Source organism: Vipera berus (assembly GCF_964194415.1).
Source record: "Vipera berus genome assembly, chromosome: 4".
Classification (NCBI taxonomy): Eukaryota; Metazoa; Chordata; class Lepidosauria; order Squamata; family Viperidae; genus Vipera; species Vipera berus.
Genome location: NC_138206.1, coordinates 26881969 through 27026147, shown reverse-complemented (window position 1 = coordinate 27026147; position 144179 = coordinate 26881969). Strand labels below are relative to the sequence as shown.

The 144179-nt window shown below is 39.0% G+C and overlaps 3 protein-coding genes across 6 annotated transcripts; 2 read left to right on the top strand and 1 right to left on the bottom strand.

Annotated features, from left to right (window-relative positions):
* Nucleotides 1–38609: 38609 nt before the first annotated feature.
* CCNA1 (cyclin A1) lies at nt 38610–48280 on the bottom strand (the record flags this gene model as incomplete). The annotated part of the gene is made up of 8 exons (XM_081327275.1): nt 38610–38661; nt 39919–40052; nt 40902–41015; nt 41487–41691; nt 42806–43029; nt 45392–45507; nt 45625–45859; nt 48125–48280. 8 exons carry the CDS (start codon nt 48278–48280, stop codon nt 38610–38612), a joined length of 1236 nt encoding a protein of 411 aa, XP_081183401.1.
* A 28885-nt stretch (nt 48281–77165) lies between these two features.
* SPART (spartin) lies at nt 77166–97743 on the top strand. Of its 4 annotated transcripts, none has more exons than XM_081327269.1 (9): nt 77166–77305; nt 81327–82145; nt 83126–83323; nt 84327–84431; nt 87443–87566; nt 89054–89248; nt 92447–92605; nt 92694–92784; nt 96492–97743. In XM_081327269.1, the coding sequence occupies exons 2-9, from the start codon at nt 81336–81338 to the stop codon at nt 96703–96705; spliced, it is 1896 nt and encodes a 631-aa protein (XP_081183395.1). In that variant the 5' UTR covers nt 77166–77305; nt 81327–81335; the 3' UTR covers nt 96706–97743. The 4 variants fall into 4 exon arrangements, with proteins under 4 accessions (XP_081183395.1, XP_081183398.1, XP_081183396.1 ...); XM_081327270.1 differs by having other exon boundaries at nt 77204–77373; XM_081327271.1 differs by having other exon boundaries at nt 77254–77273.
* A 1935-nt stretch (nt 97744–99678) lies between these two features.
* Nucleotides 99679–133213, top strand: LOC308667789 (coiled-coil domain-containing protein 169-like; the record flags this gene model as incomplete). Its single annotated transcript, XM_081327277.1, has 8 exons — nt 99679–99758; nt 101805–101887; nt 109940–110050; nt 110151–110191; nt 125251–125349; nt 125519–125572; nt 129700–129776; nt 132116–133213. 8 exons carry the CDS (start codon nt 99679–99681, stop codon nt 132216–132218), a joined length of 648 nt encoding a protein of 215 aa, XP_081183403.1. The 3' UTR covers nt 132219–133213.
* Between the last annotated feature and the right edge of the window lie 10966 nt (nt 133214–144179).

Sequence of the window (144179 nt, the reverse complement as noted above, 5' to 3'; positions counted from 1 at the left end):
CCATGTGTAGAGCCGTCTCTTGGGTTGTTGGAAAAGAGTGTTTGCTATGACCATCGTATTCTCTTGACAAAATTCTATCAGCCTGTGCCCTGCTTCATTTTGTACTCCAAGGCCAAACTTGCCTGTTATTCCAGTTATCTTTTGGCTTCCTACTTTAGCATTCCAATCCCCCATGATGATAAGGACATCATTTTTTGGTGTTACTTCTATAAGGTGCTGTAGGGCTTCATAGAACCGGTCAATTTCATCCTCTTCAGCACTGGTGGTTGGGGCATAGACTTGGACTACTGTGATATTGAATGGTTTGCCTTGGATTCGAACTGAGATCATTCTGTCATTTTGAGGATTGTATCCCAGTATTGATTTTCCTACTCTTTTATTGACTATGAAGGCTACTCCATTTCTTCTGAGGGATTCTTGCCCGCAGTAGTATACCTGATGGTCATCTGAATTAAATTCACCCATTCCTGTCCATTTTAGTTCGCTGATACCTAAGATGTCGATGTTCAGTCTTGTCATCTCTTGTTTGACCACGTCCAGCTTTCCTTCATTCATGGATCTTACATTCCAGGTTCCTATGGAGAAAAAATCTTTACAGCATCGGACTTTCCTTTCACCACCAGACATATCCACAGCTGAGCGTCCTTTCGGCTTTGGCCCAGTCGCTTCATTCTTTCTGGCGCTACTAGTACTAGCCCTCTGCTCTTCCCCAGTAGCATATTGGACACCTTCCGACCTGAGGGGCTCATCTTCCAGCGTCATATCGTTTTGCCTTTTGGTACTGTCCATAGGGTTTTCATGGCAAAGATACTGGAGTGGGTTGCCATTTCCTTCTCCAGTGGATCACGTTTTGTCAGAACTCTCAGCTATGACCTGTCCGTCTTGGGTGGCCCTGCACGGCATAGCTCATAGCTTCATTGAATTACGCAAGCCCCTTCGCCACGACAAGGCAGTAATCCATGAAGGGGTGGGCATGTATAGCTCCACTTAAATCTAATTGAAATTGTTGATCTCTTTCAGCCCATGGCTGTTGACAATTTGCATAGCTCAGTAAATTAGAAATCTGTTTTATTTATTTTTTTACTATGTATTATATTAAGTTCTTTTATCACAAAGTTACCTGAAAGGAATGACATTCTTCTTTACCCAAAAACAGAAGTGTAATCTGGGAAACCAAGCTCTCTTTCAAAATTTGGACAAAAGTTGTGATTTACAACGGCCTGATTTTTCATGACTCCTTGTCTTACTTACTTTATCTTATTGAATACTCAGTAAGCAAAGGTGGCAAACTTTTGGTGTAGTAGCCAAGTTAATGAGCATAGAAGATGGTTTTGTTTTTGTTGATTCTTTTAGTGCAATAATGTTAAGATTATTTTAGAATTTAGACTATCATTTTTTATGTATATCCCACTACTGATTTTTGGCAAGTTGGCCAATTATTTATTTGTTATATGACCACCCCTCCTGCAAAACACAAATCAAAACCTTTATTAATGTCATAGACCAGCATAAGTAAAATAAATATGAACAGTCAGTCATTTTAAAAACTAAAAAATATAGACAAGGTTCAAAGCATTTTAAAAGCATATGCATACAGACACACAAAATCTAAACAAGGGAAACATAAAAGTTAATAAATGGCTGGCTAATCTATAAAATACAAATGGTGTTAACTAGCAAGCTAAATACTCATTAAGGCTGGTTTTGAGGCACAGTTTATCATTTAATGGTTTTTAATCATTACTTCACATAACCAGGCAACATTGCATGTTGTAGCAGGATTACTGCCTGCAAGCAGCAGGGAAGTATAAAATTGTCCTGAGTGCCCTTGGTATTTATAGAGTATTGGTGAGATGATGCTAGTACTGTACAAATGTCTATTTAATACAGGTACTAGAGGAGCACATGCTCCGTTGTTTCTGTATGCACAGAATCGCAGGGACACTGGCTCTCCAAGTGTTTCTTGTACGGGTCTTCAAAGACAGGTGAGGGGAGGGCATGACATTGTGCCAGAGTGAAGGTCCTAGGTGGCTAGGTACTTTGAGATAATTAAGTATGTCATGGGAAAAGCAGAGTACATGATGGATTCACTGGCAATGAAGGTTGGGGACCCGCCTAGGTCCTATTGGCACTCTTTTTCTGCTACAAGCTTTATATGGTAAGCTAATTTTTATAAACTTAGCTGGCTTTATATTCCCCCTTCATACTTATCTTTCCACACAATTTCCAGTTTTCCAGCTTGCTGAACACACATAATGGTTTTGAACACCATTATGTGTGAGCTGAAGTCTTCCTCTTTGTACAATTGATATGTATTTTAAAATAGAGTTACTGGTGATTATTTTTTTCCACCCTTTGCTGGTTTTCATATAGCTATTGTTACATTTCTTCATCATATTGAAAGGCCCCACTCTGATGATGGAATTGTTACATTAATTTCCTGTTTCAGTATGATCAACACCATGACTTTCTGTGCTGAACTACACTGACACCCGATCATTCAAGAGAGACTTCTATCAAGCTGACTGATTGTGCCATGCAATGTTCTGTTTGAGTACATTGCCTACAAGCATCAGCATCTTCCTGGAAGATAATGTAGTTCCACAGTCACCATCTATTTTACCTCTTTTAGAACACAAGGATAAGCATTAAATCTAAACATGTCTAGTTTAATGAAGAGAAGGGTGACATGATAGCAGTGTTCCAATATCTCAGGGGTTGCCATAAAAAAGGAGTCAAGCTATTCTCCAAAGCACCTGAAGGGAGGACAAGAAGCAATGGATGGAAACTAGTCAAGGAGAGAAGCAACCTAGAACCAAGAAATTTCCTGACAGTTAGAACAATTAATCAGTGGAACAACCTGCCTCCAGAAGCAGTGAATGTTCCAACATTGGGAGTTTTTAAGAAGAGACTGGACAGCCATTTGTCTGAAATGGTATAGGGTTTCCTGCCTGAGCAGGGGATTTGACTAAATGACCTCCAAGGTCCCTTCCATCATGATGATGATGATGATGATGATGATCATCATCATCATCATCATCATCACACCACCATAAAGGAAGGTTATAGGAAACCTTGCCAAAAATTAAGTCGTCTTTAAGAATAGCTCTTGCAGAAATATTAGACTGCAACACCCATTACTTACAGTCCGGCAATAGAAGTTATATTTCAACTAGTGCCACAGAGAAGCATTCTTTTCCATCACTCCTCATTCAACTTGACAGAATAACAGAGTTGGAAGGGACCTTGGAGGTCTTCTAGTCCAACGCCCTGCTCAGGTAGGAAACCCTAAACCATTTCAGACAAATGTCTAATCTCTTCTTAAAAATTTCCAGTGTTGGAGCACCCACGATTTTTGGAGGCAAGTCATTCCACTGATTTAGCTTAATTTAACTTAATGGAAATAATTTATTTTCAAAATTTCTATCATAAAAAAATAGAACTAGAGGTTTCTATTCCCTTTGATTCTCCCTCCCTCCCTCATTCCTTTTCTTTCTGTCTTTCTCTCTTGCTTTTGAGATAGCCAAAAGGTTAATGCAATGTCCCATCTTTCCTCTAACATGATTTTTCTAGGGGTCTGAAACCTTCTGGTTTCTCTTGTTTCGAATTTATTTTTGCTTTATATTATTGATATGTCATAAGAATAATCAATCAATAAACTATCTGCTCATTCTTGCTTCAATTGAATCCCAGAGGAAGACATAATGAACAAACTCTGTCTGTGCTCCTTTCTCTGGACAAGAAGGTCAGTGAAGAAATGTTTCATTCAGAGCAATGAAAAGACATATAACAAAAAACAGCAGCAGCAGCAAAAGCAGCACTTTTGCTGCCAAGAAAAATCCAAAATGTTCAAGCTTAGAGAGCATAGATTAGAAAAAGAAAAGCCTCTTTCCCAGGGAAAAATGGCTCTGAGAAACTACAAGGAAGGTTTCAGCACAGTGTTAAGGGCAACACACCTAGACAGCACCTGAGAAAGCTCATCTATGTGATAAATGACTTGTCAAAAAAGTACGTTGACTCTCAGTGTTCTTGAGTCCAACTATAGTGGACTTAAGGGATGCAGTGGCTCAGTGGGTTAGGACGCTGAGCTTGTTGATCAGTAGGTCGGCAGTTTGGCGGGTCGAATCCCGAGTGCCGCGTAGCAGATTGAGCGCCTGTTACTCGTCCCAGCTTCTGCCAACCTAGCAGTTCGAAAGCACGTAAAAATGCAAGTAGAAAAATAGGGACCACTACAGTGGGAAGGTAACAGCGCTCCGTGCGCCTTTGGCGTCTAGTCATGCCAGCCACATGACCACGGAGACGTCCTCGGACAAGCGCTTTGAAACGGAGATGAGCACCGGCCCCTAGAGTCGGAAATGACTAGCACGCAGGTGCGGGGGAACCTTTACCTTTACCTTTATAGTGGACTTAGGCAGTTGCCTCAAGTGGAGTGGTAGCTGCCTTGTGAAGTTCATCATTTACTTTCCTAGCATTTAAGAATAAAGTGCTCCTGTTGATCGTGGCTGGTAACTATTATTGGCAGAACTATATTCCCTAAAGTTATCTATGCCTTTTAAAACAAAACCATCCCCAGGATGTTTGAAATAACAATTCTCATAAACCTGAGACAGGTCGGATAATGAGGGATCAGTCATCCCAAATTTCTGAATGGAAAAGACTGCTGTAGGTTAAGAATGGGCTGTTTCCCAAGTTTCTGATCAAAATGTTCTTAACTCATAAACAAATGGAGAAACGTTTTGTAGAAAAATGATCCATAAAGCAAGAAATCTCCTCACAAACTATCCAAAAAGGCTGAAGGGGTAGAATAATTATCTGATGCAGTAGTGGAAGAATGGAAGGGAGTGTTTGGATGGATGGTCAAAATCTGAATAGGAATAGATGGGCCACTTTTGTTCAAATCCTGCCTTAACCGTGAAGGTCACTAGATGATTTTTGGACACTTGACTGCCCTCCACCTACTTCAACGGGTTCTTGTGAGAAAATCTCTATGTAAGTTGTCTTAAACTCCTGGAAGAAAGATAGGATATAATCTACAAAGAATCTATAATCTAGCAAAGAAAGAAAAATCCTTCATCCATTTCAAAAGGCGTTGTTTATAAATCTTTCAAAAGATCATCCTGTATTGTTTCAAACTTTCTTCATTTCTAGGCCCAGATACAATTCATTGTACACTGCAACACAAACTTGGAACGTACAAGTTCATTAAATACTTTTGAACAAATTAATCCTCTCCGCTCTCTATATTCAGGGCTTTTTTTTTGTCATAGAATGCTCAGAACGGAGTTCCGGCACCTTTTTTGGATGGAACCTTGTAGGGTAGGCAAGGCGGGTTGTATGACATGCGTGAGTTCTGGCACCTTTTTCTTTTACAAAAAAAGCACTGTCTATATTTCTTCTTCATGAAGCACATGACAGGTTTTCAATTTGCCAGCTGGATTAATTGCATACGTTTCTCTTGACTGGCCACAAATACTTTGCAAAATGCATGGTTTGTGTAGCATATTTGCTGGAAACATTTGCTTTTGTGCAGGCAGCTTGCTTTTTTTTTGATAAAAAAAATCATGATTGAATACCCTATTAAAATATTGAGTAAATAATCAAAAGAAGATGAGCTACAAAGCCAAATAATCAGCTAGAGGCTTCTGAAAACTATAGCCTCCCCTGTTTCTATTATAGCAGAAATCTTTGTATACTGCCTCTAGTTTTGTTTTACTTTGTGGAATACTACTTCAGCAAAATTCAGTTTGGAATGATGAACAAAACTCATTTTTCCTTCCTGCATTGTTGACCCAATGAAAACTGCCCATCAGGACTTGTTTTTTTCCAACAGGAAGATTGCCACTTACATCAGTACCAACTTGTATTCCGACTACCATACTGTAATGTAAATGGAGTAGCAACCTTTGGCACTGCAACAGTAGTTGATCTTTAATTCTCGGCATCACCTACTACTGTCAGTATTTCCTAGGAAAAATGGGAAAGAATATCTCAATTCCTGTGCACCATGGCTGGTGGCTGCTATATAACAAAACAAATATTTAAAGTGATTATTTTTTGGCTTATGTGTTTCCAACAGCCTGAAGTATTTATCTATACAAATACCCAGACATTAGCTATACATATAATGCAGTCTGATCATGCCTGGCTAATTTAACCGCAATTTATCTCAGGCCAATTTTCTAGATTTACCTGGCATGTTGAAGTTGAACCATAAATTAACAATATGAGCAGGGTACACATAACAGATAGGGTAAAATGTGAGTTGACTAGTTTGTGGTTATCTATGAGAAAATGTACTTTATCCCTTTGGAGTTGGGCGACTAATAAATATAAATAAATAAATTTTAGTGTCTACTTAGTTAATCTCTATAGCAGGGGTGTCAAACTGCCGGCCCGCAGGCTGGAGCGTCACGGAGAAACCGCGCCCATCCCATTTTTGGCAATGGGAAAAAGTTCCGATACGTCACACAACGTCACGTGACGTCGCGAGTTTGACATGCCTGCTCTATAGGCTATGATACTCTATCAAGAGTCTTCTGTTTCTGTTTAAGGGAGATGCTTCCAACTTCTCTTTCAATTTGCATCCTGGGATAATAGATTTCTTTCAGTTGCTTTGCTTGTTTTTTTATTTAGGTTGTTTATAATGTCTTGACTATCCATTTTATCTTGATGATATTAATCAGCAACCTAAGATAATCATCCATCTCTCCTACTTGCATTTCACACATTAAACAGAACTCATCTTTAACTTGGGGAAACCCCTAACTAAAAAGCATTTCATTTAGTTTTTAGCAGCTTGCTTTAGGCTATTAATTTTTTTGTAACTTGCACTTAAGGTGTTATCTTTATATGTCATTCTTCAGGATATCTTCCTATCCAGATGTTATCCAACATGCTTGTTAAGAACAATTCAGATGGAAGTGTGCTTCAATACTGGCAGAAAGGTTTCAACATAATCCCCCATGCTTGGGGCAAATCCTTGGTAACCAACCTGGCTTGATAGCATTAAATATCTCCTCTTGCATCTTATTTAAAGTGAGAGAATGGTTACATCCCTGAAAAGAAAAGCTCTTAGTACTTAATTTTCTGGTAAAAGTGTGAAAGGTAAAGAAGCCAAGGAATACATTAATCATGGGTTGTAGTAAGAACAGCCTATGTAAAATACCAGGTTATCATTATGATTAAAGCAAAGGAAGTTATTGAAATTCTGAAAGGAATGTCTTAACTGGCTTCAGTTCCTGCTGATTTATGTATGGGAGTCAAGCAACTTAGACTGCAATGCAAAAAAAGCCTGCCTTCCTTCCTTCCTTCCTTCCTTCCTTCCTTCCTTCCTTCCTTCCTTCCTTCCTTCCTTCCTTCGTGTGATATTTCAACTTTCTCTTTATGAAGGCAAATTAAAAAATATTTTGGAAACTCATCTGCAAATGTGAGGAAAATAATATTTCTTTCAGAAATTTCTAGAGTAAAAAGCCCTCAAAGGTTGCTTTGTGTCATGGCCCAGAACTCAGACTCTGACTTTGAGAAAGCTGCTCCAACATAACCTCTGGAATGTCAGCCTCAACAGACACCAGCCACAAATCACCTGGACCTGATCAAACACAGGTGCCATTAGAACAGCTGGAACAGTCAGATGTTCAAGTACAGCCTCCAGGTTGGCAGACTTGGTCAAAGCAGATCAGAAAGCAAATCAAAGGTGCTCAATGAGGTTCCTTGCCAACTAAAGAAATAATTATCTTAATTAAAGACAGCTGACTGTGGCCTGATTTAATAAGATTTAAATGTGGCATGACAAGCCACCAAGGATTTTATTGGTTAAGTTGAGATTATCTCTTGAAGAAGGACGTTTTAATTTACAAGACTTTTAAAAATATCATTGGACAAGCCAAAGTCACCTATATGTGAGTTGGGCAGCCACATTAATTTGTTTAATAAATTAATAATTTACTTTATCATTTATGTTTATATGATATATGAATTTAGTTGAATATCAACCTTTAGATTTGTATTGGCAAATTATTACTTATATCCTGGCAATGACAGTGGGTTAGGATGCTGAGCTTGTCGATCAGAAGGTCTGCAGTTTGGCAGGTCGAATCCCGAGTGCCATGTAGCAGAGTGAGCGCCTGTTACTCGTCCCAGCTTCTGCCAACCTAGCAGTTTGAAAGCACGTAAAAATGCAAGTAGAAAAATAGGGACCACTACGGTGGGAAGGTAACAGCGTTCCATGTGCCTTTGGCGTCTAGTCATGCCGGCCACACGACCATGGAGACGTCCTCGGACAAGCACTGGCTCTTCGGCTTTTAAATGGAGATGAGCACCGACCCCTAGAGTTGGAAACGACTAGCACGCAGGTGCGGGGGAACCTTTACCTTTACCTATAGCAAGAAAAGCCAATTGGAATTTTGAATTTGTATCAAAAATAAGAAAATATATTTAAACTTATTAATGATTTATGAAATAAATAGAACATCAGTAGAGTCAAGTCCTTAAAAATAATAAGTTTGCTTCTTTGGATCTAAAGTTGAAATTAATCCATCAAAGCTTTTAATTTATTAGACTCAAAGGCTGTATTAGGATGGACCACGATGGTCACCATGATGTAAAATGATGTTGAGACTCTAGAAAGAGTACAGAGAAGAGCAAGAAAGATGATTAGGGGACTGGAGCCTAAAACATATAAGGAACGGTTGCCTGGAATTGGGTATGTCTAGTTTAATCAAGAGAAGGATGAGGGGGGACATGATAGCAGTGTTCCAATATCTCATGGGCTGCCACAAAGAAGAGGGAGTCAATCTATTTCCCAAAGTGCCTGAAGGCAGGACAACAAGCAATGGATGGAAACTAATCAAGGAGAGAAGCAACCTAGAATTAAGGAGAAACTTCCTCACAGAACAATTATCCAGTGAAACAACCTGCCTCCAGAAGCAGTGAATGCTCCAACACTGGAAGTTTTTAAGAAGAGACTGGACAGCCATTTGTCTGAAATGGTGTATGGTTTCCTGCCTGAGCAGGGGGTTGGACTAGATGACCTCTAAGGTCCCTTTCAACTATTATTATTATTATTATTATTATTATTATTATTATTATTATTATTATTATTATTATTAAATAGGTTCAGACCCAAAGAAATGGAACTTCCAACATTAAATATATATTGTTTTATGTTCCACTATTCAGTGAGGTTGCTAAAGGAGTAACAAAAGGCTCTAAAAATAGAATGGATAGACACCTCCAAATAAGCTTGCCTAGCTCTCATTATTTCTAAAAGGTTTTAAAATAGTGAATGGAACTACTTAATGCAGGCCTCTTTCTCACTCACTTTTTCAGAAATGCAATAATACTATGTCATTAAATGACCCAAGTAAATTACTGTAGATGTTTATAAAAGATAATTGCATATGCTGAATTATAATATTCCCAAAAAGCCACATGTCATTTAAATATATTTTGTTTTTGATGATAACTTCAAGAGGTAAGATTTCCCTTTTTTTTGCTATGTCTTTGTTGTTCATTTTAACTGAAGTCATTTGTTTCTTGGCTTCTCTTCTCCTTCTTACATTTATTGGGTATCTATCATTGGATTTCTGTTATTCTTTTTTGTTTTCCCAATTATCACAGGGGGGAAAAATTAGCAGCCATAATGTATGATATTGATCAACTTATTACTGTACTAATAATGTCAGAGTGCCAGAAGAAAATTCGGGAATGTCAGTAAAAAGAACCATTTTAGTTTAGGGGAGTTCCAGTGTTGTTTTATGGGTAATGAGCTAGCAATAATTTGGCAATGATTACTTGATAATGTATGTATTATAACTGTTAAGAAGCTAACTGCTGAGAGAAGCAGGTGAAGGGAATCAATTGGATTTTTTTCTTATGTCAGAGTGACATTTATGTCTCCTATTACATCTCATCATCGTAGAAAACAAATGTTGGCTTTTCTATTTGTTCTATGGAGGCAGTTTCTTATTGCAGCATGGTAACTGGCTTTAAGTAGGCAGGAGAGCCTGCAGAAGACCAATAGCATCACAGGTGGAGAATAAGTAACTTTTCTAATGAGGCCATGATACAGAACATCATTAACATTAATTAATGGAGTGGTTCAGCATTGCCCGTTGCTGGAAAAGGACTCAATGTTTGTTACCTTTAGGGAACAGATTAAAGCCAGCAAGTATTATTTCTAATTTCAAAATGTCCAAGAAAAGAATAAGGCCTCAAACTCAAACTCCTAAGCAGTTGTGCCAAAATAATGTAGTATGTATCTTCTTGGATCAGTGTGATGAATGAAATAAATCTCTGGGTCCCTAAATAACTTCCTATTTTCCTGCACTCTTCAATTTGCTGATGTTTTGTGATTTACAAACCTATTACAATGAATCTGAAGTAGGAGCTCAGTCGACCTAAGGAATTGACATTGCATGGATATTGACCACTACTCCTACAATCCTAAACTTAGATTGACACACACACACACACACACACACACACAAAATGACATCACTATAACCCAGAATTTCAGTAGAATTTTTGCCTGTTCTTACGGTAAAGTTTTCCTGTTTCAATTCCAGAAGCCTTTGAAAATTATCTCACATCTACATCACATTTTAAAAGTTGTTTACTCAGATGTCTACATTCTAACAGGATACATTTCAGAATGACAATCATGTTTAATCAGCTAAAGGTTTGACCTGATTTGATCAGGCTGCCTATTCAAAGATCATTCTGAGCTTCCTTGTAACTTTATATTTACAGAGCAAGAAGCCTATTACCAAATAGCTGTTTTTGCTCAGGACCTTAAAAAAAGTTTCTGCAAACGTTTTTCACAGCCTTGAGATTTTTGTCCAGATGTGACAGTAGAAGCCAACACCTCCCATTCTGTGACTATGAGAGGTTTCATTCAACCTAATATTGGTACTTTGGGGAATCGTATGCCACTGCTTTTGTACCATCTGTCATATTTATTTACAATAGCTCTGTCTTTTCTCTTGCCTGCAAAACTGGTTGGCTGAATGCAGTGCTTAATTATGTTAATCTGAACTAAAACCTTGAACGGAATAATAAACACTGCTCCCCTTCATGTATCTTTGTGAGCAATAACTACTCTCTATCAGAAGCTCTTTATAAAGTCTACAAGATACCATCACATTTCATTGACTTATTTCCATCAGGGCATTCATTGGGGTAGTAAGACAGTGGGAAAAGAGATAACTAAGAGCATATATTTGACAGGATTCATACAGGATAAGTTCCAAGATAAATTCCAAGGTATAGTGAAAAAAAATATGATTTTTTTCACTTCTGTCTTCAAGAGTGCTAATGCATCCGGATGGCTTTAGAGGAATCATGTCCCCAGCTTAGCAACATATTTCTACCTAATTTTCAAATGGTGCTATGATGTGGATGAGATGTATAAAACATTTTGAGGGTCTTTTAAATATTTATTTCTGGACCATTCATTAGTGAAGTTTTACAGTCAGAACTGGGCTTAGTCTATATCAATAAATTTCATATGCAATTCATTTCTCAAGCTGCCTCAGACAATCAGAAAGATTGTCCCTTTACAATGAATAAACTAAAGCTCCTTTAGGCAAATTACCTAGAGGGAATATTTTTCATACGGTTTTATTTGGTTTGCAGGTTGAAATCAATCTTTTCTTTAGATCTAAAATCTAAATATGAATAAGTATTGAATTGTAAATAAGTGAAGGGTCACTTGTTTGATGTATATTTTAAGAAAGAATTTTGACTATTAAAGAAAATAATGCTAGAAATAGTCTAAAGATTCTAAGCTCTTTAAGCTCCATAGAAATAATTGCTTTATTCCACATTTTAATACATTTCTAATGCAATTTGGTGTTAAACAGATTTGCTGCATTTATACCTTTGCATAAATAAGTTAAGTGAAATATAAAGGTTCTATCTGGAAATAAATCTAAACCTTCTGCAGCATTGTGATTTGTATTCATATATGTGTTGGAAGTACGAGGTGCTTCCAGATTGAAAGAATTAACCAGTGACATCACCCTCGCCCAGGGGACGCCCAGTTGGGGGAGTCCTTTCATGTCCCCATCAATGGGCCCACCGCAGCTGTACCTATTTATCTGCTTGTATTTGCACACATTTGAATTGCCAGGAAGGCAGGAGCTGGAGCGAATGACGGGAGCTCACCCAACCACAAAGCAGCACTTAGGTCTCAAACACAGGCTTGCAGATTGTCAACCCAGCATTCTAACCACCACGCTCCCCTAGTATAGTGGTTGATCAAATGCAAAATAGCAGTTCAATATAGTATTTCCAGATCATGGACATATGTAACTTTAAATTCTAAACATCAAAATACAAGGGTTAAATTAAATATTTCATTTTTTCACTTTTACCTTTCAAAATATCACTAGGATTAACATGATGTACCTTGGGTCAGAATGCAACACACCTGCATCAACATAAAAAGCCACTGGATTATTTAGTATAAGTTACTAAATGGTGATATTGTTAAATGTTCAGAAGAAGCACCTATTAGTTGTACTTGTGTAATGTATTTAATCTAGTTACTCAATTTCCCCATTTTGGTGAGTTTGCACGTCCATGGGGCTGCAAAGAGTTGGACATGGCTTAGCAACTGAGCAACAACTTTAGACGTATAACTGGCATGATTAAACACACTTGTGAACACAGCCATTTTTTAAATTATTGGTTTACTTGATTTGTGTGATTGCCCGCTCTTAAGAGAAATTGGGGATATTGGAACAGGTGGTCCTACAGATAACCTAATCCTGTGCCATGAATGGCTTTATAGGTGAAAACCATCACCTTGAATTACACCCAGAAACTGGCTGTTGTTCATTTTTGGCCAGCTTCTACTCATAAAATCTCTTATCCAAAATGTTTTTGTCATATGTCAGATAAATTCACACAAACAGGTTCATTAATCAACAACTCCCTTACATAAATATTGCATAGTTGTTGCTTTGTTGTGGTTTAAAGCTTAATGGTGATTAAAAATACATTAATTTTTAAACCTTTAAAAAGTGAAACATGTTATATAACTCATTAAGCAACTAAAGCTGTATTGAAAAAGTGTGTAACCTCAATAACATTGCAGGTGCCATGTTTAAATCTTGGTGTGCTACAGTTGTATTTAATCCTTTATTTTTGTTAAATGTATTCCATGCTTCATGCTATATCCTTTTTTAAAGTGATTGAAAGGACCCAGATAATCTACTTCAGGGGTGTCAAACTGCAGGCCCGCGGGCCCGAGCATCACAAAGAAACCGCGCCCATCCCATTGCCAGCAATGGGAAAAAGTTCCGATACGCCGCGCGACGTCACATGACATCGCGAGTTTGACATGTCTGATCTACTTCTCCCAGGGCCTTCTGAAGTTGAAAGTGTAGCTCAATCACCTTTTCAGCACATGGTTTCAGAATTTTCCAGTACAATCCTCCCTTAAGGATGACTTTATCACTGCCTGGATCCAACCACTTGTTGTATCCTAAGTAATCTTGAAGTAGGGCAATGGATCTAATACATACATTTAGCAAATCACCATGCAGCATGGCGGATGCAAAGCAGCAACAATCCCATCTGACCGCTAGAGATTAACTTTACAGACACTTATATTTATTACTTGCAGGCTTTGCCTGTAAAAAAAGAATTCCCTGTAAGAAGGACTTCAAGAAGAACATTGGTTGAATTTGGTATGTGGCAAACCTGAAGATAATTTAACTAGATTAACAGCTTTAAAATGGATTTTTACACTGTAGACATACTAACCTATCACTTGATAAAATCTGCAAAATGCCAGAGTTGAAACAGTGTGAAAGATATGTATGAATATGTAGGCTTCTCATTAGCTCCATTTTATTTGATTTGGCATGGGATTTAATTGCATTTTATGCTATCCTTCACACAGAATTTTCAAGATGGTTTATACAAAAATTATACAACTTGAAATTATTTCTTGAAAACTGCTGTGCTGTGATGGATTAATTCTATAGTTATATATCCCTATATCTCTGTTGGCAGAAGCATTCCAAAGATTGCTGAAAAAAATTAATGTTTGAGGAAGCAAAAAAAAGTTATTAGTATTTGAAGAATAACCACATTAAATGTGTTTGATTAAATTTTAATTTTCAGCTAATTACATTTAGTTGCTGATGATATTTTGAACTGATTCCACTAATTTTTCTGTAACATGATACCTCTGGCCTGCACTGAGAAACTATGTATGTCCCTTGGTACCAATGCTCTATTTTCATAAGCAGAATCTATTTCTCCAATTTTCAGTTATCTGAAGAAACTGGCTACTGTATGGGCATATGATACTTATGTTGAGTCCAGGAATAAAAGTCGTAGATGTAGCATTTTGCTTGTATCAATTTATACTAAGTCATCACACACTGATTCAAAATGTCTTAAAGTTATCTTTAGTTTGCTTGCCATCTGTTTTGCTTCTTGAGTGTCAGGGTTGAGCTAGACACAGCAAATGGATGCCAAGTGAGAAAGTCCAGTCCTTTCAGTACAGTGTGAAATGGCCTGGAGGTAGGTTAATTCCAGTAGAAATGGGTATCTTCTGATCCCCTTTTAGCATCTTTTTATCATTTCCTATATTCCCATCAGATAAGTATCTGCCACAAAAACCTATCAAACAATTAGGGCTGCAGTGTCAGCATCAGCACTGCAAGAGATGCAGAGCATTTCTCTGGAGTCCTTTGGTGGGTTCTTTATGATTTTGCCTTTTAAGCTCTTTCTTTGGTGAGAAGTTGTGTTACCAACTGCCTTTGCTATTTTGGTCCTGATTGTGTCACTTTGGCTGGTCACAGGTAGCTCTCAGCGGAAGCACAGAAAGATAGCAGACTCACATTTAAGATAAATTGGAATAAAAACACTGAGAAGACAAGAATCAGCTGCAGATTAAAAAGTATGTTCAACTTCCAAAGCCTTGGGACTCTTGTCCAGGAGAAATCGGAAAGGAACAGACTCTCTACACTTGCAGTTCACAACTTCCATGCAACTGTTCAGCATGTTTGATTCACTTCCTACCTCTCCCCTTAACAGGAGATGGGATGTGTAGAATGATTCTACAATGTAACTGCCTGTCTCTGAAAAGTCATAGAATATTTATGACTGGGTGTAGGATTACAGTATTATCCTGTTCCTGCTTAACCTAATATTGTAAACAAATTAAAATTGTACCCTGACTATTACACACTTCCCTTCTATATTTGATACTAATTCTCATATAACAAACAAGGTTTTAAAATTTATTTGTTCATTTATCATATTTAGGAACCATCCATAGAGTGACTATAAATGTTTTTTTTAAATAACAGATACATTTATAAAGAAAAATGCATATTGTTGTTTTGTGATTCAAAAGGAATTGATCATATACTAATAGTAATATAGACATTACACTGACCAAATGAACAGTCTGTAAAATAAGGACATTTTCAGAGCTTCTATCCACTTACAGTTTTTCAACAGATTTTTCAGACAGATGGTACGAAAGCAATGGTCCTCTAACATCACTTGAAACAGCTCTTTTGTGTAAATCTAAAACATTTTGCACCCTCTGTCCAATTTGCCTACAACCCACAATTTGAGAACACATTCTTCATAATAACCATACTCTGAGCACTTTAGTGCTGAGTTTTCCCTTATAAACAGCCTTTTAAGAAAAGGTTTTTAGTTGAAATTTGAAGGGGAAAATTTCTCCTAGTATAACATATTATCGTGTAGGTCTTGAATCTAGTTCAGGTACAACTACCTGATATCACTGACTTCGCAAAAATGTCAATGGCTAGATATTCACCATCCTTTTTCCACACTTCCAAGACTCTAAACTGGTATTTTGGTATTTATTGTCCTGTTCACTGCCCTGAGTCCTTCGGGAGAAGGGCGGTATACAAATTAAATTAAATAAATAAATAAATAAAGCAGGTGATAACTTTGTGTTCTGCCAGTATAGCATATTTCATCTTTTATATGTTAGTTGTAGTTGACCTATGAAGCAATGGGAAGGTCAACTTTGGAAAAAGTGATGCATTAAAACCTGGCAAATGAGACAAGACAAGATGGTGATTCTTGTGACATGAATGCAGAAATTATTTTCAGAAAGGCAAACATAATATTTCTTACATGTTTTTGCAGACATATTTTAAAGTTGAATGGGCTTGTGATTTTTAAAATCCAATTATTAGATGCCCACTGGTTTACACTAATATAGCTGGCATTTACGTGAATTCAGAAATGTGCCAAAGTCTTGAATAGCCAGCTCATTTTAATGATCCACAGTAATAGTTATCCAGTACAGTAACAGAAAATAGAGTGAAGGGTGGGGAGAGGTAGTTAAGGGTCTCTCAAATCTTTTCTTTCTCAGGCTCTATTTGTAAATTCATTTTAACATTGTTCATATTTATTCCTCTATGACTATGAAAAGTTAATGTCCACTCAGCACATTCATTGTTGCTTTTTAACTACTGTATGTAGTAAAATAGAAGCTTGGAAGAATGGCAGAAGTTTTGCTTGATTCTTTTTTAAAGGAAATCTAAGTTTAAGAGCATTTTGTTGATGTTTAATGGTTGGCATAATTCATCATTAAACAATCTTAATAAACCATTAAAAAGGAGAGATGGGTAAATAATTTGTTTTTCAGAGGTATTGGAATCACAGCTTACCACAATACTTCTCAACCTTGCCAACTCTTAAGATGTGTGGATTTCAGCTGCCAAAATTCCCCAGATAGTATGCTGTTGAATGTACAGTTGCCAAGGTTGGGAAATACTGGCTTACATCAAAGCCAATGTTTGTTTTCACCACTACATGGCCTAATTTCAACAGCAGCAGCAGCAGCAGCAACAACAAAATTATGCCATATATTTGTATAGATGAAAGGTGATATATGATAGGCATTTTTTCCCCTTTTTGGCTAGCCAGTCAAAATTCTCCATCTACTGGCATTTTTCATGATGCCATATTTAATCTGATGTGTAATCCTTCTTCACTTTGCATTTTCACCCAAGGAAATAAACCCATTTGCCTCCTTTGAAATCCACATGACTACACTGCTGTAGGTCCGAAAAAATGAACTGCTCTGTTATGGAGCTGTTCTGCTTTCCATGGAAGAAATTTCTTCTCATTATTGCTTACATCTTAGCACTTATGCTCACTTTCAGCTCTCTTCAAATACATGGAACGTCCAGTATCCTGGTGTTTATTTCCACCCACAACCCTGTGGTCCAGATGCACTTGTGTGATAGAAGTTAAGAGCAACACTAATAAATTTACATCTACTTCAGTATGCAGGTCTGTTCCCAATCTGCCATAATTAGTATTAGTATTCAGGTTTATTGCTACATATCTCTGACCATGAAGTGATACTTCCAGGACAATACGTCTACATTTTTATAACGATTCTTCCCTCACTATCACTCCTAAATAGAAGATGCAAACCCACTGGACCCATTTAGACAAAGTCTGGAAAAATTTTAATTGTGTGAAAAGTCCACTTCAAATCACTTTCTTTCAGCAAAAGACCTATGATTATATAGTGCTAGAAACTCCCTATCTAGAAGAACCCATTTATTTAGCTCAATATATGCAGTAGAGGGTTCCCAGTGATTCTGCTCAGAAGGTACATAGCAAAGTTACTCTATAATTCGTTTTTCATATTTTCTCTGATGAGTAGCTGAGAAACATTTTGAGATCGTTCCAAAGGGAATAAGACTATGTCCAATCCCTCATCCTCAGATACGAAATATTCAAAGAACAAGCCTGGATGATTCACAACCAAATCCTTGCCTGGAGACTTACTAATCACAAAGCAGAATATATCTCTTCTTATGATGTAGTTGTCAATCCTGTTGTCATAACTCATTTCTCTCTTCTTTGAGGAGAATTCTGAATATAGCTCTTTGATTATGACTGTATGCATGCTACTCAGTCATACTATGCAATTAGCAATTAAAACTCATTAAAATTCTTATTCTGTTGGGACTAATGCAAGTTGGGACACTCATCCATCTTAACAATCAATCAGTGTAATGACTCATGATACCTTGTGCCTGTTGCAATCTTTACTCAGTCCACTGACTCCACTGTGAAGTCATACTGCAGCTGTTGTAGAGGCCACTTAATATGAATGTCGCAGTTTATTTGGAAACTGCAGGATATGGCCTGTCATTAATTAAGCAGTGTTAATTAGGTAACACACAATAGCAGGGCTCTTTTCTGGACAGAAATGGTTATGCATGGATATCTGTAGCAGCAGAAATTCACAACTATCATTTGTTTATTCATTTATAAATACAATTCTACTGCAACATCTAGTCTTCATTTAAGCACCATGGAAAGGGCTTTGCCGACTCCGGTTTCCTGACTCAAGGAAACCTGAATTCTGTGAACTATCATGTTTCCCCAAAAGTAAACCCACCCCCAAAAGTAAGCCCCAGCTGATTTTCAGGAGGTGGGCCTAACATAAGTCCTCTCCTCGAAAGTAAGCCCTACTTAAGGGCCTACATGGATGGCCTGCCTGTGATGAGGCAAAGCCAATGGGGGAGGGGGAGTCTGACCCACAGTACCAGTATACCACCTGGCTTGTTCTGTGGCCTCATGGCAGTGGCATTGGGGAGGAGGCAGTAAATGGCTGGGTTCAGCGTGATGCAGCCATTTGCCGCCTCGCACATCACGTTCAATGCCACTGCCAGGGCTACCGTATATTAACCCTAACCTCCACTGCCCCCCAACCCTAATGGGAGATGGAAAGCCCTGGGGGGGAAAAAACAGAAAAACCTGGGTTGGAAAACATGGTCTTTCCCATTTGTTTCCAAACTGCTTTCCCGTCCGCCCTCCCTGAGCGTCTGGCACTCCAACTGCCGTTTGGTTGGGCTGCCAGCCCCCACGTTGGTTTCCTGCCTGCCGCCACCCAGCATGGCTACCCTGGGGCTGCAGGGGCTGGCCAGGCACAGGAAGGGCATGCACCCCACCCTCCTGCCACCATGCAGGGTAAGGTTGCTATGCCCGCCCCTGCCCAGATGCCCTTGCTTTCCCCAAGCGTTTTTCTACTAAGCTGTCTTTCAGCTGCATTGCATTTCTCTGTTCGCTTCTCAGACTTCACCACGTGTTTGTGGGACTACCGGTAAAAAAAACCTTCAATCAGACTTTCTAAATTCTTGAGATCTCATGAGAAGTTAGAAAGTCTGATTGAACTTTGTTTTTTTTTACCGGTAGTCCCACAAACACATGGCGAAGGCTGAGAAGTGAACGGACAAACGCAATGCAGCTGAAAGGCAAGTTAAAAAAAATGCTTGGGGGAGGTGATGGCATTTGGGTGGGGGCAGGCGCAGCAACCTTACCCTGCACGGCTTCGGCAGATGTCTGGCAGGTGGCAACTGGTCTGCCACCATGCTCTTGCTGCCGCATTGCTTCTCCACCCCATGTACAGGCCCCACCCCATACACACACGCTCGCTGCCTACTGCTGCCGGTAGTGGCAAAAAGTAAACCCTCCCCGAAAGTAAAACCTACAGCTTACTTCAGAGCCCAAAAGAAAGTAAGACAGGGTCTTACTTTCAGGGAAATATGGTACATTTTGGTTTTTCATAATTCTCTGCAGCACATCTGCTAGTGAACATTTCATTCACCTCACTGCTTGATATTCATCTCACATGAACCACCCTCTTTAAATATCAATATAGCTCTTAAGACTAAAAATTTGCAATTATAATATAGGTTTCTGTTCATTAAAAAAACTTATAAAAACCTTGAAAGTATGAGAATATTTGGCAATGATCCTTACATTTGCTTATCACCATTGATGACATCCATTGTTTAAGCCAAAATTAACAAGAGGAATATCTTGAGGTGGTTCATCAAATCTATTGGAAAAGGTAAAGATGTTCTCAAAATCTTCTTGAGAAGGACATGTTCATATAGTGGGTTTTTTTGGCAGCAATATAGAAATAACTCACCGCTGTCTTCTTCTATGATAATATTTTGATTTTCCCATTAGGCTACATTCCTATAAATTACTGACATCTCCCTTCCAAATATAAGCCTACTTATTTGCTGTGGGGAGGAAAATCAATCAAGGTCTGCTACTTTCTGTTAGTTCAGATATTGCACCTCAAATTTAAGTGTTACTAGCCTTAGCATCCTGACAGCCCCAATTGATCTAAGGATGTTCACAGTGTTGAAGGTCCATAGGTAATTATGGATTTAGAGTTGCTAGGTTTTAATATTAGGTTCAGACACATTCCTTTGGCAAAGTTTTAATTTAAAGTTTAACTTTTAATAGAAAGTTAAATAAAATATAACATTTAAATAGAACATAAAGCAAATCAGATATAAAACAGACCTAAACTCTGATAATACTTCTACTTTATTTCTAAAGATATGACTTACACTGACCTTTCAAGGGGATTCATCCTGAGTATCAGGAATGTTTATTACAAATGCAATAGATAATGATCCAGGAAGTTGTGACTGGTCAGATTCTGATAGGATAAGAGTTTCCCCATTTGAGCCTTTTAGAAAGGTTTCTATAAACCATCTTTTAATATAACATCCACTTTGTTTTGCTGAAGTGCACAATAGCCTTTATCCTCTTTTGCAGAATATACACCAGTATATTATTATTTTTATGAAGCTAGACGCCTATCAGGACATAGTTATTATGCCCTTACAGAAAGAATAAATAAAGGTGTTTCTGAATAGCCTTCCTATCATCAGTGTTTCTCAATCTTGACAGCTTAAATATGCCAAGATTGAGAAACACTTCTTTACACCTTTCCTGGTTAGCTTATGCAAAAGGCTTTCTCTTTTTTTCCTTGTACAGTATAGCACATAGCCAGCATTCTGTAGAGCAGCAATTCCCCCCTCTTCCTGTTGTTTCTCTATTAAAATATCTTGCTGTAAGCTTTCCCTGTTGCAAATCCTGGGAACTAGATAATACTGAGCCATTCACACATGTTCACTTTACATGATATACATCTGTATGTCTGTCACATCTGGTACATAGAAGGCAAAATAAAAATGACCTGGAAGTGCCAGCTGAATAACAGCTACAGAGATAAAGAGAGCCTCTCCTTTGAACATTGTGTTCCTATCTATTCCCAGATCTAACTCTCTGAAGATAATTAGTTACTGAAAATGTTATTGAAACCAACTGCTGTTTCTGTAGATTGTTCTCGTTCATAGACTTGACTACATCAATACACTCCCTTTAAAAGAAATATATTCCTCAGAGGGCTATGAGGTGTTGAAAATGACTCAGCTCTCTTATGTTATCAAAGCTTCCAAATTTTCTCACTGTTTCTTATGAGTAGAAATGAATTCATCATTTCCAGCAAGTGCTAGGTACAACAAATTGGTCCCCTTGTTCAAATATGAGTTCTGACAGTAACAGATTTGGTTCCCCCCCTTCAAATAATAAGAATAATTTAAAACAAATACTTTAAAAAGATTTAAAATGAAAAGCAGGAGTAGAAGTAAAAGTAGAAAAGATGTCATCTCATCAGAATAATTTTATCTGATTTATTTAAAACACTTATATAGCCACCCATCTTATATCAACCTCTGGGCAGCTCCTAATAAGCAAATGAACATCATCATCATCATCATCATCATCATTATTATTATTATTATTATTATTATTATTATTATTATTATTATTATTATTATTATTATTTAATTATTGCAGAATAGAAGAGAAAAAATTGAAGAAGATAACAAAGGACAAATACAGTAAAAATAGGACAACTGTGGCAAAAGAAAGTAAAGGTAATATCAGTATTAACAGGTGCCTCCCAAAACAACTGGAGCACCACTTGAACATCATCAACACTGACAAAATTACCCTGTCAATCGCAAAAGGCAGCTTTATTTGGAACAGCTTATCTCCTGCAACAATATCTTTGACACCATCAGCATCAACATCTGTCTATCCCAGGTCATTGGGATGTGTGGGGGAAAATGCCAAATCCAATCTGAACATCTGGCTGACTTTGGAACAAACCAAAGCATATATTACAGTCATTCATATTAAAAACATGGCACCCAGTTAAAGTTTTGATATACAGTCCCTCATAAAATTTTCTATCCCAGCCCTTGGGTGGGTGGGAGCCAGATCTTCAGTGCTTTTCAGAAAGATAGAAGGATAGTAATCTGGCAACTTCAGGAAGAAGAGTGTTGCCTAGGGCACAGACTCCTACAGGAAAGGCATATTTCTTAGTTTCCATAAAGGGGCAATGTTTAAGGAAAGGGACTAGGAACATGCTCATCCTATCTGATTTGGTAAATGAATAGATATCCTTATGGAGAGGTGATCTTGCACATAACCAGGCCCTGTGCCATTTAGGGTTTTAAAGGTATAACCAGCAACTAGGCGGGTCGAATCCCGAGTGCCGCGTAACAGAGTGAGCGCCTGTTACTCGTCCCAGCTTCTGCCAACCTAGCAGTTCGAAAGCACGTAAAAATGGAAGTAGAAAAATAGGGACCACTACGGTGGGAAGGTAACAGCGTTCCGTGCGCCTTTGGCGTCTAGTCATGCTGGCCACATGACCACGGAGACGTCCTCGGACAAGTGCTGGCTCTTCAGCTTTGAAACGGAGATGAGCACCAGCCCCTAGAGTCGGAAACGACTAGCACGCATGTGCGGGGGAACCTTTACCTTTACCTTAGAACTGTATACAGAAGGAAACTAGGGCCCAATGCAGCTCATGCAACAATGGGATTACTGTACTCATCATTCTGGATTAGTTGTAGCTTCTGGATGGTCTTCAAGAGCAGCCCCATGTAGAGTGCATTGCAGTAATCCAAACAGGACTGTGAACAAAGCCTTTCAGCACATGAAAGGGAACAATTGATGCACCAGACAAATCTATGCAAAGCCCCCCCTAGCCATGACTGCTACTTGCTTCTTGAGCAGGAGTTGTGAATCTAGGTGGACCACCAAATTGCACACTAACTCAATCTGTGAGAGTGCTATCCCATCCAGAGTCAAAGATAAAATATCATCTGGACCTGGGGAACCAGAAACACAGAGCCACTCTGTATTGCCAGGGTTGAGTAGAAGCTGGTTCTTCCCCATTTAGACTCTTAGCCTCCAGGTATTTAGTCACCACTGCCAAATATCACTTGTCCAGATAGGGTTGGAAATATATAATTTCATGTCATCCGTATTGATGATACCACACCATGTACTGATAGATGATTGCCAACAGTTTCATTTGGATATTTTTAAAAAAGAGGTGAAATACTTAAGGAATGAAGCATTCCACATTGCAGAGACCTAGGACTTGATCTCTCTCTCCCACCAACACTAACTGGAACTAGCTAAGATGAAGTAGGGGAACCACTGTAGCACAGTGACTCCCATTTCCAGTCACTGAAGCTGGTCCAGAAGGATATCATGATCAATGGTATTGAAAGCTGCTGAGAGGTCCTGGAGAGACAAAATGGTTACATCACCCCAACCTGAGTCCTCCAAAGGTCACTGAATTCAGAAGTTCATCTGCATTTTAAAAAAAGGCCACTCTTTCAAAGACTGCAAAGTCCACATTTTGGACAGAGAGGACCACTGGTTTGAAAGAGGGGTCAAACAGGCCATCTATGTCAAAACTGAACAGCCTCTCTCAATAGAGGGAGAGGGATACAACATCATTTATCTTCATCTACAACACAGTCCTTTCAACAGTTCCAAGAAGGTTCCCTACCTATTTGCACTACTGAGGTGACCCTGATGACAGAGATAAACCTCCAGGTGGCCTCTCTAAAAGAATGCAAATGACCAGCTGTTTTCAAGGAGTATAAATCCTTCCATTCCCCACCATTCAGTCAGAGCTGAAGAAGCTTCTTGGATGAGAAGTGAAATATCTTCAAAGAAAAAGAATAAAGTTCAGTTACCTTGTGAAAAAACACCTTTGGGGTTTCCTAAAAATGGAACATTGGAGACTAGGTGAAAGTTGTTTAATACTGTTGAGTCCAAGAATGCAGTGGCGTAGCGTGGGGGGTGCAGGGGGGGCCGGCCGCACCGGGCGCAACATCTGGGGGGGCGCGCTCACACTCGGGAGGGATGGAAGATGCGCCGAAGCGCCCTTCGCGCGGCTGGAGTCCCACGGGGGGGATCCGGGGCTGAGGCGCACTCGGGGAAGCAGCAACTCACAACCAGCTACTCTTGGGGGACGGAGGCACAAAGCCGGCCAGACAGGGCTCGGAGCCATCCCAGACCACAGCTGCACTTCCACCTTTCCCAGGGCGGCCCCCGCAGACGGAGCGCAGTGCAGGGCACCAGCATGCCCCACTGCCAGAGAAGCGCCCGCCGGTGCGGCCCCGACTCCCTCACCCCGCGGCAGGTGGCGGCGGCGTAGCGGGGCTTGCGAAAAGCGGGGCGGTCGGCGGCGGCTGCTCCTGGCGCCGGGCAAGGGCAAGCAGGGCAAGGTCGCTCCTGCTCAAAAGCCAGAGTTCAGCGGCTGGCGAGGCGCTCGCGCGGGGCTCTCCCGGGGCTGGCGGGCCGAACGGGGACCGGCCTCCCCCTCTCCGCGCTAGAGCGGCCCCCGTGGTGGCGGCCCGGCGCACGTGGCTGAGGGGGCGGCGGTGGCGGGAGGGGGGTCAGAGGAGCGAGCCGAGCTCTCCCGGGGCAGCAGGTGCGGGCTGGTGCGGCTCCAGGCTCAGCCGCAGCTCCGGCCAAGGGCTGCCAAGCTCACGGGGCGTCGTGCCGGCCCCCTCCCTCACTCCCCGCGCCCGGATGCGCCCCCGGCGGAAGCCCCGGCCAGCCGCAGTGCATGCCTGAGCGAGACGGGCAGCTGCGCTGGCGGGTCCCGCTCTCTTCCAGGCATCAGAGGTAAGAAAGGGACGGCGGCGCCCCCAGCCGCCCCCCCGCCGGCTCCGAAGTGGAGGCTCCGCTGCGCCGCCCGCCTCCTGGCACGGCCTCGGGTCCCGGCGCTTCTGCCGCACGTGAGGGAGGGGATGCCGGACCTTCCCCCTTTTCCCGGGGGAGGCGTGGGTGGGGGGTGCGGCGGACGCCCAGGATGCGGGGCTCCCTGCGGCAGACTAGAGTGCTAAAATCCACGGGTTAGGGGGCGCAAATTACTTGCCTTGCCCCGGGTGCTGACAACCCACGCTACGCCACTGCAAGAATGGTCTCTTGAGAAGGAGTTATACTACTGCCTCCTTCACCACATGGACCCAACCACATGTCACCTCCCTGGAAGCCTCAACCAACAGAAAGGGCATGGATCAAGAATGCAGGTGGTCAAGCTCCAAGTCCCAAGGACTCTGTTCACTTTCTTCAGTGTAACAGACTCAAACTCCTCCCAGATAACAGCTCAGATGTGTCTCCATCACCTCCAAAGTATCTTCCCAACCAGAATCCTTCCCAACCAGAATCCAAATTCTAATGAAGACATTGGTGTAGCTGGATTAATCAAGGAACTATCAAGAAGAAAACAACACTCCCATGAAAACTGGCAGGGCAATTGCATATAAATAGGCAGCCAGCCTGCATTCATTCTCACTGATGATATTATCTAGTTGGGTAATGAAACATCTGCAAGCAAACAACTAAACTCATATTGCACTGAGTACATCATAGGTTTAGTGTTCAAATAAAACTTAAGGTTACAAAATAACATTTTGTTCCAAATTCATTTTTTCCAAGAATACTGATAAAGATGTCTCTTTGCCTTTTGATAGGATTAACATATATTTTTCCAAGCTCAAAACAGGGAAGAGATTCAGTACTTATTGGACTAAATATTTAAATTCTGTGCAAAGATTAAAGCAAAAACAATCGAGCCCAGCATTTTTCAAGCGGAGATCATGTAGCTTGCTCTTAGAACAAGCAGTTTAAAAGTATTTGAAACTCCTATTTTACAGAAGCTTTATTGTTCTAATATTGATTCCCCTATTTTGCTCTAGACAATTCTATTATATCTGGGGACATGTGTAGTTCTTGGACAGTCAGGGAAATAGGAGGTTCAGTAGAGAACTGGAATAAAAAGAGACAGTGAAACACAGACATACTAAAGAAAAAAAATCAAGCATTGATTAGAGATGCTGCATCTTGGATAGAATCTAGAACTGTAACATGATCTGAAAGAATTTAATGAGGCTTTGCCTTCTTTTAAATCAGTGCCCCCAAACTTTCTGGCACCAGGGACCAATATCGGAAGAAAAATTGCGTTCCACAGACTGGTGGGTGGAGTGGGATGGTTTTGCACACAATCTAGATTCTGTGCATGTGCAAATGAAGCTTTGCCGTTCGCCCACCATTTGTGCAGCCTAGTTCCTAACAGGTAATGGACAAGTACCAAACTCTGCTCTAGATGAAGCCATGCATTCTACGAGCACAGACTCACAGCTGAAGTATTTGTTTGGAAGCGTAAGAGGCATGGCATAGTCTGTAATGCAAGTTGAACTCAAAAGGTTTCAGAACCTTCTTACTAATCCTCAGTTTGGGGAAACTGATGTTCCTTTTCCCTTCTGAGTCCAAGTTCTGTTTGATATTTGAATCGGTGGTCATAATTCTCTCCATTTTCCATTAACCTGCCAATAATCTTTTTGGCCCCTTCATGGATTACTGCCTTGTCGTGGCGAAGGGGCTTGCGTAATTCAATGAAGCTATGAGCTATGCCGTGCAGGTCCACCCAAGACGGACAGGTCATAGCAGAGAGTTCTGACAAAATGTGATCCACTGGAGAAGGAAATGGCAACCCACTCCAGTATCTTTGCCATGAAAACCCTATGGACAGTACCAAAAGGCAAAACGATATGACGCTGGAAGATGAGCCCCTCAGGTCGGAAGGCGTCCAATATGCTACTGGGGAAGAGCAGAGGGCTAGTACTAGTAGCACCAGAAAGAATGAAGCGACTGGGCCAAAGCCGAAAGGACGCTCAGCTGTGGATATGTCTGGTGGTGAAAGGAAAGTCCGATGCTGTAAAGATTTTTTCTCCATAGGATCCATGAATCAAGGCAAGCTGGACATGGTCAAACAAGAGATGACAAGACTGAACATCGACATCTTAGGTATCAGAGAACTAAAATGGACAGGAATGGGTGAATTTAATTCAGATGACCATCAGGTATACTACTGCGGGCAAGAATCCCTCAGAAGAAATGGAGTAGCCTTCATAGTCAATAAAAGAGTAGGAAAAGCAATACTGGGATACAATCCTCAAAATGACAGAATGATCTCAGTTCGAATCCAAGATCACAGTAGTCCAAGTCTATGCCCCAACCACCGGTGCTGAAGAGGATGAAATTGACCGGTTCTATGAAGCCCTACAGCACCTTATAGAACTAACACCAAAAAATGATGTCCTTATCATCATGGGGGATTGGAATGCTAAAGTAGGAAGCCAAAAGATAACCGGAATAACAGGCAAGTTTGGCCTTGGAGTACAAAATGAAGCAGGGCACAGGCTGATAGAATTTTGTCAAGAGAATACGATGGTCATAGCAAACACTCTTTTCCAACAACCCAAGAGACGGCTCTACACATGGACATCACCAGACGGTCAACACAGAAATCAGATTGACTATATGCTCTGCAGCCAAAGATGGAGAAGCTCTATACAGTCAGTAAAAACAAGACCAGGAGCTGACTGTGGCTCAGACCATGAGCTTCTTGTTGCAAAGTTTAGGCTTAAACTGAAGAAAGTAGGGAAAAGCACCAGGCCAGTCAGGTATGAATTAAATCATATCCCCGTTGAATATACAGTAGAGGTGACAAATAGATTTAAGGAATTAGATCTGATAGACAGGGTGCCTGAAGAACTATGGACAGAGGTTCGCAACATTGTACAAGAGGTAGCAACCAAAACCATCCCAAAGAAAAAGAAATGCAAGAAAGCAAAATGGCTGTCTGAGGAAGCTTTGCAAATAGCCGAGGAAAGGAGGGAAGCAAAAGGCAAGGGAGAAAAAGAAAGATACGCCCAATTGAATGCAGAATTCCAGAGAATAGCTAGAAGAGATAAGAATGCCTTCTTAAATGAACAGTGCAAAGAAATAGAAGAAAACAATAGAATAGGGAGGACCAGAGATCTTTTCAAGAAAATTGGAGAGATGAAGGGAACGTTCAATGCAAAAATGGGCATGATAAAGGACCAAAATGGCAGGGACCTAACAGAGGCAGAAGAGATTAAGAAGAGATGGCAAAATTACACAGAAGAACTATACAAGAATGAGCTTAACGTCCCTGATAATCACAATGAGGTGGTCACTGACCTCGAGCCAGACATCCTAGAATGTGAAGTGAAGTGGGCCTTAGAAAACCTGAGCAACAACAAAGCTAGTGGAGGTGACAGTATTCCAGCTGAGCTATTCAAAATCTTAAAAGACGATGCAGTAAAAGTGCTACACTCAATTTGCCAGCAAATTTGGAAAACTCAACAGTGGCCACAGGATTGGAAAAGATCAGTTTACATTCCAATTCCAAAGAAAGGCAGTGCCAAAGAATGTTCAAACTATCGCACCATTGCTCGCACCATTGCACTCATTTCTCATGCTAGTAAAGTTATGCTTAAAATCCTACAAGCTAGACTCCAGCAGTATGTGGATCGAGAACTACCAGAAGTACAGGCAGGATTTCGAAGAGGCAGAGGAACTAGAGATCAAATAGCCAACATACGCTGGATCATGGAGAAAGCTAGGGAGTCCCAGAAAAACATCTACTTCTGCTTCATTGACTATGCTAAAGCCTTTGATTGTGTGGATCATAACAAACTGTGGCAAGTTCTTAAAGAGATGGGAGTACCAGAACATCTTATTTGTCTCTTGAGAAACCTATATGCGGGCCAAGAAGCAACAGTGAGAACTGGACACGGAACCACTGATTGGTTCCAAATTGGGAAAGGTGTCCGGCAAGGCTGTATACTGTCGCCTTGCCTATTTAACTTATATGCAGAGCACATCATGAGAAAGGCAGGGCTAGAGGAGTCAAAAGTTGGAATTAAGATTGCTGGAAGAAATATCAACAACCTAAGATATGCAGATGATACCACTCTAATGGCAGAAAGTGAAGAGGAACTGAAGAGTCTCTTGTTGCGAGTGAAGAAGGAGAGTGCAAAAGTTGGGTTGAAACTAAACATTAAGAAAACCAAGATCATGGCATCCGGCCCTCTCAATTCCTGGCAAATAGATGGGGAAGAAATGGAGGTAGTGACAGATTTTATTTTCCTGGGCTCCAAGATCACTGCAGATGGGGACTGTAGTCAAGAAATTAAAAGACGCTTGCTCCTCGGGAGGAAAGCCATGGCAAAATTAGACAGCATACTAAAAAGCAGAGACATCACCCTGTCAACAAAAGTGCGTATAGTCAAGGCTATGGTCTTCCCAGTTGCAATGTATGGCAGTGAAAGTTGGACCATAAGAAAGGCTGAGCGCAAAAGAATTGAGGCCTTTGAACTCTGGTGCTGGAGAAGACTCCTGCGAGTCCCTTGGACTGCAAGGCGATCAAACCGGTCAGTCCTAGAGGAGATCAACCCTGACTGCTCTTTAGAAGGCCAGATCCTGAAGCTAAAACTCAAATACTTTGGCCACCTAATGAGGAGGAAGGACTCACTGGAGAAGAGCCTAATGCTGGGAAAGATTGAGGGCAATAGAAGAAGGGGACGACAGAGAATGAGGTGGCTGGATGGAGTCACTGAAGCAGTAGGCGTGAGCTTAAATGGACTCCAGAAGATGGTAGAGGACAGGAAAGCCTGGAGGAACATTGTCCATAGGGTCGCGATGGGTCGGACACGACTTCGCAACTAACAACAACAACAATCTTTTTGGCCAAAAATAAATGAAAATAAAACTCCCAGAAATTCCAATTATCCCATCAGCCTCTAAAGCATCGTTAATGAGCACTGAGATCAGATAGCAACAAGAAAGACAAATACAATTATTTCTCTAATCTAGCCAGATTAGGAAAAAAGTGTCTTTCATGAAAGAAATTTGTAGGGGGGCAAAGGCATAAGAAATGTGAACCTTTGCCATAAATTATTACAGTGAAATTAAGACTGAGACCAAGTATAATTCTAGATGACAAGGCTGAACTTTGATGGGTAAAAGCTATGCTTTGCCATATGACAAAAAGTTGATGTCTCTTCAGGAGAAGCATGTAAATTTATTAGCCATGGCATTGTGGTCATCAATGGTTATGTATTAAAATAATTCTCGTTATGAAAAGCATGTGGTAATCAAAATGACAATATTCCTCCATTTTGTCAGCTTTATAATGCTAGATTCTTTCCACCTATACTCAAGCTGATGTCACTGCTTAACAATTTATTTTATCTATTAATTGATTAAAAGAGCCTTGGTGGAGCAGTGGGCTAATGCCTCCTTAAGTAACACCAGCTGCCTGCAATTAGTGCAGGTTCGCATCCCACCAGGCTCAAGGTTGACTCAGCCTTCCATCCTTCCGAGGTAGGTAAAATGAGGACCCAGATTGTTGGGGGCAATTAAGCTGACTTTGTGATAATGCCGCTTGGATGTGTGTGTGAAAGCCCTAATAAGCAGTCATATACATAGAATGAAGGCTACTGCTAAGCTTGTAAGCCGCACTGAGTCTTCGGAGAAGGGCGAGATATAAATGGAATTAAAATTAAAAAAATGTCCCTTAACTAATGTAAATATTTCAAGGACAGATTAGAATCATGAATAACATCCAAATGCAAATAGCCAACCAAAGATATGAGAGCTGTATTGGCAAAAGAAAAACCATCTAGAGAAATCTAAAGATAAATGGAAGAGTTGCATGTTATTCCTTTATAGACAAATGAGCTAGGAGAGAAAATGACACATCTCTGGAAAAACTCAACTCACAAAGTAAGAATAATGGATTAAAAGACTTTGTTGCCTAACACCATGAATGATCTTCATAACTGCTTTTTATTATCTCATTTTCTTAAAAATTTGCAGGGCCAAATTATAAGAGATTAAGGTCACTATCCTAAAAATGCTCAGCACAGTATAAAATGAGCTAATGATCTGATCTGGCATCAGTGAGTATCCAGGACTGTTTTATGTTAAACTACAATTTGGCTTTTAATGTTGTATACATTGATCCAATTATGGTTTTGCGAATGCAAATGATGGCTTAGTACTCCAAGTGATAGGAATATACTCTGCATGTGCACTTATGCAGGCATAAAATATAAATGTTAACTGTTGATTAAGCTTGACCTAGATTTTATTAATGCCAAAAGAAGCACCTTTTTTAATGTAGTTGTTTTATCTTCACTGCCAACATCAGCCTGTTATTTTCAGCCAGATTCATTATGTAAACTCAGCTTCTTATTGTGTAGTTGACTACTAAGGAATCTGTGTCCTGAATTTACATGAATGCATTAAAACTCTTGTATACAGAAAAAAAAGTTTCAAAACTGAATAATGCCCTGGGTAGTCATGAAACAAACACAAACTAGAAAAATAAGGAGTTTCAGTTTAGAATGCAGCCACTATGGAAGCACACATAATGCAGTCAATGCTCTTATTTAGCTGGAAAAATGTGCTAAAGAAGCCAAGTATGACACAAAAGATATAAGACATGATTTATTTTCTTAGATGTAATCTAAGCTTTCATGAGACTATGATGAAAATGGGGCCCCGAAAGCCTCTAAGTGCTCACTTTTAAGTGAAGAGTATGGATCCCCAATGTTAACAGCTGTCCATTCTTGACTATTCAGCCATAAAGCTAATGGACAGTAATCTAGAGAGAAAAACACATTTTAATTGTGTAATCTCCTCCCCCTTTCATATACAACAGGCCCCAAATCTTACCTTTAAGGTTACCCTTAAGACCTGGCTCTTCCCGCAGCCATTAGGGAATGGTTGAGTTTGTTTTTAGATGGTTTTATTATTTTATTTATTGTGCATTTTATGTATTGTGTGTTTATCTTGTGTGCTGTCTACAGTCACATTATCTAAGTTGCTAGCCTTATAAATCTTGAAACAACCAAATCCTGTATTTTTCGGACCATAAGATGCACTTTTCCCCTCCCAAAAGTGGGTGGAAAAACGAGGTGCGTCTTATGGTCCGAAGGTAAGAGAAAACACTTGTCTCCCGTTCAGTCAACGCAGTCCATCAGCTCCATTGGAGAGACGTGATTGAATGAAGACGTGGAATTCTCCGCCCCGCCCCTGTGATTGGTCGGCAGGGGAGGAAATACGGACGTGCCTGCCATGCCTTCTGACTGCCTCCCCCTCCCTGCGCACGGACATTTTCTTTCTTTTACCTCGCTGCTAAAGAAATAGTTTTTGCTAAACTAAACCTCATAGGCAACTTGCCCCAGCAAAGCTGTGAGGAGTTGTCCCTGCAGGTTTCTCTGTGAAGTTTATTGGAAGTGATTTCCCATTTGCAAGATAATACTGCTAATTGTTTGAAATTGCTTCGGCATCTTAGAAAACCTATCCAGGGAAAAGAAACTACTGGTTCCTTCCTTCCTTCCTTCCTTCCTTCCTTCCTTCCTTCCTTCCTTCCTTCCTTCCTTCCTTCCTTTCTTTCTTTCTTTCTTTCTTTCTCTCTTTCTTCCTCCCTCCCTCCCTCCTTTCTTTCTTCCTTCCTTCTCTTCCTTCCTTCCTTCTCTCTTTCTTCCTTCCTTCTCCCTTTCTTCCTTCCTTCCTTCTCTTTCTTTCTCTCTTCCTTGCTCCCTCCATCCTCCCTCCTTTCTTTCTTCCTTCCTTCTTTCTTTCTTCCTTCCTTCTTTCTCTCCTTTCTTTCTTTCTTTCTTTCTTTCTTTCTTTCTTTCTTTCTTTCTTTCTTTCTTTCTTTCTTTCTTTCTTTCTTTCTTCTCTCTTTCTTCCTTCCTCCCTCCCTCCCTCCCTCCTTCCTTCCTTCCTTCCTTCCTTCTCTCTCTCTCTCCCCTCCTTCCTTCCTAGTATACCGGTACTATTTGGTTCAGAATATTTTTTTCTTGTTTTCCTGCTCTAAAAACTGGGTGCGTCTTATGGTCAGGTGCGTCTTATGGTCCGAAAAATATGGTAATCTAAACATGCAAAAGTACATTCTCCCCTGGGCTGCGGAGCCGACCAGGTGGTTCCACCCCAGGCGCCTAATGGATCCAGAACGGTTCCAGACGGCGCTTGGGTCTATACCTATCTCCCTCACTCACAGCCTGGGAGACGCCTTGGTGGATGCCTGGGAAAGGGCGGCCACCGAGGCGCTCGACCGTGTTGTACCCTTGCGACCCCTCACCCGGCACTGATCCCGTTGGGCTCCATGGTTTTCTGTGGAGCTCCAGCAGATGAAGCGCCAGAGACGGGGTCTGGAGAGCTGTTGGAGATCCAGCCGGTCCGAATCTGATCGATTGCAGTTAAGAACCTCAACAAGGTCTTATCTGATCGCGATGGAGGCGGTGATGTCTAACTACTTCGCTGCCCTCATCACTTTCGCAGATAATCACCTGGCCGCCCTGTTTAGGGTCACTTGCTCCCTCCTTAATCAGGAGGTGAGGGAGGAGCCCTTGCAGGGGCGGGCCGAGGAGTTTAGTCAGCATCTGACGGATAAAATCGCTCAGATCCAGGCCAGTCTGGACTCCAATTGGACAGAGTCGGACGGGGGGGGGGAGATGAGCGGTCTTGGAAATATTATCTGGGATGAATTCGATCCTGTGACTCTGGAAGAGGTGGACAGGATCATGGGGAGGCTGTGTTGTGATTCAGGGTCAGCCTGTGGGTTCGGCAGTTGGGTCGGACGACTCAGAGGAGGAGGAGGGGGGTGTTGAAGACCTTGCTGAGGGGGTTGAAGATCTTGCTGATGAGAGCCCTCAGCCAGGCCCCTCCCACTTGTTCACCACGGAGACCCAGCTGTGTGAGCCTGACAGTGTGGATGAAGATGACCCACAGCTGGCCCTGTTCAAGGACGCCCGACGCAGGAGGCAGTCAATTACGAGTAAACAGAGGAAGGCAATGGGGCTTCTCGGAAGGAGGCAGAGAGAAGCCATGCCCTGAACTCTATATAAGGGGAATGTCTGGGAGGGCTGGTTTGCTGAAGGCAACCGCTCGGATAGTTCCTGTTTCTTAAAGCTCCTGTTTCTGGGTTTGTCTTGTTCCGTTTGTTTTTGTAGTAATAAATTTGGCAGGCGTAATTCCAGCTTCTTGCCTTCTTGTAAAAGGGGTTGTCCCTGCCTTTTCTGCAGGGCCGGTAGCAGGCTGGTACATAACAGGCTGAGTTCCACATGTGTTTGTTGGACCCGTGCCCCTCCTGGCTGGTGTATGCAGCTCAGGAGGGGACACGAGGCTGGATCCATCCCTGCCACCTTGAAGGAGGCGGTGGTGAGGCCCCTCCTCAAGAAGCCTGTCTTGGATCCAGCTGTTTTGAACAACTATCGTCCTGTCTCCAACCTTTGCTTTGTAGCGAAGGTTGTTGAGAGCGTGGTGGCATGTCAGCTCCCTCTGTTCCTGGAGGAAACTGACTATCTGGACCCATACCAATCGGGCTTCAGGCCCAGGTATAGCACAGAGACGGCATTGGTCGTACTGGTGAATGATTTCTGGCGGGCTCGGGACAGGGGTGGTTCCTCTGTCCTAGTCCTATTAGACCTCTCAGCGGCTTTCGATACCATCGACCATGGTATCTTGCTGCAGCATCTCGGGGTTGGGAGTGGGGGGCACTGTTCTACAGTGGTTCTCCTCCTTCCTCCTGGGCTGCTCGCAGTCAGTGTTGGCAGGAGGGCAGAGGTTGGCCCCGAGGCATCTCGTTTGTGTTGTTCCTCAGGGGTCGGTCCTCTCTCCCCTCTTGTTCAACATCTATATGAAGCCACTGGGTGAGATCATTCGTGGTTTTGGGGTGGGGTATCATCAGTACGCTGATGATACCCAGCTTTTTCTCTCCACCCTGAACCAACCCAGTGATGCCCTCGACGTGATGTCCCGTTGCCTGGAGGCGGTCCGGGTCTGGATGGGGAGAAACAGGCTTCGACTTAATCCTGCCAAGACTGAGTGGCTGTGCATACCGGCATCTCGGATTAACCAGTCTATTTCATCGTTAACTATGGGGGGTGAGGTGTTACCCCCCGTAGATAGGGCCCGCAACTTGGGCATCCTCCTGGACTCACGGCTCAGTTTGGAAGATCATATAGGAGCCGTGGCCAGGGGGGCTTTTGCCCAGGTTTGCCTGGTGCGCCAGTTGCGGCCCTATCTGGGCCGAGACGCCCTACGTAGTCACTCATGCGCTTGTGACCTCCCGGATAGACTACTGCAATGCTCTCTATATGGGGCTGCCCTTGAGGACCACTCGGAGGCTTCAGCTGGTGCAGAATGCGGCCATGCAAGTTGTGATGGGGGTTTCCCGATACTCCCATGAAATGCCTCTTCTCCGCAAGCTGCATTGGCTTCCAGTTGCCCTCCAGGTGAGATTCAAGGTGCTGGTGATGACCTATAGAGCCCTAAATGGCATGGGTCCGGACTATCTTTGGGAGCACCTGCTGCCAGCATCAACTTCCCATCATCCTGTGTGCTCCCACAGGGAGGGCCTCCTCAGGGTGCCGCTGGTCAGGGAGTGCCGGCTGGCGGCCCCCAGGGGGAGAGCGTTCTCAGTGGGAGCACCTGCCCTTTGGAATCAGCTGCCTGTGGAATTCCGGATGGCCCCTGACCTTCGCTCGTTTTGCCGGGACCTAAAAACTTGGCTATTTAAGGTTGCCAGCCTGGACTGAGGGTTTTGGGGTTAAGGTTTTAATTTTTAATTATTTTGGGGCTATTTAATTTAATTTAATTTTAACCTGTATATATTGTACTGTTTTAATTTGCCCTGTAAACCGCCCTGAGTCCCTCGGGAAAAGGGCAGTATATAAATAAAAATAATAAATAAATAAATAATAAATAAATAAATAAATAAATAAATAAATAAATAAATGATGTTCCAGTTGTAATATTGTAATTGTATATACAATAATTGAAGAATGTTTGGGCTAAGACACTTCAGAAATTTTTCTTACTTCATAATTGGCTCAGGGAATTGAATTTTGACATCCTTACTTACCCCTGACAGGTGGTTCAAGTTGTAACTGATAGGATCGAATTGCTCATCCAGACTATAATAGATAGGACAAATGAACATTGTACAAAAATGGAAGAGGTTTAATCAATGCATTAATGATCCTGAAGGCTTTATGAAAGTCAGAATTGTCTTATGGTGGAGTCCTCCAAGGCTTCAGATTTATGAACAGTAAACAAAGAGAATCTTGGCAGTAGCTTTGATCTTAAAATCCAAGGTTGGAAGACAGCAACAGGTTTCACAGCTACTCATGTCAATTACAATAAAAGTCGAGACTCTAACTTAGTTAACATTAGAATGTTTTGTTCTTTTCAAAGTGATTTATCTTGAGATTATCTCAGGAGATGAGGAATGGGTATGTTCTGTACATTTGTTGCCAGACTGCACCTTGGAATGCTGTCAAGACCACTGTTAGATGTCATTAGCACCATCTAAGTAGTGTTCTGGGTATTGGAGATCATGAAATTATCCCATCAAAGTCTGTGCTGGGTTTTCATCTGAACTCTGAATCTGACTGTGAGAAGGAAAGAGCTTGCAAATTTTTAAAAACTGTGTCCTCTCAAAGCAAAGTCTGAAAAAATCCTTTATCAGTTTCATGCACACATTTGAGCAGGATTTATTATTCATTTGTGAAATATTGCCTATGTAGTAAACAGTATCAACCTTTTAAAGACAGTAGTAGAAAGTTTACTTCTTGCTCCCCAGCCCTTATGATGTGACATTAGTAATACTGCTTCTTAGTCTACAGGATTAATTTACATCCATATGAAAGAAAATAATTGCAAACATTCAGTTCTAAGGATGGTTGTTGTACCTGTTGTAATTTAGTTTGGCCTTTATATTTAATTTTAATCTAATTTTTTTCACTGTGTTCTTTGCCTTTTATTGCTGGAGCTTGCAGATCGGTTGTATTTTTAAATGTCAAAGTAGTGTCATCAATTTTAAAATCACATTCATCTTCTTCCCACCCAGCTCCCCTTAATATATACTGCTCAAAAAAATAAAGGGAACACTTAAACAACACAATGTACTGTATTTAATAGTAGGATGTCTTATTTTCTGTTCCCTTTATTTTTTTGAGCAGTATACATTCAACATACAGATTGAATTAATAAGAGTATATAGTCTTGTCTCGCTTTTGCCTGTCTGTCCACACTGTGGCTTCCGGACCTATATATACATTTTGCATAAAGACAATAAAATATTCTGGAACAATTACTGGAATTGCCCAGGTGTTAACCTCCTTGATAACATTCCCCCAGTTTTGTATTCCTTTCTAACTTTTAACTTCAGTTTGCTTGAAGGCTATCAGGCACTTGTAGTGATCATTTTCATTCAGACTCTTGGCATTATATCTATTGGGCATTTTGATTCCTTTAATTTTCATTAGTATTATCAATATTATTATTGCAATGTCAAACCACTTCCCATATCTTATCAAGTGAACTAAATGAACATGTCCATGTAATCACAAGGGTTGAGCTTGATTCAATGGAATTTTTACCTTTTGAAATGAACACAATTAACAGCTTCAAATTAATTTTTTTCATGAATATAATAGCAACTTTAAAAAAAAAGTGTCACTACTTTAGCCAAAAGAAAATAACATAATCCCTAATGTATGCCTATAAAACAGACATGTCAAACACAAGGCCCGGGGGCCGAATCCAGCCCGCGAAGTGGTTTCATGTGGCCCGCGAAGCCATCCTGGAAACAGTGAGGGAACGGCCCCCACTGCCTTGGCCCTGGCCCAGAGACCCTCCTTCTGCCAGAGACCCTCAGATCTGTCCCATTCCTGCCCAGGCCCCCATAGGCACCCTTGATGCGAATGATGTACAGCTGGCCATGCCCACCCAGTAGGCCATAAGCACTCTAGCCACGCCCACCCAGTAGGCCACACCCACCCTGGCCAAACCCACCCGGCCCCCTAATGGCAACCGCAATGCTGATGCGGCCCTCAATGAAATTGAGTTTGACACCCCTGCTATAAAACATCTATTTAGAGCATTCTCTACATAAGGAATTTCTAGCTCTCTTCCAGCATGAAATAAGTACTAATAATTCTCCCCCGTTACCAGCATCTCACTTCTCTAATGTTTCTCATATTATTTCCAGCTTTGATTTCTAGAAGGTGACCATCCTGGATAACAGTCCAGTTCTTTCCTTTTGTTGGAGTACTGCCACATACGCAAATTAATTATAGTAGAGAGTAAATTGCTTTATCTTGAGATAAGAAAAGAAGAATTTGAACTCTTAAATAAAGTCTTTCTCCACCATTTCTCCCTAAGATATATAGTACCAGTTTTCATTTTATTGGCAAATTTCATTACCACACCTGTTTAAAACTGTTCAAAACCAAAGGAGATATACAAAGTCAATAATCAAGTGGTTTTTTTTCTTTTGAAGACGAAGATGTTTATTAAAAGTGTCTTTAGTTTACGATAAAAACTACAATACTGAGTCCTTGTAATACAATACAGCTATACATCAGAAGGTTATCTAAAAATAGTTTTAGCAGCAGATTAGACACGTGACCTGCAGTGCCCTATAAAAATAATAAATTGGCCAGATCAACTCTATTGATCAGGAGGCAAGTGGTTCAGCTTCTGTGTTTCTCTGGGCATGCTGCAATTCAATGTAGAGGTAGAACAGTTGGTGGCTCCAGAAGGGATACTTGCATATATCTGTAAAGAAGGAAGCCACTTATTACTGATCCCAGATTGACCTTGACAGTTTCTAAGTTCCAGTGCTCTAGATCAGTGGTTTGATGGCTTTCCTTCTCTGAAATGTGCATCAGACCATCCACAAACAGAATCATAGCACCTATATGAACCACTTTAAAGCAGCTGCATCTTTTCCAGGCACAAACACAATCCCAGGAAAACACATGGTTTTATTACAGAATTCCACATAGGGATAAATGTTGGAAGATCTATGTTTCTGAACCGTAGGTATTCTGCCATACCCAAATTATATTCTGTTAGCAGGAGTTAGGTATCTTTGGAACTGATGCTTATTAAATTGCTTTATGATATTTATCTGTTCTTTAAAATGATGCTGTATTTTGAACAGGTATCTCTTGGAGAATACTCAAGGAAGAAACAAGAGTATTTTTTCAGATTCCTATAATTAATTTTAAAGTATATGAACATCAGTAAGTGATGTACCCCAAAGAAGTATTCAATAAATATATAATGGGGGGAGTTTTACTACCTGAAATAACTAGAGATTCCCTATCAACAGAAAGACAATGATTTAGCAAAATAACAATTCATACATGTGAATAAATCATCCATATACTGTGTGGGAACGATAGATGCAGTCTGCTCAGTGTTATCAGTCTGAATGAATGGGACAAGCAACCTAAGAACTCCAATTTGTATTATGTTGGCTAAGTATAAAGGTAAAGGTAAAGGTTCCCCCGCACATGCGTGCTAGTCGTTTCCAACTCTAGGGGCCGGTGCTCATCTCCGTTTGAAAGCCGAAGAGCCAGTGCTTGTCCGAGGACATCTCCGTGGTCATGTGGCCGGCATGACTAGATGCCACAGGCGCACGGAATGCTGTTACCTTCCCACCGTAGTGGTCCCTATTTTTCTACTTGCATTTTTACGTGCTTTCGAACTGCTAGGTTGGCAGAAGCTGGGACGAACAGCTCACTCTGTTACGCGGCACTCAGGATTCGACCCGCCAAACTGCCAACCTTCTGATCGACAAGCTCAGCGTCCTAACCCACTGAGCCACCGTGTAAGTATAGCCAATAGTAAAAGATGAAGGGAACCTTGGTCCAACAACATTGTACACTGTTGCAAAGGCCATCCCTTGTGTCTCCCCCCCTCCAGTTTTTGAATTCTACTAGATTGCTTCCATCTTTCCAAATTTGGCATTACGAACTGACATGGAGATTAGAAGGACAAGATGCAGCTGCTGACCCAAGAACTTACTTAGTCTGCTTGTATTTTTCCCTTATTGCTTGCTGCTGTCGATGAGGTGCATCGAGGCATGCTTTGTGTAGGTCACTTAGGCAAGGCACAATCTCACTCAGTGAGTATCCAGTGAAAGCAGCAAGAGTTTCTGGCTGCTCATGAGAAGACAAGAGTTACAGCTTCAGTACTACAAATAAATTCAGATAGAGACAAGAAAGGACCTGGAAAGAAACTTACGCTGAATCAGCTATTAAGTTAGGACAGACTTTGTACAACTCAGCAGCCTTACCTTAAACATTATATAGGGATTGTGAAAGAAATCAGTTCAAACTGCTCAGATAGGCACAAAGATTTGCTCAATTTTTAAAAAGCTCACATTATGAATCTTTGGTCATATTATCCTATCATATTGTCAGGTTTGGCAGGGCTTTTGTAGTAAGCAAAAACTAAATTGAACTTCTAATCTTGATTAAACATTATATTTTGATTTTTAAAGTACCGTATATATCTGGAAGGAAATTTCTGGACAAGTCCCCTGAAGATTTTTAGGGTCTTTGCTCTACATAACGGGAACATTTCCCTGATCTAAAACTGAAGAAACCCAACACAGACTTGTATTGCTAAGACTGCTTTTGGAACAAACTGCTACTCTCAGTAGTTACTCACCTCATTCCTGCCTAGACATATTCACATCTGCTCAGTTTGAGATAAAATACTGAACAAGGTGCCAGGACAAAGCCTGTGGTGCTGAAATAAACAGCTGTTGAGCCAAAGCTAAAATCTGTAAACATTCTTTATAGAGGCACAGCCTAAATAACAAACATTGGAAATTGTTTTGTCATAGTACTGATCTTTTCATTGAAATAGCCATTTCTGAAGCTAGTTGCTAAAAATAAACTGCTGCTAAAGGAAACATAAGAAACCTTCTTATCCTTCATAGTTCATTCTTGAAACAATGCCCAGACATATTCTACCCCCTTTAAATTAAAATAAATGTTTACCCAGAAATGCCGGTTTACGGTGTAGTTCGCTAGACAATAAGCAGCTGCTGCCATTTGTGAGGGCAGATACTTCAGGAATGGGTCTGCTTCAAGGAGACTCAATTCTGCTATGTACTAAAAGAACAGAACATTTTTTTAAGGAAGGAACATTAGGAAAGATGGTAGATATCAATATTACTAATGGTTTGGGATATTTACACTGATTTTTCTGCTTAGCTGAAAAAGTTAACAGGCCTTTTCCATCCTTTTGTTGCACTCGCTTATGATCATTAGCAAAGTAACACTGATCTATTTGAGACTGGATAGAAATGTGTAGCTCTGTATCCTCAGTTTGCAAATCCTTTCAGTAATACAGATTTCATCTGTGTTAGAAGTGCCAAGGTGAACTTTGCTAATCAGATACAACAGACCTAGATAGAAATTCTACTGAAGTATCCATTTGTATTTAAAAAATGTAATTTCAACATATCAAATATATCTTGAAAACAGATACCACAGTGCAGATAGGTGGCTATTTGTTTTGTGGTCTAGATGTCCTTTAAATGCTTACAAAACAAAGAATAACTTGTAAAGCAAAGAACGTACCCTTGCAAAGTTCTCCGTCTTAAGACTTACACCGTGTCTTTGTAAATATTGAAGGAGGAACTGATTGACGGTCGGCACGGTTAAATCAAAAGCAAGTACTTTAAGAAGCAGGTGTTCCATTCGCAACAGTTGCTTTTTGGAATAAGCGTCATCTGTTATGTACACAAATTCTTCTACTTCGGGTGGATAGATTTCTTCATATTTCCTGGGAAAAAGAACAGTATAGAAGCCGCATTTTCATGACTACGACTTGGTGTAAGCATTATAATCTTTACAGGTGAGTTACATTTTCATTACAGAGCAGTTCTTACTTTTATTCATTTACTAATTTAATTCCTCCCCTTCAGTTAGGAGCTCAGGGTGACATACATAAAGATCCCCCAACATATTTCTCCTACCAACAACCTCACAAGATAGGTTGGGCCGAGTGTGTGACCAGCCCAAAGTCAACCAACAAGGCTGAGGATAGACTAAATTTTCTTAGTTCAGTACTTTACCTACTTATAGTTACTGTCATCCAATCATTTATACCAGCTAAAATCTCTCACTCAACTCATCCCAGTCACCTCATTATTTCCTGCCCCTCAAAAGTTTTTTTTTTAAATTCATGACTCACTTTTACATTTTCTTATAAACATTCATGCATGGGTCTGTAATATTTTAATATCTAAGCAGTCTATATAACAATACATTAATGTGTCAGTTAACATTATTGAATATTAAGGGCTTATATAAATATAGACAAGCTAGGGAATTTGATATTAAATTCTTACAGACTTGTCTGCCATGTCTTCTAGGCATTTGCAGAAATGCAAGATACAGTGAAGTAGGAACTATCCCTGTTAAGAAATCAGTATTCAAAACAGCTTTTCTTTTAATCCTGCCCTGGGGACTTGTCAAAATCATCAAGATGTGCTTATGTAAGGTAAAGTTCAAGTTAGGGTGCAGATCCAAAATGATGATCCAATATCAGATTTTTATCTCTAGCATAGGATAGGATAAGTAGGATGTGTTGTGAATGTAGCTTTCCTGCTTGCCAGACAGGCCGAGATGTTCAAAATGCTTTCATAAGAGGGATATGCTATGCTGTGATGCAGGAACACAAAGACAACTATCCCTTGCAAATCCCTCTAAAACTCTTGATTGTTTTAAGCCTTGGTGCAGAATAGTAAAAGCTGGAAATGGAGGTTGGGGAAAATATGGAATCAACTGGAGGTGTATTAATGCTTTGTTGCATTTTTCAGCCTTTTTTATCACCTTGATAAGCCGTCCAAGAACAGTCATCTGCCACAGGTTGCCTTTTATATAAACATACTTACGCAGCTAGGAGAATTGCTGCTGTTCCTACAAGTTGCAATTTTCCTCTGAGAACTGACATGCAAGAAAGAAATCTATCCAGGTAGTTCACAGCAAGGTACAACGTCTCTGTCTGAAGCTTGTATTCTTCACCCACTTCTGCTAGCCAATCCACTAAGATTGCACGCATCCCTGTGGTTATATCAGGCTGCTTCCTCATGTAGCATGGTCTGGGCCTATATTTTACCTACACAGAAAGGGATTAGCTTTAGAATAAGCAAAGGGAATATATTTTCCATACATATTGCACTAAGCCCTAATATGTTTGGCTTTACTTTGGTTTAATGTGCTGCTACATGATGTCAGCCAACTCTGACACTCAGTAGACAGTCTGTGCCCTAAAATAATGTGTGAATGCTGAGTATATTCTATCAGGAAAGTTATCTATGAATGTTCCAAGTTGTTCCAAGAATGCTGGCTGATGGAGCCATTGGACAAGAAATAAAAGTTTACTCCTCCATCCTCCCTTACCAGTTTGGGGCAGATGCTAAGACTTTTGGACTGGATGAAAACATAAAAAGTACTACTTTAGGGAGAGGTATAATTGTGGCTCTCTGAACAATTATATCTAAAATAATTTATCATAACTACCAATAGTTACATAAAGTTTGGAGAGAACCTTAGAGTCTATGTAGTTCAGTCCTCTGTCCAATGCAGAAATCTATCACTATAGCACCAACAAATGACCATCCAGCCTCTATCTAAATACCTCTACTAACAGTGTCTGTCACTTCCTTGGGCAATCTGTTCCCTTGCTGAACACTCCTTAGCATTAAGGCATTTTTTCCTGATGTCTACTTCTTTGTAATTTAAAGCCCCTATTTATTGCTGTGTCTTCTGGAACCACTCTGAATAATTCTATCTCATCTTGTCCATGATAAACTTAACATTCTTGGAAGTAGTCATTATGTCCCCTTGCAGCTTTCTCTTCTACAGGTTAAACATATTCAGCTATTCCAACCAATTTTATTTTTTTTCCTTCCAAGGCCTTTCATCATTTTGGATGCTCTCATGTAGATACCTTCAGTTTGTCAATGTCCTTCCTAGAATGGCCTAGTATTTTAGTTGGGATCTACCCAACATAGAAAAGAGGAATGATGACTTATCTTGATCCTGACAGGATGCTTCTGTATGTATATTTGGAAATCCAGGACTGCATTTGCTTTTTTGAAGTTCCATCACATAATTGGTTCATATTTACCTTGTGACCATGGCAGCCAATTACTTTTTATATGCACTAGAATAAAGTAGGTATATCCAGTACTCACCATCCTACAGTGTTGCTTTTGATTTTTTCCACCCAAGTGCAGGACTTTGCATTTGTCCATGTGGAAATTGTTCTTGGTTTCCTCCATTGTTACAACTTGTCAAATTCCACCTGATCCTCTAACATGTTTGCTATCCTCTATATCTTTGTATTGTTAGTGCAAAGCCACAAAGATAGTTGCCACATATTGCATGAGGTATAAATTGTCTTAGCAACAATGCATAGATTCAGTGAGCTAAGATTTAAAAAGCATTTGAGAGTGCTTCTCTGGAAATCTCCAAATGGACAATAGATTTGCTGTTTATATGGATGGTTCAAAGAATTGCCACTAACTGTAAGTCTTGAAATTGAAGATTCCTCCAAATATTGAAAAGTTGTAAGTTTTATAAGTCAAATGATAAAATGAGGCAGAAACTACACTAAGTGAAAATTTTGGAAGTAGTAGACCAATATTCTTGGAGAGCTGCAGAAGACAGTGTTGCCTTTAAGGTAACAGAGCCAATCATGATTAGAGAACAAGAGGATACACAATGGTTTGACAAAAATGGCTTCTGGGAAGCATTTATGATTAAGCCTGTCTTCTCTGCTTTGTTTTAAGAAAGGCAGGTTTTCTCACGCATTTGTGCCCAATATAGGTCCAGAAAATATTATTATAATCATTCTGGTGTAGGAGTAAGAACCTTGAGTTCTTTTAAAATTAAACCACAACTATCCAAATCAACATGAAACCATCTGTGGCACAGACACAGAAGGATTTTTGTGTCTTGAAAATAAAAGAATTACTGCATTCTGTTAATTAGAATCTGTTTTGTCAGGTATATGTAATCTAAACTGTAAGGTATATGTTATCTTAGTATAAAGAAAGGAAAAGAGAGTAAGGAATGTATAGTGGTACAAATAAAGAACTGTCTCTCAAAACTACTACCAACCCAGTGTCATTCACAAGTAGGTGGCCATAGAAATTAAAATATGCAGAGACAGCAATGCACAAATGCATATAGAGCTATGCAAACAAGAGAGCTGAAATATCCTCCTTTAGTAGCCATTCCTAGTAAGTTATGGAATGCAAAATCAACAGCATCAATCTTAAAGCTGTTCATATAGAATGGGAAGCAGTTTCTAGGAATATTACACAAGAAGGAAACATTCTCCAAGATGAGGTTTAAGAGACAAGAGTCATCAAAGAAAGATTCGAACTCTTGCAGTATACATGTTACATAGCCATTATCTACAGGACAACATTACATAGGACAATAGCAAGTCTGTTTATTTTTGTACTTACTTCTGCATCTCTTAAATAATTATGAATATCTTCTGCATATTCATCAATACTCATGTCCAGTTTGTTACCCTCACAATCTTCATTTCGTAGGGACTTATCCACCAACATTGGAGACACTAGACCAGCAAAATATTCAAAAAGTGCTCCTTAACATTCAAATGTTGCTTTTATAAGAGGCAACATAAAACACAAGAAGTTAAAAACTTTTCCCTATTAGATTAATATTTAGTTACCTGTACATAAGTTCAATAGTAGATGAAGGTTAGGTTTTATTGTACTGGTCTCGATTTCACACATACTATGTTCCACTTCTTCTGCAACTATAAAATTATTTTTGCTTCTCTCTTCCACTTCATCTATGTAAATAGCAAAGCTTTTCTTGGATGACACAGAGGTTGGCATTAGATATTTGCCAGTCATAGGAACAATATTTTCAGATGCAGACATCGGTCTCATTATGGAAGGTCCCTGAAAAAGAATACACTGAAGAGGCTACTTGGATAAGCAGCAAAACATTTTAAACCAAAAAGAAAGAAGTCCACTTGCCATGACTCAACTTCCAGACAATGGAAGTTCTGTATAAAAAATTTAAAAAATAATATTATTCGGTTCAGCCTTGGGCTTTAAATGTTGTTGGACAAAAATTCTTATCATCAGCTAAAGATCATACTGCATGGCTATGATGGAAATCATAACTCAAATTCCATCAGCCCAAGATTAGAAGTAACCAATTTAGATCATAGAACTGGGTTACTGTGATATAGGAAATGAACACATTCTTTCATTTCTGAAGATAACTCACAGGAAAATGCTAAAGACTTTTTCTAGATAAAACAGAGATGGATATTAAAGATTCCTCAAATTATGACTTCATAAGAACAGAAGGAAATCACTAGGCCAAAGTTTGGTTAGGTTTTATTTATTATTACAATTTAGTAAAAGAGAGTGTATGCTGAGAATCTGAGTCACTTAACAATAAACAATTTCAAAGAAGAATCACAGAATCATAGAGCTGGAAGGGACTTGGAAGTCTTCTACTCCAACGCTCTGCCCAAGGCAGGAATCCTTATACTATCCCAGACAAATGAATGGCCAATTCTTTCTTGAAAATCTCCAGCAATGGGACACCTACAACTCTAGAGTGGAGGGACAAGCTTAACTGCTCTGTCAGGAAATTTCTCCTTAATTCCAGGTAGGATTTTTTTTAAACAAGCTTCCATCCATTGCTTCTTGTCCTGCTTCAGATGCTTTAGAGAACATGTCAACCTCTTCATTTCTATGACTGATCTTCAAGTATTGGAAGACAGCTGTCATGTCACCCCTGATCCTTCTCTTCATTAGGCTACATATACCTAGTTCCCTAAACTGTTCATTATATTTATTTTTTACTTATATGGTAAGTAAAATACCACAAACAAAATAATATCCAACAAAATGTACCCACATCCCAGAAATATAATTTTCCATCTTGTCCTTGAATGTTGTCTGAAAGAATTTTATTTATTTATTTTATTTTAATTCCATTTATATCCCGCCCTTCTCTGAAGACTCAGGGCGGCTTACTAGCTTAGCAGTAGCCTTATGTTCTTGTGCTTTTCTTTGAAAGTTTAATAAAAATGAGACAGTTTTGAATATTTGGAATCAGTCTGAAGTAGGCAGTCTTAGAAATACCCAGGCTCTTAGCTACGAAGTGAAACTTCAAAGAAACAACAGACTCCCTGAATTTTATCCAAAATCTAATCATCAACCAAGATAGGCCTCTATTGTAACAGTGTCACATAAAGGAACCTTGGTATATGCACCACATGTGGCACCTCTAAAGCTTCTGAATGGGATAGCAACAGGTACAGTGAATTGCATGGAGATGAGCGACTATGAGCAAAGCACCCGATTCCAAGAATGGCAACAGTTGGTACATAAACTGTAAGTACACAAAAGGTTTCTGGACAGTGATCTCCCTTGCTGATCTAGCAAGAGTTAAAAGTCTAAGAAAACCCTCATGTTATGTGCCAGTTGAGAATGAGGGACTATAATCCTATCCAGGCTATTGCTGAAATCGGTCAACTTTAAAATCTGCAACCATTTTGTCTTGCAGGATTTAAGTCTAACTTTTGGGGGTTTTCCCATTTAACAGCCCCCACACACTAGGACAAGATTTCTACCACATCTCTTTCCCAGCCTAGAGCTGCAGCCCCATCACATTCTCAATTATTTTCCCTAAAAAGGAAGATTGGAAACAGACCAATAATTATCTACAATAGCCAAGTTAAGCAATAGTTTCTTAAGGAGGAATGCACAACTACCTATTTCTATCTAATCAGAGTGTAATTTGAAAATCTTCCTGGACTCACAGCTCCTGCTCAAAAGCAAGTGGAAGCCATGGTCAAGATAATTTTTGGACACATATATCTTGGGTGCTAGTTGTACTCTTTCACAGATTTGGAAGCACTGCTCATGGTCACTCATGCCTTGGTAGTCTGCCAATTACTTACTGTAATGTCCACCATGTCCTTGAAAAGATTTTGAAAATTCAGCTGCTCCAACATGCAGCAACATGGGCAGCAGGGCTAAAGGAAGCTTCCCCACCTTGACATCATCTGCACGTGTTAGATTTCCAATTCTGAGAAGTTGAATACATTTGGGAAAGTTCTAAGGACTAAAACAGAAACGCTAAGCCACTACTCTCTTCCCTTTAGCTCAGTCACCTAGACACTAGAATGCCCTCCAACTTACGTGGGAAGAGGATCTTACACACTGTCCATTTTCATACAGCTCCCCAAGAACAACTCTGTGCTGGGAATTCTGACTGTCATGGGGTACAACTGGAAGTGGCAGGGCACACTGAAGTCCAGCTTGTACCATCTCATCATCCTTGCTGCTATAATTCATTTCCTGCAGATCAACAGTTGATACTGGGGGGAAAAACAACCAAAACCAATCTCATTAATTATATTTTCAAATCAACTTGCTACTCTTTGGCTTAGCACATTCAACTGAAAATCTTCAAACATATGACATTTTCACAAGGTTTCAATAAGCACTCCCATTATTTTCACAATGAGAAACTGCACATCAACAAACATCCAGCTAATTGCCCACTCCACCAATAGATTAATTTTCAAACATTAGAGTTGGATTATCATACCTCCCTATGTTCATCCTCAAATCTAGAAAGCTTTTGGAAGAACAGTATTAATACTGTTTCCCCAGGCCAATTTCATCATTTGAAAGGTATCAATTTAAGATTGGCGGAAGCAACATGTAGCTGAAGATCTTATAGAACACAGTTGTAGTTCTGTAACGTACTTGCAGTATCTCTAATGTATTCAATTAACTCAACAGTCTGATGCTAATCCATTACCTAACCAAATGGGCTGAGTTCACACACTGAATATATGGTAGACTATCTTACAGTTCAGTGTGCTATGCAAATACAACCTACATCCATAAACCAAATGTGTCAATCTCTTCCAAGAAAACAAGTCAAAATCCATGATACCTAGGCTATACAGTATTCATGCATCACAAGGCTACAGTGTTTTGATGGAGTATAAATAAGACCATTGAGTCAATAGGGCTTATTTACCAAATCATGGTTACAAAACTGCATAAATCCAGCCGCTAGTTACCTGGTCCTAGAAGACATATTCAGCTCCCTCAGTCTCTGTTACTACTAATTAAGGTATTGGAAGGCATGCAAGCTTTCTATGGGGGTAAATAACAATGATTTAAGTATCCCCAAACAAGATTTTGGAAAAACAAACAAACCAAACCACGATCTTTTGCTATGGCGAAATGATTTCAAAAGCAGAACAACTTCTCCCAAGCCCCGCATCACATTCAGGGCCGGCGGGGGGCGTGGGGGGGGGAGAGGAGAGAGAGAAGGGGAAAGAGTTCAGGATGTAGTTGGAACTACAATTCCAGACAAACTAAAAAGGAGGGCAGGGTGGGGGAAGGAGTGGTTCGCCCCGAGTAGCTGAACCTTCTTTCTCATCGCCGCTCGGTTATTCCCCAAAAGAAGTGCTGCCGGGAGCCAACCCCCCAAGGACCTTGCGACAGTTACCCATTTTTCTTGCAATAACCCCGCCGCTCCCCGCCCCTCCCCACCTGTGGCGAAAGGCGTGCCTTTGGGATCCCTTTAGTCGAGGGGAACAAACGGAGCCAAACAAGGACTTAACGCAGCCCCTCCGTCCTCCCGTCCCAGCCTATATAGCCGGTAGCCAATCAGCGCTCGACGCCGACGTACCGCCTTGTCCGCCGGCACTTCGGCGTGCGCTCTAATTATTTTCAAGCCGCCCGCGTCTGTTGGGAACGGCCAGTTAGAGCCGGCGGTCGCCCGCCCGCCCGCTCGCTCGCTCGCTCTCTCGACCGCTTGCGTGCGGAGGGCAGCTCCCGTGGCAACCTGGGATCTCCATAGAGATCTGTCGCCGATTGCCGGGAGGAGAAATTTGCCTAGCCTGATAATCGAGTTCCCACCGTTCTCTCGACCCGGAGCGTCGTACCGCCTGGATGGAAGTGGGAATTCCTTGCGGTTGGAAAATCAAAATAATAAAACTTCAAATGGACTGGTTTGCAGAGAGTTGGGTTCCCCGCCACCCCGTGACTTCTCATTCCTTTGTTGTTGTTTTTGTTTCTTGTTGTGAGTCTCAGAGACGCGCTGGGCTGGGCAGATCAGTTGTGGCTGGGATGATACCGAGTCAAGTCCTGCACACACGCGTATCGGTCCCTCCACAAAGACTTGGAGACTGTCGCTGTTCGAACTCATACTGTAATTTGCCAGATTAACAACACAATGAGTTACAAACCACGAATTTCAAACTAGGTTTTCTGAATCTACTAAACTACAAATAAGAAAACTCAATATGGTTTGTTGTGAGACTATGATAATTGTTCTAGCACAGACATGTCAAACACAAGGCGGGGGGGGGGGGCGGGGGGCGGCGGATCCGGGCCGCGAAGTGGTTTCATGTGGCCCACGAAGCCATCCTGGAAACAGTGAAGGAACGGCCCCCACTGCCTTGGCCCTGGCCCAGAGACCCTCCTTCTGCCAGAGACCCTCAGATCTGTCCCACTTCTGCCCAGGCCCCCATAGGCACCCTTGATGCGATGTAGAGCTGGCCATGCCCACCCAGTAGGCCATATGCACTCTAGCCACGCCCACCCAGTAGGCCACGCCCACCCTGGCCATACCCACCCGGCCCCCTGAGGGCAACCGCAATGCTGATGCGGCCCTCAATGAAATTGAGTTTGACACCCCTGTTCTAGCAGATGAACAAGGACATTTGAAATTGAGCAAGTGATAGGAATTTTTCCCTAATGTTCTTTGCAATTTTATCTTTTGGCTGTATTTGCACAGTAGTTTAACTATGTTATTAATGAATTCACTGTAATGCGCTAACCCAGAAATCAATGTAGTTCAGAGACAGCTAGCCCTGCACTAACCAGTCCTCTTGCTTAAAACTTGCTACCAAGTCTGAAAGTCACAGAACATATCTTCCAAACACTGATTGGGCCAGAAGTCAAAAGTTAGGTCTTGCAAAAGTGAGATTGTAATTTCTTCATCAGAAAAACAACTAAACTTTCTGCCAATCAGATTTATGAGTGCAAGACACAATGGGTGATATATAATGGGTAATGTAGGTATAATGAGTGACATGAAGTTTGGCTTTCAGAAACGGCCTGAGTAGCTTTTAAAGTAGGGACATCCTTATAAACACAAAGTTGTGCACTATATAGCAATAGACCCAACATCTTTACTTTGTACAATTTTTTTTGCTACAGAAATGTAATTATTACTTTGATGACTGACATGTTTTAAGATTGTGTTAGAAGCTTTTTGAGCTCTTAATAGAAACTTCATTCAACCGATTATACCAATGGGTGAAAAGTTGAAGTGGATTCTAGATACTTGAAGTTCTTAACCTGATCAATTGGCCTTTAGATCAGGTTAACATCTAGATCTAAAGATCTTAGATCAACTGATTTAATTTCCCGTTTAACAGGGGACTTAAAGGGCATTCTACAAAAGGGCATCACTAGAACTTTGGCTTATGGCAGCCCTTCAAAATAGACCAGACTTGAACATCAAAATCATGAATATTTATTGTAGGGTTACAGTAACAGTCTCTTGCAACTCTGAATGTACCTCTGTCCTCCCCACTTTTATCCTAAAGATAACTATAAAGACTCAGAGATGCTTTCTCAAATTCCATTCTTGCTTTGGGCTTAGGTTTCTCTTATCTGAGCATTGTCTTGGCTGCAACATTTCCTCCTTTTCTTTAAGGTTATACTCACAGCTTTTGAGTACCTGATTTCAAGAAATTCCTTAGAACAGCACTACATGAAACCAACTAGGAATATATGTGTTCTGTACCAGCCTGCTACCGGCCCTGCAGAAAAGGCAGGGACAACCCCTTTAGAAACGGCAAGAGGCTGGAATTACACCTGCCAAATTTATTCACATAAAACAGAGTAAGACAAGACACCAACCATAAAACACGAGCTAAGAAGCAGGAACAATCCGAGCGGTTGCCTTCAACAAACCAGCCCTCCCACACATTCCCCTTAAATACAGTTCAGGGCGTGGCCTCTCTGTGCCTCCTTCCGAGGTGCCCCATTGCCTTCCTCTGTTTACTCCTGACTGCCTCCTGCGTCGGGCGTCCTTGAACAGGGCCAGCTGTGTGTCATCTTCATCCACGCTGTCAGGCTCACACAGCTGGGTCTGCATCGTGACCAGATGAGAGGGGCCTTGCTGGGGGCTCTCATCAAGCTGTCCAATCCCCTCAGCAAGCTCTTCAACACCCCCTCCTCCTCCTCTGAGTCGTCCGACCCAACTGCCGAACCCACAGGCTGACCCTGAATCACAACAATATGAAAGGTACTTGTATTATGCATAAAATAGCCATAATCATCCATATACAAAATAATTGAAATAGGAAAGTATGAAGGTGTTGGAGGGTGAACTTCTGGTTAGAAAGCATGCAATCTCTCATTTATATGGAAACTGAATAAGGAGCAGGAATATAGCCTTGTTTGATTCCTCAGAAGCTAGGGATAGAGTTGTTAAGTCACCATTGCAATAGTTTCTAATCTGTATTGTAGTATTTTGATAGAACAGAATTATCAACCTGAGAAAGTGATTAATGGATTTTCTGAGTAATTTCCTCTATAGGTTTTCATGAGGAATTGAATGGAAGGCTGCCCTGTAATCAATAAAGACAAAGGATGTGGTTGATAGAACTAGAGTATTTCTCCACTAAATGAAACTTGGGACATTCATCCATGGACATTCATCCATATCTTGATCTATAAAATGCTTGTTTGGAAGTTAAGATAAAAATGTTCTCAATTTATTCTCAACATTTAAATGGGTAAGAAGTCTGGATTGCTGTCATGGAGCCAGTTTTATCTATATGAATGATTAGAAGTCTTGGAGCCAAAATGATAACTGTCAGATAATATCAAATAGATCCAAGAAAGAAAGAAAACCACCAGTTATCTAAACTGGCCCTATGTTCCTGTAGTGGACAGATGATGCCAACTATATAGGGTGACCAGGTGATGACCCATCAATGTAAGGAGTACCTCTGTGTTTTCCAATCACAGTTTACAATCTTGGTACAAAAACAAATAAGTCCCAAGTGTGCAAGTTATGGGTGGTCATGAATTCCTGGTTTACTCCAAATAACTGTCCATGGCATAAATATTATAATCCCCAGGAATTAAAAGCTTTAGGAATCTGAGCAACATCTATGAGTCTAGAGTCAGAGGCAAAGATACTGTTGGACACCAGGGTACATAGTAGACATGTGGAATACAATTCTCAACCTGTAGCATCTTTGAGGAAAGACAGGATTAGAACATAATTGTTGTTAAAGTAGGTCATTAATATATATAGTTGAAGTGGAACTAACCTGCTGAAATTTAAGCAGTAATAATGTATGTATTATTTACATATGCTTATGTATATATTTACCTAAAGGTCTGTTTAACTGAACTCCTAGGATTGCTCTGATAGTCTTTTAATCCATAGAATGAATAAACATATTGAATTGTTCCGGAAGCTTTCATAACATTAAATTCTTAAATAAACACAGAATCCATCAGGAAAACATGTTGCTGTTTAATTTCCTTGCATTGTAAGCAATTCCCAGGTAACATTGTTAGTTTAAAAAATATTTTAAAGTGTGATTGAATTCCAGATTTAAAGCTGAAAGAAGTAAACATTTTCTATCTAATCAGTTATAGCATAAAATTAATACAGCTGAGCCTTAAGCATCTCATTATTCCCTTTCCCTGATTTCGCTCTTTGTTTTGGAGGGGGGCTCCATCTCAGGACTCCTTGCTTGATATCTTCAAGGCTCTTCTTTATAATTAAAATTTTGTTCAAGCCTGTGGTGGTTCGAAGAATGGGAAATAGCAGTTGCAGTGAAACCCTGTCGAATATTCATACAAACAATATGAATTGGAGGGAGGTTAATCATTAAATTAAGTAATTGCCCGAAAATACAGTGTTGATGATTGCAGATTGAAGAGAAATAGAAAACAAAATGGCTCACAATAGGGAAGTGAGTAAGACAAGGATCCATATTGTTTATATCAGAAAATACCATATAAGAATAAACACTTGGAAAAGATGAGAGCTGAAATCAATATTGGAATTCAAAACACTAGCAATTTGACATTCACACCATTTTGTGAGCTGGAAGCAAAGGAGACTTATAAAAGCTCATAATGAAAATGAAACATTTGAATTAATGTTAAATATTAAGAAAGCAAATGTTATGTCAACCATCAGGATTAGCAAATTGACATTTGTTGATCAGGATTAGCAAATTGACATTTGTTGACCAGGTTCGCCTGGTGCGCCAGTTGCGGCCCTATCTAGATTGGGATGCCTTGCGTACAGTCACTCATGCGCTCGTGACCTCTCGGTTAGACTACTGCAACACTCTCTACATGGGGCTGCCCTTGAGGACCACTCAGAGGCTCCAACTGGTGCAGAATGCAGCCACGCGAGTTGTGTTGGGGGTCTCCCGATACTCCCATATTACACCTCTGCTCCGTGAACTGCATTGGCTTCCGGTTACCTTCTGGGTGAGATTCAAGATACTGGTAATGACCTACAAAGCCCTACATGGCATGGATCCGGAATACCTTAGGGAGCACCTGCGGCCGGCATCAACTTCCCTCCGCCCAGTGCGCTCCCACAGGGAGGACCTCCTTAGGGTGCCACCGGTCGGAGAATGCCGTCTGGTGGCTCCCAGGGGGAGGGCGTTCTCTGTGAGTGCGCCTGACCTTTGAAACCGTTTACCAGTTGAGCTCCGGATGGCTCCCAACCTTCGCTCCTTCCGACGTGATCTAAAAACCTATTTGTTTGAACAAGCCGGCCTGGTCTGATGGGTTTGGGTTTTAATTATTGTTTTAATATAATTTATTTTTACATTTGGGCACTAAGGTTTAATTTGTTTTTAATTTTGTATTTTGGTTATTTTGGTATTTATGGCCTTGTTCACCACCCTGAGTCCTTCGGGAGAAGGGCGGTATACAAATTAAATTAAATAAATAAATAAATAAATTTGACATTAAAGAAAGATGGTAGATAGTTTTGTTTACTTTGCTAAAGAAAAAGACAAAGGTGAACTGTATTCTAGACAAATAAAAACGAGATTATTTGTTGGAAAGTTAGCAGTAAGGGTAAGAGTATTGAATTATAAGATTTACTTTTCAATGACAGCAAAGATCACAATAGTTAAAACAGCAGTCTTTCCAAAGGATTTTTTTTTCAATTCTCTAAGTTATCCAAATAGTGTGATGTCAAGAATTTGTAATTATATAATATAAATATGATTGCATGGAAATAATATGTGTCAAGACTTTTATAATTACACAATAAAAAGGAGAAAAAAGACTGTCACTTGAGCTGGGTGGTCCAGGAACTTACAACTTTTCTGTTTTGCTAGAGTTGAGTTTTAGCTTGTTCTTTGTTTTCACACCACAAAATTCTCCAAGACCAAAATATACCTGCAGGTAGTTTCTTGATTTTTATTTCCTGATGTAGTATTTGTTCAACTTTTTCCACTTCTGGCATTAATCCCCATTTAATGGGACAAAAATCTAAGGATTTTAGGTTAAATTTTCAAGATTGTAACTGTAGGAAGAGGTTTTTCTTTGCTATCTATTGCTCAACATTTCAAAGTCATGAATAAAAAAAACCCTGCCCCTATCAATAAGCCTCAGAAATTGCTTTAACATCACACTCAATAGGGATGGAATTAAGATGACAGTGCACAAAGTCTCATTAGAAGTTTAGTATGTCATGTAACACAGCCCTAAGGAGTGTCAGAAGCTAGAAATTGCAAGCTTGGGTCATGAATTATATCCACCTGAGAAATAGAACACTTTATGAGTAATTGAATATTTATAAATACCATCTTTCACACTGAGCACAAACATTACAAGACAAGTTCTAATAACTTGCAGCCTGACTTGGTGGGGGGGCTGCTTTAACTTCTCACTTTGTTTAATCTTAGAAATGTAGTTCCTAAAACATCTTTTTGCTGGTCTTCTGTTTACCTTGCCAAACTGACTGCATGATTTCATATAACTGTTATGGTTAATAGAGACTGATATTCCATTTCTGCCTAATCCCTTAATTAAAATATTTTGTATCATAGAAAAATTATTTCTGGTGCTCCAATCTGTGATCTCTCTTTTTTTCTCTCACTCTCACACTTTGGATTTAGATAAATAATAAAAGTATATTAAATAAAAATCTGGTATAAAATGTTTAGGCTTTTACTAATGCAAAACATACACTGTTCATGAGGATTTGTCCTTGATCAAATGTCAAGCCAAACAGATGGATTCTGCTTTATATCTCGATACATCATAGTTTTGCCAGGTGCCACTTGGACTAGTTATGCTAGTTCTTCTGCTAGAGCTTGTATGAACATGAATGAAAGGCCTACTTCAATTGTTACACTGAATACAACCAGTATATATATAATTGATTTTACAAAAAGTAAAAGTTGAAGTTCAGTCTAGTCTAAGAGAAAAATCCTTTCTGAATATACGTTTAGAGGTGGGTAGCATAAATGTAGCTGTCTATATCAAGTCTTCCCATAAGAAATAATCATTTGTAACCCTTTTAGTACCACTCCTTTTGACTGATTGGCTATGTCTAGTCCAGAAGGATTAACAGTCATCATAACTCAGAATTAATGGATTCTAAGTCATCCAAGACCTCATCATTTATTGGCCTATAGTTCCTCAAATTGATACACTTTATAATTAATCTAACTTTTAGAACTGTAATAGCCACAATATCCTTCAGGTACGAGTATTTGCATGAAAATAAAACCATGCAGTAAAACCATGCTATTGAAATTTTAAGTATGAATAACTATAATTACATGAAATATAAAATTGCATTCAGTAAAAATGCAGGATGCTCTCTCATTTTCTTTTTTTTTTTGTGTATGTGTGAAATCTAGTCTTAGAACTTGATTTTGGCTTTGGTTCTACCATATTTTTTTTGCCTGCATATTTTTAAAGAAAGGTCCCTAATATTCTACACAAAAATACTCACACTGAAAAAGCATTTGGTCCTCTGTGCTACGTTATTAACATGAGCAAGTAAACAGGATCACATCCCACTGGTTCCCATATCAGTTAGTGGTTCATACCTGGGCATGAACAAAAAGCTGATTACTTATATGGTGATAGCCCTTCAAGGCAGACCAGACAATGAAACGAAGATTATCAATGCTAATTGTATTTTTATTATAAGGGATACGGTAATATACAAAAAGTAAACACCTGGTACAAAAATATTATCAGAAATTAAACAGTTTTTACCATGCTTAATGTGATAGATTAATCAAAATTAAAATTATGCATTTTGGTACTGAATTCTCTGTAGAAGTATCTAATAGTTTGTTTATAATTCAACCAACTAATTGCTGATAGAATTTAAACAAAATTGCATTTGTAGTTAACTCTAAGCATGGCTTAATGTTAAAAATGGATAAAGCACCATGGCAAATGAGGGGGATAGATTACATACCCCTGACTCCTTTGATTCCCAATTCATCCCCTGTATATCAGCAGAGAGTGAAAACAAATACAGAACGGAATAGACAATAAAGCAGATACAAGTTGTCTTTGCATCTATTCCAGCCATCTGGTTCTTGTTCACAATCCAATGTAATAGTAATGACATATTTTTCATTCCTACTGTGGTGAATGTTTCACCAACCACCTGCCTTAATTAGATTACCTGTACCTGAAGGTAAGTCAACATAAGCACCATCGTTCATTGCTGCTTATGCTTTTGAAATCAAGCCTTAAACATTGCTTTTGTCTCTTCATCAGCTTATTACTAATATCAATGGAAATACAGTATAATCATTTTCTACAGCCCCAACAATTACTTTGACTTTCCAGGAGCAATGGCAGGATCCAAAATAGTTTCAAAGATGTCCCTACTCATTTAAATGGAGTACAGTCTCATTGGTACATTACTTCTGTTTTACCTGTTAAGTAAATCCAGTTTATCAAGCAAAGAAACAAAGGCCTCAATGTATCTATAGTTCTGTATATAGCATATGATCTGTCATGCTACAGACCTCTTAGATTCAGCAATGTATTACACCACCTTTAGTTATATCAATGTACTGAAATGCTCCCTATAATTGGTGATCAGCCTCACATGTTATTGTGTGGAAATGTGGGGACAGTCCTCCATGGTGAACTGACAGTAACATTTGACCAATCTAATGCAAGCAACCAGAAGGAAGAAGCAACAAATGTGATGGAGCTGATTCCTGGCAATTTTTTAATGAGATTCAATTATTCTGTATAAACTGAAATGCAGATTTTTTTTTAGTGGTTCATTTGGATTTCAGTGTTCTAATATTAAGTTTTAATTACACTCCTTTGAGGAGAGGTAATCTCTAAGCCTTCATCAACATGTAAACATGCATCCATCCATTATCCTTGGGATTTCTATGGAATCTCTTTGCTGGGTGTGATTATGATTGATTCCTTTACTTAAAAATCACTTGCAAAGCCATAAGAGTCTGCATAAGGCAAACACATACATGCTTTTAATAAAAAAATCCCATACAATTTACTTTGGCTAGCAATTTTTGTTATTCCTCTGATAAAGGGTTATGTATAATGCAAATAAATAATTGCATAATTCTGCCCAGACCAGGATTTGAACAAAATAAAACAAGGTGACTCCTTCTATATCCTAAATAAAAGATTCAGGGCTGGATACAGATTGTGATAATAACAAATGAATTTGTAATGGTACACACACATTTCTGCCTAAAGGAAATAGATTGTCACTGACTCACAATGTTTACAGTTATAAAAGTTATTCAGGAGACACTGTTTACCCAAAGGATCTTAAAATGTTCATTCTGAGTTGACTCAAATAATTGCATGCAGTTATTTGCTGGAAAAATGTCACAATCCAAAATACTGATATCATTCTTTCTGGCCCAAAGGCCATAATAAAGATTTGATTTGATATCATTAATGCCTTCCAGGCAAAAACATTGTTAATTGCCCAAATGTTATTTTAGAAAATAGATCATGGATTCAATATAAATTTTCAAAACTAAGTTCAAAAGGAAACTCTTTTTAAAGGAGAATTGTCCTCCATCCTAAAGAACACACAGTTGAAAATTACTGGTGTTCACTGATCCACAAAGATTTTTGGTCAAAGTATTTTGATTTAATCTGATCAAGACTAATTCACTTCAGTTTCAGGTACTGGATTCATCAAATTGTACACTGAGCTACCAATTTCTCTTTGAATCAGATTTTTCTGAGCACAGTGGGAAGGAAAAGTATTATTTCTATCCTTGTTCAGGAAAAATTAATCCAAGATGAACAACAGGGACTAGCCTTAAAGGACCGGAGGAAGAGCTGCTACCAAGGCAATCATCAGATAAAATGGGTTTTGGGGTGATGGTTCATAGACTGGCAATGCATGAACTAAGTAACTTAACAAATATTTAATACATCATTGTTAAAACAAACCTTGGGTTTCCCCTGGGTCTGAAATTGCATAGTGATTATCCCATAATCTCCAGTGCCATGGAACTGTTAGATTATGGAGGACCCTCTGGGCTACAACACCCATAGTCTATTGCTGTGATCTATATTGACTTGGGATTATAGGTTCCCCTCCCTATTTTAGAAGAGTCTCCAATCTGGAAACTGGATTCTTCAATATAAACAGAAATAGCTGACTATGAGCTTCACTACTGAAGTACAATGTAGATATATGGGCCTTTTTGCCAAACCTCCACAAGATGGCATCTAATGGACACAGAAACCCTAAAACTAATATTTCCTTCCATCGAGCAGTCAAAAACGGTTACCGCCCAGATATCTACCTGTATTACTGAGCTATCCATCCATTAACAGAAACACTATCAGCATAGTACCTCAGCAGATTACATAGTCTGCATGGAATTTGTACTTACTCTCAATTCCTCTCCTGCCTCTAGTGTCTCTCTTTTATGTCACTGAAATCAGCTGCCCTCCCTCCAAAGTAGTGGAGGACAAAACTAGTACAGGATTATATAACTAGAGCTAGAGGCCATGCTCCAATATGTTGGACTAATGGAAGAAATGCTTCTTTACTACTGGGAAAGTTAAAGACAGCTTAAAGTGGAGTTTCTCATGAGTTGGAAACCAGATAAAGGCAAAGTCATGGAGAATGTGGCATAAAAATTCTGGCATAACAATGGTTAGATGCAGACGAGAACACAATGCCTTTTACCACTGCCATTTAGTGATTAGGATGTAATGCATAATGCACACGATCCATAGCGTGTATTAGCCTGGTGTCAAGAGACAACTATGACTATAGGAATCAGCAGCAATAGCACTGGATGATTAGGGTGCACCAGCATTAGACCAAAAGCAGTGAAAGCAACAGTGGAAATTGCATCTACTGCTGCAGAAGATTCTAGGTCTGGTCTTCAACTGTGGCTGTCAAAAGAGATCTGCAGAAAGAAGAAGGTACCGACTGCCATAGCAGTAGCTGCAATGTATTGTAAGTGGCAATCTGGGCAGGGCCAAGACCTACCACTCTCTACATGGGAATAATGATCAAACAAAAGTTCTTGGACAGTTGAGGGCTGTCAATGTAACAAACCAGGGCACTCTTTTCTTGAGCAGGGCAGAGTTCTACAGAAAGGAAAGGGAAGGGGAAAACAAAAGAAAGGAAAAGATAAAGGAGAAGATGGGAAAGGAAAAGGAAAGAAACAACAACAACAACAACAACAACAGATTGTTCCAAATTAGACTGAGCTTTTTGGATAACAAACCTGGCATCTTGTATAAGGCAAAAAGGTAAAGGTTTCCTGGTCACTGTGCAAACAGCAACTCCACTCTTTTTTCTGATATCCTTTCTGAGCTGTGCTCTACATGGGAAACTATGATACAAGTGATCTCAAAAGGTTTCTCGTTCCCCACTGGCCCTACTAATATAATTAATATATGATTTTACAATGATATCATCTGATTACTCATCATGTGTCCAGACTGCCTTTCAAACCAGTAGAAAATAACAGGAAAGATTTATGTGTATAAATTGCCCATGAGATAAGGATGGCTTTCTGGCTCCGCTCACTGCAGTGATAACCATCAGTGCACAGTAAGCCATTAGAGATAAAATCTCCTTTATATGAAGTCTAGCTCCTTGTGAGTTCCTAGGCACATCTGTATACTTTTTTTGGCAATAATGAAGAAATGCCTTTAAGTTTCCTCATCTGACTTTGTGCCCTGGATTTCCTAATATTTTTTCCATCAGAGGCATCTGTGGTAGGGTTGGGGTAGAGGACAAATGGCAAAGGCAAAATTGTGCTGTAAGCTTTGCCCCCTTTGCTTCTTCCTGATGATAGACTTTTGCAAATAGCTGAGGGAAGGAGGGAAGCGAAAGGCAAGGGAGAAAAAGAAAGATACGCCCAATTGAATGCAGAATTCCAGAGAATAGCTAGAAGAGATAAGAATGCCTTCTTAAATGAACAGTGCAAAGAAATAGAAGAAAACAATAGAACAGGGAGGACCAGAGATCTTTTCAAGAAAATTGGAGACATGAAGGGAACGTTCAATATGGGCATGATAAAGGACCAAAATGGCAGGGACCTAACAGAGGCAGAAGAGATTAAGAAGAGATGGCAAAATTACACAGAAGAACTATACAAGAATGAGGTCAATGTCCCTGATAATCACAATGAGGTGGTGGTCACTGACCTCGAGCCAGACATCCTAGAATGTGAAGTGAAGTGGGCCTTAGAAAAGCTGAGCAACAACAAAGCTAGTGGAGGTGACAGTATTCCAGCTGAGCTATTCAAAATCTTAAAAGACGATGCAGTAAAAGTGCTACACTCAATTTGCCAGCAAATTTGGAAAACTCAACAGTGGCCACAGGATTGGAAAAGATCAGTTTACATTCCAATTCCAAAGAAAGGCAGTGGCAAAGAATGTTCAAACTATTGCACCATTGCACTCACTTCTCATGCTAGTAAAGTCATGCTTAAAATCCTACAAGCTAGACTTCAGCAGTATTTGGATCGAGAACTACCAGAAGTACAGGCAGGATTTCAAAGAGGCAGAGGAACTAGAGATCAAATTGCCAACATACGCTGGATCATGGAGAAAGCTAGAGAGTTCCAGAAAAACATCTACTTCTGCTTCATTGACTATGCTAAAGCCTTTGATTGTGTGGATCATAACAAACTGTGGCAAGTTCTTAAAGAGATGGGCATACCAGACCATCCTATTTGTCTCTTGAGAAACCTATATGTGGGCCAAGAAGCAACAGTGAGAACTGGACATGGAACCACTGATTGGTTCAAAATTGGGAAAGGAGTCCGGCAAGGCTGTATACTGTCGCCCTGCCTATTTAACTTATATGCAGAGCACATCATGAGAAAGGCAGTGCTAGATGAATCAAAAGTTGGAATTAAGATTGCTGGAAGAAATATCAACAACCTAAGATATGCAGATGATACCACTCTAATGGCAGAAAGTGAAGAAGAACTAAAGAGCCTCGTGTTCCGGGTGAAGAAGGAGAGTGCAAAACTTGGCTTGAAACTTAACATTAAGAAAACCAAGATCATGGCATCCGGCCCTCTCAATTCCTGGCAAATAGATGGGGAAGAAATGGAGGTATTTATTTATTTATTTATTTATTTATTTATTTTATGTTATTACATTTATATACCGCCCTTTCCTGAAAGACTCAGGGCGGTTTACAGGGTGATTAAAAGCAAAAATACAAAAGTTAAAAACAGATTAAAAAAAATTATATTCGTCCCCGCATAAGTAAAACCCCAGTTAAAATTAAAATTAAAACTAAAATTTAAATTTTCAGCCTGGGCCAGAGAGCTCGAAGAGCCAGGTCTTCAGGTCCCGGCGGAATGAACGGAGGTCGGGGGCAGTCCTAAGCTCCACTGGCAGCTGGTTCCAAAGGGCAGGCGCACCCACTGAGAAGGCCCTATCCCTGGGTGTCGTCCGCCGGCAATCTCTTACCGGTGGCACCCTGAGAAGACCCTCCCTGTGGGAGCGCACTGGACGAAGGGAGCTTGATGCCGGCAGCAGGTGTTCCCTCAGATATCCCGGACCCAAGCCATTTAGGGCTTTATAGGTCATCACCAGCACCAGGTAGTGACAGATTTTATTTTCCTGGGCTCCAAGATCACTGCAGATGGGGACTGTAGCCAAGAAATTAAAAGACGCTTGCTCCTCGGGAGGAAAGCCATGGCAAATCTAGACAGCACACTAAAAAGCAGAGACATCACCCTGTCAACAAAAGTGCATATAGTCAAAGCTATGGTCTTCCCAGTTGCAATGTATGGCAGTGAAAGTTGGACCATAAGAAAAGCTGAGCGCCAAAGAATTGAGGCTTTTGAACTCTGGTGCTGGAGAAGACTCCTGTGAGTCCCTTGAACTGCAAGGCGATCAAACTGGTCAGTCTTAGAGGAGATCAACCCTGACTGCTCTTTAGAAGGCCAGATCCTGAAGCTAAAACTCAAATACTTTGGCCACCTAATGAGAAGGAAGGACTCACTGGAGAAGAGCCTAATGCTGGGAAAGATTGAGGGCAAGTGTTGTGATTCAGGGTCAGGTTCGGCAGTTGGGTCGGACAATTCAGAAGAGTAGGAGGGGTGTGTTGGAGAGCCTGCAGAGGACAGCCCTGAGGCTTCGCAGAGCCCTCAGCCAGGCCCCTCTCATCTGGTCACTACGCAGACCCAGCTGTGTGAGCCTGACAGCGTGGATGAAGATGACCCATAGCTGGCCCTGTTCAAGGACGCCCGACGCAGGAGGCAGTCAATCAGGAGTAAACAGAGGAAGGCAATGGGGCACCTCGGAAGGAGGCAGAGAGAAGCCACACCTTGAACTGTTTAAAAGGGGAATGTGTGGGTGGGCTGGTTTGCTGAAGGCAACCATTTGAATAGCTCCTGTTTCATGGTTCGTGTTTTGGTTTTGCTCTGTTTGCTTTGTTTTGTGTCAATAAATTTGGCAGGCTTAATTCCAGCCTCTTGCCTTTTTGTAAAGGGGTTGTCCTTGCCTTTTCTGCAGGGCTGGTAGTAGGCTGGTACAGAACAGCAAGAGAAGAAGAGGACAACAGAGAATGAGGTGGCTGGATGGAGTCACTGAAGCAGTAGGCGTGAGCTTAAATGGACTCCAGAAGATGGTAGAGGACAGGAAGGCCTGGAGGAACATTATCCATGGGGTCAAGATGGGTCGGACACAACTTCGCAGCTAACAACAATGATGATAGACTGTTCCCTATTTCTGACAAGCCAAGGGACTGGTCCTCAGAGGTATTTAGCAGCACTGGTTGTCTCGAATGACCTCCCACTAGAGATCAAAGGAGCTTCTCTTTTAGAAGAAACAGAGTTCTTCTGGAGAGCAGGATGACATAGATTGGGCCTATATGTTTTATATTTTGGGGTAATGTTTTGTTGCTCTTGATCTGCATGTATTGTTTTCTCTTATTTGTAAGCTTCTAAGAGTTAGGATGGAAATATCATAACAGGTTTTACAAACAAACAAACAAGTAGTAGCCGCAGATCGATGGTGAACGATGAAATCTGCTCCTGCTCAGGCCAGCAGCATGGTGCAAAGGGGTTTGCTTTTACCAACTTCACACAAAGAGGCTTGCTTTTGCTGGCTTTGTGCAGAGGGGCTTTTGGCATAAAGGAGCAGGATGGACATGCCTTGTCAGCAGTGGAGAAGGAAGATGGCAAAGGTCAGCTATGGCAGCTAAGCACAGGACATAGATGGGGGGGGGAGAGATAAGGAGTGAAGGAATTAAAGCACCCTTGTTGTTGTAATTGTAGTTAGGCTGCCAAGAACCCAAATTTTGATCACATTACCATGGGAGCACTGCAATGCCTGTAGTTTGGGCTTTGGTCATAAGTCCCTTTATTCAACACTGTAGGACCTTCAAATGGTCACTGAATGAATGGTTGTAAGTTTAAGGAGTACATGTAATCTGTTCTTACAGCATAGCCAAGTCATTAGAGACCCTCCCTCTGCAATTCAGTTCAAACTCTTTATGATTTTTCTGGGTATGTAGTCAGCACCAATACTGTATTCCATCACAAATAGCTGAACTTGATATCTTAACTGCTCTGGCATTTGTGGAAATATAGAGTAATTTATATTTTATATAACATACAAATTTTTGATAAAATAGTTGTCTATACTTAGACATTCGAGGTTAAATGGATTTTATATTTTATAGGTTACATATCTAAAGTTCTTTTTTTTTAAAAAAAACTTGAAATAAATTATTTTGATGCTCTATGTATTGTGTTTTGCATGCATCACAGTTTACTAAACATCTAGAATAATTTATACCACCGGTGGAGCTATTGATTCTCCACTAAAGTTGCATAAATTCTAGGAATTTGAATTGCTTCTTGAGCCTAACCCAGGGAATCATAAACTATCATTTAAGCATATAGCAAATCACTCAAGCTGTAGTCTAAATTGGAAGATTAATCTTCCTTCTTTTATATGCGTCTCCAAAAGAAAACACCTCTTAGGACATTCTTGATGTCTGACATAATATAGGAAAAATATGTCCTTCACTTCGGAAAATATAGAATTGCACCACATTAGCTCCTTCAAAGCAGCACTGAAAAAGTTGTAAGACAGATTTATTCCATAAGTCTTGGTTAAATCTTAGTGTAATGTGTAAATCTAGTGTCTGGCTGTTCTATACCAGAGGTCCCCAACCTTTTGGGCACCAGGGACCGGTTCCGTGGAGAGAGGTTTTTCCACCGACTGGAGTGTGTATGGTTTTGTGTGCTGCTTGCATCTTACGGATGGGGCTTTGTTTGTTTGTGTGGACCAGTTGCTTGCATGCCGTGGCCCGGTACTGGTCCATGGACTGGGGGTTGGGGACTCATGTTCTATATTTCTTGTCCTTGCTAGGATATTCTTTGACAACAAGAACTATACAAAATAAGTTATCTGGATGCAATATTCAAAGTGTTGTCTTACAAAGCATTATAAAGTGGTACTAACACTTTGAGTGATCTTGATTCTATCCGTCTGTCAACGTTGTCTAGGACTGCATTGGCTTTTTTGGCAGCTGCAGCACACTGCTGGCTCATATTCAAGCGACTAGGAGTCTAAAATCCTTCTTGCAATTACTACTATTGAGCCAGATACCAGCTATTCTATACTTGTGCATTTGGTTTTTCTTGCTTAGGTGTAAAAACTTAGCATTCTCAGGGTCCACTGTAACTTTGAAAGGTCGCTAAGCCACCAGTCATAAGTTGAGAACCACCTATATCTGGACTCAGTTGCCTCTTATCCTCTGGAATGCATCCCACTCTCTCCTGGGAATCTACCTCATCACAGGTGTGTTTGGAATGATTTGGAAATATTAAGCAAAATATCCCAAGTTTAGAATGTTTTACCTACAAACCCTTTTGCATATTTGCACATCTACTGAAAACGTTGCCATAGTTGCAACAGGACAAGAAGTAGCTGCTTTTAATTCATTTCCTTTCACTGTGGTTTTATCAATATTTTGCACTATGTATTTATTTATTTATTTTAGACTTTTTGCAAGCTGCTTTGAACATATTTTGAAGATGAATGTGAAATATAAAATAATAATATTGATCACTTCCACAGGTTACATAACCATTACAGTTCAAACATTTAAGGAGAGGCAAAGCTTTTCAAAGGAAGGAGATTATACTGTCAGCCAAAAGCCATTAATGGACAAGCTATTAAATGATGACACATAAAACAAGAAATGAGTATGTGCAAGTTAGTTCTGCTTGCATAGTTTGGAAATGGAATGCTGATCTCGACTGTGGGTCAGAAAGGTATCATTTGCACTTATTTGGTGTATTTTAACAGTAACATTTATTTCCAATAGTTTGAGTGGAACTCATGTTACACTAACTAACCTATACTTAGTTGCTTGTTCTTCCCTTGAGCTCTTTTTAAAAACTGATGTTGCAATGGGAATTTTCTAATCATCTGGTAATGGCTGATCTTGGACTCTAGTTGCACATCTTCATTACAACATCGGATATTTTGTATTTAAACCACGATTATCTCCTGAATCTGGTGATTTCTTTGATTTCAGTTTGTTAATAACTGAACAACTTATCTTCTATTAACACCATATCTATTTGATATCTTCATTACAGAACAGAGTCAAAAGGCTTGCAGCTTTAAATATAAATGTTTTTAATTTTATACAAATATAACCAAATTTATATTGTTGTAGCGTTACTCCCTCTGAGGCTGCCAAAGCCCAGGCCCTCCCAGCCCCACTCCCTTCTGTGGTGCTCAGCAGCTGTGCTCTCAAGGTGTTAATAAAGTGTCTTTTCCAACGGGAGCTCATGTGAAGCGAGGAGGTGGAAGATTCTCATCGTCCAAGGGGGGCGGGGGTGTTTCAGGAACGAAGATGACCAGCCCCTATCCCCGATAGTCAATGTGTGAAGTTGTTTAACAGCCCCCGGCAGTCATAGCAGCAATAGTCAATGATTTTATAGCGACCATTCGGAAACAAGGGGGTGGGGAAAACCCCAACTCCAGGCAGCACTGGGAACACAAATGAAGGTGGTCAGGGTTCTGCAGTAACAGCTCTCCCTGCAAGGACAATTCCACACAATGTCTACAACTTGCACAAGTAACAGTAATCAAAGTTCGGGTGGCCGCTAGTCTCCAAAGCAGTAGCGACCAGCCTCTCCTCTTCTGTCATCGCTCGTCAAAAACCCCTCCCCCTTTCCTTTATTGTTAAAATCTGAATTTAGCAACCCCAGCAACTCTCTCTCTCTCTCTCTCTCTCTCTCTCTCTCTCTCTCTCTCTCTCTTTCTCTCCTTTGCTCAGGATATCCCCCCCTGCGAAAGAAAGCAATAAAATTCCACCTTCTCACTCTCACTCTCTCCTTCCCTCTCCTTCAAAGAGAGGGATCAGCTAAAACCTTAAATCCCTGTGCAACTTCACCTGGTCTCTCCCCAACAACAGCAACAGCAACCACCCCCACCACCTTTCTTTTCTCCTTTTTCTTTCCTTATGCCCGATCCATGTCTGCTGTGCCCAAAACCAGCTGCAGCTGTCTTCCCTCTCCCCTGGCTGGCTCCTGCAAAGCCTTTCAGCCAGCCCTGCTACATTGTGTTTCTGTAGAACTCAGGCCATCTTACACTGAAATGCAACAGGAGCTTCTTATATAGTGAAACTTTAGATGACAAGGGCAATCATGCTATTTGTCCCAGGATTTTCACAGGGACATTGCTTGATGGGGACAGTTCTTCTTCACAGCTATGAGCTCAATGAATGTTTCTTTCCAAGACACAAGGATAACCAAGCCAATTCTGGTTTCACGATCATTCCGTGCACCAAAAGTGTGCTTTTTTGGGGGGAGGGTGTTTTACTACATAAAAAGTGTTCAAAAGAGATAGGAAATAAATCTCACCATGGGATTTAGTACAATGAAGTACTGAGATCTTATTTTTGAACTAGAGAAATATACAAACTGTTGAAATGGTGCACTTGAAATATTGTGTTTGGAATAACATCATTACAATATAAAAAGCACCGGGAAATTATCAACACTATTGCTAGTGTTAAGATTAGTTCATTATTTTTAACTCAATTTTATATTTAAATATATATTCAATACCTTGTAACCAAACAAATCCATTTGAGCTGACTATGTAGTTTCCCCTGTAAATAATGACAAAACTTTGCAGCCATAATCTCACCTCCATTCCAATAAGCTTTTGATGTATGAGATGGGGGAAATGATTGTAGATTTTTCTTTTAAGAACTTACAACTGTTCTCCCTCCAGCACATTCAAAATCTTGTTGCTTTAACCCTAAGAAAGCTGGCGTTCCCTTAGTAGAGCTGGAATAGAGAAATTCTAGGATACAACTTGGTTTTGAGAGAGTAGATAATTTTTATGCAAAAAACCCCCAAGAGACAACACCTCAAATTACTCAATGAAGATGTAACTTGTTCACTGCCCACAAAAAACAAACAAATCCTGATGTTAGCATTTGATAGGAGGGAAGTAGATATGATGGAAACTGAACTGGTAAATCATGGAACTGGCTGGAATATAATAAACATAAACATTCCACTCTGTGAAGTTTTGCAACATATACATCTTATAGTTATCAATGCACAGGTATTGCATTTATTATGCATATCTATCTATCTATCTATCTATCTATCTATCTATCTATCTATCTATCTATCTATCTATCTATCTATCTATCTATCTACCTATCTATCTATCTACCTATCTACCTACCTACCTACCTACCCAAACACACACACACACACACATTCAAACATACAACCATATTACCTTTAAGGGCATACACAGAATGTAGAAAAGGACTATGAGGTAAAACAGACTTGCACAACAGGCAAAGTGCCACATTGATGAATTTAAAAAAAACCCCCTCACGGATTGCAAAGGAACATCTGGCCCACCAATTAGCTGTTCCACAGTGACAGCAATGCTAGAGCTGGTAATGGTGGTGAGGCTAGAGGCTTTAGAGATGCTCAGCAGCGAATCTTTCAGGCTGGTGGTAGCAAATCTTTAAAAAACAGAGGACCATGAGCTGAATGTGCAGCCTGAGTAAAAATAAAGAAAGCTAAAACAAGTTAATTCTATGTTCTGTCTTTCTCCATATCTTTTTATCTTTTCTACCCTATCCTAGCATTCTGAGTCTGTATCAGTATACTGCTTATACTTCCTAGTTGGTAAGCTGCAGACAGCAGTATGTTGGCTTGCAACATGTCCTCTACATAAAAGCAGCTTCAGTTATGCTTGTGGCCCAAATGTATTACCATTGACTGATATTGTCTTGATGATAGCCAGGAGATGCTTCATGCAGCATGGATATGGCTAAAGTTGGTAATTTAGTCTATACCTTCTCTGTCTTACTAAAAAAGTGTTATTTGACTGGATGGCTTATTTGATTGGATGTCTACATCAAAGTCAATATCAAAGATCAGTCTGTCTACCAATAAAATGAAGCTCTTGCATATGCATATCTCTCCCCTCAATGAAATTGCTACTGCAACTATAAAGGTAAAGGTTTCCCTGCCCCATCATGTCCAACTCCAGGGTATGGTATTCATGTCCATTTCTTGGTTAAGGGAGCCAGTGTTGTCCAAAGACATTATCTGTGATCATGTGGCCAGCATGACTATATACCAAAGTGGTATCTATTAATCTACTCACATCTGCATGCTTTTGTACTGCTAGGTGGGCAGGAGCTGGGGCAGGAACAGGAGCTCACCTCATTGTGTGGTTCTCGGGTCTCAAACCCAGACTGTCCAGCTGACAAGCTCATCATTTTTAACTGCTAGCCATAGTGCCTCCTGCACTGAAACTATAATCCTATAAGGTAAAGGTAAAGGTTCCCCCGCACATCCGTGCTAGTCGTTTCCAACTCTAGGGGCCGGTGCTCATCTCCGTTTCAAAGCCGAAGAGCCAGCGCTTGTCTGAGGACGTCTCCATGGTCATGTGGCCGGCATGACTAGACGCCAAAGGCGCACGGAACGCTGTTACCTTCCCACCGGAGTGGTCCCTATTTTTCTACTTGCATTTTTACGTGCTTTCGAACTGCTAGGTTGGCAGAAGCTGGGACGAGTAACAGGCGCTCACTCTGTTATGCGGCACTCGGGATTCGACCCGCCAAACTGCCGACCTTCTGATCGACAAGCTCAGCGTCCTAACCCACTGAGCCACCGCATCCCTATAATCCTATACTTATATATAAAACCCTACAATAATGTAATAAAAATGGTGTTTCTGATTTGTACCCAAGCTTTGCTACTTGCACATTTTCATAAGATGGAACTAAAGTGACTCCTATACTAAAATCAGACATAAAAGTTAACATAGAGACATAGAGACATAGAGTTAAACTCTATGTCTCTTTTCTGTTGTTCAGTCATTCATCCTTTAGACCACATGGACAAGAGGTCACTAGAATTATCTATAGGAAATGCTTGATGTACTAACATGACCCAACTTTCTCATCTTCCCCTAGTCTCTTTTTATGATTTTCAGGTTTTCCAAATTACTTCTTTTTGCTCTATTTGTTTTCTATCACAAGGAACCTGTGATTTCCATAGGCTTTCTATTTGTTGCAAATTATATGATTTGAGCATCAATGCCCAATTGATGCATGTGTAACAAATGGGAAAGTGATAGAAATAAAGGATATGGTATGCTGTATGTGCTTTGTTTTTGTAAGTTATTTTAGAGTGGGAAGCAGTATTTTGCCCTTCTTTAAATATAAATAGCAGCACAATAAACAAGTAGGGGATATCAGTGATTTTTCAGTAATCTGTTACCTGATGTATTTAAGTGAAGCACAGTTTGGTTGACAATCACTTCTGTTTTATATTGTAGTAAATAATAGATGCTAGAGGTGTCTTGAATTACATTTGACTACATTTCCTAAACTTATATAGGAATTATTCCCCTTGTCTTACTCAGGAGGAATGTTAAGACTGCCATCCAGTGGTAAATTGGCATAACATTTCTAAATTTCAATATTAAATTTCTAAAAATACATGATAATGTTGTATGCTTTTAATTTGCTATGCTTATTTGTATTATTTTATTTTATATAGGTTTTATAGGTTGACTCAGCCTTCCATCCTTCCGAGGTAGGTAAAATGAGGACCCAGATTGTTGGGGCAAATAAGCTGACTTTGTAATAATGCCGCTTGGGGTGTGTGTGAAAGCCCTAATAAGCAGGCATATACATAGAATGAAGGCTACTGCTAAGCTTGTAAGCCGCCCTGAGTCTTCGGAGAAGGGCGGGATATAAATGGAATTAAAAATAAAATAATATATATATATATATATATATATATATATATATATATATATATATATATATATATATATATATATATATATATATATATATATATATATATATGTTTAGAAACCTAGTTTTTAATAAAAGTATAGGGTAAAATGTTTCTTATAAATAGTAGAACAAAATGATTGCCTTCATTTAGTGATTTGGTAGAAGGGTGGACAAAATGCAAATTCATGTCTAAACAATAAGACAAGATTTTGGAAAGTATTGGCCCATTAAGGATGAGTGTGTCAGAATTGGCAAGGTGATGGACAGAGAGCCAAGCTACAAGGCTTCCTTCTTTGGTTCATGTCTCTTCACATATATGTTCAAAAGTGGTAAAGAGATTAAACATTGCTGGCTTGTTTTTTTTTAAATAATAAAATAATCTGGGACAAATTCCAAAGGCCATCAAGAGAAAGTTTATAGTTCAGCTTATGAGGAACCCTCTAAAGTCTTTTAAAATGATTTATCACTTAAATATGAGCCACCCATGTGCTGCAGCTACCAAAAAAGCTAACACAGTGCTAGGCTGCATTAACAGAGGAATAGAATCAAGATGACGTGAAGTATTAATACCACTTTACAATGCCTTGGCAAGGCCACACTTGGAATGCTGCATCCAGTTTTGGTCACCACGATATAAAAAAGGTGTTGGGACTCTGGAAACAAAGATGATTAGGAGACTGGAGGCTAAAACACATGAAGAATGGTTGCAGGAATTGTCTAGTTTAAGGAAAAGAAGGACCAGGGGGGACATGATAGCAGTCTTCCAATATTTGAATGGCTGCCACAAAGAAGAGGGGGTCAACCTCTTCTCCAAAGTGCCTGAAAGCAGGACAAGAAGCAATGGATGGAAACTAATCAAGGAGAGAAGCAACCTGGAACTAAGGAGGAATTTCCTGAACAGTGAGAACAATTAACCAGTGGAATGACTGGACTCCAGAAGTTGTGGGTGTTACAACACTGGAGATTTTTAAAAAGAGACTGGACAGGCATTTGTCTGAAATGGTATGGGGTCTCCTGCTTGAGCAGGAGGTTGGACTAGAAGACCTCCAAGGTCTCTTCCAGCTTTATTCTGATTGACTTTACATAGCAGCACCCTGTCCTCCGTCTTGCTGATTTTGATCTTTCTGTAGATGATGCTGCGGGATGCAGATGTCATGCGAGCTTCTCCTCAGGTAGTGAACTGTCTTGAATCAATACTGACATACAACATGCTGTAATAAAATATAATTTCTACAGAAACTAGTGTTTTGGTGATAGAAGAAAAAGGATTGTAAATTGTACTAGTGGAAGAAGAATACATACTATTTGTTGGAGAGATCCAACAATGAATATGGTTTAATCTTTTGATTCCAGCCACTTTTTTTTTCTCAAATAAGATGTTTGTGGGGGAAATCACACAGTGAAAGCAAAAAAAGGAGAGAAGAAAGATTTGTAGGAATGGTTAAAATGCTCTTTTATGTGCTCATCAGTAGACTGTGCAGAGATTGGGAGATAATGTAGAAAAAGTGGTCTGGAGTACACAGATGTCCCAATGTAGCACTAGTCTGCAACTCTTTAAAGCAGTTGCATCTTTTCTCTGGAACATGCAGCTAAGATATAATTGTGGAAAAAGCTGCAGATGCTTTAAAAGTTACACAAAACTGATACATTTATGTCCTTGTGTATGCCAAAGCATCTTTTAAAAATTGAAACCATACCATCATACAAGCCTACTCAAAACCACTTTTCAACAAATCACAAATCATTGTGCCACCTGGGTCAACTTGGATACTTAAAAATATGCAACCTGATTGAGGTTGGGTCTTCCATCAATTATTAGAGGAGGAATTGCTACTAAGTCATTTTCTTTTGGTCCCCATTTTGATAAGCAAGGGTAAAAAAGCTGTAAACTAAAAAAAAATCAGAGATCAGTTGTGGAATAGACCATTACGTTGGGAATTTTCTAAGAGCAAGATTTGCTGTCCAAATCACTTCAGGATTACTGACTCAGCAGAATAAGTAATGATTACTTGGGGTATTTTAGATTTGGTGACCTGATTTTGACTCAGATATTTGTTTTCACATGCAAGGAGGTTTAAATTATGAAATGTGTTGTGCAAATGCCCCTTTTTATGTTTTCTTAGGAGGCCAGGAGGAGACATCCCATCTTAAAAGTCAAGAAAGAACGTCTGTATGTGATTGTCCAATATCTATTCCTTCACCATCAGTTCATTTCCAGTACAATCATGCTAGTAACTAATTGGAGCAATTGTAATTAATTCTCTGGAATGCAGATATACATGTGAATGACTCTTAAACTGGTTCTTTTGTTGACAAAAGCTTTCTTTGTAGAAAAGTGAAGTGTTGTATAGAAGAAATGTCATTATTTGACAAGACTGTCCTCTACACTCCAACACAGTGCTAGGCTGCATCAACAAAGGGATAGAATCAAGATCACGTGAAGTGTTAATACCACTTTACAATGCCTTGTTAAGGCCCTGCTTGGAATAGTGCATCCAGTTTTGGTCACCACCAAGATGTTGAGACTCTAGAAAGTGTACAGAGAAGAGCAAGAAAGATGATTAGGGGACTGGAGGCTAAAACATATAAGTAATGGTGCTGGAATTGGATATGTCTAGTTTAATGAAGAGAAGGATGAGAGGTGACATGATAGCAGTGTTCCAATATCTCAGGGGCTGCCACAAAGAAGAGGGAGTCAAGCTATTCTCCAAAGCACCTGAAGGCAGGACAAGAAGCAACGGATGGAAACTAACCAAAGAGAGAAGCAACCTAGAACTAAAGAGAAATTTTCTGACAGTTAAAACAATTAATCTGTGGAACAACCTGCCTCCAGAAGCTGTGAATGCTCCAACACTGGAGGATTTTAAGAAGAGGCTGGACAGCCATTTGTCTGAAATGGTATAGGTTTCCTGCCTGAGCAGGGGGTTGAACTAGATGACCTCCAAAGTACTTTCCAACTTTATCATTATTATTATTATTGCTACATTTTGTATTTGTATATTAAGACTTTATATTATATTGTGTATTGTTATGTTTATATTTGTAAAGTAGTTGATACACAAATTAGAAAACAAATTCCTTGGAATGGTTTGTCTTGTTAATGCCTGATATGAATATTTGGTTTGCCCTTGTTTCTAAGCAAAATTTATTGCATAAGATCTCTTCAGATTTATAATTAAAACATTACATAACACACCAGTTCTAGACTGTGTTACATCTCTTTTTTATACATTCTGTATAAAAATTGTTATAGAGTGATTTCCACTGCTTTAAGTGCTTTACAAGTGGACATTCAATATGTAAAGCATTTTGTTAAGAAATTATACTTGAACTCAAGTTAAAATCTAGGCTTCAAATCCTGAGAAATTTTGTGAGCAAGGCACACTTTAGAAATTCTGTTTAGCACTCTTAAGTTGGGTTTAATTATACTGTACTTTTATATATGACAATGCTCCTGTTCTAGCATCCCTCTGGTGTGTTATAGAAAATTAAAATGCTGATTATTCTGAGCTGACAAGTATTCCTCCCTATCTTTGCCATCAAATTGGCCTACTGGAGGCTCATCAGAGCCCATAAGACTCCTTCATACATAATTACTGCATGATTGTTGTCCTTCTAAAATTTGCCATATCCTGGCAGCAATTTCATTTTCTTTAAAAAAATTATTACAGGATTTCACAATATTTTTTTTCTTCTGTTCAATCATGCCTGATTCTCAGATACTTCCTGTACAAATCCCTGCTGTTTTCTTGGCAAGATTTTTCAGAACTTGGTTAGAGAGAGAAGTTCCCTGAAGATGGGCTTCAGTTATGACTCTGAAAGCTCAGAAATCTGGTTCCAGTGACAGACCCAGATGGGAGAAGGGCGGGATATAAATGGAATTAAAATAAAAATAAATAAAATTATCCTGGGACAGGTTTATTCACCTTCATTCGTTTTTCAGAAGTGTTTTTCCATTGCCTTCTTCCTTGGGCCAGTGGCGTAGCATGGGGGGTGCAGGGGGGGCCGGCCGCACCGGGCGCAACATCTGGAGGGGGCGCGCTCGCACTGAGCTGCTCAGGGAGCCCCAAGGGCTGCACAGAGTCGGCTTGGCTCCGCTCTCGAGCTGCTCTTTCTTGCAAAGCGAAACGAGTCCGGCAGGTGAGATGGGCGGCCACATAAACTGAATAAAATAAATAGAAGTGCCCATCTCTCCGCCCAGGCTCAGGCCAACCGCAAGCGCCCCACAGGCCGAGCAAAGACGGACCCGCCGGCCGGCCGGCCTAGCTTCGTGCGCATGCGTGGCTTTATTTAGCGGTGCTCACGTGCGAGCTTGAATGCAGTGGCTCTTGCAGGTCGGAGCCCTGCCCAGCCGCCCTCGAGAGGGACCCGGAAGCATCCCGCATGCGCGCGACTCTTCTTGGAAAGTCTACGCCACTGCTGGGCGCGTCTTTTCGGCGGTGCCATGACGTCACTTGCCTTGCCCCGGGTGCTGACAACCCACGCTACGCCACTGCCTTGGGCTGAGAGAAAGTGACTGGCCCAGGTTTACCCAGCTGGCTTTGTGCCTAGGGCAGGACTAGAACTCAGTCTCTCGGTTTCTGGTCCTATCCCTTAACCACTACACCAAACTGGCTCTTGTCAATCCTACCATGCTACAACTTTTTCAGGCACAAGGCTTCCTGCATTTCAGCCTAGCCTCCTGTCTTCAGCACTTTTCCTTACCGTGGTGATGGGGGGAAAAAAAACGCAAGGCGCACAACTAATTTCAGCTGCAGTCATAGAAACCACAGGCCAGCGGGTAAGAGGGATTCTACTGTTCACTCATATAGAATCATGAACTAGCCCGAGATAAGAGGAGTTGGATCGCAATTCCCATAGTCTGCCAGCCAGTAAGGAAGATTAAAGCAGTTAGCCTCCAAAACACCTGGAGGGTAAACATCTGTTTAAAGGGTAAAACAGGATATTTTCCTTAAAAGCACAATTCTTATCTATTCCAACAAGCCGGCCTGGCCTGATGGATTTGGGTTTTAAAATTTTCTCACTTTATTGCTTTATTGTATTCTTACTTTATTGCTCTGTACACCGCCCTGAGTCCTCCGGGAGAAGGGCGGTATATAAAACAAACAAACAAACAAACAAATAAATAAATAAATAAATAAATTCCCAGCGTTCCAAAGCGAAAGGATACCACGATTCCGTTTCTTTTCCGGAACAAAACCATTACTTTATTCTAACAAAGCGGGGGGAAAACCACAATGTTTTACAAGAATTACGGTAATTTAGAGGGCGAGCGGGCGCGGTTTCAGGAGGAGGGGCGGCAGCTCCCCCTGGCGGCCAAAAGAGACTGAAGCGAACCAGAAGCTTCTGGCTCAGGAAAGACTCGTCTGGTGACCGGCGGCTGACGGCAGCCGCTCACGTGACGCCGCATGGGCCGCGGCCCCAACTACTGAAGCCGCCGTCCCGCACAGCGGCTTTGGACAGGTGTTTCTGCGGCAAAGCTCGGGGAAGTTGGGGTGAGTGAAAAGGGAGGCGGCCGGCGGGAGAATTGACCCGGGTGAAAGGGAAACTTCTGGATAGACAGGTAGGGGGTTTCCGGAGCGGCATTAGTAGCTCACGACGCCCTCCGGTCCTCGGCCTTTCGACAGCCGGGATGCGATGTTTGCGGTGCTGGAAGTAACCTGTGGATGCAGACGCGTAGAGGCCCTGCGGTTGGCGGAGGCTTGGCAGGAAGAATCCTGTAAATCTTAAAGGTCGAGCCTGGCGAAAACCGGCTGGTTGATCAGGGCTTGCGGGAGAGGGTTCCTTGGCTGGTAACGCAAGTCGTGGGTATTGAATAATCAAAAATAGCGTTGAAGTCTGAAACCTCACTTTCCACTTTCCAGCGTTGAAAGAAGGTCGCGCTGTTTCGTTTCGTTTTTTTGATCGATGCATTAAAATAAACTACTTTAGGGGCTTGATTCTGCGAGTATCTTCAGGCTATGTCGTTCAGTGGTATTTAAGTTCAAACCAGTACATTTACCAGCTGGTTCCCAGACGGTTCAGCAGCACTTCTGTTTGTTTGTTTGTTTGTTTGTTTGTTTGTTTATTTATTTTTTTATTTTTTATTTATTTATTTATTTATTTATTTTTTAAACTTATATACCGCCCTTCTCCCGTAGGACCCAGGGCGGTTCACAAGGCAATTCAGACAATATAACAATACAAAAGTTAATAACAAATTAGGTAAATTGTGCACAGGATTTCACGAGTATGCGCTCATTCAGACGTCCAAGTGAAAAACTTGTAAGTCATGCTGGGAGATAACTATATTTCATATTAGATTATAGAGCTAGCTCTTGTTGAAATTTGATTAATCGCAGGTAAGTCGTCATTTGTTTAACCTTAGTTGCTCACTAACGGCCAGAGGATTGACCTAAATAATCTCTTAAGAGTTCTTCTAGCTTTTACATTTTAGAATTCTCAGAATAAATCAGAACTGGGAGAATTTACTCATGCCAACATCCATAAATTGTGGGTAGCAGAACATACTGTATTTAGTATGTGTAGAAATGAGCCGTAACAATCTGACTTGTAATGGCCCTGTTTGTACAGTTTGCTAAACCAGAGTAAATCAGATTATAGTTTAGTATGGTCTTTACTAAACCATGATCTGGTTTTGTTTCCGCAGTGTATAACTCATGGTTTCATATGTTGTGTGAACACAGGCAATTCTGCTACAGAATGTAGAATTATAACCATCTGGGATTAGTCAGGTAAACTATGGTATATTATCTGTTCTAGCTCAAGCCATTCCATCTATTGCCTATAGATTCTCATGGATTGGAATACTGATAGCTGAGGCAGAACTTTGTAACTTGAATCTGAAGTTAGTTAAATTATACATAACATCATGACTAGCAAATTTCCTTTCTTAAATGCATTGCTGATGTTTACTGCTTTCAGAATGTTGAATTGTGACTGCAGTCAGAGGCGTTTTCTGTCCTGAAACAACAAGCTTAACTATTATTTCTAGGAAATGTTTTCATTGCAGCAGTCATCCCATGACTGGTTTTGAAATAACTCATTTCCTACAAGAGAAAGTTTATAAAATGTCCAAGTCAGAATTAATCCACAATACAATATGTGGAATCAGCTTTTGTGACTTATAAGCAAAAATTTTGGCTTATGTTGACCTCATGGCTATATTGACCTCTGGAATGGAGAACCCCCTAAATTGTGGCTTTTAATGTAATGAATAATGTCATATGATGCTGAAGAGCAGTCAGGTTTGGTTCTATGCACAATTATTTGGAGTGTAGTCCCCTGCCAACCTCTCAAAGGCTAAATATGGCCTTCTGTTTAGAAATACTGCCTATTTCCAGGTTTAATATGTTATCTGAACCTAATTGTGATGTATTCAGTAAAAATAATTAAACAAGCATGAACCATTTATGTAATAAGACTGAGTTTTGATACCATCCAATAAGAGTAATTTTCCAGGAGGGATGGGCAAATGAGATTTAGTCACAGATGGTGACTATGATTTCACTTACGGTAACTATAAAAGGGAGATAACTAAAATTAGTGAGTCTTGAAATATGGCTGTAGCCCTTAATAAACAGATTGTGGACTTTCTTCTGAATAAATATTCTTCAGCTTAAATTAGCCTGTGGGGATATTGATGACAATTGTTTTCTCTTTTAAAACCAAATTGTAAAACATTAAATAATTGTAAAATAAACAGCTTAACTGTGCAAGTTTAATCTATAACTAAGAGGTTTAAATGTTACTGCTTTCCTCAGTGAAAGAGGTCAACCTTCCTGAACTTAGAAAAGTAAGTTATTAGGTGGCGGTGTTTTCTCCATAAAGTAAATACTTTTACCACTGGAGTTTTATAATTATATCAGTTGTGTCTGTCACATTATGTAAACCATCTTTAGATTATATCTAAGACTAAAGTTTTAGATACTGATCATCTTGGAACATTATAGTTGCTTTACTTTGATTCAGATGCAGTTAATGAGCACTTCCTTTTCCTTAATCAGAAGCTAATTTCATATTCATAATGAATGTATTTTTGAACTAGGCCTATCTGGAAGCTAGAATTCCAGATGACAGGATGTTGAAGTATATAATTTTCTGTTGATATTGGGAAGGGCTGCTGTTAAAAAGTCTATTATTTTGGAAGAGTTGCTGAAAAAGCAAATGCTCAGAAATCTCAGTTCATAGACAAATAAGATTTTTTTTAATTATTTCTTTGCTAATGTAGAATCTTGAGAAACCTAGATAATTTCAGGAGGTGACTTTACTTGAGGGGGCCTTCATTTCTATCTTTTGTGCATCAGGTCAGAATTTCATAAAAAATTTGTAAGTGAGTTAGAAATATGCAACATTGGGAAGAAACCAGAATGGTAAAACTTGTTCCAGGTTCTGTTACTGAAAGTAATGCCATCTTGCAGGATCTTGGATGTCTATGGATGCTCCTGCCCCGTGGAACAATATTCTTCCTGAAGTTTGTGTGGCCCTGAACCTCTGGTATTTGGGGAAAGCCTTGGAGGTCTCCTTTTTAAAACAGTCCTTGGAACAGTGTAATTTAGCAATCTATTTGTTGATCTACATTTAATGGTGTTCAATCGGTTTTGTTATTCCCCAACAAGATCACTTTAGCAAACATTTTATTTATTAAATTTATTTGCCACCATCTTGTTTTGAAGTGTCTCTGGGTAGCTTACAGCATTAAAAGCATTAAAAACATAGAAGATAAATATTTCTAAAGCAATAAAAATGGAAATTACAATGAAAAATAGAATTATAGTTGAAAGATGGGGAGGGAGAAAGGGAGGGAGGGAGCAGGATGCACGGGTTGGGGGAGGTGGGATTGTCTCTTAATTCATCAACCACCTCCAGTGTTTGCTCCCCAAGCCATCTGGCAGAGCCATGTCTTCAGGCCCTTATGGAAAGTCAGGAGGTGAGACATTCCAAAGGACAGGCGACATGGCAGAGAAGGTCCTTCTCGTGGACCCCACCAGCCAGAATTCTTTGATGGAATTCCATTATATACTTAATTTCTCTTCTCATTGTTGAAGCCCTAATTATGCTTTGCTCTTGCCTTACTGTTTAAATCCTAATTATTTATGCTTTGCAAAATGCTTAGTTACTGTTGAGACTAAGGCAACCGATCCGTTGATTAAATAAATGATGCTGCAGATCAGGAATACAGACCTTATAGCTCTCCAAATGTTGCTAAGTAACGCTCTTGAGTCTGTCACCTTGATCCTGATGGCTGGATTATTAAATTTGCGCAATATCTGAAGGGCTGCAGATTCTCCAGACTCGAAGACAAGGAAAACTATTTAATAAAAATATCATTTGATGTCCTTTTAAGACATCATCTGATATTACAGTTCTGTGTGTGTGTGTGTGTGTGTGTGTGTGTGTGTGTGTGTGTGTACCTTCTACTGTCTATGTCTTGAAAAAAAGCACCTTTGGGACGTACCTTCCACTGATGTATTCTCTCCTGTTCAATATCTCCATTTAATTTATTCTATGTTTCAGTGTGCAGAAATGGATCAAGATCAGGATTCAGCTATGCAAGAAAATGAAAATGCAAGAGCAGTTGAAGATGAGTACAAGAAAGCTTTTGTGTTTGTTAATAAAGCTTTGAATGCAGACGAACTGGGTCAAATAGAAGAAGCAAAGAATTACTATAGGAAGGGGCTTACTCACTTATGCAAAGGAGTTAGTATTCCATCAGACGGTCTTGAAGGCACCAAGGGCTATGCTATACCTGTTAGGCAAATGCAGCAAAAGATGAGAGAAACTTTAGAAAACGTTACTGCTCGTTTGAGACTTCTAGATGAAAATTCTCAAGCAAATATCACTGCCATTAGTTCCAATATAAGGATGCCCAAGTTATACCCAATAATTCCATCTAAAGAAAAGACTGAGAGGCCTCCATTGCCCAGCTCATTGACATCACCCCCTCAACCACTTTCAAGCCGTGGAAATATTGGATCTACAAGCCAAGTGCAGATAGCTGCAGTGAGTCCATCAACTTCAATGCCCAATGAAGCACCTCCTGCTTATACTCCAGAGGCCACTGATGGCCACTATACTGTGTCTTATGGGACAGAATCTGGAGAATTCTCATCTGTTGGAGATGATTACTATAGTAAATGTACTCAGCCACCTCCTGTTGACAATTTTGGAGTAGATGCTGATGAATTAATCCTCATTCCCCATGGTGTGCAGATTTTCTATGTCACCCCTGATGGACAAGTTAGCGCTCCCTCCTATCCTGGATATCTTCGCATTGTAAAGTTTTTGGATACAGATGTTGCAACAGCCCACAATCGTCCCCCTGCTTTCCTTCAGGTAATACCTGCTCTCTTGTACTTATGGTCTTCCCAAGCTATTAGACAGGAATCTTGAGGAAGTGCCAGCAGTTTTTGGGAGGCCAAAGTTGTTCTACTTGTGTTTTAGGAATTGATTATTTTCAAACTATATTCATTTGAAGATTTTTTGGATGTTCCACATTGAGAAATGTTTCCTAAGATGTGTTTTTCAAGTAAGGTAGTAGTAAAGGCCAACAGGTCTGGCCAAAGCAAACATAGTGTGTAGGCTAATAGGCACCCGTGAATCTATTACTTAATTCTTATGTTGAGATTTCTTATTATCTTGACTTGCTATTAAATCATCATTTATAAATTTGCCCCATTCTTTATAAACTGTGAACTCACTTTAGCATACATTTTGCTTTGACGTTCCATCTTCATGAGGCATTCTAAGACATGTCAGTTTTTTGGAAGCCATGAAAAATCTGTTTAGTTAGCTGTAAGGGCTGAAGTCAGCTTTCCATGTGTATTTCCATGTGTGCTAAGTGCTGGAAAGCTACTGTTAAGGCATATGTGTCATCTCAAGGACTACTTAATGTGACTTGATATGAAGCAGACTACTGTAACCCCAAACCATGTACTGTATATATTTCACTGGCTTTAACAAAAACCATTATCATACAATGCTAGCTTGTTGTTAAGCCTCTACTAGAAAAGCCTATATTTTATAGATTCTTAAGTACACTTTTAAGGCTGTTTATATCAGTTGCATAGAAGGTTATGTATATGATTAATTGCTGAAGGCAATATTTGGGGATAATATCTAGGTCATGAAAGCTATACATGTATAGTTCTGAAAATAGCTTTATAAATGTAATTCCTGGTTCCCATCAACGAAGACCTTCTAAAAAAGCAGCCGTGAAAGTATCAGATTTGTTTATTATATTAAATTTTTAAATTAAATGAATGTATTTGTATTGTTCATTAAAAGCTCAACCTGTTTGGCTTTCTCTCTTCCAGGTTTGTGACTGGGTATATCCCCTTATGTGCAGCCAGTCACCTGTTCTCTCATGCAGCTCCGGAGTATATATGTTCCCCGATATGATGTCACGGGTATCAGGATCCTATGTAGGAGTAGTGTTGTCTTCAGAGCTTCCAATCGCTGAACGAGAACTCTTTGAAGATCTGCTGAAACAGATGACCGACCTTAGAATACAGGTAAACGCTAATTTCATGCAGCTGTTCCACAGAACTTTAAACAGAGCACTAGAATTTCTTCTCATATCACCCAGCATATATGTTGTTGGATAGGCATCTCTGTATACTTATCTCAGTTCTTTATCAGCCCAGCTGACATGAACATGGCAAAGTGATTTCTAACTAAATACAGTATTGGAAAAGTATTGGTTCTATTCTATAATTTGACATTTTAAAATATCTGTTGCGGCTTTTTAAAATAATTGACCTTATTGATTTTGGTTATGGGTTTTCATTATTGGCCTGAGTGATGAGTAAGACACCAGAATTATGCATTTTTGCATAATTAAATTATTTATGTTTTCCTCTTCCCTCACCCCAAAAAACCTTCTTCAGGTAGATTCAGGAAGACACTACTACAATAAAAATGATGGGAATAATTGTCCAGTTGTTCATAACAGAGCAATATCTGTTCCAGATATTTAAAATCTCCTTAAACCAGACATTTGTATATAATATTATGAAGATATAATTTATTTAACCCATTCATGAAATGGAAAGAAAAATTAGAAGTGTTAGGATGGTAGAAAATTTAGCTGGTGGCAAATGGAAGTGATATTCATCTAATATATATATATAAGCAGATAATTATTGCCACTCTTTATAGATGAAAGTGATAAACTTTAAATATGAAACTACATTCTCCTTTGTAGACATTTGAAAATCTATTGTTTAATAGTAAACAGTAATTGGTTTAATTACAGTTTACTTTTACTTCAGTGTTTAACTTTTATTTGCTTATTATTCACCTTGGATATTATTCTGGTTCTAAAATCTGAATTTTTCTTGATCTCATAGTACAAAAACAAGTTGAGATCTTTATTAATGTCTGAAATCACTTGAATGCATCTCATTTAAAAAGGATAATTTTGTAAGGGATTTATATGCTGTTACTACGCAAGAATGCCGAATGGATTCTTTGTTGAGCCTTCAAACTGTTGATGTCCTTGATATGGTACTGCAGGCTCCAAGATCCCATGAGGGAGTAGGGTTTCCATCAGGATGCCAAAGATCTTACAAAGAACTTATTGAGGATATGTTAAAACAGAAATCAGATCTTGGAACTAAGGTAACTTTGAGGACTATGACTTAATGGTGGTGGCAAAGTTTTGCAAGTTGCCTTCTTTTGCAATGTGCAATATTTACTGATTGTAGAATATGTATGTGTCACCAAAAAGTTATTTTGTGAGCCAATTTTATTGAACCAATAAATATTTGATATAGATTTGGAAAATGGAGGTTTGGCAATCAGTGTATGTTTGCCATGTCTGAGAGTAGAACTCAAAAACAATTGAATACAGGAGAGTTGAATGATGGAAATAATGAGATGGACCTAAATTGCTAGTAAGAATATAGTGGAGTCACTTTCAATGAATATATATCCAAACTATACTACATTAGCAGAATAAAACTTACTGAGAGATGGCAGTATTAATGTTGACTGATAAAATATTGTCAGACATAAAAACATTTTTAACCTTGATATGCTGAATAAGTCAGTTGCCAAAAACATAATTTGAATTTGAATTTTATTGAATTTATATACTGCCCTTTCCCGTAGGACTCAGGGCGGTTTACAGGGTATATAAAACATTGATACAAAAATTAAGAACAATTAAAAATTAAATTAAATCCCTAAAAAATATAAAACCCCAATTAAACCCCCAATTAAAACTCAGCCTGGGCTGGAAAGCTTGAAGAGCCAGGTCTTCAGGTCTCGGCGAAATGATCGAAGGTCGGGGGCAGTCCTAAGCTCCATGGGCACCTGGTTCCAAAGGGCAGGCGCCCCCACAGAGAAGGCCCTCCCCCTGGGTGTTATCCGCCGGCATTCTTTTACCGGCGGCACCCTGAGAAGGCCCTCCCTGTGGGAGCGCACAGGACGAAGGGAACTTGATGCTGGCAGCAGGTGTTCTGCTGCCGGCATCAAGAGAGTTCTAAGTTATAAATCATGTATAGTTTATCATGATATGTGACCTGAGGTCATCAGTCCTTGTTTTTTTTACAGTGTACAATACTGTAATCTTCTCAGACCTTCAGTGAATTTTTATGCCTGCTTTCTCTTCCATCCTTCACTGATTTAAGTGTGTAGATTAGGAGCCTAGTTCACAAATTATGTTATATTTAAATATAGCTGTTCATTTTTAGCTTAGCATGTTGTGTGAATTTCTTAAACCAGTTTCCTGCAATGATTTATATTTAAAAGCAGTTCTAATTTAAAAAAAAACATACAGAAAATTGATTAGCAATTCTTTTTGACAAGATTCAGGGGATAATTCTAGAAAAATGTCTACTTTTATATTTTTGAAAATGATCTTGTAAATTTTAGCCATTAACAATCCCGGTCAGGTGATTCAATTTTCAAACTATTTATTATCAGATTCAATATTACATTATTTTTCAGTTACTGTAATGTTTATGAAATAAAAAAAGAATACTATAACTAATCTTATAAATTCTGAATGACCAACTAATAAAATGTTTTTTAAAAAATATATCTTTTCAGCTACACCTGAACTGGCATAAGAAAACACTAATCTGGCTTACCCAATATCTCTTTCTGCTTCACAGTAATCATTTAGTGAATTTAGTGAAGATTAATCATTAATAGAGCATTTGCTTACATTTGGTTCCTGTTCTCTAAAGGCCATTTTTAACCAATAAGCATATATGCTAACTAATAATCATCCATAGATAATGATATCAGTCCAGCATTATTAAATAATCATATTCTGTGAATGTGCAATTATTTAATGAATGTACAAGATAGATGTTCTATATAGAATTAGCATTGTGTTGTATACTCTCATTAATATTGAGATATTGATGAGAAATAATGCCAAAATAATGTAGGCTCTTTGGAGACTCAATTGAGTTTAGCAGTGATAATGGTTCCACATTTTATCTCACCTTCATTCTATTCAGTGCCTAAATAATTAATCTTGAAATAAATTTACCTAGACATTTTTATTTTTGATGTGTAGTTCTTAGTCCAAAATGTACAGCTGGTAACTTCTTTGATAAAAGGGGCCATCTAACTATCACATTGTTGTTTTTGTCCTATTCCTGGCTGTGCCAGTGTGAGAAAAACCCAGAATAAATAGAATGAATGCTTTTATTTTGTTTGCGAGGGCAGAACACATAGAAATTCATTCACCCTTCTTATTCTTGCTCCTGGGGGTGGGGTGGGGAACACCCAGAATATCATTTTGAACAGTTGAAGAAAGGCTCGCAATTTTTAAGGACAAATAAAGAGCACTGAATGAAATAATAGTGGGCTTTTTTTAAGCTGAAAGAATACTTTCTATATAACTTTTTCTGTATCTAATTAAGTGTTAATAAATGTAAAGCAGTTAGTAAACAAATACAAGATATGCTGTTTTAAAGGTTTTCAATTGAAATTAATTAAAACAAAGCTGGAGAGTAGGTGAACCTCCAGAAATTATTGAACTAGATTCTTCCAACAATCCTTCCTACTGCACATGTTGAATAAGGTTGCTTGGCTCATGTAGGGCCCATCAGGGCAAAATAGATAGGAAGTAATAAATAAACTTCTAAATCAAGGTTTCTAGAGGGAATCTCTTTGTGTAAAAGATCTTTCCCTGATCTAATGATTATCAGATCTATTGGGATTTCAATTCCAGAATTTTACTTTGTTTTTGATTTTAATAGTATGTTACATAAAAATATTTTAAGTAAAATTCCTAATCATGATAATTTAGAGTTATGTGATCAAGAATGCAGTACAGTTGTCTAGCAACTCTGAGAAACATTTTTAAAGAATATTTAAGCATATTATCAGTGAGAAAGTTACAAAATCTGCAAAGTTTATCAAAGGATAACGCTCAAATTATTAAGAGGAGAAATATTTTTAAATATGCACGCCTGTTATGCAATACTTTGTCAAATTTAATAGCATTCTAAAATGTATAATAATACATGTTGCAAATCAGAAAATGTTTTGGTCACAAAGTAAATTCTCTATAGGATGACACAATTTGTAGCTAATGTAATATATACAGTAACTGTTTTGCTTTGGTTTTCTGTTGTTCTATTTTTGTGGATATTAATTTCACATATTAGCATGCTGAAGCTTCAAGTGATGTGATCAACCTTGGTCAGACTGTACCTATTCAACCAATGCCTGAAGAGAGAGATCGTGAACTACCAGACTGGAGTGAGAAAATAGCACATGGCATCTTATCAGGTACTCTCAGACTTGGAAGAAAACATCAGTCTTTAGATACTATATGTTGCAAATTTCCAAGTATGGCTGGGTATTATGGAAATTATAATCTCTGTGCATCTGTATGGCATTAGATTGAGTAAATCTGCACTGATGCTTAATTTATCTCTTGCTATTATGCCAATATAAATTTTATGACTAAAACCATGATAGCTAATAAACAGTTGAGTAAATCCAATTTTAATAAAACTATGTTATAATCCTATAAACAGAAATTGCAGGCAGAGATGATTTGTGTTCATTATTAGTTATATTAGATGCAAAGATGGTTTTTTTAAAAAATCAATAGATGTATTTAAAAATTGAATACAGTAGTTGGCTTCTGATTTCGCACTTCAGTTCCAGAGGGACATCTAGATGGTGAAAATATCTATCATTTGATAATAATGTTTATTTTAATGGATTTGAAAGCATAGATTGCAACTGCCTTCTTTAAGAGTTTAGAGGGTTTTTTTTAAAGAAAAATTAGTGTGCGGTATGAACACCTTCCCTAAAAATTGTCTTGGGCAAATTTTCATTAGTTGAAAGCCAGGTCTGAATTTAACATATTAGTATGGCTCTGAGGCAGAAAGGGAGTTAGCAGACATTTAGCATAGATAGTCTTCCCTTAACATCCATTTGTTCAGCAACCAAAGTTACAACTGTGCTGAAGTAAGGGACTTACAATCTGTCCTGGTAGTTTTAGCTGTTGTAGCACCCCTGTGGTCACATGAATAAAATTTGGACCCAATCAGGCCCACCTGCATTTATGACCTTTTGGCCACCTGCCTACCAGGTAGGTCACCTGCCACCATTGCTGCATCACCTACCACTGCTATACTGGCCATGGTCTTCTTTCATGCAACTTTTGATGCAACTAGGGTATCTCTTGTGCCCCTCCCAGGGCCTCTGTTTGCACACCAGCCAGAGTCTTCCTTTCACATGCTGGGCTTATTTCACTAAGCAATGTGGTCATGTGATATCGTATTTTATAACTGCAACCCTTAGTGATGGAAATTCTGATCCCAATTATCAATGTTAACTCAGAACTACCTGAACTGGTAAGTTGTTGTTTTAAAATGTGATTCTTAAAATGTTTTCAGACAGGCAATAAAAATTCTTTTAAAAGGTAACAAGTAAACCAAAATAATTCCCTGACAAATCAGTGAATCAATGGTAATCTAAACCAAGATATTCATTTAAAAGATGCTCAACTCTCAGATGTCTGGGAGTCACTGATCCAGAAATTGTATACCATGACTTAGAAACAACCCCATGTTTATTTTCATTTTACAGAGAGATTTCTTGACTGGTCTTGAGACCATGTGTGGGAGGAGAGGTCTTCTGGCTATATGAATCTCCTAGTATTGTAATTTGAATAATAAAACTTAACAGGGCAAAATTTTGTCCTGAGGGCTAATTCGTGATACTATTACTTCATAAATACTGTTTGGTATGTTTTCATAAAGGAGCATCCTGGTTGAGCTCTGGTCTGGTCAAAGGAGCAGAATATACTGGAAAAGCAATCCATAAAGGAGCCTCTAAATTAAGAGAACACATTCACCCAGAAGAAAAACCTTTGGAGGTCAATCCAACTGTGGCAAAGGGATTGCATGTGGCAAGGCAAGCTACAGGGGGAGCAGTCAAAGTCAGCCAGTTCTTGGGTAAGGCATGGAAATCCAGTTTTCTTGGAAAATTCTGAGTTGCTTAGCATGGTTTATAGTTTCTTATGTTTTGTAGTTTCAGATTTTTTTGTCTGTTTTATAAATATTAAGAAAAAAGTAGAGTTGAGAGCATTGTACCATAGGTGACTATCACGTGACTATCACGTGAGCCTTCACTGAGAAATTAGACATTTTTAATTTTATAAATAATTATCTCAAACCATTTTATGCTTGCTTACAAACATATCACTAAGCATATTTTAGTACACGTTCATTCTTCTCAAATAAATGTGATCGGTTTGTTGTACTCTATACTATGTGAAGTAAGTAGGGCCATGCCCCTAATTTTGAGCAGGATGTTGTTTGAGTGTGAAAAACAGCTTGAGCTTCTTGTAATTTGCCCTTTTAATCTATAACCTGACATGTCCTACCCAGTCTGGAGGGTTTTATAGGCTCGAAGTATTGACAGGGTGCACTTTTGTACTCTTGGTTTATAATTTATTGAAGTGTATATACATGGTCAACTGTGACTTTTAACCAAAGATGATTAAATCATAGTTTAATATGATGGGGAAACCTTTCTATTATATAGTAAAATCTTGACAGCAATTTTTAAATAATTTGCTCTATTGACAGAAGCGCTAAACTTCAGCATAGCTTCTAGTAATCTTTGATTTGTCATCTAAGAAAACTTGCCCTAAATTTGTTATAGTCCAAATTATATTATGTTGACTAACTTTCCTTTGCCTGGTGTTCTCCAGATATATTAAGCTTCAATTCTTATAATTCATAATCAGTGCATGTCTTGGTAGAAGTTGAAGTCATTTATTTTATAAGTAGCTCTGAACAGTTCAAATAATTCAGTCTACTTTGACTGAGACTTGGTCTTGTTATTAACTACATGAACAAATACGATCTCTGTACATAATGAAGCTAGATAAACTGCAATGGTTTAAAATCAAACTGTTTAATATGCTGCTAGACATTTACAGTTGCAAGAAAAAGTATGTGAACCCTTTGGGATTACGTGGAGTTTTGCATGAATTGGCCATAAAATGCGTTCTAAACGTCATGTAAGTCACAATAATAGAAAAAACACAGTCTGCTTAAAATAATACTACACAAACATTAGCTGTTGTCATGTTTTAATTGAACATAAGATGGAAACATTCATAGTGCAGGGTGGAAAAAGTATGTGAACCCCTAGCCCACAGGTCTGCAACCTGCGGCTTCGGAGCCACATGCGGCTCTTTCAGCCGTCTCCCACGGCTCCCAGTCCTCTGCCATGTGCAGTCCAAAAAAAAAAAAGTGGGACTAAAAAAGTTCAACCAATCAATTCAAATATGCAGGGTAGGTGGATATTTCACCTTGGCTCCACTCTTCAGTCAAACCCTGTTTGGCACATGTGTGCATGTATGCACATGCGCACACATTTTGCGGCTCCCAGTTTTTCCTTTTGTGAGGGAACCGGTTCCGAGTGGCTCTTTCACTGTTTCAGGTTGCTGACCTCTGCCCTAGCCTAATGACTTCTCCAAGAGCTAATTGGAGCCAGGAGTGAGCCAACCTTGACTCCAATCAGTGTGATGATATTGGATGTGTTGCTGACAGCTGTCCTGCCGTTTAAAAACACACACCCGTTTTGGGTTTACTGGTCTCAAGAAGCACTGTCTGATGTGAACCATGCCTCGCAGAAAAGAGCTCTCAGAAGACCTACGATCAAGAATTGTTGACTTGCATGAAGCTGGAAAGGGTTACAAAAGTATCTCCAAAAGCCTTGATGTTCATGTATCCATGGTAAGACAGACTGTCTACAAATGGAGAAAGTTTAGCACTGTTGCTACTCTCCCTAGGCATGGTCGTCCTGTAAAAATGACTGCAAGAGCACAGCGCATAATGCTTAATGAGGTAAAGAAGAATCCTAGAGAGTCAGCTAAAGACCTACAGAAATCTCTGGCACATGCTAACATTTTTGTTGACACATCTACAATAAGGAAAACATTAAACAAGAATGGAGTACATGGGAGGACACCACGGAGGAAGCCATTGCTGTCCAAAACAAATATTGCAGCACATTTGAAGTTTGCAAAAGAGCACCTGGATGTTCCACAGCACTACTGGCAAAATATACTGTGGACAGATGAAACCAAAATTGAGTTGTTTGGGAAAAACACACAACACTATGTGTGGAGAAAAATAGGCACAGCACACCAACATCAAAACCTCATCCCCACTGTAAAACATGGCGGAGGGAGCATCATGGTTTGGGGCTGCTTTGCTGTCTCAGGGCCTGGATGGATTGTTGTCATTGATGAGAAAATGAATTCCAGAGTTTATCAGGACATTTTGCAGGAAAACGTACGACCATCTGTCCGCCAACTGAAGCTCCGCAGAGGATGGGTGATGCAACAGGACAATGACCCAAAGCATACAAGTAATTCAACAAAACAATGGCTTCAACCGAACAGAATACGCCTTCTGGAGTGGCCCTGTCAGAGTCCTGACCTCAACCCGATTGAAATGCTGTGGCATGACCTTAAGAGAGCGATTCACACCAGACATCCCAAGAATATTGCTACACTGAAACAGTTTTGTGCAGAGGAGTGGTCCAAAATTACTCCAGATCGTTGTGCAGGTCTGATCTGCAACTACAGGAAACGTTTGGTTGAGGTTATTGCTGCCAAAGGAGGGTCAACCAGTTATTAATTCCATAGGTTCACATACTTTTTCCACCCTGCACTGTGAATGTTTCCATCTTATGTTCAGTTAAAAATGACAACAGCTAATGTTTGTGTAGTATTATTTTAAGCAGACTGTGTTTTTCTATTATTGTGACTTACATGACGTTTAGAACGCATTTTATGGCCAATTCATGCAAAACTCCATGTAATCCCAAAGGGTTCACATACTTTTTCTTGCAACTGTAATTATTTACAATATTTATACTCTACTTTTTTACTTAAAATGCCTTTTTAAGATAGATGGTATCCCTTTCAGAAGCCTAAGTCATCTGAGCTGCATTATGAATCAAAAGGGATGAATATCTGTTGAAATGTTACCACTTCTGCTGCTGCTTCTGACGAATAAAAACATTGGAAGAAATGTCAAGCAAAATGTGTTTATAAGGGTTGATTGAACAGAGTACAGAATGGGCCAGGTATTTATAAAAAATGTTAACTTCAATAGTGCTTTCTGTTTTAGTTGAAGGTGTTTGTTCTGTGGCAAGTTGTGTTGCCAGAGAGTTAGCCCCTCATGTGAAGAAACACGGGAGCAAACTGGTTCCAGAATCCCTTAAGAAAGACAAGGATGGAAAATCAACTTTGGATGGTGCTCTAGTTGTAGCAGCAAGCGGAGTTCAAGGTAACCAAATTAACATAGCTATCTGTCAATGCATTTTAAGTTAATTGTTTATATATTAGTTATCTCCTGGTTCTAATTGTTTTTGCAGGGTTTTCGACAATATGGCAGGGTTTGGAATGTGCTGCAAAATGCATTGCTAAAAATGTATCTACTGAGACAGTTCAGACAGTCAAGTACAAGTAAGTTTTTCCCCCCTCTTCTGCATAAATAATAACTGAGCGTTAGGGAATAACAATTGCATAAAAGTATTTTGTGTCTATTGCTTTAATTGCACAATTGTTATATAAATATATAGTTTTCTCAATTATGTAGAAATAAAGCATAAGTAAAAAAAGGCTTTATTCCTGAAGAATCTTTCTATTTATTAGTCCCTGTCTCCAAATAGTTTTTTTCTCTGCAATGCTATAAGTAACATGGACTGAAACAGCAATCCTTTAGTAGAGCCTTTCTATGTAATATGTTGTAGAGCAGGGCTTTTCAACCAGTGGTACAGGTACCACCTGTGGTACATTGGCACCTGGCAGGTGGTACGCGACTATCCTAGAAAAGTGGTAGCGGGGGAGGGGAATGAGCTGAACTGGTGGAAGCATCGCACAAGCCTGAGCAAGAGATGGCTGGAGCTGCAGGTCTGTCAGGGCTCTGCGGAAGCGCCAAGATCAGTGCCAGGCTCCAGAAGAAGCGCCAATCAGCTGGAATGTTGCAGCATCCCCAGGGTCTTGTGATTTACATTCAGATGCTTGGCAACTGATTCATATTTATGACAGTCACAGTGTCCAGGGTCATGTGAAGTGACTAAACCTGCTGCAACCACCCAGTAGATGGGGAGAATAAAAACCAAACACCTGCTACCCCACCCCCGCTGCCAATCCTCAACAGAAATGCTCACAGCCATGAAAACCTCGGACAGGAGGAAGAGCACCGCCAGGCAGGCAGGCAGGTGTCTTGCTCGGCTGTGGCTTGGGGGGCACTTTTTTCAGTGCCATTGTAACTTGGAACAGTGACTAAGTGAACTGTTTTAAGTTGAGGACTACCTGTACTTCATCACTTTTTCCCTTTTTTGGGGTCATCAAGTTTTTGACACTTTGCTAGGTGACTGGTGGTACTCGGATGTTGCCATATCCTAAGAGTGGTACAATGGGTGAAAAGGTTGAAAAGCCCTGTTGTAGAGCAGCTGTCCTCAACCTTTTTGGCACCAGGGACCAGTTTCGTAGAAGACAATTTTTCCACGAGCGGGGGGTGGTGGTTTTGGTTTAACTCACCTCCAACTGTGCAGCCTGGTTCCTAACAGGCCATGGACCTGTATCGGTTGTTGGGCCAGGGGTTGGGGAATTAACTTTCATGCCTTTTTTTAAAATTGGAGTATCCAATAGTTTTCTATATCTGTTCTGTACCAGCCTGCTACCGGCCTTGCAGCAAAAGCAGGGACAACCCCTTTACAAACGGCAAGAGGCTGGAATAAAGCCTGCCAAATTTATTTACATAAAACAGAGCAAGACAAGACACCAACCATAAAACACGAGCTAAGAAACAGGAACTATCCAAGCGGTTGCCTTCAGCAAACCAGCCCTCCCACACATTCCCCTTAAATACAGTTCAGGGCGTGGCCTCTCTCTGCCTCCTTCCGAGGTGCCCCATTGCCTTCCTCTGTTTACTCCTGACTGACTGCCTCCTGCGTCAGGCGTCCTTGAACAGGGCCAGCTGTGGGTCATCTTCATCCACACTGTCAGGCTCACACAGCTGGGTCTGCATCGTGACCAGATGAGAGGGGCCTGGCTGGGGGCTCTCATCAAGCTGTCCAATCCCCTCAGCAAGCTCTTCAACACCCCCCTCCTCCTCCTCTGAGTCGTCCGACCCAACTGCCGAACCCACAGGCTGACCCTGAATCACAACACTATCATTAAGGTAGTTTTATTTACTGAATAACCATGATGCTATCTATCATGCAAAAGTTATGGAGACGGAACAGGTAATGTCTAGTAATACACTATGTTCTCTGTGTAAACTGCTTCCACACTGAAAATATTTCTGTTTTTTATGTTTGGAGCTCCCTGTCACAAATGGGGATTGCTACCAGCTTTATTCCTTTGAATATTGAATGTATATCAAATCTATGGAGGAAAATGAATGTGTGTAGGTACTGGGGGGGGGGGTTATATCCTTAGTTTTGATTACATACCATATCAGCTTTCTTAACTTCTAAAAGAAATGCAAAAGTGTTAGCAATAGCTGTCGTTTCTTAACTGAACTTCCCACAAGTAGTATAAGATGTCTGCAATACATACAGAGTGGCCTAAAAAGAGATACTGTGCAAAATATTAAGTGAAGCTTCTAAACAGCAATCTAGCAATCATTTATTATTTCTAAAATCAGCAGGCTATAGTGAATCACTGGTCTTTGCATTCAGATGAGATTATAGCAAAACCTACAAGGCTACATAGTTCTTTTATAGCATGTTGATCAAAGCGTTTGAACATGGACATACATATTCAACAACTGAATAAGCAAGTGAAATAACAAGGAGTAACTACAGCATCATAATTTTTATGAGTAGAGTTGCTGCTTTGAAATACAAAATCATTCACTATTATTCAACAAGACGTGAAAAGCGTGTGGTTAATCCAGCATTTCTGAACATGTTCCTATTCCATGAGAGGCATAAATTCTTTAGGAATTTGGGATCAGTGAAAATGTCAAAGGAAGTACCACTTGTCCTTATTTAGTGACTGCCTTGTTTAGCAACGGTTCAGTTATGAAAAAGTAATTGGTAGGTTGCCTGCATGTCTTGAAAGGAAAGCTGAAGTTTGAATTGGCATTATTTTAAATGATATTTCTATGGAAAACAGGGTAATAGGTTCCAGCCTGACCGATCAGGAAATGAGAATACTTACATATAATTGTTACATTTGTCATGAAACATAACAATAAAAGATTACAAGAATATACTGTACTTACATCTTAAATGTATCTTTAATGAAGTCACAAGAGTAGTCATAGAAACAAACATTTTTAGCTATCTTCTAAATAGATCTCATATTTAAAATAAATCAAGTGAACAAAGGACAAATTGGAGGATAAACCTATAGCCGAAATATACCTATTATCGCCTACATTCTGTTGTATAGGTAGTCCTTAATTTACAACCACAATTGGGGCAGGTCCTTCCATTGTGGTCATAAAGCAAATGTCACATGACAGGACCACTTAGTGACTGCAATCCTGTCATCTAGGTTGTCATTATTAACAAAATCATGGTTTCTTAAGTGAGTAGCCACCCCAAAACTAAGCCATTCCAGGCTTGATCACTCCCAGCCCTGAGTCTTAGTAAGGTAAGGGATTGCTTCCAACTACCCCCACCTGCCTATGTCCCACCTTCCATTTCTGCCATCTTGCTGCCATGCACCCTGCTTTGTGGGGCAGTAAGCAACTCCAGAACTGCACAACTGTGGGGTGACTTCCTACACCCTAGGAAGCTACAGCCACCCAGCCACAGTTGCCCTTGCTACCTTGCACTTTTAAGACCCTTGTTGTCATGTGCTCCACTGTCCTTGGTGACCTTCACGTTCCTCTTGCTGCTGATGAGACATGAGTGGCCTGGCTGCTGGGCTCTGTGTGGCTGTGGAAGAAAGGGCCAAAAGCATCCCCAGAGTTGCAATGCACCAAAAAGCTCCTGGGTCAATGGCACATAAAAAAACCCCACCCCATCCTTTGCAAAGGAACTGCTTTGGGCTTCTTCTTCTTTTCAGTGCAGTTGAAAAGCCAATTCCTATAGTCTTAGGGGTAAATTTTTCAATTAATGATTAACAATGTGTGGCATATGGGAATATGTATAAAACAGCTTTCCTTAATTGTACTGAGCTAAAAATTAAGTCTTAACCTCTTTTTTTAGGTATGGGAATGATGCTGGCCAAGCTACAAATAATGCTGTGAGTTCTGCCATCAATGTTGGTGTAACAGCGTTTAATATTGACCATATTGGAATCAAAGCTATGGTCAAGAAAACTGCAAAGGAAACAGGCCACGCAGTCCTGGATGATTATAAGATTACCGAAAAGGATGAAAATAAAGCTCTACAAAAGAGAGAGAAAAACGATGAACACTAATTCTCGCAACTGAATTGCCAAAAGCCTTAATATATATTTAAATGAAATGAATTAACAGATTTGGTATTTTTATAATCTTAAAACTATCTGGATTTAATTTATCAAACTTGAAGATTAACCTTTTCTAAAAATTATTTCTGTTCACATAACTCCAATATAGCAGCCTCTTCCAGCCCAGCATTTTCCATATGTGAAACCAATTTCTAGCTAACATGGTAAAACTTTAGCACATCTGGAGAGCACCAGATTGCAAAAGGCCAATTTAAGTGAAAACTAAATTTGCAATAGCATTTAACTTGCACAAGAAAAAACAACTCCTTTTTAAGTTGTAAAATGGAGTATTAGAACTTAGCTTGATATATACTGTTTTAAAAACTTCTACTTCATTTTTTCCTGAATCTTATAGTTACTGAAACTGTACTGTTTGATTAGGTAGCGTACATATTTGAACTTTATTATATAAACAACTGATTAAGCTATCAAATTCTTGATAAGCTATCAAAATCAATTCCAATTCTACAGAAACCAAAGATTGATATTTTACTATTAATTAGTTTAATTTAGTTTAGTTTAAACCAGCTTTATCAAATCCTAGTTTTAATTGGAATAGATGGCAAAATTCTTAACTATTTTTGTTGGCAAAATATGATACTGAAGTAACTGAATTCTATGAAAAGATTTCTGCTCAAAAAAGTAAGGTTCCATTTATGGATGAAAAAAGCTTTATATTCTATATTTATTATAAGATCATTTATTATAAATTATTTTATTGAGAGGTCTGCATTATTCAGAAGTATATCTTGCTGCCTTGTAAAAGAATGAAATTCATTTTCTGTCAGACATTGATGTTTCCTCCTTAATATGAAAAAGCAGTTGCTGTTAATGTAGAATTTCCAACTTTTAGAGGTTACTTCTGATTTCAATATTGAATTTAATAGTGGTGGTCAAATGTGATAGCAAAAAGATAGCACGTCCATTGGTTTAAGAGCTAAGCACTTGAAATGACTTATGAATTTAAAATTATAAATAAACTTAAGATGCATATTTTGGCTATCTTCATTTTTATTTAAATACACCCACTCCTCGTTTAGTGACCAAGTTCCATTTAGATCACTAAGAAAGTAGCTAAATGAACTTATGACTGGAAAGACACTACAAAGATCCCTGGTTGCTGCCATTTCATTCAGTTAAATTTCTCTTGTACAGTCAACATTACTAAAACTCTGGAATGTGTTGTCATGTAAATGAAATTTGGTTAGAAATGCACACATTGATCAAAAACATATTTTTAATTATCATTTATTAGCATTGCATTTGCAAGTGGTCATTCATGTTTTTAGGCCACTGTGATCCCTAAATGAAGAACATAGTATAGACAGAATCAATGATTATAAGTTGAGAGACAGTATGATTCCTGTTAAGTTGTTCTTGCAGGTTTTTAAAAAATGTAGCAAAAGCAACGAACATGTGTAAAGTATAAGTGCAAAATAGCAATAATCTGGGTATTCCGTTTGAAAAATATCTTGTGCCAAATAGGGATCTTTAGTGATTATTATACATTTAGCATTTGGCAAAAATAAGGAAATTTGATGTGTGGATGTTATCTATACCAAATGACTGCTAATTAAGTTGTTCTTATGTTTGCTTGATGTCTTCACTGACGAGACAGCTGCAGAAAACAAGGCTTCTTTGCTTTTCATCACACCAGGTTGGTGGGCAAGAATTTGCTGTAATATAACTGAATTTCTTAGTTCAGAAGACCATTTTAGAAACAGAAAACTGATGGCAGAAAAGGTCCTAGTGCATGGAGTCTTCTTACCTTTCCCCCCCTTGTTTTTTTTGTTTTCTTCTATTTTTAAAATAAGATGGATATCTTCTTATAAGGGTGAATGGCTATTGTTGACCTGTACTGTCTGTTCACACCTTCCTTTCCTGAACTTATCAGAGCTAAACAAGTATTTCCATCAGCATATGCCTACAGATATATATGTAGGCTTATTACAGCCAAAACTTCAATAAATCAGAATAGAGCTGGAAGGACCCCCCCCTGCTCAACCCTCCGCTGCTTACGAAACCCATTTTAAGCTTGTACTTATGGTTATCCCAGTGGATCACAACTCTTGGTGACCACATCCATGTAACTGCCACCTTCTGGGATGGTTTATTAATTTTCTTATATGGCCAACAAGAGTGGGATATCTGGTCAGATCCTCCATATACAAAGCAAGGCAATCCTGCTTAGTTTCTGATAGCCAACATCTGGATGTTGCCACCACCAATAAACTAGAAGCACTTCACTCAGATTAGCTGGTTTCAAAAAACAAAACAAAACTAGGCAGGGTCGGTCCACGTTTCTAGAAGTTCAAACAACATCCTTGCAAAACATTTCTGCACTGTTAGTAGTAACACGCCGAAGCGCAGCGGGTAAGTAGCTCCAGACATTCTTTTTTTTTTTAGGCCGTTTTCCAAGCTGCTTTGTAACTTAGCTGTTTTCTTTCTGTCGTTCCCCATTTAAGACCACTGTAACAGACGCAAATTCTAAGCAAGTCGTCGAGATGTTATTGATCCCTTGCAATGGACACTCTAGAAACGCCCACGCCTCGCAGCACCGCAATACCAAAACACGGTGGCGCGCGCTGCACTTTCCCAAAAAACAGATCAACCCTCACGAAGGAAGACGAATATACGTGTCATATCAGCATTAGGCTGCAGGATCCAATCTGGGTCGGTCCCCGGGGTTTCGTGCTCCCAGCTTCCGACCGACCCAGATTAGATCCCGCAGAGATCCACCCTCCCCATCTCTTTCCTCGGCGCGAGGGAGGGAACTCAGCATTGTGCCGTCTCGGGCAACGGGAGTGTTCGAAAATCCCTGCCACGTGACCGGCGCTGTTTCTTTTCCTTCCCCGCGCCACTCCTGCGTGCTCTCCAAGGCGATGAGGACGCGCGGGGGCAGCCGCGCGTGTGTGGGAAGTCATGGGGGAAGGCAGCGCCACCAGCCAAGAGCTAGACTTTGGAGGCGTGGAGCTGGAGCTGACTCAAGAGAAGCAAATGAAGTGAGTCCTCTCGTCAGCAGTGTTGCGGATGTCTGAGGCGGATGACGCATAAACACCCGGAAAGGGTGTGTGTGTTGGGGGGGGGAAGGGAAGGGAAAGGGGGGGCTGATGCCAACCCAAAGTGATGCCAGAGGAAACTGCATTATTCGAATGGGAAGAGATTTTTTTTTATTATTATCATTACCACGCCCTTTGCACTGACAGTGTTCTGGAAGAGTTCTCCTAGAGCTGCAACTATATTAGCAGAATAACGTGTTTAAAAGTTAATGCAATATTCTTAATATGTCGCAATAATATTTAAACGTTAGACCACTTTATAAAAGATTCGTGTTTTATCTCTTACCTATACAGCTAAGAACTGCTCTTGAATTTATAGCAAAAAAAAAAAAGGTTTGAATCTGGGATTCTCTTAATATATTTACCTGCATTACCTGAATATATTTACAGCAGGGTGTATCTTAGCAACTGGACTTAAGCTGCACATTTATATTAAATTTATGGAACATATTAAAACTGAAGATCGATAGTTTTTGTAGGGGTCTTAAGCTGCCCTGCAGTCTACATGAGGCTGGCTGTTTCACAAGGTCCTGTGAAGAGGGGGCAAAATGCCATGGATAAGTCACTATGCTGGTTACAATCTTTTCATCATATTTTGAAAATTAGATCGGTTTATGCTAAAATAATAGCGGGAGCCCACAAAGGGTCTTCAGCTGTGGTTGGAGAGAGAGGCATACCATCCTCCCCCTTTTTCTCATGCCCTGCTGATCAGCCAACAGTTCAGCAGTGGAGAGGAGAGCAGGTACTTTCCCCCTGCTAGTACTGGCAACTGGCAAACAGGAATCTGGGATGGCTGCTGTAAATTGTGCTGAGAAAAAAGGCTGAGGCACTCTTCTTTTTCAATAAACCTGCTCAGCATTCCAGCTATAATGTGTTTAATGTTTTATTGGATTTTTAAAAAATATAAAAAGTTGTACTTCTTATGCGCCACCTGTGGCTCACTGTAGATTTTAGCTGTAAGTGATGTGTGGACATATTAATTTCCTCCTATCCTTAGCTGCTAAGTAACTAGTCCTAGCTACCTGGGCCAAAAATAAACATATCATTAGATCTATGTTTGATTAGATATTATTGCCTCATCTAGACCAATTTTCTTTCCCATAATAACTAGTCCGATTCTAATAGGATGCACACAATTCAGACCGGAGCAAAGAAAGCGTAAAGATGTCTTATACTCTGCTGGTAGCACCTTGGCAAAGGGAAAGTGCATGTAGAGAAATACTTGCAGTGACAGAGCTAGTTTTTGTTTTCACAACCATTGCAAGGCATGGGAAGGAATACAGTTAGATCAGATCAAAGACGCATTTGAATATACCAGTATTTTGGAAGTCCTTTCTGCAGCCTTGAGGAGGAAGAGGGTGATTCATCCCTGCAAGTCCCTTTATCACTGTTGTGACAGGTAATTTCCTGTGACTTTTTTTTTTGAGCCTTCTACTTGGCAGACGAGAATAATGAGGATGTATAAATGAGCGGTCCTCAGCTTTTTTGCTTTGGATACTCATCAGATTCAGAACATTAAAGAGAAGTAATGAAAGGCCTTTTAAAAATGATCTTAATAGTCCTGGCTAGGCATGGAGATATTGTTACCTCTCATTTCATTATTAAATGTGTTTTAAAGACCATAATAGAACATGAGTAATATATTAGGACACAACTGCAGAAAAAAAAGCTCTGGAACCCTTTGTTTGGTCACTTGCAGAGTTTTAAATGTCATTTTGCATAGTAGCACCATCTTAGATCATCCATCTGTTTAGCTAACTTAATACTGAATCTCTGTATTCAACAAATACTGGGGGAAGAATATGTTTGTTATGACATCTGCTCACAATTTATAGACTTTAATTTAGTCTTGAGAGTGCGCCTGATGGTGCTTTTATAAGGATAGAAACCTGCAGATATCTTGTAAAGAATTTATATTACAAACACCTATGTCATTTTCATATACCATTGGGATTTGTAATTGCCATACATGCTTTCTCTTTAATACAGAGAAATGTTAGAACTTTCCATATTTGAAATGAACAATACAGTAGCAGAACTAGAGAAAAGACTTAGCAAAACTGATGATGAAGGTAAGAGATTATATTTGACCTTAGCTGAAATAACAGTTTTCAGGCTTTCTGTGAATTAAAGATAAAAGACTATATATGTTTATGTACAATGTCAGGTCTTACATTTCTTCATGCTCTGGAGCAAAGAGCACGTGATTAGGATGCTGGGTTGACAATCAGTAAGCCCACGTTCAAGACCTGAGTGTTGCTGTGTGATGGGACGAGCTCCTGTTATTTGCTCTAGCTCCTGTCTACCTAGCAGTGAGTAATTGCGAGTAGATAGATAGGCATCACTCCATTGGGCACATTAACGGGACATGAAAGGAGCCCCCAACTGGGCGTCTCCTAGTCACTGGCTAATTTTTAATCCAGAAGGGCCCCAGTGCTTCCCAATACAAATGCATGCATGCTCTAGAGCACAAAAATACGATTTGTTCTTATCTGATAGGGTTTCTGTAAGTAATCACACAGTTTCAATCGCATTATTAGCTCACACTTCTGAAGTTGGTGTATTAATGAAAGGAATGTTCTTGTCCATTTTTCTGTCTCCTTCACATGAAAACATAAAAACTAAAAACTAGTTTCTTTGCCTATTGGTCAAAAGACTGACTTTGATATCCAGGATCTGGTTAACAAATCAGAAAACTGAATTCATCTTTCCTATCCAATATGAATAATAAAAACAGTGATCAATTTTCACTTATTTATTGAACTATATATTTGCTCTTTACCTCCAGCTTTCATTCAGGTTCTCAGAGTGATATTCTACCCCACAACAACCTTTGTTTGGGCAGAGTGACTGGTCCTCCAGTGAGTTTTAAATCCCCTTGTCAGGCTGCTCACTTGCAATATGGTAGTTAGCTTCTCCCCATTCCTCCTACACCCGAATTCATTTGTAGCCTGACATTGCAATGAACAAGGACATACATTCAATTTTGCAGATACTAAAATTGTTAGCTGAGCAGGGAAATGGTTGAACCCTGGGAAACAGGCGTCAGTCAACAGGAGTGCTGATTTACCACTAGATTATCAGGAGCCGAGGACTTGGCAGCACAAGGAAACAACAGCCAATAACTTAGTAATCGGCCATCAATACCTCAATCAACTAAAAAGCCACATACAACCAGGCACCACATAAATACTATGCATAGAATAGCCCAAAGCATATATTATGGTGAGAGAGAAGTTCCCTGAGGATGGGCTCCAGCACGAGTCTGAAAATTTAGAAACTAAACCTCTGGTCCCGGTGACCGGTCCAGATTGTATTCTGCAACATTATCCTGAGACATATATATTTGCCTTCATTCATCATATTTATTTGTATCAATGTACCCCATAAAAATCCCACTGGCATGGTAGGAAACAGACTGAAGTGGTCATGTGAGTCTTCTGGTGATGTGATTTTTGTGACTATCCATGCTAATTGCCACTGTTTTTGAAGAGGCAGTTCTCCTATGGCAACCATTTTGTGAGTGTAGCAAATCACATGATCTCCACATTCAAAAATACTCCTAGTCCCCAAAAGCTTCCTATTTGTGCATTTAGAATTATGACCTGGATACCATGATTCAGCTTCCTCTTAAGTCACTACCTTATAGGTGTGTTGGTGATGAGCAGGGGAATTACTTTGATGGGCTTCCAAAATTCTGTTTCATTATCCTACTAGCAGTACATAACTTTCCAAAAATCTAAATAGTTTTTGTTTCCTGAGTTTTTAGCCTTGCAAGGTTTAACATCAGTCTTGAAACCACTTTAAACCTTAAAGGCATTGGATTCTGAATTCTGGATTTAGCTTCTGATCTTGTTGGCAGAGTGGAATAGTTGTTGCAGCATATACAGTAGCTAAATAATTACAAAATGCTGTGATGCAGTATTTGGGCCAAGATTTATCTCAGCCATGAAGGCTTATGGATTACTGCACTTTCAATTAAATTCCATACTGGAAACCTGCTGGAGAATTTGGGGGAAGTTGTGTCCAATTCCTAACTTTCACACAAGTAAGTGTGAGTTGTTTGTGGCAGTGAGGTTAGCAAGTTCCTTAGTGATTAGACAAAGGTGGCATTCTTTCTCAGGCTTTTAAAAGGAACAGCAGACACATGGGCAGTTCTACTCACTGAAAGAAACAATATCATCCTAGACCGCTGACAAGATTTTATGCAGAAGGTGAAACTGCCTTTGGTTGGGAAAGCAACTGTGATTGGGAAAGTCATAAGTTGTGACAAGAAGGATGCTGAAGTACGGTACATAGCATATTTACAGTTGAATGTCAGCAATGTCCATTGGAATTTTGCCATCATCATCAACCAATTTCAGGAAGGTTAATTTAAGAAATGAATTAGTGAAATAAGGCATGCCAGAGACGTTGGAAGAGCTTTTCAACATTTTGTAGTAAGAGATGGTCATCTGACAGAGTTGAGGCACAAATAATTGAAGAATATGAAAAGTGTCATTGCACCTGTGGAATGTTGGGTCATCTCATGAGTAAGGTTCCAAATTGCTTTAATATCTTGATTTGGGGAAACTGTCCCCCATCCACCAACAATTACAGAGTCTTCCAATGTCTAACACTAAGCAATACATTTTGTTATCTCCGATTGCATCCCCACACCTCAGAAATGCAACTCTTAGTTCATTTAACTCTATTATAGGACAATTTGTCTTTCTATGCAAGTAGCCACAATTGATGGTATATCCCTCTAGTCTAAGAATAAATCACCACAAAAATTATTGCAACTGTATTTGATTAGTTTCTTGCATGTCCCGATAGCTTTGGAGAAAGACTGGCTATAAACACCTAGTCACAATTTTCACTGGGACTGTTTTCTCCCTCTCAGCATTTAAACAGTACCTTTTACAAACCTTGGGCTACTATCTTTACAGCAACGTGAACCTGCCACCTGCTTGAAAAGGAGCTGTGAGTTCAGGAAAACCCCTCAATTGTGCACCAATCCCAAAGAAGGCACATATTAAAACTGACACCAGGCAGAGCATAGAAAAACTCAAAGAAGTAGTGCAAGATTGGAAAATGTGGAGAGACCAGGCCCATAGAATTGCCAAGAGTTGGACAGGATATCATCATCATCATGCAAAGAAGGCATTATAGTCCCATTCAGAACCTAGGATGGAACTTCTCCAAACTGGTGGGAGGAGAGGGGAGGTCCAAAGAGCACAACTACTAAGTCTTGTCAGAATTGGGCCTAAGCCAGTTCTTACTTCTCCAGCCACCAGGACAAGATTTTGACAACATTACCTGGGATTGGGATACATAACTAGGTATCATCAGCATGCTGATGAGACCAGATCTTAAATCAGTGGATGACCTCACCCAATGGCATCATGCAGATGTTAATCAAAAGAAGTGAGGGCATTCAGTTTGAGCTGCTCCACACAAGAAGGGCCTCTGATCAATCTGTTCCTGTTCCACCAATATCAACTGGATCTGACCATAGAGAAAGGAAGAGAAAACTGGGACAACCTTACCCCTCACTCATAATCCCATAGGCAGCCCAGAAGAATACTATGCTAAATAGTATTGAAAGCTACCAAGAAATCAAGTAGAACTAGGATACTAGGATACCCCATCCTATATTTTCAGAAGTCTTTAACAAACATGACTTAGTGTTATGATTCAATTTGAAACCATATGGAAAAGGATTTAAATAATCTATATCTTCTAGGGTCCTCTGATGCTGCAGCCGGATCATTTTCTCAACAATATTTCTCAGAAAGTGAAGATTGGGGACTGGATAACAATTATCCAAGATAATCAGGTTCAGTGAAATCTTGAGGGACATACTACCACCTCATTCAAGGCAGAAAATGACATCTCCAAGAAGCAGATAGTACTACATGGATGCAACTGAGTGTCACCTGATGGGAGGCATTTCACCATCCAGAAAGTTCATAGATGTAATACAGAATTGTTTGGGTTCTTCAATCTGAGGATCCTTTCTCCTTTTTTGGAGTCAGAATCTCAAACTCATCCAAATCACGAGACAAGATAACATTTCTCCTTCCTCAACACAACTTGCTAGTCAACTTCAAATTAATCTAAAAGATTTTGTCTGCCGGACATTGGGCCAAGGCTATTTTTGCTAAGATGGCTTGTTTGTTCTAGTGCTTCTTTTTCCTGCTGCACCATGGGACACATTTTCTCTGGAATTTATTACTGTTCTCCCAGAAGTGTTATGGTTTTACAACCATTCTAGTGATAGTGTATCTGTTTACCAAGATGACTCATTTTATTCCATGTAAGAGGCTACCATCTGCTCTGGAAACTGCACAGCTGTTTCTAACCCACATTTTCCACTACAGTACAGGGACTCAGTTAATCATGTGATCTCAGATTGCAGCTCCTGATTTATATCCCTCTTCCACTTATTGGACATTCCTATTCATCCAACATTGTCTCATCATGAAGGGAATCAACAGGGCAGATGGAGAAGAGTAATGCGATACTGTGCTGGTATATAGTCTATGAACATGACAATTAGTTTGATCTCTATTCCACTACTTACTGAATTTGAGTTTATCAACCTTCTATGTTCCTCCACTGGCATATCTTGCTCCCAAACAGTTATTCGATATAACTCACAGCATTTGCCCTCCATAGTTCTTTGTCCATCTACAGTTCTTCAAACCTCAGATTTTCCCCAAGAGAGACAGGCAGCATAACTCCTCTTAAGGAAAAAACTGGCTTTGATCATGGCTGCATATAAGTGGATATATTGACACCTTTCTTAAATCATACACAAGGAAAGAGCAAAGGAAAAGATTTTCTTGGCCTTTTTAAAGATGACTGCCATAAATAGTAATATAAGTGATAGGAATGGGAACTTGTGAAGTGTGGAGTAAGACATTGATATATTTAGCTTAGTATTATTAATCTTCACAACAAATTTCCATTGTTTGTTTCTTTCCTGCATTAGAACCTAATAGAATAACAGAGTTGGAAGGGACCTTGGAGGTCTTCTAGTCCAACCCCCTGCTCAGGCAAGAACCCTATGCTATTTCATACAAATGGCTGTCCAGTCTCTTCTTAAAAACGTCCAGTGTCAGACCATTCACAACTTCTGGAGTCAAGTTGTTCCACTGATAAATTGTTCTAACTGTCAGGAAATTTCTCCTTAGTTCTAGGTTGGTTCTCTCCTTGATTAGTTTCAATTCATTGCTTCTTGCCTTGCCTTCAGGTGCTTTGGAGAATATCTTGTCTTCTTTGTGGCAACCCCTGAGATACTGTTATCATGTCATCCCTCATCCTTCTCTTCATTAAGCTAGACATGCCCAATTCCAGCAATCGTTCTTTATATGTTTTAGCCTCCAGACCCCTGATCATCTTTGTTGTTCTTCTCTTCAGTCTTTCTAGAGTCTCAACATCTTTTTTACATCCTGGTAATCAAAATTGGATGCAGTATTCCAAGTGGGGCCTTACCAAGGCATTATAAAATCAACACCTCACGTGATTTTGATTCTATCCCTCTGTTAATGTAGCCTAGCACTGTGTTGGCTTTTTTGGCAGCTGCAACACACTGCTGGTTCATATTTAAGGAATTGTCCAGTAGGACTCTAAGATCCTTCTCACAGTTACTACTATTGAGCGTGCCACCTATACTGTATTGTCCATTTGGTTTTTCTTGCTTAAATGTAAAACCTTACTTTTTTCACCATGGAATTTCATTTTGTTAGATAGTGCCCAATATTCAAGTCTGTATGTTAAGTCTATCTTCTGGAGTGTTGGTTATTCCTGCCAGCTTAGTTTCGTCTGCAAATTTGATGAATTCTCACATCTATCCCCTCATCTAAATCATTGATGATGTTGAAGAGTACAGGGCCTAAAACAGATCTTTGAGGTACCCCACTGCACACTTGCCTCCATGTAGATGCAGATCAATTGAGGAATACATGTTGAGTGTGGTTGGTCAGCCAGTTATGAATCCATCTGGTAGTGATGCTGTCTAACCCACATTTTTCTATCTTATCAAGTAGTAGGTTATGGTCTTTATCAAATACCTTACTGAAGTCCCAAGTAAATTATATCCACAGCAATCCTCTGGTCCATTAATTTGGTCACCTTGTTAAAGAATGCAATAAGATTTGTCTGGCATGATCTGTTTTTGACAAACCCACGTTAGTTTTTGGTTATGACTTTGTTTGCCTCTAGATGTTTACTGTTTCATTGCTTGATTATCTTTTCCAGAATCTTCCCAGGTGTTGAGGTCAGGCTGATAAGTCTGTAGTTTCTTGGATCTATTTTGTCTCCTTTTTTTGGAGATGAGAATTACATCAGCTTTTTTCCAGTCCTCTGGTAGTTCCCTGGTGCTCTAGGATCTTTGATAGTTATAGTTCAGTCTTTTTGAGATCATGTCTGCCAGTTCCTTCAGAACCTTGGGGTGTAATTCATCTGGTCCTGGTGATTTGAACTCATTTAGTGTGGACAGGTGCTCACTTACCATTTTCTTGCCTATTTTAGCTTGTGTTTCTAATCTGTTTTTTACAGTACAGTTTATATATATACTTTTTTATAATCACAAATACCGGTACTTAATATTTTACCAGCAACGTATTGTATTGTCTGGGTTCTAACATTTAACTTACTAATACATCTTAAGTTCCTTTCTCTCTACTTCGTTTTTCTAGCCATTGATAAAAGGTATCCCATGTTCTAAAACAGGCATGTCAAACTGCCGGCCCATGGGCCGGATGCGTCATCCCAAAACCACGCCCACCCCATTGCTGGCAATGGGGAAAAAGATGGTAATAAGTGCCTGGTTTTTGTCTAAATTCCCAACAGTTGCTAGATATGTTTTTAAACATTTTTGCTAACCTCACCGGTGTTCAGTGCCATCTGTAAAACATTTTGTATAGATTTTCTTTGTACGCCACCGCTTTTGTTATTCTAGCATTTTTTTCCCCAATGGCTTTGCCAGTTTTCTAGTTCTATGTTATGTCCAAAATTCTTTGCTTGTGTTATCATTGTTTCTTGTACCTCTTCCATCTTTAAACTTAACATATATTTATAAAGTTTTTGATAGGTTGGACTGTTTTTTTCCTTTGTGTAAAGACAGATGCAAAAAACGAGTTAAGTAGTTCTGCTTTCTCTCTGTTGCTTGTCACCTTCTTGCCACTTTCTTCCACTAATGGATCAATCATTTCCTTGACTTTTTTCTTGGTTTTTTTTTTTTACAAAAGAAGCTTTTTTGTTATTTTTGACTTTTATCGCAAGCCTTAGTTCATTTTGAGCCTTAGCGCTTTCCTCACTTCATCTTTGCAGGCTCGGGCTATTTGCTGATATTCTGCCTTACTTATGTGCCCCTCTTTCCACTTTTTATTCCTGTCCTTTTTGTCTTTTAATTTATCAGAGAGTTCTTTATACAACCATGCTGGTTTCTTTTGAGAGCTGTTATTTTTCTTCGTTGGTATTGTGCTAGACTGGGCTTTTATAATCTCACTTTTCAAAATTTCCCAAGCTTCTTGAGTTGTTTTCCCCTTGAGGATTCTCATCCATGGAATCCTTCCCAAACTGTCTTTAAGTTTGTTGAAATTAGCTTTCTTAAAGTCCAAGACTCTAGTTTGATTATTGTCTATTGCTTGTGCTTGCGTAATGTGGAATTCCAAAATTGCATGATCCCTCCCTACCCAAGGTTCCTGTAGCTTCAACATCTGCTACCATTTTATCTCTGTTAGTGAGGATTAAGTCCAATACATTATCAGGGTAAAACTGAGATTTTCAGCAAAACATGTCCTATCAGGGAGCTATAGCTATATTTTAAAGTTCTTCTCTTCTCAGTATCAGGAGAGTCAATTTATCCATTTATCAGTAAGAGAGGAGTCTGTTCCTTCTTCAGGTCTTTCATTCTCTCCCGTTGTGATACAGATTTAGTTAGCATTAATTTTTAAGTTACAGACAAGAATTTTAGCAAATATTTTTAGATGCTTTATTAGTGTGTTCAGATTTTAACATATAAATAGATGCTTATCAAGCTTCGCTTAGATGCAAATAATTCCTAGTTATAACATTGGAAGTATTTTGACTTACTGAAATAATAAGTATTAATATAACAGTTTATTTTTAAGACAGTGAATGGAAAACCAGATATGAAACTCAAGTAGAACTGAACAAACAGCTAGAAAGGCAGATTGAATTTCTCCAAGGAAAGATGGAGCATCTTGGTGGCAACCCAACAGGTACAGGGGCTGTTGTTGCTTTTGTCATGATAATTTTGACAAACATGTTCAGTATTTCCATATTGTTTATCGAGGGCTTCTTTATTTTTCTTCTTTCTAGACAAACTGGCTTTTGTTCGTTCCTTCGAACAGATGCATATGGTAAGTAAATTTACAAGTAAGCATAATTAAATATTTCTTAGACCATATTATTTGAGGCTGGCAGTTTTCTGACACATCTTAATTTTTGATTTGCACTACTATTCATTCAGTCAATCCATCGCTTTATATTTTTCCAGCTTGTTACTATTTATTTAATTTATATCTTGTCAGCTGTGCCTATGCTGGAACATCATGACATTAAAAACGAACAAAAGAAAGTAAAAAAATAACTAAATAGATAATGGTGTCTAAGGACAATCTAACCAAATACATACAACATTCATATTAAAAATCATATTGGCAGGCTCATCCAAACTCCAGGCCTGAGGAACATCTATGTTTTCAAGGATTTAGAAAATTCCAGAAGGAAGCCAAGTGAATGAAGTAATTATAATGATATCACAATAAGCCTCCATCAGGGACCCGAAGGACCCATATTTTCTGTGTGTTTTTAAGGATGTTTCATTGCTCTTTATGGTATAGTCATTACTATAGTCATTATGCTCAATAGACAAACAGAATGATATATAGTAAAGACAGTAACAATGCTCACAGTGGAATGGTTTAGAATATAAATTCGTGTGTTTGTAGTTTAAAAATGAAGGCGCATAAATTGGTTTTTATGGTTGTTAAGGAACGTTATAGAGAAGTGCATGAACCAGAAAATACCTTTTGTTTCATGCACAAAAGAAATATGTAGTAAATTGTAAATCTTATCAAACTATTTGAGGAGGGTCAAAGTTTGGTCAAACTGAAAGATGGAATATTTTGTTTGTTCTGGGTTTTGTCCGAGAGGAACTCAGAGATGTTTTATGGATGAGTAGGGGCTATGCACCAGCCTTCCAAACAATCGTTCTGGTGGCTTACCTACTTGCTGCCACATTTGAATTTAAGCATGGTCTACAACTTGACTGATCCATCTACCCTTTCCCCATCTTCCAAGTCCCTTTCTTCTTTGTAGCTACTGCCAGTCCACTCATCTCTCCACTCATCTTCCCAAAACATGTCTTCTACTTACCTCTGTTTGATCATTATGACATAGAATCATCCACGGACTTGTGCTTTTCATGCTGTCTCTCATCCTAGATTACTTCTGCCCAATATATCAGTATATGAGGGAGGTGTAGATCTAAACCAAAAGTGTGTGTTTCAATCTGGCCATGTGCCACTGAATACTGTCTGTTCCCCGTATGGAAAGTTTTATGCATAAGTAGAAATTTCAGTCAAAAACTTTCCTATATCTCACTGTTTAATTGGAGAATCTGAAATCCTTTTCTACATAGATTGAGGCTTCTGGGGCTTTTTAAGGTTTCAGAACACCATTGTCTAATAATCCCTCAGAACTGCATTAAATATTCCTGACTTGTGTTTGTCTTGTTTCAGGATACATGGACACAAACATTTTAAGAGAGAAAAAACTCATTTTCTCTTAAAACTTTCAGAATACTGAAAATTCTCTAGGCTTATTTCTTGTCTGAATAATTTTATAACTGAAGGAAATTATTTAATTGCTAGTGACTATTGTTTATATTTATAGTAGAACTATGGTATCAGAATAAAATTTCTGCAAAAATTGGTTTCCCCCACATTTTGGTTTTCTTATAATGTCCAAATATGTTGGATATCTTCCCAGCAAGATGGGTTGGAATAATAATGAACAGATAGAACACGCATCAAGAACCCAAGACTTCTGATTTGTAGAAAAATTGAGAAGCCATTGTAAAAGAAATCAAGCAATTGTATGAGTTCTATTTATACTGCAAACAATATTGAAATTCTTAAGTTTTTTCCCCCTAACCTTTGTAAAAAGCTACAAGTGACTCTTATGGGAGAGAGACAGTTTCCATCTGTTTATTATTTTTGAAATGGACAGATTAAGTATAAAGTTTGCATTCATAGTATGACAACTTGGTCTCTTAAAAACTATCTTAAGTTTTTCCACATTTATTTTACCTGCAAAAGTCAATATTCTTTGTTTAAATAAAAATGAATGCATTTAAGGCACCATTTGGGTTAAGCATACTTGAGTCAACATATAATTCTTTAATGGTAATGAAAATTCTTGGATGATAAATAAGATAAAGCAGATTGCAAAAGGTCATGATTGCTGTTTAAAAAAGCAGCATCTTTTTGAGTATTTTTTTCTGTGACATAGACTGTTGATTCTTAAGTAAACTTATTTCTAAGGACATCCTTTCAACTTGTTTTCTTCTAAAAGTGGAGTAAGAATCTAGAAGTGTGGTTCAAGTCAATGGAAAAGAACTAATAGGCGTAATCAGGGCTTTTTTCTCATAGAACGCCCAGAATGGAGTTTTGGCACCTTTTTTGGATGGAACCTTGTAGAGTAGGCAAGGTGGGCTGTATGACATGTGTGAGTTCCGGCACCTTTTTCTTTTACAAAGAAAGCACTGGGCGTAATAGATGTGGAGAATTTGATTTTCCTGTTCAGGTTGGATGGTGGCATTGCTCTGTGCTAGTATCAAGAGCAATTCAAGGCCATTCTTGTGAGCTAGATCTAATGGGAAAGTTATTTCATGCTCCATATGCTTTATTTTATATTGGACTAATTATCAAGCAGTCATATTGCAGTCTCTTGAAGCATGCTTTATTGCATTATAAATGTTGCTATAATTAAGAAAGATTGCGGGAAATGTGTAAAATATTCTTCAGGAATTAAATTTTAGCAGAGGAAACTAATCTTTTACAATATATTGTTAATAGTAAAATAGAGAAAGACTGGCATACAAAGTAATGGATTGTTTTTATGGACACTATTTCAATAGCATCATCTTCAAAACATTCTTATCAAAAATTGCTGGAGAAATTGGGTGTATGATTACAGTAGTTAGTTGCTTTCTGTAAGGCTAGATCTCATAAATCCTTTGTATGGGATCTGGATTTCAAGAAGGAGAATGACTAAGATAATACTAATAGCACCAAATATAAGGTTGTGTTTTCTTTGTACATCAAATACACAAATCAGTTTATTTCACTATGAATTTGCTGTTTAAATTAAGAGGTGTTTTTTACTTATACCCAAGTCAGTAGGGTTCAAAACCCAAGAGAGCCAAAACAATCACACAGGTCCTTAGGCAACACATATGCACTCAGAGGCCAATACTGCTCACTACTTCATCCCCACCCCCCTCTTCTATTGCACCTTCTACTGTTCTTCCAGCTACTGCATCTAATGCAGGGTTGTCAAACTGGCGGCCTGCAGGCCAGATGCGTCATGCACAGGCCACGCCCACCCCGGCTCCACCAAGGCAAAAAAGTCACTATACGTCATGTGACATGATTAAGTTTGACACCTGTGATCTAATGAGTCCTATTACTAGACAACAGTATCTCTTTGTATTTGCTTTAGGGACCCACATACCTCCTTCCATCTCTTACAAACATCCACCCCCCCCAAACTGCCTCTCTGTTCAGCTTTTATAGCCAACACTCGCTGTGCTGGCTAGGGTGAGGACTTAAAAGGAACAGGACAACAGCAGCAAAGGTGCTGGCCATTTTGTACACAGTCTGCCCTCTGACATATCTATTAAAAGACTTCACCAATATTCTTTAAATTACATGGGGGAGGGTCTTGAAATAGTGTGTATGGTATATGCAACCTGGTAGTCTTGATTGGATACCCCTTTTGAATAGATTAGGCCTGCAGGCTGGCATTCCCTACACAGTACAGAGGCTATATATTTTTCATTCAGTCATTAGGAAAAAATATTACCTTATTTTTCACCTTAAGTATGAAATAGCAAAGTTTAATTTACTTTTCCTGAATATCTTATTTATCTCATTAGCCAGTGGAGCTTTTTTTAATGATTATTCATTCTGCACTGCATTTCTGAGACCATATAATAAATTGTTGTTAGCTGCGAAGTCGTGTCCGACCCATCGCGACCCCATGGACAACGTTCCTCCAGGCCTTCCTGTCCTCTACCATCTTCTGGGGTCCATTTAAGCTCACGCCTACTGCTTCATTGATTCCATCCAGCCACCTCATTCTCTGTCGTCCCATTCTTCTCTTGCCCTCAACCTTTCCCAGCATTAGGCTCTTCTCCAGTGAGTCCTTCCTTCTCATTAGGTGGCCAAAGTATTTGAGTTTCAACTTCAGGATCTGGCCTTCTAAAGAGCAGTCAGGGTTGATCTCCTCTAGGAATGACCGGTTTGATCGCCTTGCAGTCCAAGGGACTCGCAGGAGTCTTTTCCAGCACCATAGTTCAAATATAATAAATAGGATTTCTAAATCCACTTTCTCTTGTGTCATATTTGTGCTGGGGAAAATTATTTGGATCCTTGCTGAGTAGATTTAAGTCTCAATATGCCAAACAAGACTTTGCTTCAAGTGACAAGAAATCTAAGACTAAAGTAGTAAGTAGTGTTCTATTTGTGTGTTGAATATAATCATTTTGTTATAGAAGCAGTTAAGTTGCAACTAAATGGCTTGGCATCTGGCATTTTTTCCAGTTTTTTCCCCACTCTTCAGACTGTAAACCATAGGCAAACATGATTTGAACATATGCAGCATTTCCCCTCCATGATTTTGTTCCTGGATGTTTAACATTTTGCTTGGTACTGAATTTTTGAATGCTGTTTATAAACCTTCATTGACGCAATAAAGGTACTGCTTATTATACAATTCTACTTTTATTGTAAAACTTATGCTATCCACCAGGGGGCACATTGTATTTACAATATATATGTACCAGGCTTTAGGGGAATCTTTTATCTCTGACAGGTTAAATATACATGCAGTGCTGTGATCAAGTTGGGGAATATTAAATGTTCCACTGTCCTACAAGTCTTGGGGAAAGAAATGGGATTTGAAATACTTTTCTATTAGCTGTACTGTGCTATTTTATTTTTGAGTTTCAAATTTAGAGAAACTCTTTTTACATGCCTACGTACATAGCCAGCGTGCTGTTTCCTTTTGGAATAAGGAACAAGGAACATTATGCAAATTATAAAAGAGGAATATTAAATAGTAAGCTGTAGGAATGAAGGTATGAATTAAAAAATGAAATATAGCTAAATCTATTTTATGCCACTACTCATTATATTGCTCCATTTCTTTCTATCTTTGCCAATCCTCTTTTAATTTAATTTAATTTAATTTAATTTAATAATATTTATATACCGCCCTTCTCCCTGAGGACTCAGGGCGGTTCACAGGGCAAAGGTCAAATACAAAGTACAAACATTAAAAAAAGATTAAATAATTGCCCAAGTTAAAACAATTAATACAATAATAAAACCCCAAAAATAAAATTAAAAATACAAAAAAATAAAAACCCCACCAATCCCCATCAGGCTAGGCCGGCTTGTACAAACAAAAACGTCTTGAGATCGCGACGAAAGGAGCGAAGATCGGGCGCCATCCGGAGCTCTACCGGCAACTGATTCCACAGCTCCTTTGCTTGCATCATGACCGTATACCACTTAATACATTACCTCTTGTTCTTTAAACTTTCCCTCCCTTTTTCAGAATTTCATCAATTCTAACTAACAATGATTTTCTTGGTCTTTCTGGTTTACCTTACTCATTTATTCTTCCTATATTTGTTTTGTAGTTCAATCCTTATTTTATCCTTTCTGTATGACATTTATTTTGTACTGAGCATTTAATTTGACATTTAAGCCACATTGATTCAAAATCCATGCATCCTTGACTACATTGCTCCTAGTTTTACTGAACATACTTCTTAAGCTTAAGTTTCTCGTTGCATCCATCCAACTTCTATGGTTTTTCCTCATAAACCTGGCTCTCATTTCCAAAATGAAGTGCACAGAAGCATACTTATCTATATATTCATTTTTATTTCTTTCAGAATTCATTAATTTCTCACATTATGATTATTTTTCTATCAGTGTTTGCATATCTTAGCATTTATCCATCCATTTCTCCATCTTTAATAAATGTTCTACCAAGGAATAAAACTTCATCTATTTATATTGATTTTTCACCATTTATATATACCTTGCAATTGTTAATTTCATTTTCCCTGTCAAACACAACCACGTTGCTCTTTGTTACATCTATTTTCAGATCCAGAATCCTCATTGCACAATACTGTGTCTATCCTTCACTTGAAAAGTAAACACTCATTTATGTGTCCAGCCAACCACTTTTAATGTCCCTACAAGCACTCCTTATTTATCCATTAAACCAGCTTTCTCAAATTGTGAGGTGTTATGGAGGCTGCTTCTCACAGTCATAACTTGTGACATTTGTATTTTATGACCTTTTTTTGTCGCGGCTGTTAAGCAAGTGCTGCAGTCATAAAGCAACTGCTGTGGTTGTTAAGTGCACACTATGGTTGTAAAATGAACCATTGGTTCACTTTGGGTCAGGTTTTGCTGAAAACCAGGAAGTAAACGCTGGTTTTTTGCAAAAACTGTTATAAAATGTATCCGTGGAGCGCTGCAAATGACTATAAATGTGCCCAAAGTCTGGTTAAGAACCCCTGCTGTACTGGTTTAAAAATAGAAGTGTGAGAGACTGGGCAAAAGCTTGGAAAGGAATGGAAGATAGAAAAGACAATTCAGCCTAAGTGGGAGAAATCTGGGAAGAAGCATTTCAATTTATTCAGAGAATTTTCTTAAGTAACTCATTGCGAATGAGAAATTTCTATTAAAAGTTTCCCAGATTTCTTTATTTATCTCAAATAAGCATTAAATATAACATACTGAAATCACTGTAGTTCTTTATTTCTTTACCCAGTGTATGATGCTTGATAACAAACTTCATTTAATAGAGATTTGCTGAACATTTGTTAAGCAGCCTACGCTGCAGAAATGGTGAAATTAGGAATTTAATTTGTATTAGTGAATAAGATACTCAGACAACATGTTTTTGTTGAATGATTACTATTGAATTCTGTTAAAAATAATAATAAAACTTAAAAAAAAGAAACTTTCAGAAACTGAGCCCCTGCATTCATGAACTAATTGCAGAAACTTTAGTAACTTGATAACTGATAAATGAGATGCTTTTTTTGAAAATGGGAAAGAAGACATAAGATTTATTTAGAAATCAAATCAGTCTTTCTCTGATTTGAATGGATGTTGCCAGAAGGATAGAAACAAGATGACGTGAAGTATTAATACCACTTTACAATGCCTTGGTAAGGTCACACTTGGAATACTGCATCCTGTTTTGGTCACCATGATGTAAAAAAGATGTTGAGACTCTAGAAAGAGTACAGAGAAGAACAAAGATGATTAGGGGACTGGAGGCTAAAACATAAGGAACGGTTGCTGGAATTGGGTATGTCTAGTTTAATGAAGAGAAGGGCGAGGAGTGACATGATAGCTGTGTTCCAATATCTCAGGGGTTGCCACAAAGAAGAGGGAGTCAAGCTATTCTCCAAAGTGCCTGAAGGCAGGACAAGAAGCAACGGATGGAAACTAATTGACAGAACTAACCTAGAACTAAGGAGAAATTTCCTGACAGTTAGAACAATTAATCAGTGGAACAACCTGCCTCCAGAAGTGAATGCTCCAACACTGGAAGTTTTTAAGAAGAGACTAGACAACCATTTGGCTGAAATGGTATATGGCAGGGGTGTCAAACACAATTTCATTGAGGGCCGCATCAGCATTGCGGTTGCCCTTAGGGGGCCGGGTGGGTATGGCCAGGGTGGGCGTGGCCTACTGCATGGGCATGGCTAGAGTGCGTATGGCCTACTGGGTGGGCGTGGCCAGCTCTACATCATTTGCATCAAGGGTGCCTATGGGGGCCTGGGCAGGAGTGGGACAGATCTGAGGGTCTCTGGCAGAAGGAGGGTCTCTGGGCCAGGGCCAAGGCAGTGGGGGCCGTTCCCTCACTGTTTCCAGGATGGCTTCGCGGGCCACATGAAACCACTTTGCGGGCCGCATCCGGCCCCCGGGCCTTGTGTTTGACATGTCTGGTATAGGGTTTCCTGCCTGAGCAGGGGTTGGACTAGAAGGCCTTAAAGGTCCCTTCCAATTTCTATTTTTTCTTCTTCTTCTTCTTCTTCTTCTTCTTCTTCTTCTTCTTCTTCTTCTTCTTCTTCTTCTTCTTCTTCTTCTTCTTCTTCTTCCAATTTCTATTTCTTCTTCTTGTTCTTCTTCTTCTTCTTCTTCTTCTTATTATTATTATTATTATTATTATTATTATTATTATTATTATTATTATTATTATTATTATTATTATTATTATTATTTCATCATCTTGTATTCTCTTAAAATGGGGGTATGCTTTATTTTGTATATTTTCTGGGTAAATTGCCAAAAGTTTGAATTGTGGCAGCATAGAAATATGTTTAATAAATAGAAAAAATAAACAGATAATCTGCCTGCAGAATACAGAAATCAAGCTCCGTGTGTCTGTGTCCAGTCAGCCAACGCAGAAGTAAGATTGCCCTGGTTTCAGTATGGGCAGTTACAGGCAAGATGGAAAGAGGACCAGAAAGTTGGTTTTTCGATGATTGATGAAAATTTGGTAAAACAAATTAGAGATCAAGGTCAAGCACATATAAAAAGGATATATAATGCATTGATAGAAATTGATTCAGAAACGGAACTTGTTAAAGATTGTATGATAAAGTGGGCCCAGAGTTTTCAAGAAGTTATAACAATGGATACTTGGGAAAAGATCTGGGTTAGAAATGTAAAATTTACGCAGGCCCAAAATTTAAGAGAGAATTTTTATAAAATGTTTTATAGGTGGCACTTAGACCCTAAAAAATTAGCAAGTATGTATCTGAATTGCCAGCCCAAATGTTGGAGGTGTGGTGGTGAGGATGCAACGTATTTTCATATATGGTGGACTTGTAAAAAGGTTAAAGCTTTTTGGATTAAAATTTGGTGGAATATGCAAAAGATATTTAAGAAAAGGATAAAGTTTTCTCCGCAATTGTTTTTATTGGGTATTATTACAGATACTACTGTTATAGACACTAAGTTGATGTTGAATCTAATTACGGCAGCAAGACTTTTAGTAGCGCAATATTGGAAGAAGGAGGAACTGCCAACTATAGAAGAGTGGACTTTGAAAGTTTCTAACAGCGGAAATGGCAAAGATTTCAGCATATTTGAAAGAACAATCGCAACAGAGATATATTGTGGAATGGAGAAGATGGATTGAATATATTCAGAATAAATATGGGACTGAAAAGTTTCATTTAGCATTTGAATAAGTAGTGGTTTTATATGATGTATTATTAGTTATTTGTTATCTGTTAGTAATATAATTATGACTATGGAGAGTTAAAGTGCGGTAGAATTTATTGTCTTATTTTTGTTGTTAGCATATTCTAGCTTATGTTTGTATCACAATACCCTGTATTCAGCTCTGGGAAGTCGGGGAGGGGAGGGGAGGGGAGGGTTGGGGAGAAGGGAGGGGGAGGAGGGAGTTTTTTGTATTTAAAAATGTATTGTAAAACTTTTCAATAAAAAAAAGAAGTAAGATTGCCCTGGGGTTACAAATAAAATAATCAAATTTAGAAACGGCCCATTTTACTCTTAAGTCTTAAATCTTAAGTCTTACCCTCTTGCCCTTCTAAGACTTTTCCTAGCCTTGAAATTGAAACTTTTCAGAGTTTATACAACAATAGAACAATGCTGATTCTATTTGCTACCTTTAAGCCTTAACATCATATTTGATTTGTTGGTATTTGGGGAAAGAAATCACTGTAAATTAAGACAGTCCTATAATCTATTATATTTAACATTCCACTTCGCTACATTTTTTTCAAGATAGACACAATGCTGTGTCTCCAGATTTTGAGTCCCAGTGCAATACTCATGGACAGTATGTGCTTAGCATCATCTGCCAGAATCCTTGTCCTGCCTTATTTATTTATTAGATTCTTTTAATTATTAAAAAGGAAGCCAGTATGTGCAAAGGGAAGCACCAGGTTGAAATGTAATCTTTATTTACAAGGATGTCTCTGGGCTCCCCATAAACTCATTATTTGTAATTAAGTGTATACTGTGTTCTGCGCTTTATTTAAAATAATTCCTTGCAAAAAAAAGCTTTCATTTTTTTCTATCAACTTTGATTTCATTCAGTGAAAAGGAATTTGCTTTCAAACTTCTTTCAGAGGAAAAGATAATTTTGATAAAATGTTGTGGGTGGAAGGTGGTATTTGGACATTGATTTGGTAATTTCTGAGAGAGAATGTTCTCCCTACATCTTCCTGGATTCCTGTGCTTCCTGTAAATCTTACAGGCTTTTCAGATGATGAAATGCAGGCAGGAAGGGAGTGGGGGGCATCAGTGTAGTGGAAAGATTAATAAACGAGAACAACAGTAATAGCATTTGTTGCCTCTCAATTCTGTGAGCTCAGAAATACTACCAAGACAATTCTGAAAGCAAGCACCCTGAGAATAAGACAAAAAAAATAATAAATCAGGTCTCTTATTGGCCAAGAAAACTTGAAAAATCATAAAGCAAATTTCAGCAGTGCTGAAAATGTGCTGACATATCCAGAAATAAAACTATTTGTTAAGATGATTGAGAGTACTTAGAAAGGGTGGTTGAGAGCAATCTCACCAGTTTGCTTTCTGGTTTGCTATCATGGCAGTCATTTTGTGAGCTTGTCATAACACACACTTAAAAATCTGAGAGTGCTTCCTGATAAAGGGAAAATCCCAACAATTAAAGAATTACAATGGGCGGGTCCAGGAAGAGACCCTTCTTTGCAGTTGCCCCTGCTGATGCCCTGCCCTTTGGAACACTCTCCCCCCACCCCCCCAGGTGAAAGTGGACCACAAGTGGAAAGGTTTGAAAACATGGCACTGTTGTCTTGCTTGGGACTCACAGATGAGCATGCAACCATGGGGCTTGTTAGCATCCTGAAGGCTCTCCCATGTTAATGATGAATTTTGAACATCTTTGCCTCTTTTTAAATTTTATATACAGTTTTTATGTTTTAGCAATTTACTTGTACATTGCTCAGAGTCCCTCTGAAGGAGATGAATGGTTTCTAAATTTGGTAGATAAAAATAAAAACTGAGGATCCCTGTTGTAATTGGATTTTCATTTCAATTCTTAGCTCTCCATATTGCTCAAAAAGAGTGGGTTCTCTTATGTCAGTTTTCAAACCTTGCTTTATACCTGGACTAGACTGCATCAGGTTTAGCTGGGTACCTATTGGTGCATCTTTGCTAACAATGGCTCTCTTCACTGGTATCTATGGCGTTCTTTAAAATCTGGTTTTGTTCAGAAAATAAGTATTGCAATTGTTAGACCTCTAAATATTAAACAGTCCTTTAGCAGTCATTTTCCAGATTTATCAACTAATAAAAAAATGTGGATTAACTAACCATTTTGGACATTGTTTCAGAGTATTTGTGAGCTAGAGCACTATAATTTGTCAACCTGTAAAATGCTGAAGGGTATTAGTTTAGCTTCTGGTCTAGCCCATTAAGTTTCTTTTGACTTTATTCAACAGCTGTAAGTAAAGTGGTCAGAAATTCATGAGATATCATGCAACTTTCAAAATCTTTTGTGCTTCTGACTGTCAGACCTGCCCTAGGTGGGTCACCCCTCAGGAAGGAAAGACCTTCGATTCTATTTGATTTGAAGTGATAGGCTCTTTTAATAAAGGGTGCTGGTTGCAGTAAAGTTAGGCTAGAATTAAATTTCCCACATGAAAACATTACAAAGGTTTCCCCTCATTCCAGCCCTCTCCCCATGACTAGTTCATTTGCAGCCAATGAAGAGCTGCATAGGTGTTTGGAGAAATGCTGAGATGTTTGGGTTAGTCCACATTCCACTCTCATGGTGTGTGTCCTTGAGCGCTGGCACAAACTGGTTCTGTGCTTCCCTGGTCTTTGTCAGTCGTCATTCCCCCTCCCATTTTCCCATCACATCCACATACACTTTTATTGCCCATTTGTTCTCCCGCATCCCCTCTTCCTTAGTCTTTGATGGCAGGATGCCAGTGAGGTGCCAAGCCGAAGATGGTAGACCGGACACTGACCATTTTTAATTCTTTTAAGAAATACTTTTTAAATTTTGGAGGTCAGACCATCTCTCAAGTGGCATTAGTGTTGCCAGTCTATTTTAAAACAGTATCTTCCTTCGTCTTCTCTCCTCTCCCATTCCCCTCCTTTCTCTCCCGTCTTTTTTGTCCTCAACTTTGTATCAGAATTTGCAAATAGTGTACATTTCACTATTGAAGAGCTACATTGTACTGCTGCATTGCTGGATCAGCTTCCCCCATTTTGATGCCTTCCATTTATATTGGACTTCATCTTCCATAATACTCCAGGCAAGCATGGCAATGCTGGAAGGCCTGAGATGCAATGGCTGACCATAATAAGAATAATGTTTGCTGCAGAATTTGATATGTTTTGCTCTTTGTAGTAACTTTCCTACACTAAGCACAATTTGCTATATAGGTAAAGGTAAAGGTTCCCTCGCACATGCGTGTTAGTCGTTTCCAACTCTAGGGGACAGTGCTCATCTCTGTTTCAAAGCCAAAGAGCCAGCGCTTGTCCAAGGACGTCTCTGTGGTCAAGTGGCTGGCATGACTAGACGCCAAAGGTGCACGGAACACTGTTATCTTCCCACTGTAGTGGTCCCTATTTTTCTACTTGCATTTTTACGTGCTTTCGAACTGCTAGGTTGGCAGAAGCTGGGATGAGTAACAGGCGCTCACTCTGTTACATGGCACTCGGGATTCGACCCGCCAAACTGTCAACCTTCTCTTCAACAAGGTCAGCGTCCTAACCCACTGAGCCACCGTGTCCCTAATTTGCTATATAGTTATTGATAAATATTTTGGGCAACAGAATTCTGCTCTATGCATTTCAATACTTTCATTCTGGCTGAAGTGTCAAATATTTGTTTGGATTGCAATGATGTTCAGCTTCTCAGAACCTAGACATGTCAAGGTTGACAAGGGCACTGCCCTGATTGATACCTGTCTCACCTCTGGGAACCAGAAGGAAAATATTAGCCGATATCAAAGGACCAGGAAGTTTCTTTGGAATACTGTAAAATGGGAATATTCTGTTTTATTCAAAGGAGATTTATTTATAATTGGTTGAAATTTCAGTTTATTCTGAGTAAATAGCTTTGTATATTTCCATGATATATATTACTTTTTTATTCTAGGGATTAAAATTAACATCTTGCTGTAAATTGTAGGAAAACTCTCAAAAGCTGTGGCTCTGGCGTCAGTTTCCTAATGTCTAAATCATTTGGAGATTTATTGCAATATGTCAACATCTTTTAAAATAATACATCATTTTTGTCTACACTATAAATTCTGTTTTGTGATTTTTAACCAGTTTGTTATCTTTTGGAAGCTTTAGATATAAAGAAATTTCTTTCATATAAGATATACTGTAAAATCAACCCATAAGTAATTTACATTTCATATGTAACATTGGAATTGTGAAGGGTTGTGCAATAAAGATTCTGCTGAAGTCCTATTACATCAAGAGATTTAGAATGCCTGTCTACTTTGAAATAAATCCTTCTGCATTCAGTAGAGCTTGTTCTCATATGTTTACTTGAAAATAGGTGTTGTGAACTCAGTGGTATTATTTCTCAGTAGATATACATTTCTTTATTTCCATAGTGGTAAAATGGTGATTATTGTGTCTACAGTGAGTACAGTCAGGAGGGCAATAATTCCTTCTGTTTGTTGTTGTTGTTAGCTGCGAAGTCGTGTCCGACCCATCGCGACCCTATGGACAACATTCCTCCAGGCCTTCCTGTCCTCTACCATCTTCTGGAGTCCATTTAAGCTCACGCCTACTGCTTCAGTGACTCCATCCAGCCACTTCATTCTCTGTCGTCCCCTTCTTCTATTGCCCTCAATCTTTCCCAGCATTAGGCTCTTCTCCAGTGAGTCCTTCCTTCTCATTAGGTGGCCAAAGTATTTGAGTTTTAGCTTCAGGATCTGGCCTTCTAAAGAGCAGTCAGGGTTGATCTCCTCTAGGACTGACCGGTTTGATCACCTTGCAGTCCAAGGGACTCACAGGAGTCTTCTCCAGCACCACAGTTCAAAGGCCTCAATTCTTTGGCGCTCAGCCTTTTTTATGGTCCAACTTTCACTGCCGTACATTGCAACTGGGAAGACCATAGCCTTGACTATACGGACTTTTGTTGACAGGGTGATGTCTCTGCTTTTTAGTGTGCTGTCTAGATTTCCTTCTGTTTAACTGTATGCAAAACTGATAATAGTCAGGCTTGTATAATGCTTTTTCACAGGTTTGGGGTTTGTGTGAGTGTGTAAATCTCCACAATGCAATTCATCAGGAGAGATCATGATCAAATTTGTTTCAGATTATGAATTGCTGTCAAATCACAATTTAACAGAGCTTCATGAAATTGCACATAACAGGGACTATCAGGAAACCTTATCTTTTCCTTATCCTGTATGGGAAAAGAAAGAAGAGCACAGAAGTTTGTGTCTTATTCAGACTCTGCAATATTTCATGGTTTCCCTTGGATCTGAAAAGAACCATCCATGAGGTTTTGAAAAAATCAAAAAGGCAAGGCAAAGTTTTTGCATGGATATGTTGTTGCTGAATAAGGAAGAAAAATATACAGTTTGGTAGTTGTATTGAGATGAAGCATTTTCTCCAACATGCGATTATGCATTTATTTATGGAAATATATATTCATGTTTCTCAACAGCCTGTCTCCCTCATAGTTTGCATAGTTGGGAGAGGACCAAAAAATATCACACTGAAGTAAAACTGGACACTAGAAAAAAGTAAAAGTAGTGAATCACTGCAGTTGTTAAGTCAGTAATGGAGTGGTCAATGGGGAGCCAGGTTCACTTAACCACTGTGACACTGACTTAGCAACTCCAGTTATTCATTCAAGAGCTGTGGCAAGAAAGGTTGTAAGGTGGAGCAAAATTCACTTAACAAATGTCTCATTTAGCAACAGAAATTTTGGGCTCAGTTGTCATAAGTTGAAGGCTACTTGTACAGCTTATAATTGGGTTTAAAGCATGTACCGTAATCACAAATTCTAAATTGCCAATGGGCTTTTTCATTGGGCAACAGAATAGCAATAAAACTAATAACAATGTATTTTATTTTATTTACATATTTAATGACAGAATTCTTTAAATCAGTTTCTTAAAAAACTGGAAGAGGAGAAGAAAAGTCTCCAAAATCAGCTGAAGGAGTATGAACTTAGACTTGATCAAGAGGCAAAGGTCTGTATTCTCTACTATAGTTCTTCTAAAATACATCCATCTTAAGATGCTTCATGATCGCCTGTTATATTGATGAAAAGTATAATACACACACAGACGCATGCATCCTGGACTATGCTTAATATCTAATTTTCTGTTTTATTCACTTATTTGTTCTTTTGGAACTTAGGCTTATCATAAATCCAATGATGAACGCCGTGCATACTTAGCAATGATTTCACAAGTAAGTCTAAAAATCTCTAGAATGATAAAAGAAAAATGTTTTGTCCTAAACCAATCATTATTCTTTCCTTTCTGGACTTTCCTCATCTATTTTAACCTGATTCACCTCCTGGCCAGAAAATTCTGCAAAGCTGACTCAGCTAGAATGCTGAAGAGAGATGTTAATCAGTCTTGCCATTTTCTTTCTACCCTTGTAAACTTAAAGATTGGATATATGATGTTACTGATCCTTAACTCATAACTACACTATGTATTGCATTAAAGTATATTATTTGTACACTCATAAATTTCATTGCTCATTATTCTTCTGCCCCCGGTTCTTTCCCCCCCAAGTCTATTAAAATTAGTGGAAGCATTGCATCTATACAAGAGCACCATGTTGTGGAAGATAAACTGTTTAATGAACTTATAAATGTAATTTTGTTGGGATATTCTTTCAGATTACAAGTAAGAATGAATTCACCTATCTTACCTATCACCAGCCATGGGAAAGATTAATCAAATTTGTTTGTTGGTTTGTTGGTTTTACTAGACTTGTATACCATTCTAGTCACAACTGACTCTTAGTAGCATTAACAATATAATGTAGTATTTTGAGCAATAGGTTTTAATTGTGGAAAGCTGGAGGTTTGAAAAATATTCAGGGTTGTGTGTACTTCGTTGTATTGTTTGCAATGCTTATTCTTTAAATGTACACATAAATGAAAATAAAAATAACTTGGGACTTTCTAAAAATTAGCAAATATATTATTATATTTATTCTTATGAATCATAACCTATTTCAATAGATGCACAAGTCTAGTTTTCAAAAAAATCTATGCACACCTGCTATAGAAGGAAGGAAAATTGGAGAGGCAAAATTACCTCACTGACTGTAAATAAAGCAGTAGGTAGTTATAACTATCACATTCATATGTTATACAATTTTGTTACTTTATTTATTATGCTTTTATAGGATAATTTTTCCAGAGAACTCTTTAGTAGTGGCAATCAGACCCTCTATTAACAATACCAGAGACAGCTGAGGCTACCTAAAAAGGATTGGATATGCAATCTCTTCATAGACTTTTGCAAATTATAATATACTTACGATTGGTGCACTAAAATTAGTAATTGATTGCAATAACATATTTGATTGGATATGGCACAATATGATGTATTCAGTGAGGGCAGAAAGATGAGATAATGTGGCAGTAGTACAAAGATACTTACTACTGGAGTTTGACTAAGGCCATGGTCTTTCAACAAAATTACTATTGATCAATTCTTTTATCTCCCAGGGTTCTTGTTTATCAGTACTGTTTTTGTCTGTTAAAGTCCTAATCTATGTTCCTAGCGTTGAACTGAGCTGACAGTAAGTTCTGGAAAAATGGATACAGGGAACAAAGTGACTTTCTTGTCTTGACTAACACCATACTTTATATTCCATTTATGCCCTATTTCAAACATAACTAATTTTGAGCAGTTTATAGATTTTTAATAGGATGAAAGCTGTTTCATCAGCATAAATACTTGTATGTAAGAGATTTACCCACCAGAGGAATAACAAATACAATCCCCTTACTCTTAAAAGATTTACTGAAAAAGCCAAAAGAAGTGGAACCTATCTGATGTCGGGGACAGTGCTCTTCTAGATGGGTGGCTGAGTGAATAAGAGGACCTGAACCCAAGATCCCTACAAATGGCACTTCCTAAAGATCCAGATCTGGAGTTAGCCCTTTCTTTCAACTCTTGATAGATGGGCAATGATTTTGGGGGAATAGATGACCCATAGATAACCAGGTTCTGAACTGGAGAAGATTCATAACATGTTAACCCTAATTATTGAAACACCATGATATCATTTGTTATTGCTTAATACAAGCCTACTAACTTAATTGTGGAAAGAAACTTACGGTACTTTATTCATGGTATATCAAATATTTCAAAGGTAAGTTCAGGAAACAAGTAACTGGATTTTAAAAAAAAACCTTTAGAAAAGATTTTGTATTAGTTGGGTACTCTAAAAGAAAACCTGTTAAAACTATTATACAACTCAATTTCTCATGCTTCCCCCTTTCACTTGTTTGAGGTTCTTATTTGCAACAATCCTGATTCTTCCATATTTAAAAGACCACCTACACATTACTCTCAGCATGGATTGTAGATATTGATTATAGAGTATATTTAATTATATTAACTAGGAGCAGTAGATAATCCTTTCAACCAATATTCCCATGTTTCTGGTTCTTATTGGAAATATCTACTCTCTACTAATACAACTGAAGTGAAATTAATATCCCTGTATCTGAAGTCCAACATGCAATTTTGTTTTGTGCCAGATTCCTTCAATATCAAACTGATGTGTGGGTGTACTTTACTCACTTTTTCAAATCCTTTCTATAGCTAGAATTGTTCAGTGTGTCAACCTGAGTAGTGTAGAGATAGATTTAAAGTTTTCTGTTTTATGAGAAAATGAATAAATAGCAGTATCTAATTTTTTCTTGTAATTGGAATGTTTTCTTATTGTTCAAAATTATAGATCTATAGTTTAATAATATTTTTCATCATGAATCAGTAACCCTCTGAGTAATATTGTTCATGCACACGTTTGTCTGTCTGTATATGTGTGTGTATTATTGTGTAATAAAGATAAGATATACTTTGTTTTCTATTGTCTCAAAGAAATTGTTCCTTAAATAGTGTTAAAAGAAAATAAAGATACTGTATTTTACCTCTATTACACAACTGCTATTCTTTTCATCATGTACTAGTCTAGGAAGAAGGCTACAATTAGCATGAATCCATGTATTTAAACCAGCTGGCAAATGGTTCACTCTGTATAATTATCTCTTATAGAATGAGGTGCATTTGCTGAAAAACATTTCCATTTGTAAAACTTGCTCTTAGTACATTTGGATTTTGTAATAAATGTATATACATTGCAGAATGAAAAGAAAGAAAAGGGGAGAAATAAATTATTGTATCTGGTCTATGGACATCTTCTCTTTTTAAATTCTGCATTCAGTAAACACTTAACTATCAATGAAAGCATTTAGTTTAATCTGTGAACATTCCAATATCTGAGCATTGGAAATTGGATTAATAGCTGATAGATATTGAGATCTAAATAGGTTCCTTTTCATTCTTTTTCTTTCTATGTTTCTGTGTTCTGTTATAAAAGGAAGAAGTTTTGTTCTCTATCTTCAACAGAAGTTGCTGTTAGTTTACATAGGTGTTTCTACTGCTTTAACTTGCCTAGATGGTCTATAGCAGTTATTCCTTCTTTATTCTTAAACAAATCTTTCAATAATATCCTTTTAACTGATTCCAGAATGTGCAATGATATTTTTTTTATTTATATATGAAGTGCAATGTTACTCCTTTTACTGGTTCTATTCATTTTGAATAAATTGTAACTTTGTGCCAATCATTGGTGTCATCTCAAAGTTCAGTAATGCCTATGACATCAAATTTGTTTTCCTAAGTTAGGATTGCTAGTCCTCTAGTATTTCCTAAACTTTGTTCATTGGTATATAAATATCTGAGGTTTTGAGTGCCAGTCTGTTATAATGTCCTCTAAACTGAACTGATCCTCACCTAGTGCTTATTTCTTTGTGTTCTTCTTTTTTGGCCCTGGTCCTTGGCCGTGTTTCAGTTTGGCATTTTACTCCTGACATTGTGGTGAGCCCCTGCAAAATACTCCCTTTATTTTAATAAAATGTATCTCAATTCTTCCCATTAGTCTTTCATGAAAGTAACATAGGCCATTGAGTAGAATCCAAATCCATATTGGCAACTTCAGTTGTTTTTGTTTCTTGCTCTATGGCCTTCATTATCTTCTACATCCAAGTTCATGATTTGGGCGTATTTTAGCTAGTCCTTAGTAATATCCTGCAAACATCATAAAATGTACCACATATTTTAATGCAATTTTTGGATCATAGTTCAAATACTAGTGAAATATACCTACTATGTTTCTAGAGCAGCCTTTAAAAATCAAGCACTCTGGCCAGATTTCTTTCTCCTTGACTGTGAACATACTTTTTAACCCTTGTAATTCCAAACCATTAGAGATGCAAATTATATGGAGGTGCTATTGGGGAAAGCTCACAAAGAGTAGGGCTTAACATATATTGACTTTTGCAGATATCAGGATCCCTAAAACCATTAGAGAAACAGAAAATAGATGCAGTTGAAATGAAGAGGGAGAACCAAGTTCTGAGGTAAATAGTTTTTATTACTGGCTTAGTGGTTCTATTACTCATGCTAAGAGGTTGGACTAGTAGCAGGGTGACACATCTCCAAGTTAGCCCAGTCTATTTTGTAAATTATCTAACACTATTCACATAGCACATTAAGCCAGAAAGTGAATTGTTTTGTTTTGGTTATAGTTAGGAGATCAGATTAATCAGACTTTCTGTCCGAAGGTCATTGGAATGAGTTGCTATTTCTTAACCCAGTTGTCACAGGATATTGTTGTGGATATAAAATTAGAAAAAAAAATCATACATACATCCTTGTTAAAAATGCAAAATAAACTTGAAGTAAATAAATAAATAAGCTGTTATGTTTTATTCAGCAAACCATAATTTGAAAAACACAGAATACAGTGCGTACACTTGGTTTACTTATTGCTTTTCAATCCTAATGCCCTAATTTTATTTGTGTGCATGCAGTAAAACTTCGGAATACCATTCAAATAATTTATGCTTTTGAAAAATTATGATATAAAATAAAATAATAGACAAATTTTATATATTTAATTAAAACTTAGGGCAAGGCAAAAATGGCTTTATGGATCTGCAGACATGATGCTAAATTCAAGCTTACATTTTTACTTTAAAATAGCTGATACCAAAACCAAAAATAATGAATTATCATCTTTAATGCCATCTCAGCTTCCCACTTTTTAGAGACATTAATTCCTACCTTATCTTAACATCATATAGATGGCACAAATCCCTTTTACGGTATATAACAATGTGGATAATTTTAGGATGGCACTATTCCACCTCCTAATTACTTTATATAGGTTTGTAAAAGTCAGACTTAGTCTTTTAATTATATAGATACCACAAAAAGTAGTTATTTCTCTATTATTAAATATTCATCATGAAAAGAGCCAACCCATTTGAGGGGTCTAGAATGCAAGACTCTTGGAATGTGGTATTTGTGTGCCTAATCTGCTCAAAGCAAATCATTATTGCATTCATGATTATCCTTAGAACTAGAATTAAGTGTCCCATTTTGAAAATTAAATCTAGCCATCTCATCTGTTACAATTTAAAAGCCTGGCTAGACGCAGATTAAGATTTTTTGGTCAGCTTTTTGGGGTTTTCCAACTAAATGTACTAGTGTATTTATGCTAAAATAGCAACACAATTCAAACAGCTTATATTTTATTATTATTTTGTAAACATCCTTTTCACAAAATTGGGATGTCAATGTAATATTTTTATTTAGGGACCTATAAAGCATTTTATTAAGAACTATCTTGATGTCAGTATTTGTAGAAGCTGCATATATCTGAACCAAAAAAAATAGTTAGGATGTAGAAATCAGTTGTTTAAAAAATTAAGATGGTGGCCACTACAGTGTGATCAAGGTATCACCTATTTTTTTATGATCGTCATTTTCAACTTTGACTCTTAAATCTCTCCTGCAATTCTGTGATAGGCTGTTTTTCTCTATAAACCAACTTGAATGTTAAATTTAAAGGCAAGCTTCTAAATGGGAAATAATGCAATATGCTGATAGGCTCAAATACTTTTCTAACAAGCAGCATGCTTTCTTGGAAAGAGCTCAGAATATGGGTAGCTTATGTGCAAGAATTTGGGAGATTATTTTCTCCAGAGAGTGCTTGACATTTTTAAAAAATCCATGCCTTCTAAGGCAATTAAAAACGCTCTCGTTTTACTGCCTTGATTCTTACTTCATACTAAGCCACAGTTTGTTATAACCAAGGATCATTTAACAAGCCATCATTCTTGCTTCTGTGTGCTAAGCCATAATTTATACTTTATAAACCATAATGGCCTGGATTCACACATTACAGTAAGCTCAAATGAAATAATTTCATTATAGCTTAATGTGACCTATTTTAAGTTATGATAGAAGGAAAATCTTATTGTCCAGCCTAAGTGCTTCCCTCCAAGAGTAAACCCAGTATTGCACAGCTGGCATTATTGTACAATTTTGAATAAAACATTGCTCAGTTCCAATCCAGTCTTAGATGAAATTGTAAAAATGTGTCGGGGGGGGGGGGGAAGAATAATACATACTTCTACTGTCATTGGTGGCAGCCATGCTAAAAGGTTTCTTTAAGAGGAGGTTGCTGTTATTGTAAAAGTCTATGCGTCTCTTTCAAAACCAGCCAAAATCTACTCTTTTTAAAAAATATATGTTCCATATTTTTCGCCATCTGCAAATGTGGTTGGCCATTTTGCTACAACCCTGCTATCTAATAGTGGTATAACAATTATCACAAAATGCCATGTTTCTATAGCAACAGGCAAGTGAAAGTGTGTTTTCTGAATTTTCTTTTGTTTTTTTTATATTTTAGGAGAAAGTGTAATATTCCAAGAAATCAAAGAATACTGGACCCAAAGAAGGGACCAATTAAAAAAACAGCAGGAGTGAAGCATCTTCCAAAACTGAAACTCTGATTTCTTATCCTAGAATCTCTCCTTTTATTGTTTAATTTGCTACTTGCAATTACAGTAAACAGAAAATGTTATTTTAAAATAGTATTTTAAAGGTTCCTCAATCCAAATTCAGGACTAGCACTGAAAATGTTACCTAGTTTGAGTAATGAAACATCTGCAAGAAAACAACTGAGCTCAGAGAACACCAAAGACACCTCAAAGAAAAATCATTATGGCATAGTCTCAAGATATACTTTCTACATACAGGGACAATGTAAGGAAGCATTCTAGTGGATTATAAATATGTTAGGTCTAGCTTTTAAGATGTCATCCAGATCTAATACATCATTCTAATCCAAAAGCAAACAAGCTACCGTATTTTTCAGACCATAAGACGCACCCAGTTTTTAGAGCAGGAAAACAAGAAAAAAAAATATTCTGAACCAAATAGTACCGGTATACTAGGAAGGAAGGAGGGGAGAGAGAGAGAGAAGGAAGGAAGGAGGGAGGGAGGGAGGGAGGAAGAAAGAGAGAGAGAGAGAGAGAGAAAGAAAGAAAGAAAGAAAGAAAGAAAGAAAAAGAAAGAAAGGAGAGAGGAAGGAAGGAAGAAAGAAGGAAGGAAGGAAGAAAAAGGAGGGAGGATGGAGGGAGCAAGGAAGGGAGAGAGAGAGAGAGTAAGAAGGAAGGGAGAAGGAAGGAAGAGAAGGAAGGAAGAAAGAGGAGGGAGAGAGAGAGAAAGAAAGAAAGGTACCGGTAGTTTCTTTTCCCTGAATAGGTTTTCTAAGATGCCGAAGCAATTTCAAACAATTAGCAGTATTATCTTGCAAATGGGAAATCACTTCCAATAAACTTTGCAGAGAAACCTGCAGGGACAACTCCTCACGGCTTTGCTGGGGCAAGTCGCCTATGAGGTTTAGTTTAGCAAAAACTATTTCTTTAGCAGTGAGGTAAAACAAAGAAAATGCGCGGGGAGGGGGAGGCAGTCAGAAGGCATGGCAGGCACGTCCATATTTCCTCCCCTGCCGACCAATCACAGGGGTGGGGTGGAGAATTCCACGTCTTCATTCAATCACGTCTCTCCAATGGAGCTGATGGACTGCGTTGACTGAACAGGAGACAACTGTTTTCGCTTACCTTCGGACCATAAGACACCTCATTTTTCCACCCACGTTTGGGAGGGGAAAAGTGCGTCTTATGGTCCGAAAAATACGGTACTTTATGGCTTACAGTGTCAGTAAAATTAGCCTTATTTCTTGTTGAAATGCAAGAAGCTGTAGAAATGTTTATGAGTCTGTATTCCACACTGAACTTTGCCTTCTTTCAACAGACTGAAGTGGATTTATTTATTTATAATGAGACTTGTATGCCGCCCTATCTCCCAAAGCACTCAGGGCGGCTAGCAACAATAAAATACAAATGAATACAAATATTAAAAAAGAATTAAATTGTGTCAAAGTCCCACTAAAAACAATAAAAACATTTAAAATCATAATTAAAAACCCCATTATCATCAGTCCAGGTCGGCCTGTTGGAAAAGATATGTCTTATGCAGGCACAACAGGCTTTCTGAGATACACAAGCTTTTGAAAAGTAGTTTTATTATAGAAAACGCAGCGGAGCCACTATGAACAAATTTCAACAACTTATATGTATTGAATGCTGGCCTTATTTATAGTGAAAGCAAAGTTTACATTCTTACAGTTCAGTGCATACAGTGCATGGTATATTTGTCTTGAAGCTACTCTTTTAGGCAGTGGGGTCATTCCTGTTCCTTGTTTTGAAAATGGACTCATCTGGTTTAGGCTATTTGCTCTTGCCTTTAAAAATAAGCCAGAATTCAGATGTGCCTTGCCCAAGCTAAGTAACTCCAGAGTGAGAGTGACTAAAATTTCCTTGACCACATGTGCAGAATCAGTTGGTTGGTTCTTACTTGGAATCAAAATGAGAAGCCATATCATTTTTACTTGACTTTTATGAGGAAGACAATAAAGAGTTTCTATTTGAATATCATGCTAAACAAATCAAGCCCTGGGAGTGCCATGTGCCTTATAATATATGGCATATGTTTGGATAGTTTGAATAGTGCTTGTATGAATCCAACTGTTGTGATGTTTCTGTTTGTTAGCCAGAGCTTCATTAAAGAATTGAAAAGCAAGAACAAAACAAGGAATTTTATCAATGTGGAATTATGGGGGAAAAACCAGTAGTTATTTGTGGAAGGTTTTGCAATAGTTCCTAACTCTTTTTAACTTACAAATCTGAAGTTATATTAAAAATATTACAGAACAAAGTTCTGATTGATTACACTGATTTAATTCCTATATCAGTCTGAGTCATAAACCATGCTTTACAGTTTACAATAACTGAATCTGTTCATTGTGTTAAGTCATAAAACAGTCCACCTAATGGTTTATTGAATTTTATAAACTCATTTATTTAGAATAAGCTTTCTTATTTACGATGTAGACTATCTTACTGGTTTGTTTGCTCTTTGAGTTCTTATGAATAAACATATACAGAATTATGCTGGAAGTAAACATTCTTTTATGACGACATAGAAATTGTATCCAGAGCATATTTTCCCTTTCCATTTCTTATGAAGTTGGCAGAAGTGTCTATTGGGAAGCTATACAGCACTAATTCTTACATTCAGATTTTTCAGGAATTGTTGCTGAAACAGTTATTGACCTTACTGTTATCAGTAATGCTCCTCATATGGCAGCATTCCTGGATCATTTTTTAAACCTGGATTCTTCATTGTGCCAGCCAATAATGTACAAGAAACTCTCAGACTAATGAAGAGCTCAGTCATTTCTTTTAACTCTATTGACATTCAGGTTAAAGGAATCTGGCATTGTTTTCATGAGAACTTCTTTATGGCCATAGAAATTACTTTTGCATCCTTAGAAAGAAATAGATGGCTAGAATATCGTTTTTCTTAGAAATTAAATTATGTTTCAAGAAACCTGTCAGAATACTGGGCAGAGGAAGAGAAAAGACACTTGTTTTATAAATTTATCATAAGCAGTGGGGGATGAAGTAAACTTCCTGGATGATCAAACTTTTGCTCAACTGAGAATGACTGTATTTCACATCCTGCTAAGCCAGCTATCCCAAATGATGGTGCCCTCTTGAAGTACAAAGGTAAGCTCTGAGAATTCCCTAGCCAATATGGCCATTACTGGGAATTTTAGAAACAGAAATCCACAATTCTGGAGGGCTTCAAAACTGGGAGAGGGGTGGATTAATGTTAATGTGGTTTAACTTTTACAATTAACCAGTGGAACAACCTGCCTCCAGAAGTGGTGAATGCTCCAACACTGGAAGTTTTTAAGAAGAGACTGGACAGCCATTTGCCTGAAATGGTATAGGGTTTCCTGCTTGAGCAGGGGGTTGGACTAGATGACCTCCAAGGTCCCTTCCAACTTATTATTATACATATCCAGGCAAGCAGCAACCACTATTTTAGAAGTGGTAAGAGAACTCATCATAAGGAATCCTGGCAGATGGATTTATTGACCCTTTGCCCAAAAATTGACACCCATTTTGAGACACAGTGGGAGTTGGAGGTTAACCAGTCAGTGAATAGGGAGGTTGAAGATCCATATCTAATTGAACTGGTTGTTCAACATTACAATACAGAAAACAGTAATGGATTAAGGATGTACCCTCTTTGACCATGCTTTTTGTCAAATCTGATGTCAGTTCTCTTCCTAGACAAAAATGCATATAGAACCTGCCTCTAGATTCTCCTAGTACAGGGGTGTCAAACTCAATTTCATTGAGGGCCGCATCAGCATTGCGGTTGCCCTCAGGGGGCTGAGTGGGTATGGCCAGGGTGGGCATGGCCTACTGGGTGGGCGTGGCTAGAGTGCGTATGGCCTACTGGGTGGGCATGGCCAGCTCTACATTGTTCGCATCAAGGGTGCCTATGGGGGCCTGGGCAGGAGTGGGACAGATCTGAGGGTGTCTGGCAGGAGGAGGGTCTCTGGGCCAGGGCCAAGGCAGTGGGGACCGTTCCCTCACTGTTTCCAGGATGGCTTCGCGGGCCACATGAAACCACTTCGTGGGCCGCATCCGGCCCCCGGGCCTTGTGTTTGACATGTCTGTCCTAGTAGAATATAGCCAGATCCTAGGTTTTGTCTACGCTGCAATGTATTTCCTTCAATAAATATTCTTTCTGTTATAGTTCTAAAACCTGCTTCATTAAGAATTGCTTGGGACAAATTCTTGCAGGTCAGCAATGTGCACATGTACAAATAGATGTTTCAACCTCTAACAGGACTTATATGAAATGCTAACATAAACCCAAACAAGCTTATGTTTATGTAACATAAATTATTTAACAACCCATTGCAAAAACAGCACAATATGTGAACCCAGTCACTGAATGCTACTATATTTAGTATTCCATTTGCAGAGCTTTTTATTTTCGCTCTTGGAGCAGCACAGGTAACTTCATTTGTGTTATGTATTCACCAGTCCTCTCCTGATCCCAATTTCTTCATGTGGATGAAGTCATCCACCCACAGATTGCAGTTTTAAGAAAGGGAGCCTTCTGCATCCTGGTTGCAATGCTAGCCAGCCACACATGTAGCTCCTCCCTTCATTCTGTTAATAGCAGCACTGAGGATGGGGATGGAGTGCAATTTGGGAGTGGGTGCTTTTTGAGATTTAGAATCAAACAATGTAATTTTACATACAGCACCATGAACTGAATGTCATGTTCTTGTTCATACTGAATTAGCTTGGACTGTACAGTTACATTTTATTGTTAAATCTCTTTTATCCTGGTTGATTTTAGAAGAAAAGATATTTAAAGTTCAAGTGGATATTCTATATGCACTAAGAGAATAGAATCAAAATGAATGAATGTATGCACGTGCGTAGCATCAGGTAAAAATTAACTAATAGTTTGTTGCTAGCACTGAGTCTTAGAAGGTAAAGGTAAAGGTTCCCCCGCACATGCGTGCTAGTCGTTTCTGACTCTAGGGGCCGATGCTCATCTCCGTTTCAAAGCCGAAGAGCCAGCGCTTGTCCGAGGACGTCTCCGTGGTCATGTGGCCAGCATGACTAGACACCAAAGGCGCACGGAAAGCTGTTACCTTTCCACCATAGTGGTCTCTATTTTTCTACTTGCATTTTTTACGTGCTTTCGAACTGCTAGGTTGGCAGAAGCTGGGACAAGTAACAGGCACTCACTCTGTTACACGGCACTTGGGATTCGACCCACCAAACTGCCAACCTTCTGATCGACAAGCTCAGCGTCCTAACCCACTGAGCCACCGCGTCCCTTACCTTTAGAAGGATACATAACCTTTATTGTCATTTTTTTTACTGTAGGCACAATGGCACACATTAAAAATGAAATTTAGTTGCTTGCTCTCGAAGTGTACACATACATAACACACATTTAAACATACTATATGCAACATATGTATAGACTTACACCCTTAGATATAAGTAAACATAAATATTAATCACTGTCCATCTTGAATACATAACGGAAGGAGGACGTTTTAGAGTTCACAAGGTTAATAACAAAACTGACTGAATCTGGATGTTCTGCTTTGGATACCACAGAGCCTCCTCCCAGAAAGAAACAAGGAAAACAGGTCGTGAAGAGGATGTATAGTGTCCCAGACAATCTTACGGACCCTGCTCAAGCAACGTTTATGTGCTAAGTCCTGGATGGAAGGGAGGGAACTGCCAATAATCTTTTCGGCCATCCTCACCACTCTCTGCACCGCCTTCCTGTCTGAAGCATTGAGGCTTGCAAACCAGACTGTGATGCTGTATGACAGGATGCTCTCAATCATCCCTCTGTAGAAAGTGGTAAGGACAGGGGAAGGAAGATGAGCTTTTCTCATGTGATGCAGAAAATGCAGGCACTGCTGTGCCCGCTTCACTAGTGTCTCGTCACTGAATGACCAAGCCAGCCTACTTGTTAACTGCAAACCCAGGAATTTGATGCTGGTAACCATCTCCACAGGTGAATCATTAATGCACAGAGAAGTGTGGCTGTGCCTGCCTTTTATGAAATCGACAATGATCTCTTGATTTTTCCAGTATTTAAAACTAGGCTGTTTTCCTTAAAACCAGTTCACCAGTGTCCAATGCTTTCAGAGATCAGAAGGTGAGAAGTAATTTTCCAGTGAATGTTAGAATCAGCCTCAAAAATTGGTATAAAATCTCACACGGGATTTAGCATCTCTTCCAACTGGCAAACTGATGTGTGAAGGTGCAGTGTTTCTAAATGCACAAAATCCCATATTAAATAGCATAAGTATTTTGGTCCAACTACTGGATAGGGCAGTTAGTTTTCTCTCTCCCATCTAACTATCATGGGTATTTTAGAAGAATTCATTATCTCCCACATTTTTAGTTAAATTGATTCCAATAATATAAAATTTTCAAGAACTTTATGTAAAAGGACTACAAGCCTCAATTCTCTCAGTAAGAATGGTTAATATTCTATCCTTTGTGAGCCTGGATATTCTTTTTTCACTTTTGTACTTCATACCGCTAAATAAATCAACCAGCTGAGCTTTTATCTGGAATATTATTATTCTCTTATTAATATCTGCAGAATAACCTTGGTTATGCTTTCATCCTTTCCTTCCATAAGGGACTTTGCTGTTCTTCTATTTGTATCTTATCAGCCCAATACTCCTTTGAAGTAGATTAGATAGAATGGCTCGCCAATTAGTTTGATACTTGAGTTGGGCTTTGAACCCGACTCTTCTTGTTCTAAGCTCAACACTTCATTAAGACTACTGTAGTCACAATATTAATTCAAGTTCATAGTCTTCTATATGATGTTAAATCCTGAAAGTAAAGAAAAAGATCTCACAGCTTGAACTTGATAGTTTGCAAATGTTCTTATGCAGTTTTCAGGGCAGATTTATGGAAATTACTTATGTATTTAAATTTATTGGCCTCTGAACTCCAGTGGGACTGTGGGTAGCGTACAAAATAGGGAAAACATAAAAATAGCTAAAACATTTGCCATGTTTTTACTATGTTTTCCTTTTTAATTCCAATTAGCTTCTCAAAAACCTGGAATTCCCAGCATTAATTGGGACCCAAGTTCCTTAGTTTCAGAAATTAGTGAAGGTCAGCTGCATTTTACCATTTGTTGAAGCTAAACAACCTCTTACTCTGTATTCTCATGTATATAGTGTCTGTTGTGAGCCCTTACCAGCATAAATTGGTAGGAATTGATGCTTTTTCAGCACAATTGTTTAACATGGTTTAATAGACCATTTACTTAGGACCAGGTAATTTGACTTTGAAAAGGAAAGGGACACAATTCAATTTTATTGATTATAATGCATTAGCCCACAATGCTATATACAGCACAATTCTCACCTACAATTGTAAATACAAACAAAAGCTGTAAAAGTCTAAAATGTGCATACAGAAACGGTAATGTTTAGTCCTCTAGAATAGACATGTCAAACTCAAGGCCCATGGGCCAGATCAAGCCCATGATGTGTTTAGATCTGGCCCGCGCGACCACCCTGAAGATGGCTAGGGGCCAGCCCCTGCCGCCTTGGCCTCAGCCCACCCCAGCCCAGCCGGGCGCTCCCCCTGGGCACATGCACTGGAGCTGGCAAGTGTGCGGAGGCTGGCAATGCCCAGCAGCAGCTGCAGCTCATTGCTGCCTCCCCTGCCCACTCATTGGCCAGCAGCGACAAGCAGCTGGATGTGAGCCCAGGGCATTCAATAAACCGCACTCAGTGCCACCCCATGTTCACTGCACTTTTGCATCTCGGGGCCCTGCAGCCTGTCTTGCCTCACTCCCCATGGCTTCTTGGACATAGAAGAGTTGTTGGGAAAAGATAGAGACCATGGTTCCTTGTTTCCTGTTTGGGAAAGCTTTTGAGAACGATGCTGGCTTGTTGGGGCAGCCTTCCCTTACACAGCTCCCCAGCACCCTGCCTTCTCATCCAGAGATATTTGTAATTCAACCAAGAGCTTTGGTGTGCTGCACACACACATGCATGCACCATTCCAAGTTTGGAGATTTTTATCCACATCTGAGCTGGATAAAAGTCCCCAAACCTGGAATGCGTGCGTGCGTGTGTGTGTGTGTGCGTGCGCGCATGCATGTGCTTGGCTGCTGGCAGTTTGGGGAGGCAAGGAGCTTGTGGGGTACTGAGTTGTTCCCACGTTGAGTTAGCCGGTGAATCTTGTTCGGTGCTGACCCAACCGCCCCGAGTGAGCGGAGCTGGGCTGGCTGCACCTACCCGGCCATGCCCACGCAACCATGCCCATCTGGTCTTTTGAGGGCAACCATAATGCTGATGCGGCCCTCAATTAAATTGAGTTTGACCCCCCTGCTCTAGATGGAAGTGAAGATCTGGGTTTGGGGTTTTTTTCAAAACAGTTCAGTGCAAGGGTTTGACACTGGTCAGTAGACCTGAATCAATAATGTTCCTGTAACTTTGGCCTGGATCATCTTGCCTGAATCTCTTTTCTCCCAGTTTCGCCCTCCTTTTTTCACTTCTCTTTTTAAACTTTCTACTTCTTTGTGTAAAATAGTTATTCCTGCAACTTATTATTTTGATGCATCCTAGAATAATAAACTTTAATTATACAATGCTACTGATTTGTGTACACAGTAAATAATTTTAATAAGCATCTAACTTTTATGTTTTTTATTATTTACCAAAGAGGGCAATATTTATTTACTAGCATTTTATGCTGCTGGTTTCCACTAGGCTCGCTATTGCTTAGTCATTTTAAAAAAAACTGTAAATACGTTTGTCACCAGTCAGTTGTTAAAAGCTGCACTTTAACAACACCTAGTAGGCCAAAAGTTCTCCATCCACTTAGAAAAGGTTTATAAACATTTAATAAAAGCCATGATGGCAGCCATGTTCTCTATAAGCAGGTCTTCCCCTCCCCTCTACAAAGCCACACTCACTTTTAAATTGAAGAAATAAATAATTTTTGCAAATGCATCTGATAGAAGGAAAGGTCTTCAGAAATTTAATATTGAAAGAGAAATTTAAAATTGAATTTGCTGCAGTGGAAATTTACTGAGTGGAAAAGATGGGAAACAGGAAAGGATAGCATAAAGAAAGGATGTAAGAGAAATGCGTAGGCAAAATTTAGCTGGGTCTTAAAGTGGGAAAGGAAGAAGACAAGCTATCAAAACATCTGTAAGAGAAGATAACTAGCAAAACAGGAAAAAACCTATTTTTCTAAGAGGTCATAAAAAAGGACCAAAACTCAGGCAACTGAGCATGTGCAATTAGTTGATTAATATTAACTGACACACCTTGCATAAATTATCTCTTAATTTTAATGTACATGTGATGCATGATTTAGCATGTAGCAGGAAATATGTAGGAGGCAGTCGGAAAGAGTGTAACCTCATAGTACCTCAGCCAATGGGGAAAGAGGAGGGATGTGGCGGCCAGGACAGACCTGTATAAAGAAGGGAATATTTTGGGTTGAAACTTTGGAGAGAACCAAGCTTTGATAGCTTCTCTCCCCGCTTATTGCAAGAAACGAAACAAAAAGCCTTCACTGTGTCTTGGCTGGTTATTGGTCAGGCGAGCTTGCTTCTGGTCACGAAGGAAAGTAGCCAGGAGCGCCTAGCACATCCATATGCTTTCAGGACATGCTCACCAGTCCAAGAAGACTGGGAACCCTTGTCTTCTTTGTGCTGTATAACCTGCTTTACTACTAGATTAAGGAGATTTTTAAAAACATATGATAGGCATTTATGTGAGGGCAAGTGACATCTTTTTGCAACGGCTTTATGTATTTGATACTAGACATTATTTTAAATATTTTGATTAAATTTGGTGTTCCCTTCTTTTCTCCCTTTAAACCTAGTAACATCAGACTATTAATGTAGCTATGTTTATAAAACTTTTGTTATTTTATTATGATAAAATAATCTAAAAACAGACTGTACCTTGAATAAGGAAGAGTTTTTATACTAAAATAATTGGGTTTATTCTGGTACCATTTCTGCAAATAAACATTTAAGAGCAATACATCACTAGTACCATATTTGATTACTAGTTTTGAGGTCAGAGAAAACAAGAACAAGTTTATACAGAAATCAATTTTTACTTTGTTACTTATTTTATTCACCTCTTTAACCTTTTGGTTTGGAGGGTTATACTATTCCTAAATATACTTTTTAAAATGGGTTCTCCCCAACTTTTGTATTGAGAATGTCCCATAACAGGGTAAATATATTCTTTGGAAAAAAATCAGAGAAATTACCTTTTTGCTTAAAGAAGTAATTACAAAAATCAACTTATAAATAACTCATAGTTTAATAACACAACTTCAGAGCTTATTTTTAAAAATACATGTACTGTATTTATAGCTATCATTCTAAAATCTCAAACAATAAAATATGTACTAAAAAGTACTGCAACTTAATTTAGTTTGAAAATAAGATGTCAGACTGTTTAAATGGCCTACAAAGAGATTACATTTTAATTAAAACAAATGGGCCTGGTATATTATTTCTTAGAATTCAACTCTTACTCTGATATAATACTGTAGTCATGCAGACAAGCTCAATTACAAAACAAAAACATTCTTCAGCATTTCAAAATTCCTGAAAGGTCTAGGGCAGGGGTAGGCAACCTTGGCTCTTTTATGACTCGTGGACTTCAACTCCCAGAATTCCTCAGCCAGTCATGCTGGCTCAGGAATTCTGGGAGTTGGAGTCATTTATTTATTTATTTAGGTTTCTATACCGCCCTATTCCCGAAGGACTCAGGGCGGTTTACAGGGCAATATTTAAAAGACAATATAAATTAAGATACAAATAGAATTAAAAAGAATTAAATTAATAATAGCCCAACAATAAAACAATGTTAAAACTTAAAACTAAAAACCCCCTCAGTCCAGGCCAGATAGATTGAAAAGCCAGGTTTTCAGGTCCCGGCGAAACGAGCACAGGTCGGGGGCAGTCTGGAGTTCCACAGGTAAATCATTCCATAGAGCAGGCGCGCCCACAGAGAATGCCCTCCCTCTGGGGATCACCCGCCGGCATTCCCTGACCGGCGGCACCCTAAGGAGGCCCTCCCTATGGGAGCGCACAGGACGATGGGAAGTTGATGCCGGCAGCAGGTGTTCCCTTAGGTAGTCCGGACCCAAGCCATTTAGGGCTTTATAGGTCATCACCAGCACCTTGAATCTCACCCGGAGGGTAACTGGAAGCCAATGCAGCTCGCGGAGAAGAGGTGTTACACGGGAGGATCGGGAGACTCCCATCACAACTCGCACAGCCTCAGTCATAAAAGAGCCACCCCTGATCTAGGGGAACCATATAGAGCAGACATGTCAAACTTGCGATGTCACGTGACGTCACGTGACGTATCAGAACTTTTTCCCATTGTTGGCAATGGGATGGGCACGGTTTCTCCGTGACGCTCCAGCCCACGGGCTGGCAGTTTGACACCCCTGATGTAGAGTATATTAAACTGTATACAGTTTAGCTCTTAAAGTTTTGAATTAAGTTTGTTTTAGTAGAAATTGGTTCATAAAATGTTTAGAGAAGCATCAAATACTCAACAGCAAGAACCAAAATAAGTATTTTTAATTTACATTGTCCATTGTTAAAACTCCATCCTAAATAAGAATATATCCTTCCAACTTCCTTCAATCTGTGTGTTTAATAGATTCATCTCTCTTCAGACAGATCTTTTTTTCCCCTGTATCACTAACTTTATATGACATACTTGGTTGTGATTAGCACTAATGAATGCATCCATTTTGCTTCCATTGTGTGGCTGTAGTGGCTAAATTTCCATATTTAATAAGACTATTAAAAAGAAAACTTTGTTGTAATGTAGATGAAATCTACATTTCCAAAATCAATTCCAATTAAGTGGCATTGATAAATAGAAAAAAGTCCATCTACATTGTCTGAACAATATGATCTGCCTTCACACATTAAATAATATGGTAGAGCTCTGCAACAGTAATGAAATCCAAACA

What these genes read in the sequence shown, in the direction of transcription:
- SPART (XM_081327269.1), top strand. Translation starts at nt 81,336, where the DNA reads ATGGATCAAGATCAGGATTCAGCTATGCAAGAAAATGAAAATGCAAGA. An exon ending in CAAAGTCAGCCAGTTCTTGG is followed by an intron (nt 89,249 to 92,446) that starts GTAAGGCATGGA and finishes TTTCTGTTTTAG; the next exon opens with TTGAAGGTGTTTGTTCTGTG. An exon ending in GTTCAGACAGTCAAGTACAA is followed by an intron (nt 92,785 to 96,491) that starts GTAAGTTTTTCC and finishes CTCTTTTTTTAG; the next exon opens with GTATGGGAATGATGCTGGCC.